At 45.6% G+C, this 144,179-nt stretch overlaps 1 protein-coding gene and 1 pseudogene across 2 annotated transcripts; one reads left to right on the top strand and one right to left on the bottom strand.

Annotated features, from left to right (window-relative positions):
* Positions 1 to 36,559: 36,559 nt before the first annotated feature.
* Positions 36,560 to 90,085, bottom strand: LOC142584183 (nose resistant to fluoxetine protein 6-like). 2 transcript variants are annotated; one of them, XM_075694350.1, is made up of 15 exons: positions 89,605 to 90,085; positions 74,077 to 74,288; positions 69,893 to 70,004; positions 69,045 to 69,129; positions 68,822 to 68,952; positions 62,727 to 62,906; positions 58,705 to 58,798; positions 57,718 to 57,804; positions 53,269 to 53,440; positions 50,729 to 50,811; positions 49,049 to 49,171; positions 44,966 to 45,086; positions 42,224 to 42,413; positions 39,937 to 40,079; positions 36,560 to 36,996 (listed from the first exon to the last, which is right to left on the bottom strand). In XM_075694350.1, the coding sequence occupies exons 1-15, from the start codon at positions 89,903 to 89,905 to the stop codon at positions 36,697 to 36,699; spliced, it is 2,334 nt and encodes a 777-aa protein (XP_075550465.1). In that variant the 5' UTR covers positions 89,906 to 90,085; the 3' UTR covers positions 36,560 to 36,696. The 2 variants fall into 2 exon arrangements, with proteins under 2 accessions (XP_075550465.1, XP_075550469.1); XM_075694354.1 differs by having other exon boundaries at positions 68,861 to 68,952.
* Positions 90,086 to 105,989: 15,904 nt separating this feature from the next.
* On the top strand, positions 105,990 to 111,119 carry LOC142583046 (uncharacterized; annotated as a pseudogene).
* The last annotated feature ends 33,060 nt before the right edge of the window (positions 111,120 to 144,179 follow it).

The raw sequence follows: 144,179 nt of genomic DNA, 5'->3' as shown, positions 1-144,179 counted from the left end.
TGCAGGCAACCAGTCATCACACAGGGCTCGTTGCACTGCTCCCGGATCGTTGTTGAGCTGCTCAGCATACAGTCAACTGCATCTCTTCGCTGCTGGCCTCCGTTGTCGCGATCTCACCGCTGGCAGACAGTTGTTGTAGTCGGACTGCTGGCGCGAGTTGTTGGGAACTCGGCGCTGACGCCCGTTGTTGCACCTGGGTCGCAAGCCCCAAGGGTAGCGTTGGCCTGGCGGCCTGGGGTACAACTGGAAGCATCCGAAGGTCCCGGCAAAGCATGAGTCGACTGGTAACAACAAAACAACTTGTTTATTCTAACATCGCAAAGAGTTGGCGGTCAGGTTGACCGAAGTAGAGAGACGGGAGTGCACTTTACTCAACAGAAGAAATCGGAGCCCTCCTTTTTCGTCCGGGGGCAGCTGTTTTTATACTCTCGCAGTTGAGGGCAAGAAGGAACCCCTCAATAGACGAGCACGTGACTGTACAATGGGATAAGGTGACGCATACTGTCGTGTCGCCGGAGAAGGTGACTCACACTGTCGTATCGCCGCCGGTCGGGCACAATGGGGAGGAGAAGGTGACCCCTACTGTCGTATCGCCGCCGGTCGGGCACAATGGGGAGAAGAAGGTGACTCCTGCTGTCGTATCGCCGCCGGTCGGGCACAATGGGGAGGAGAAGGTGACTCCTGCTGTCGTATCGCCGCCGGTCGGGCACAATGGCACATACACTCACACACGCACATGAAGACACGTGGCATCGGAACATGCCTGGACGCGCTTGGCGGGGAGCGTAGCGGCGACGCCGAACGGGCCAAAATGTCTGCCGCTTTGTTGCAGTCGCGCCGGCTAAACCGCGCGTCGTAGGCGAAACGTAACACCACGTAATAAGTGCCGGGTTTCGACCCATAGTGGCGGCCCAGGGCTTCCGCCCGCGCCAGGCGCCGACCATTATGGTCCTCACGTGTCATGTTGTTAGGAAGAGGGCGTACGTGGAGGGCGCATCTCCACTCGAAGGGGAGTCGTACTCGCTCTTCCATAAGGGTGGTGTGTTGGATGTGTAATCGGGCAAGGAGGCGGCGACCCGACAGTGTCTTAGAGAGGCGTGTGTATTGGTTAGTTAAGTGAGCCTCTCGGAGCTCCCGGAACGTGTTCACCATGCCTAGACCCAGGAGTCGCTGGTTGGAGGTGTTCACGGGGAGATCGAGGGCTCTCTTAATAATTTTGCGGAGGATGACTTCGAGTGCATCCTCGTCTTGTTTCCGAAGGTGGAGGTAAGGAGTCGAATATAAGATTCGACTGGTCACGAATGCATGCGCCAGCCGCAAGGCGTCTTTGCACCGCAACCCCCCGCGTTTGTTGGAAACCCGGCGGACCATGCGGCCCACCTGGTCCCCCACCTTACGGAGCTGGGCCAGGGTAGTGTTCGACCGTCTATGTTGATCAATGAAAAGCCCCAGTACCCGGACTTCTGTGTGTTCAGGAATTGGTCCTGTCTCCAGAAAGAGCTCAATTTTGGCTGTACACTTTGGTGAGGGGCGTATGTGTACAAATTCAGACTTTTGAGGGGAGCATTGCAGGCCACAGTGGCGAGCATAACGGTCCACTATGGTCGCCGCTTGTTGCAGGTTGGCCTCAATGTCTCCGAGTGAGCCCTGCGTGGCCCACAGGGTGATGTCGTCGGCATACAGCGCATGCTGCACACCAGCGACAGCACCCAATTGGGCCGGCAGGTGCATCATAGCCAGATTGAATAGGAGAGGAGACAGCACTGCACCCTGTGGTGTTCTTCTGGTTCCAAGTCGGAAGGGACTGTGTTCAGTGTCCTGGATTTTAATGTAGGAGTCACGATCTGTCAAAAATTGCCGAATGTATCTGAACGCGTTGCGTCCGCAGCCGGTTTGTGAAAGATGGGTGAGTATTACCTCGTGAGTAACGTTGTCGAAGGCCCCCTTCAAGTCTAAGGCGAGTACGACCTTATCGTTGTGGGGGCATTCGACCGGGTCAAGGATGTCCCGATTGAGTTGTAGCAGAACATCCTGTGCGGACCTGTGCGGGCGAAATCCGAACATGGTGTCTGCGAAGATGTGTTGATTTTCCATGAACTCGGACAACCTGTCACGCACCATCGTCTCCATTAGTTTGCCCACACACGAGGTGAGATAGATGGGGCGAAGGTTGTCCGTGTTGATGGCCTTGCCAGGTTTGGGAATGAAAGTGACCAGAGCGGTTTTCCAATCGTTGGGGAGTGGCGCGTCCCCGAGCGAGATTGAATTGATGTAATCCAATAAGGACTGGTAGGCCGGGTCGGGTAAGTTAGCGAGTAATTTGACTGTAATTTTGTCCCGACCCGGGGCTGTGCCACGTTTCATTTTCGCCAGGGCTGCCCGCAAATCGTGGAGCTGGAACGGCTGATCCAGCTCAGCGTTCTCCGAACCTGCATAAGAGTACGCCGATCCGCAGGGGTCCTGGGTAGTGCACAAGTATTGGTCCCGTAACTTGTGCGCTAGCTGAGTTGTGTTGCCGTGAAAACTGTGTATGGCACGTTGTAGATGTTTATGAGTTTCTGTGCGTGTCTGCGTTGGGTCTATAAGGGCGCGGAAGAGCCGCCAGGTATTCCTGCTGGACATCTGCCGCGCCGCCGTGTTGCAACGATTGACCCAGTTGGCGTCTGCGAGCTGGGCCGCATACTCGGCCGCCCGCTGGGTGAGCTCGGGCAATTCGAGCCTTAAGTTTGCGGTTACGCTTCTGTCGGCGCCACCGGCGGACGAGGCAATGCCGCGCTTCCCAGAGGTGGAGGAGGTGGTTATCCACGTCCGATACCGCCTCGGAAAGCTGAATTTTGGTTTCGGTGGAGCGAAGGCTAGAAACCAATTGTTGGGACCATGACTGGTAGCCTTGCTCGAGTATAGATGTCGCTGTGTTGTAATTTTGCCTAAACTTGGACCAATCTGGGAGTCGGGCCTGTGTTGTGGGTTTTGCTAATGGCTTGGTCCGAATTGTAGTGTTTAGGATGCAGTGGTCGCTACCGAGGGTTTCCTCGGTGTTGACCCAGTCTGCATACTGAATGTTGCGGGTAAAGGTCAAATCCGGACATGTATCCCGTGTCACGGAATTGCCTATACGGGTTGGGTGGACGGGGTCCGTGTGAAGAGTGAGGCCCAACGTTGACGCAAGCTCCGCCAACTTGCGTCCCCGTTTCTCTTCACGCTGGTACCCCCAGACTCGACTGGGGGCGTTGAAATCGCCAACAATCAAGAGGGGGTCTCGACCCGCAACTCTTAGCGGACGGCTAAATAGGTCGGAGAATGATACATTCGGCAATTTGGGTGTGCAGTAGACATTTAGAATGTGCAATGGTGAGTCCTGTTTGCGGAGGGGGAGGAGAGTCACCATTACATGGGAAAACACAAGGTGGAGGTCTAAGTCGACCATATTTGCAGTATAATTTTTATGAACGCATATACAAGACGAGGGGTCCTGCTGAAACGTCGTATAGATTGTTAAGGTGGCGCCCCTTCCTGGCTCTTGAAGGGCCACCACGGCGGGCATATGCTCAAAAGTTGAAAAGAAAAGCCGAAGGTTGGCCCGCTTAGTACGAGACCGTAGTCCTCGGCAGTTCCATTGAGTTACAGTGACAGGATATGCCAATTTAGATAAGGGGGAACGCCTACACCGAGGTTGTCCCGCCATGTTCGGATTTAGGGGTTAGAGGAGAGAAGGTAGGTGTCCCGGAGCCAGCAACCAGGGGCTGAAATTCAGCTCCTGATAGGGGGCAGCTGTCCTCATCATCTTCCAGATCAATTGCTCGACGCGACGATTTGGAGGGCCGGCCGGATACATCTTTAAGGGGACCGGCCCTGCGAGACGTGCGGGGGAGATTCGCGACATGTTGGGCAATCATGGTAGGAAGGGCCTCCATGACCTTGGCAATGATGCGTTCCATTGCCGTCCCGATAAGGGTCTCGAATTTGGCGTTAAGACGGGCTTCAAGATTGGCCACAAAGGCGTCCGACGTCACCGGCGCCGCCGCGTCGCTCTCCATGGCTTCTGCTAGGGGTGCAGATTGGGGGGGAGCAGCGGTTTTAGCTTCTAAGGCTTCAATTTTGGCAAGTAGCATCTCGTTTTGGACCCGAAGAGATGCTACCAAGTTGTGAAGCTCGGCGTCGGTCGCCGAGCTAGGGGAAGGAGAGCGTAGTTGGGAGGAGGAGGCAACCCTGCCCGAGCCGCTCACCTGTTTTCCCTTTTTGACCGCAGTTGCCCAGGCACCGGTCTCGCCTTGGTAGTGGGCTTGCTTCCCCAATCCGCCGTGTGGGGGCGGTGGTGGCGCTTGGTCGCCCTTTGCGTCACGCCCGTTTGGGGGCGCTTGCTTCTTGGAGTTGGTGACGTCACGGCGGGGAGCTGAGCCACCGCCGGTGGCGCGTTGCTGCTGACCTGGCTTCTTCCTCGTCGCGCCAGGTTTTCCGCCCTTTTGGGCGGCCGACTTGGTGTCGAGGCGGTACTTGGCAGTACAGTCTCTGGAGTTTGTGGCATGGCCGCCACCACAAACAGCACATTTCGGATTGCACTCATGAGGGGCCCGCAACCCTTCCACGAAAGGAGCCTGCAGTCCACACAGGCCGCACTTGTCTTGCATTGGATTTGGACATGAGTCTGCTCTATGGCCCACGGTGCCACACACACCACAGGCAGGGATAGTGCGTAGGTAGGGCTGCACTTGGACAATCTCCGAGTTGTAGTTCACTGTCCGGGGCCTCACTTTTCCGGCAAAGGTCAGGCGAGCCTTATTGGAGGTTCCAAATTTACGAATTTCTAAGATGGTGCCATGCCTCCACTGGATACCGTCTTTCAGAGTTTCCCCTGTTTCTTGATTTGCTACAGTGATGACGCCGTAGCAAATTTCTTCGCCATTTTGCTTGAGATGGCCCCGCAGTGGCACGTCTCCCTGAGCCGCTTTGATCACGAAATCACCAAGCAGGCGGTCTGCCACGTAGGCGTTCTTGGTGCTCGCAATGAGTAGATTTTGCTCGCGGGAAAAGACGAAGCTGAGTTCCGCCGCCATTTGCGGTCCGAGGTAGGCACGCAAGGCCAGGCCCAGCTCACCATATTGGAAGGCACTCCCGATGGCCACAGCGGCTCGGGGCTTGATGATCACGACGAAATCGTCGGGTTGGAACTTGGGGAGAGGTTTGGGCCTCCATGTTGATTTAAGTTGGCGGTCCTTGGCCACACGCGAGACGGGACCGTGCTGAGGTGAGGTCGACTTGCCGGTTGTCGTTGTGGCGTCTGCCGTCATTTTGGCGTTCCGGCGCTGAGAGCGGCTCTCAACGAGACGCAGGAGATTTTCGTTCCGGAGCTGGTCCGATGTTGCCGAATTGGGTTCCTTGGCTTGAGGAATCGTCGACCAGGCCATGGCCTCCGGGTCGTAGCCGCGTTTAGGTGGGGAGTTCGCCATGTTGGTGCGGAGAGCGGTTTCTTCGACGCCGGGTGCCGGTGCAGCCGTTAGGCTAAGCGGCGGCGCCGCCAAGCACGAGTGAAAGTCCGCTCTAAATTGGCGAAAAATTTGGCCCACCTGGATGAAAGTGATGTCCCTGTGTGCCGGGCAACTTGCTGCGTCCGATGGATGCAAAATTGGCAGGGTTCGACGAATTGGTCCGTGGCTCCTGTCGAAAAATGACGGAGCCGAGGTGACATGCGTCCGTTCGCTTCACTCGCCGGACGCGGCCTCCTCAGAGCCTGGCCGCTTGACCTCGTGGTCTCACGGGATGAGCAGAAGGGCAAATGTGAATGGTCTGCACGGTGCAGCCACCTGGTGGCACAGAGCTCAACCACACACAGTAGCAGCAGAGTGCTGCCATGTTTTTCGGACTCTGGTAGCAGTAACGAAATGTATTCTTCGTTGCTGCTGGTGCAAATTTTTTGCAGGAGTGTAATCGTTAACACGTTGTTTTTGTAAATGTTTAAAATGTTTTACACTTCGTTAGTGCATTAGCTCTTTGTTTGGCTGGTTAAGCTCTGCGCCAACGGATGGCTGGATCGTGGAGACCGATCAGGCAGCTCACGTACATCTACGCTAAGGTTCCTTTATCAGCTTAAGTTTATGCCTTCACCGTTCCGTCGAAATGCCCAGCTCGCCTGTGGTTACCGGAATACCACACACGTTCGGTGCTGCGGCAGAATGCTCGCAGCGCACGCTGCTTCGATAGCTCTCGCTTGGGGTCGACTGCCAAGCAGCTGGCGGAGAGTTTGGAGAGGCTTCGCGCGCACGCTCCTAGAGAACCGGAAGTCGACGACACGATATGCCATCATGACGCAGAGCCAGTGAAGGCGGAGCTTAGCCCCGATCACTCGGCGAACGAGTTGAGGAGAAAATGCATGGCTGTGGAGGAAGGTAACTTGTAATCGTCCGTAGCTCTGTTAATATGAGGCGTTTCACACAAATTGTGGTGCGAATGATTAACTTTAGCTGTACCCTACGCGTCTACAAAATTTGTCCGAACCGTTTCAGGGGCCCTTGAAGTCCAAGGGCGATAAAATCGTGTCCGCGCGCCGTATGCTGTATACGAGCGTATGAGTGTGAAAGCTCGTAGAGGTGAGCCGGAGGGGGGCGTTCTTTTCCGGCGGCTGCGTCGTACGGCGCGGCCGTGCGGGCGCCGTATCTTCAAAGCGATCCGCGACGTGGCCAAAGTGCGCGCCTGCGCTGGCCTAATCTTCAAAGCAATGTGCGATGTTTGCAGAGTGCGCGTGCCGGTAGCTTCGTATGCCCTGTGCTTTCGACGTTTCGTTCGCGTTGAAGCGAGAGGCGCACTAAGGTGAATTCAATCGCTGCTGCCGAGATTCCCCACTCCAGCATTTTGACAGCGAGTTTTCGCGCTCATCGAGCGAGATGTAATCATATTTACCTGTGCGCGCGTGACACCGTGTGTGTTAATTTAGTTGAAACACGTTAGCGGGCTAGTTAAAAGATTAAATTATAGGGTTTTACGTGCCAAAATCACTTTCTGAGGCACGCCGTAGAGGAGGTCTCCGGAAATTTCAACCACCTGGTGTTCTTTAACGTGCACCTAAATCTAAGTTCATGGGTGTTTTCGCCCCCATCGAAATGCGGCCTCCGTGGCCGGGATTCGATCTCGCGACCTCGTGCTCAGCAACCCAACACCGTAGCCACTGAGCAACCACAGCGGGTAGCGGGCTAGTTGATTTGAATCCATGATAGAATGTGTAAGCGCGACTGAACGAGGATGTAGAAAGAAATAGACACACAGAGACAGCTAAGCTTTCTCTTTGTGTCTGTTTCTTTCTAAGTCCTCGTTCAGTCGCGCTTACATAATATATCATTGCTAATTTAGTTAATAAGCGAATGTTGCAATACATACGGCCGATAAAGCTACTATTCTTACTTCGTATAGCTCTATACTAATTTGCTACCGAAATCGGTGCTTAACCTTTCAGGCGAAACTGCAATTTATTTTTTTTTGCCAGTCCATGCATTAAAAAAAGAAGAAAAGTCCGGCGCGGTAGCTTAATTAGTGAAAATAGTGGCTATGGCATTGGGCTTCTAAATTGGGGCTCACGAATTCAATACAGGCTGTGGAATTCCATGGGGGACGAAATGAAAAAACGCTCGTGTACCTATATTTAGGTGCATGTTCAAGAACTCCAGGTGGCGAAAGCTCAGACGCCGTGGGTACATGCCTTATAATGGTATGATCGTTGTTTTGCCACGTAAAACTCCAGAACTTGTTTAGTTAAAAAAAGAAGGTAGGATGTGTCTTCCGGCTTTTTTTCTAGGAGTTTAAACAAAATGAAATGATTTTTTAGTCTGATTTCTCAGAAAGACTGGCAATGGATATCTTATATTTCAAACCTGCATGTACTGCCGTTCCCAACTGCATCTCTTGCTCAGCTGAGTAGCTTGTATATAGTGTGCGTCAGTGAACACTTTAAAGAATCTTTAAACGTTGCCTGGGGCAGGTAGTACAATTGTCATGATGTGGTCTACTCGAAGCGGCGGATACTATTTGAAAAAAAAATTCTAAAGCAAAATAGACTAATTAACAGAGATAACTCATTAACTTTTAACTAATTATCTTGTGATCCATATTGCAATTTACAAGTTAAATTATGGGGTTTAACGTGCCAAAACCACTTTCTGATTATGAGGCACGCCGTAGTGGAGGACTCCGGAAATTTTGACCACCTGGGGTTCTTTAATGTGCCAATTTACAAGTTCTAGCCGTGGAGTTAGCAAGGCGGATCCACTTGGAACGAATTCTGAGGACGAAACCAGTTTCGATATATTAATTCCCAAACTTTGCGGATAAATGCATTGGCGTTCCAGTTACTTGTGCGCATGAATGCATAAAATGACTTTTTGTTAACAAATTAACTAGAACGCCAATACTGCATTTCTGCGCAAAGCTCGGGAATCAGTATCTCAAAACGGGTGTCATCCTGAAAATTCGTTCCAAGTGTATCGTCCCTGCGAACTCGACAGCTAGAATTTGTAAACTGCAATAAGGGCGATAAGATAATTATAAAAACAATTAGTGATTTTTGATAATTAGTCGATTACGCATTGCAAATTTTTTTTGCAAGTAATGTCGCCTCTTCGAGTATACTAGCTCATGAACTAGAATTGCGAAATCTGCTAGACGCCGCCTTAAAAGATTGTGTGTTCGCAGCGTTCGATGAAACACCCAGCATATAAACGGCCGCTTTGAGGTATCCAGTGCACTATCATAACGACAATAATGAAGCAGGTAAAGGGATGGCCTCACATACACGTAGAGATATATGCAGATGTTCATTGTTCGCTGAAGGAGATAAGTGTGCTACAACTTACACCACTGTTCTAATGGAATTAAAACATGGCGAGACTGTAAACAAAAATTCCTTAGCTGAATCGAGTTAGCAGATATACAGGCTACCTTGAAACGGGGCACTACTGCAGACATCTAGGTAGGGACGAGTCAAGCAGAAGTTATCAAATCCCGTGCGTTAATTTCCTCAGGAAGTGGTGTGCCTCTGTACAATAGTCGCGACTCACCAGCAGCAGAATCATTCGGAACATTCCTCACTTACATCGGACATGCCCTCGAGAATTCAACGTGCTGTTATGAATTACATTCGAAGGGAAACGACTATTCGCTCATATCTAATAGTGAATTCAGGAATCGCATACGATCTGTTTGGATCCCACCGATGGCATCGGTTGTTGGGAACTCGGCGCTGACGCCCGTGGTTGTACCTGGGTCGCAAGCCCCAATGGTAGCGTTGGCCTGGCGGCCTGGGGTACAACTGGAAGCATCCGAAGGTCCCGGCAAAGCATGAGTCGACTGGTAACAACAAAACAACTTGTTTATTTTAACATCGCAAAGAGTTGGCGGTCAGGTTGACCGAAGTAGAGAGACGGGAGAGCCCTTTACTCAACAGAAGAAATCGGAGCCCCCCTTTTGGCGTCCGGGGGCAGCTGTTTTTATACTCTCGCAGTTGAGGGCAAGAAGGAACCCCTCAATAGACGAGCACGTGATTGTACAATGGGTTAATGGTGACGCACACTGTCGTAGCACCGCCGGTCGGGCACAAAGACTGGGAGGAGAGGGTGACCCCTGCTGTCGCATCGCCTGGTTCGGGCACAATGACTGGAAGGAGAGGGTGACCCCTGCTGTCGCATCGCCTGGTTCGGGCACAATGACTGGAAGGAGAGGGTGACCCCTGCTGTCGCATCGCCTGGTTCGGGCACAATGGCACATACACTCACACACGCACATGAAGACACGTGGCATCGGAACATGCCTGGAAACGCCTGGAAACGCCTGGCGGGGAGCGTTGCGGCGACGCCGAACGGGCCAAAATGTCTGCCGACCCGCCGCAGTCGCGCCGGCAAAACCGCGTGTCGCAGGCAAAACGCAACAGACCGCCCCGCCGGGGGAAGGAGATCCCGATGGACAGGGGACTGCATCCGCTGTCCGGAGGGATGTCGCTCGATGATGCTCATAACCGAAGTCGGGCGTCCCTCGACGTTTCTTGAGCGCAGCGCACAGAGAAGGCCTCGTTCTCTCGTTCAGGTTCGCACGGGACACTGCAAAGTGACTTCGGGAGAGTTCACATTTTTGTTCTCGTTCCCGGCAAGCGTTAGAACTACGCTGAAACTCAACCGCTCAGTCAGCAAGCACGGCACAACCCTCACTAAGCCCTGCCAGGCTCTTTCCCCTTTTTATACCACTGCCTAGTTCCTTACAGTAGTCTAGCATCACTCAGAACGCGTCCACAAATTGGAAAATTGCACTAGAAAGCATATCATCACTTTGAAACACTAAACAAAAGCAATATGTTAAAAAAAATCCTGCCTCAGGAAGAAAAACATCAGTAACCAACAATTTTGAGGCTGATTCCTACGTTAGGGGCTTCGACTTAAGCCATCGGCGTTACCGTTGAGACTCCCCTTTTTGTAACGCACCTCAAAGGAATATTGTTGTAAAGCGAGGCTCCAGCGCAGGAGGCGGCCATTTTTGGGAGAGATGGTCTGTAGCCATTGGAGAGGGCAGTGATCCGTCTCAATGATAAACCTCGAGCCGGCTAGATAGCATGACAATTTCTGAACGGCCCACACGAGACATGCACACTCTTTCTCGGTGGCGCTATACGCCTGCTCACGACTGGTCAGCTTACGACTAGCATACAGGACGGGGTGTTCTACTTCTCCCTTTTCCCGTTGGCACAGTACAACGCCCATGCCTCGCTCACTAGCATCGCACTGAACAATGAACCCTTTTGTATAGTCTGGCGATCGTAGCACAGGCTGGTTTGTTAGGGCACTCTTTAGGGCGCTAAAAGCTCTTTCCTTTGCCTCGTCCCAGACGACTGTTTGAGGCTCTGTCTTTCTTAGAGCATCCGTCAGGGGAGCCGCGATATCAGAGTACCTAGGGATGTACCTCTGATAGTAGCCGGCGACACCCAAGAACGACCGAATATCGGTCTTGGTGCGCGGTTGCGGAAAGTCTCGCACAGCGGCCACTTTTATTTCAGAGGGGCGGCGACGACCCTGACCAATCACGTGACCGAGGTAGACAAGCTCGGCCTGTGCTAACTGGCACTTAGGAGCCTTTACTGTCAAGCCCGCTTCGCGCAGGCGGGTTAGCACTGCCCGCAAGTGTGCCATATGCTCAGACCAGGATGCGGAGAATATCGCTACGTCGTCTAGATACGGTAAAGCGAATTCTTGCTGTCCCCGCAACACCTTATCCATGAGGCTTGAAAAACAGTATGGCGCGTTCTTCAAACCAAAACTCAACACTTTAGGACGGAATGTTCCCATTGGTGAAATGAACGCCGCATACCTACTAGCCTCTTCTGTAAGTGGAACCTGCCAATAACCCCTGACAAGATCTAGGGTGGAAATAAACTGAGCGCTACTAACTTTCTCAAGGCGCTCCTCGATGTTAGGGATCGGATAAATTTGATCCTTAGTGATGGAATTAAGCCTGCGGTAGTCGACGCAAGGACGAGGTTCCTTGCCCGGTACCTCAACTAAAATCAAAGGGGAGGTATAATCACTCTCACCTGCCTCAATAACACCGAGCTGTAGCATTTTCTTTACCTCAGCCTCCATAATATCGCTCTGGCGGGGTGACACCCGATACGCCTTGGATCGTACTGGCTCTGGGGAGGTAAGTTCTATATCATGAGTAAGTACAGAAGTCCTACCAGGCCTCTCAGAGAACAGACCTTGAAACTCTTGTAATAGCTGGTGTAGTTCGGTTTTCTGCTCGGGCGACAGCGGTGCTTTACTGATAAGGTCACTAATGACTTGACCGGTGTCTTCCCTGTTCGTCACTGAGCCTAGTCCCGGAAGCTCGACCGGAAGCTGTTCAGGAACGTTTACCATCATGCACACCACTGCTTCCCTTTGTCTATAAGGTTTGAGCAGATTACAGTGGTAAACTTGCTGTGCTTTCCGCTTTCCTGGCAGACTTACCACGTAGTTAACGTCCGACAGTTTCTGAACAATTCGTGCTGGGCCCTCCCACTGCACGTCTAGTTTGTTGTTTAGCGATGTGCGCAATATCATGACCTCATCGCCCACCTCAAAACGACGGGCCCTGGCTGTCCGATCATAATAAACCTTGGCCCTCTGCTGGGCCTTTGCCATTGCTTCACCTGACAACTCCTGTGCCCTTCTTAAGCGTTCGAGGAGCTTAAGCACGTACTCCACCACGACTGGGTCGTCGCCCCTACCTTCCCACGATTCTCGAAGCATGCGAAGCGGAGATCGAAGCGAGCGACCGTACACCAGTTCAGCTGGCGAAAACCTCGTAGCTGCATGCGGCGCGGTCCTTAATGCAAACATCACCCCAGGCAGACACAGCTCCCAGTCAGTTCGATGTTCAAAACACAACGCTCTCAACACGCGCTTCATGACGGAGTGGAGCTTCTCAACGGAATTCGACTGTGGGTGGTACACTGAGCTGTGTAACAGCTTTACCCCACACCTTTCGAGAAAAGTTGTCGTCAAAGCGCTAGTAAACACTGTGCCCTGATCTGATTGGATTTCCGCAGGGAAACCAACTCGCGCAAATATGGACAGTAGTGCATTAACTATCTCAACTGAGCTGAGTTCTTTAAGCGGCACTGCTTCAGGGAACTTTGTCGCTGGGCAGATCACAGTCAAAATGTGTCTGTACCCCGTGGCTGTTACCGGCAGAGGTCCCACTGTATCAATAACGAGCCGTCTAAAAGGCTCCGTTATGATAGCTACCAATTTCAACGGCGCCCTTGATTTGTCCCCTGGTTTGCCCACCCGCTGACAAGTGTCACATGTCCTTACGAAATGGTCTGCGTCCCGAAAACACCCTGGCCAATAGTACTCTTGCAAGAGACGGTCCTTAGTTTTTTAACTCCTAGGTGTCCGGACCACGAACCCCCATGCGTCAAGCGCAACAGATCCTGACGATAGCATTGAGGCACGATCAGCTGATCGAACTCCACTCCTCTGCGGTCTAGATACTTCCGGTACAGGACTCCACCTCTTTCCACAAAACGCGCATTTTTCCTGGCGATACCTTCCTTGACATTGCAGCGTATGTTTTCTAGGCTACCATCCTTCTTTTGCTCGGCTATCAAAGCCGACCGGCTGACTTTTAGCAACCTATCAAGTCCGTCTGACGTAGGCGCGATGAGCAAATCAGTAGATAGCTCTTCTAACTTTCCCGTGTCGGGCGTTTCCTCTCCAGTATCTGGCGCCTTTAACGTTACAGACTCAAGTTTATTCAGTTCGGGCGTGCTTTGAATATCAGCTTGCTGCGCCTCTGACCCTTTTTCGTTGTTTGATAACGTCGGCCCCGCAACTACCGCCTTTGCAGCGAGCTCCCGAACCTTCGATCTGGTTAAGGCCTGAACACTAGCTTCACCAAACAAAAGCCCCTTCTCGCGCAGGAGGTGATCGGACCTGTTTGAAAATAGGTACGGGTACTGGGGTGGCAGCATAGATGACACTGCCGCCTCCGTCTCAAGCGCTCCGAAAGGTCCTTCAATAAGCACCTTTGCTACTGGCAGACACACGCTATGAGCTTCCACGGCTTGCTTGATCCAGGCGCACTCGCCCGTGAACATATGGGGTTCTACGTAAGACGGGTGAACTACATCCATCGTAGCTGCGGAATCGCGAAGCACTCGGCACTCTTTCCCGTTCACGAGGAGGTCTCGCATGTAAGGCTCGAGAAGCTTCATGTTCTCGTCAGTGCTGCCTATTGAAAAAAACACAACTTTTGGTGTTGTTTCCGGACACTGCGCCGAAAAGTGACCCGGCTTCTGGCACGTATAACAAACGCGCGCTTGCCTCATCTCGAACCGCTTTCTGCGTTCGGCTTCGGCTGCCGCCGTCTCCTTAGGTTCGGTCGCACTGCTTCCACTCGCATCCGCACTACGCGTGTTCCCCTTTGCTCTCATGGGTGTGAACTTCGGCCTCTCAAACTTCAAGCCAAATTCACCCTTTTGACCGTCCTTAGCTCCGCGAGCCCGACGCGTCACAAACTCCTCGGCTAGCTCAGCGGCTTTAGCCACCGTACAAACGTCTGGCCTATCCAAGACCCAGTATCGCACGTTCTCCGGTAACCGACTATAAAACTGTTCTAGCCCGAAGCACTGCAGAACTTTATCGTGGTCACCAAACGCTTTCTCTTCTTTGAGCCACTCCTGCATGTTCGACATAAGCCTATACGCAAACTCTGCATATGACTCACTTTTGCCTTTCTCATTTTCCCGAAACTTCCGACGGAACGCCTCCGCAGACAGCCGGTACTTTTTTAGAAGACTCGATTTCACTGTGTCGAAATCCTCTGCCTCCTCTCTATCCAAGCGAGCGACTACGTCGGCCGCCTCGCCGGGTAACAAAGTGAGCAAGCGCTGTGGCCACGTTTCCCGAGAGAACCCCTGCTTCTCGCACGTTCGCTCAAAGTTAACCAGGAACAAACCAATGTCCTCTCCAAGCTTAAACGGCCGCATCAGGTCAGTCATTTTGAACAATACGCGTTCTCCTGCACCGTGTGCCTGACTTCCATTACGAGCGCGTTCCATCTCTACCTCAAGACGCTTCATTTCCAAAGCGTGTTGACGGTCACGCTCTTGTTGCTCTCGCTCTTTCTGTTCTTTACGTTCACGCTCTTCTTTTTCTTTCTGTTCTTTACGTTCACGCTCTTCTTTTTCTTTCTGTTCTTTACGTTCACGCTCTTCTTTTTCTTTCTGTTCTTTACGTTCACGCTCTTCTTTTTCTTTTTGCTCTTTAAGTTCGCGCTCCTGTCTTTTTGCAGTCTCCCTCTCCTCAATGGTCTCAAGGCATTCCGACAGCTCGTCATCCTCAGCCTCTAACTCAAGAATAGCCTTTAGCAGTTCAGGTTTTCTTAATTTGTCTGAGACATCCAGACCCAACTCTCTTGCAAGCTCCAACAATTTCGGTTTGCGCAACGACTTCAAATCCATGGCTGCTCTGAATGCTGCTTTCTCTACTGCTTACTATTGTCTTGCCGCAAACTAACCCGGCAGCAACGACAACCACAATTACCAGCTCTGTTTCTGACACTAACAAAAGCCTGGCAAAGCTCAGAAGAAGAAAGTCCCGCACTCACCAAACCTCGCAGCCAAGAGTTCCGCGCAGTCGTTCCGCTGCAGGCAACCAGTCATCACACAGGGCTCGTTGCACTGCTCCCGGATCGTCGATGAGCTGCTCAGCATACAGTCAACTGCATATCTTCGCTGCTGGCCTCCGTTGTCGCGATCTCACCGCTGGCAGACAGTTGGTTGGATCCCACCGATGGCATCGGTTGTTGGGAACTCGGCGCTGACGCCCGTGGTTGTACCTGGGTCGCAAGCCCCAAGGGTAGCGTTGGCCTGGCGGCCTGGGGTACAACTGGAAGCATCCGAAGGTCCCGGCAAAGCATGAGTCGACTGGTAACAACAAAACAACTTGTTTGTTTTAACATCGCAAAGAGTTGGCGGTCAGGTTGACCGAAGTAGAGAGACGGGAGAGCCCTTTACTCAAGAGAAGAAATCGGAGCCCCCCTTTTGGCGTCCGGGGGCAGCTGTTTTTATACTCTCGCAGTTGAGGGCAAGAAGGAACCCCTCAATAGACGAGCACGTGATTGTACAATGGGTTAATGGTGACGCACACTGTCGTAGCGCCGCCGGTCGGGCACAAAGACTGGGAGGAGAGGGTGACCCCTGCTGTCGCATCGCCTGGTTCGGGCACAATGACTGGAAGGAGAGGGTGACCCCTGCTGTCGCATCGCCTGGTTCGGGCACAATGACTGGAAGGAGAGGGTGACCCCTGCTGTCGCATCGCCTGGTTCGGGCACAATGACTGGAAGGAGAGGGTGACCCCTGCTGTCGCATCGCCTGGTTCGGGCACAATGACTGGAAGGAGAGGGTGACCCCTGCTGTCGCATCGCCTGGTTCGGGCACAATGACTGGAAGGAGAGGGTGACCCCTGCTGTCGAATCGCCTGGTTCGGGCACAATGACTGGAAGGAGAGGGTGACCCCTGCTGTCGCATCGCCTGGTTCGGGCACAATGGCACATACACTCACACACGCACATGAAGACACGTGGCATCGGAACATGCCTGGAAACGCCTGGAAACGCCTGGCGCGGAGCGTTGCGGCGACGCCGAACGGGCCAAAATGTCTGCCGCCCCGCCGCAGTCGCGCCGGCAAAACCGCGTGTCGCAGGCGAAACGCAACAGATCCGAATAGCAAATAGCATTCGATGAGGCTTGGATATTTCTACTTCATTTCACATGCTGGCACATTGAAGATTACCGGACCAGCCATGGAGATTACATTGGTCTTTACTTCCCAGCCTGGCTTTTTCGCTATAATATTGTTTTCTTCAATTATTGTACGTGCTCTTGAATATTCCAACAAGAAGAAGCGGGCGTGAAACAGCACGATGAAATTTTCTTACGTAGCATCATGTTGCAGTTTGGCGGCTGCTGTAACTTTGAGAAATCTGCGTTGAAGACAGGAATTCACCGGGCTAAGATTACCATTGGTAACAGCCAACAAGGGCCATAGGTGCACCGAAGCAAATATATACTTTTAAAGAATATGCTGTACAGGCTCAGCGGACGCAACGAACACCCGCTGGCTAGCGGACGACGCACTTCATAACGACAGCAAAATTGAAAACGTCGAGTTGTATAATCCAATACTCGAATGTATGTGTTTGGCAAAATGGTGCGAGCATAAATTGGCAGTTGAAACGAAGCACTAATTCAAGGGCGTACAATGCGCAGTCTGCCTCGGCGCCCGCAGCGACAGTACGTTGAATATGCCTCGGAGCGCGTCTCCGCCCCAGTCCAGTTCACTCGCAACGCACTCGCACAATTTTTTCACACGCGGCACCTCTCCGGGAAAGCGCCGCCCGGCGCCCTAGACCGCATTCGAAGTTGCATGTAGCTGCGGTGGGCTACGTAGCGTAGACGTCGCAGCCGCGACGAGTACGCTGACGGAATGCACTGTGGCCAATCGCGTCTGGCGCGTCAAATTTGGAAGTACTGGCGCGTACGTGAACACCCGAAATCAAATTTGATCCACATAACTTTGTACTGCGTGCTACGGTGACGTTCAGAAGGCGGAGCGTTGCGGGCACGCCCCGCTCCACCATAGCCTACACAGCACCAGTCATCGAAGATGGAGCGGAAGCACAGCATAGCGGACGTCCGGTTGCCACTACCTTCGCTTCTGCTCAACGGATTGAAGTACTTTTGCGGTAAAGTATTTCTGAAACAGTCGAATTAAACTTCAAATGCACTTCTCGACTTCGATAAAAACTGGTTCAGGGCCTTTTTAACGTCGACAATAATCGTGAAATTGAGTATTCCGGATATTTTCACTGTGGCTCTGCGACGTGCAGAGAAAGCGGTGGAATGAAGAGTGGCATTGCGAAAATATGCTGTCATAGCCCCTTTTATGGGCTCTAGTTAGACATCCCCCGCATTTCTTAAATGTATGGTGATCGCTCAGAGTTCCTAAGAACAGACAGACACGTTCAGCCCATTCCCTAAGTGCATAATTGCTGGTCTCTGCAAAAAGAAAGCCACTCGATCGTTCAAGCGTATAGCAGAGAGCCGAGAAATCTGCTGACCGTCTCCATGACGTTTCAATATTGCTTTATTAAAACCAGCATTGGTGTCTTGCGGTAAAAAAATACACACGGATAGCCAGCATGCCGTCCTGGTCCTATAGGGGAAGGACACGACACAAATAGGAGCGTGGTTTCATTGGCGAAGATTCTTGGCGTTGCTTGCCTCCTGGGACCGTCCCACGTGACTCAGAGGAAAGCTTTCTGTCGCGGTTGACTTTCTTCATCGGAATCACCGCTAGGAGGCTGTGAAATTGCCCAAGCTTCTGATTCAGTGGGTGTCATGCCCAGGCTTTGATTCTCGCGCATCATGTTCTGCAGAAGCAAACCGAGTAAAATAAAACAAAGCATTGCCCCGACGATGGCGAGAGACCAGATTATCGGAAGTCTGTGTCTGCGAAACCAGCCGTGGCCACGGGCGTGACAGTAGCGCACGTAACTACGGGGCAACCAACCCATAGGTATAGTGTCATCCTCTGGGTTGTACGACTGAGTACTAGCTACGTCCATGTCTTCTGCAATGATCCATGAGCTACGTTCGCTGCCAGTTACTGTCGACTCCCTAGCCGCACTAGTGCCCCTGGGATGCCCACGTGGGTTGCACGCGGACGGCGCCGCGCTCGCCGTTTCCGGCTTCTCGAGATCTTCCTTTTGCACGGCAGCCGCTGTTCGAGCCGCAGCGGCCGGATCCAAGGGCAGGCCCTCCGCCTCAGCACGTTTGCAGGTGACCTTGATTACCCTCAGGCGTCGGGCTGCTAGATCGATCTGGCTGTCCGAATAAGTCTGCAAAAACGGCTCGCGCATGAGGTCCTTCGGCATGGGCGGCGCGGTCGCCGGGCGGCCCCCAATAATGCTGTCACGGCTGCCTCCGGCGGCCTCAGACTGGACGTCCGCGGAACTGCAACGTGATGTTCGGCTCCTTTCGTCAGAACATCCGGCCTGCGTTAGAAGACACAGCTGTTGGCACAGTTGGAGTATGCCAATCGCAGACGTAGTTATACGGGCTCGCCATCTACAACTCAGCTGAATTGCACGTATATGGCCTATACCGCAGTCCCGCGGCGCCATATTTTTTTCTTGTAAAGTAATAGCCGCAGCCCTTAACTGACACTCGCTTAAAATGAACAATAGTTTGCGTAACTAGAATTTGAGGCGCAAGCTGAACAGGAACCCATGTGCCCATCTCGTGCCAATCTTCAGCTCTGAATCCTTCCGCAATACTCACCTGCGGCAACGATCGTTCAGACTGCGCAGAATCTGAGGTCAGCTCGCGTTCGTCCTCTTCCGGCGTGTGTGAATGCCGAGGTCGCGTTGTAGAGCTCTGATGGGTGCCGTGTTCCACGCTGCCTGTTGGCGTCCCCTCGTCAGAGCCACTGTTGCTGGAGTCGTTCTCTTCGTTTGGGTTATCCATGTGAACACAGGCGAAGGTCTAGGCTGCGTTAGAACCTTGTTGACAAAAAAAAATGACAACACTAGGATTTTACGCATGCGACACTCACTCGTACCCTCCGACACAATGTAGGTCACACGCGGGCATATGCGCGAATGGCCAAGCGCGCTTCTGTACCTTTCATAATACGCAAAACAAATACGTACCTATGTTGCCCTAGTTTCGATAAAAAGCTTTGCAGGCAGCGGCTTTCTGATCGGCAGAAACTTCCGTTGGACGCCTTTGCTCTGCTCACAACGGGTGCTGAAACGCTAGAACACTGAACACGTTAGCCATTCCTATATATCCACCTCGTTCGTGGTCCTATCTTCCGGAAAATATATCGCGGCATCGATTAGCGGTAACGTGACGCACCACGACTAGCGCTCTGAGTGCGCACCCTTGATAACTGCACGATTTCGTGCAATGTGTAACTGCTACGTGCGGGGCATGGTTTAAGCAGCGAAAAAAGATATACGTGGTGTCATTTGCCCTTTGAAATTCAGCATTGTATTCATGTCTGCGACGCGCGCGCACCGGTTCCAACTTCGGAGTAGTATTGGAGGAAAAAATTTACGCTGATCCGACGCCATGGTAAAATCATTGTTTAGCATTTGCGTAATGACGACTTGATGCGTTGTTCTATAGTGTCATTGTCGATATTTGTTGATGCCGAATTTCACGTCTTCATTGCAACACGATATCGAGCTCTTCCGATGCTGAATTATTAAATGCTCGGGTATCACATGCCCAAAACATGATCTGATTATGAGGGACATCGCAGGGGCGGACTGTACGGATTGCGAAATAATTTTGACCACCTGGGTTTGACCACCTAAGTATACTGACACAAGCGTTGTTGCATTTCGCCCCCATCAAAAAGAGGTCGGTATCGAACCCTCGAGCTCAGCAACTCAACGCCATAGTCACTAAGCGAGCGCGGCGGCCTTGTTCCGATACTTTTAGCCCCCGAACTTCTAAGCGTCGTAGACAAGTGCAGAAAGTGCACGGCTGCACCTCGCAGTCTATAGCAGGTGTGACAGCGAGGCGTGCGGCGATGCATCGCAAACGATCTGTCTCTCCATTGTCGTGTAAAGTATAGAAGTGCTACACAACACGCAGAGCCCGACGCCTCCTTTCTGCCACCGACGTGGCCCGATCCAACATGCGGTAACTCCAAATGACCTGTTTTGCAGGCGCACTGGTGAGGAATCGACCGTCCAGAAAGTCGTGACCAAATGTTTTTATAGCATCGAGGACATCGTTGTAGGGTATATATTTGATATAGGATATAACTCCAAACGTTGACGTGACGTTTCTTCTACAGAGCTGTTAATGCTATTAAAATCACTTATTAAGTTCGAAAAAAGCGCCCGCAATAATAAAAAAGAAAGAAAAGAAGCATGCCCACTGATATTCAGGACATCCTTATGCGCACGGATGGGACGAAGCGTCATTGTATAAATATGAATGAAATGAATTGTGGGCTGTTACGCACGAGAACCATGATTTGATTGTGAGGCACGCCGTAGTGGGGGACTCCGGCTTAATTTCGACCACAAGTCGGTCTTTAACGTGGCCCCAATTCGCGGGACACAGGCGTTTTTGCATTTCACTCTCATCGAAATGCGGCCGCCGCGGGAGGGTTTCCACTCGGCAGATATATATATATATATATATATATATATATATATATATATATATATATATATATATATATATATATATAGGGGAAAGGAACCTTACAAAATGCAGGTTCCAGAGCCCCACTTCCAACTACGGTGGCCCATATATTGTAGCACCTTCAGTGCAGCATTGCTCCCATAACAGTGATTTTAGAATATATATATATCCCATTTAACATTTGCAGTGGCAGTGACCAGCCTGCAGTTGCCATTGTTTTTCTACGTGTCTGTACACTTTTCTGTTTTCAAGGTATATACTAATAATAATCATCATCGTCTGCCATTACCGCCCGGCGTAGTTTGTCCAAATCGCACAGGCGAAATCCTCAGCTGTCCTGCCAGGTGCAGGTGCCACGCGACTTACACCCCGTTAACAGTCTACAAATATCAAATTTATGTCTGGAAGTTTATATTCATAATTATTTGGAACGCTAGAGTCACTAGGAAAACGAGTTTCACTGCATCGCATTCGTTTTCCGCGAGAGAAGCATGCTGACGGGAATTAATGCCATGTTCGTTGATTGCTATCGAGCTTACTCGACCATTGGCTGAAACTACCAGTGCTTATACCTTTGCGTCTTCATGTCGGGCTACTGCGTGTGTGGCTCAAGCAACAAGATGGAGGTCGAATGTTTTCTTCTGTTTTCTTTTTTGCTCTTTCTTTCATCTCTAACTTGTCAATTATAAAGTTGTAGAGCGCCTCAAAAAACCTCGAATTGAAGCATCTTTTTTTTTTCGTACTAAAATTTTCTTGGTTCTTTCTGCCAAGGAAAAAAAAAGCCCGTTAAGTACGAAAAACAATAAAAAAAACGTGCTATCGGTGAACAAGCGCAGTCGCAGCTCAACACTGGCCGCGGGTGACGGGGCGTTACGCCGGTTGTAGGCATCTAGGATCTGGGCCTACTACGGCTGTTATCGCATAGCGGCGCAAATGCATGCTAATGGCCGAGCGCTGCCGAAGCGATAAAGCGAAAAAGAAAGAAAAAGCTTTTCATTCTGTTTCAAGGAAGGAAAGGCTGAAGCGTGTGAGAACGATGGAAGGTGATGGCTACTATAATCATTTTGCCCATCGGATAAAAATGACCTGATAAGTTCCTACGTCGAGTGAAGTTATCCAAACGAGACACAGAGTGGATTTTCACACTCGTACTGCGGCCGTGTTTTTTTTTTTATTATTGAAGTGGATGTTAGGAGAGGTTGGCGCCTTTATGGGGTGGCACCGGCTACTCCTTGTCACTTGGCAGACGAAAGAAATTTGCGCAATATGGGAAAATAGTGGCACTAAATACAACACTCGGTAGAACACCGGATCGATAAAAGATATACAGTCCAACAGTACATGAGTCGCAAAGTTCTGTGCATTAGTTCAGTCCACGTACGCATATATAAAGTCCGATGTTTTGAACAGCCAAAACACACAACACTTGTAATACACTCCAAGTACAGGACAGAATTATACATATTGCGTAAAAGTTGCGATCACCACATAAACCAACTATGAACCACGAACAACGTTTATGTAACTCATTTAGCGTATTCGGATCATCCAATACCTAATATTTTCCGAAAACGTTGGTGTCCTCTAAAAACTTTTTCAGAGCAAGAAGCGCTCTTTTTTGAAGGCCCGCAGTTGGCCATGGGCCAAGTATCTTTTTTAGAGTGAATGGTCTTCTGTGTAATATAAACAAATTAGCTTGCAGTACCGTTCTTTGTGTATCGTATTTCGAGCACTCGAGAAGAAGATGATGCACATCTTCGTCTGGATGGCTACAAGAACACTGCGGACTAGAGACACGTTTTATTCTGTACAAGAAGTGTTTCGTAAATGCAGTACCAAGACGCAGCCGGTGTATCAAAGTTTCAAATTTTCTGTTCTCTCTTAGAATTTCCGGTATTGATAAGTTTATGCATGGGTCTATAGAGTATCACTCCGAGTTTTTAGTTTTCTGGTCAAACCAGGTAGTTTTGCTGAGACGACAAGAAATCTGTCTCAGGATCAGACGGACTTCCCTACGTAATAGGGGAAGATTGGTTGTCTCTGCGTTATTGCGCTCTCGATTCGCAGCTGCGTCCGCTACAATATTACCAGGAATATTGCAGTGCCCAGGAATCCACTGAAATGCAATTACGTTGTTCATTGCGCTTGCTTTTGTAAGTTCTTTGAGCGTCTCATACAATCGCGAAGTGTTCAAAGAATTTTTCATATTGCTCTGTAGTAACGTGAGAGCGACTTGCGAATCGCTAAAGATAAACCATTTTTGCGAATGTTTTTCTAATGTTACGAAACGCAAAGCACACAGGATTGCAAATAGTTCTGCCATGGTGGAAGATTTCTCCCGGGATAATTTAAATGTTTGCTCTAGCGCTAAATGTGGAATGACGAATGCTGAAGTCGAGGAATTTTTATGACACGAACCATCTGTATAAACGTAGATGTACTGGGGGTATAATGAGTAAATGTGGAAGAGTGCCAGTTGCTGTGCGGCTACTATGAACATGTCTCTCTTAGATATAATCCTGTTCACCCGTTACGCGCTAGAGAGCAGCACAACAACAGCCACACAAACGCCCCACCCCGTTTACTTTCTTTTTTTCGCGGCCTTGTATTTCTTGGCAAAAAGAACCAGGAAACCACACAAACGCCCCATCACGTTTTCTTTCTTTTTATTTCGCGGGCTTGTATTTCTTGGCAAAAATAACCAGGTAACTTTTAGTATGAAAAAAAAATGCTTGAATCCGAGGTTATTTGAAGCGCACTACAACTCTATAATTGACATGTTAGAGGTTTAAGCAATAATAAAAGAGTTGACAAAAAAACAATATAATTATTTACTGTTTTGTGATGAAACAAATGGTGGTAGTCTGTAAGCATGGCCACCGCTAATATGCAGTTGGTACGATTTTTCCAGAGTTCTTGGGGTTCTCTTAAATTTTATTTTTAAATCCTGGTCCAACTTAGCAGGGACACCCAGCATAAATATATATTTGTTAGAAACGGCGACAAGTCACAAACGTAGCTTTGCGTTTTTCGTGGCGTGACAATCGAGTGACGCTCTTGTTTCCTGCGCAGCACTTCCGTTTCACTTGCTGAGATGACTGGGGACAAAATTCCAACTAAATGAAAAAATAGAAAAAAAATAGTACAGTAGAAGAACTGATAGTTGGGCGAGTTGGTACGAATTCATAGTAAAATATTTTTGCGCGCACAATTGACAAGGACACAGTGAAGGGGGGACACACAAGCGCTCGTGTATCCCCCCTTCACTGTGTCCTTGTCAATTGTGCGCGCAAAAATATTTTACTATGAAGTAGTACAGTAGAAAATTCCTGGGTTTCATTATAGATATGATTTCACAGAGCATAAGTTTAGTTAAAAGTTGAGTTACTGAAATGTCTGGAATAATTATAATTAATTAGAAATCGCTGATTACTGTACACCAAAGCACATAATCCTAGACTTCAGAGACCCACCACGTGGGCGCGACATTGAAGAAATTCCTGGAAACCCGGGAGTAAAAAGCAGATGTAATGGCGTCAGTAATGACGTCACACACGAGAAGGTGGCGTGATATTTAACCGGCTAATTAGTGGAAAACAGTTACCTCCGAGCTTGATTCGTGCGTGGCGTTCGCCTAAAGTTAACCTAAAGAACACCGACGCCTAGGTGCGAGTGCCACTAAGAAGGACCTAAGTCAAAGATTATGGCCCGCTATCATTTTCTTTGGTTTGCGAACTTCGGCACCGAGCGCTATAGCGAAGCATTGAGCCATTTCGACCTGCATTGAAATTTGTTTTGCATTCTGAGAAGATTACACGAGGGAGCGCAGGCTACGGCCCAGTGAATGGTACAGCACGCGCGCAAGCACATTAGGATGCTCACCATTGATTACCATGTCGTAATGATAATTAAATAAAAAAGGTTCTGGGGCCCCTGGAATGAACGTTTGCCACACTGCAAGCGCCTAGTCTTGTATTCCAAGGCAGCGTCACGTGACCACACGAACGCTCATCGGCGGCGTCACACTGCGACTTTCACCTCGGCCTACGACTGGGACAAGAGTTTCAGGACAGATTTTTAGACAAACCAGGTATGACTTTACACATGCGTCGAGCTCCCCTATCAGAGCCGGTAAGGTCCAAGGGGTATCGTGCACCACCGCGGCAACGCAAAAGCATGGAGGCTGAGGAAAAGAAGATACTGGAACTATATGTACAGCCTCCAGCAGTTTGAACTATATCGCGCAAGCGTGAACGACACGGTATACATCAATGCCTTACGATGGTGATAGTACGCGGGACTTGCTGTAGTACGCGCAGGCGCACAAACCCCTCTTCAGTACGAGCCTCGGCACAGACAGTAACGTCACGAAACTTCAGTTTTGGTAAGGAATGCGTCAGCCTGAAGGAAAAGAATACACCGACGATTACGATACTCCCTAATGCGAAATTTGAGCGCAGGACATGCGCAAATAGCGCGCGTCCTGTCGTCCTTCTTGTCCGTGTGAATCCAGCCATACGACTTCAATTACTGCGACGAACCAACTAGCCCAAATATGTGCGCTCCTGGATTTCAATTGTAGATTTGTGGGAAATCAGGGCCATGTGACGTGTATCTAAAGTTTGCAGTCTGTAGGTAAACTACAGCCTTTGTTGAAAATTACTAGTAGGACATTTACAGAACTTTACATGTGTATTTTAGGAGGAGGTTTCATCAATGTCTCGAAAGAGCTCAACGTCCCACAGAGTTGATATTTTCATGGAATAGGGGCGCTTCTTATTTGCGGTGCGTGGGGAAAGCTTCAAGAGCGTCGGTTATTACATCGGTTATTACATCGCTTTAAAAAAAAATTCTTAAGCAGAAGCTGTAGCTCGGGTGCTCTTGTCTAAATACATGTAAAAGGACAATTTGTTTTTTTTTTCGGCAACCACTGCACCAAATTTGACGAGGTTTCTTGCATTTAAAAGACAAACAGAAAATCTTATGACTGTTTGTTTCAAATTTTCGATTTTACACGTCAATTTTTATTATAAATTGTCAAAAATTGAAAATTTTCAGAAAACGAAACGATCAAGTTAACAATTCTGTAACTCAGCAAAGCAATGATACCACAAATCGATGAATTGCATCTCATAGTACATCTAACGCGGACAAAATTGATATGTTACACATAAATCTCAAAACATTTAGTAATATACAAATACAGCCTTTGCATAACCCTTGTACACAAAGTAATAAATTCACGTAACATATAAAACGACAACTCCAATTTGTGCGCGTTTAATAATCATGTAATGTATGTCGCTTGCACAACCGCGATATCTGTTCTTGATGCAGAGATACTAATTTATAAACTTCGTGCGTCTATTTCTTTCGAACTTGTGAATTGTTTATGATGTGAAGTCAGCAATTCACGCACGCCACGAGCGCATGCTTCAATGCCTGAGTGACATGACGTCACGCCAGAGTTTACTACTTAAACGTCTAACTCAATAAACGTGCGTTCATTCCTGTTCCTGCGTCCATTACTTCAGTGGCGACGAGGATTAACCCCCACGGCCAGGGTAAAGCGTGGCGACGCAAGTCGGGTCGCCTATTTTCGACGAAGGGGACGACAAGTGGGATGCATATCAGGTGCGATTAGAAGCTTTTTTCGAAGTTCACGAGATTGTCGATCCGAAGAAGCGTCGGCCCTTACTTGTTGCCGCCCTTAGTACCAAGACTGTAGATCTCCTGGCAGGCCGTTGTGCGCCTAACAAAATTCAGGATCTGACGCTGTCTGACGTACGAAGCAGCAGTTCAAAAACTGGCCGAGTACTTTGCACCGAAAGGCAACGAGATAGCGGAGTCTTATCAGTTTTTCACAAGGAATCAGCAAGCTCACGATTCGACAAGCGACTTCATTGTCGAGCTACGGAAAATGGCTAATAGGTGCAATTTTGGCCAGGCGCTAGAGAGAATGCTGCGTGACAGGCTTGTCTGCGGTCTACTGGATGCTGGAGTGTGTCGTAATCTGCTAGTAAGGCACACGCTCACACTGCAGGAAGCAGAGGATGTGGCGCTAGCCGCTGAGATGGCTGCACGCAACGTACAACAGATGGGAGATGGGCCAGTCAGAGAGGGCGTCCACGCTGTGCGAACGAAGCAAGAGCGGCAGAAGTTCTCCAGAAGACCACAGCCAGACAGGATGGGAAATTCGAACAATGAAGTACAGACCGGCTGCCTTTGCTGCGGAAGCGACAACCACAAGACCGCCAAATGCAGGTTCTGCCGCGTTGAGTGTTTCTCTTGTCGGAAGAGGACACCTGGCTTCAATGTGTAATTCCAAACCACGCCAAGAAAACCTAGCTCACTGTGAGGAACCATCCTCGGACAGCGAGGACTACGGACAGTTCCTGTTACACCTCCGTGAGTCGTCGACAGGACTGCTTCGGCCGATATGGCGAACGTTACAGCGGAAAGGGGTGCCTGTGAAGATGCAAGTGGAAACAGGGTCACCAGTGTCAATAGTGCCATGGCCAACTTATGCCCAGCATCGCCACCGTTGGCATAGGCTCGACAAGTCGTCTTATCAACTGAGTTGCTTCCTAGGGGAACTACCAGTGAAAGGACAGCTGAAAGTTCCTGTCACCTACGATGGAAAAACCGCCAACGCGACGCTAGTAGTGATCGGCTGCTCAGGCCCAAACCTGTGTGGGCGAGACATAATTCAAGCATTCCAGCTGACTGGAGGCCCAGTGCTCAACGTGGACGTCAACGACCGTAAGCCGCCAGCTGCTGACCAAATTGCCATTGCTGCTACGCTAAGGGCGGAATATGCCGATTTGTTTTCGCCAGGGCTCGGATTAATCAAGGGGCCTCCGGTTCACCTACAGTTACGCGAAGGAACCGTACCGCGATTCTGCAAGGCCCGTTCTATACCGTATGCACTACAAGAGCCTGTAAATGCAGAAATCGCAAAGTTGGCTGGCACGGGCATACTGACGCAGGTCACCAGCGCCGAGTGGGCTGCGCCACTCGTTCCCGTCGTCAAGAAGGACGGCTCCATCCGCTTGTGTGGCGATTTTAGAACGACAGTCAACACAGCATGCCACACGGAACAATATCCGCTGCCAAAGATAAGGGACATATTTGCGAAGCTCAGCGGAGGGCAAGTATTCAGTACAATAGATTTGAAGGATGCATACAACCAGCTACCAATAGATGACGCGACAAAGAAGCTGCTGGTAGTAAACACGCCAAAAGGGTTGTATACCTTCAACCGGCTGCCGTTTGGGGTGGCGTCGGCACCGGCAGTTTTTCAGAAGCGAATGGAAGCACTGTTGCAAGGGCTACCGGGTGTGCAAGTGTACTTTCTTTCTTCTTTCTTTATTAATACTGTTAACCCTCGCTTGAGGGTTGTTACAGGGAGGGAAAAATAGTACAACACAAGCAAATTTTACATTTCATAGCATCAGGTTGTGTGTTCACGATACAAAATATCAATCAAGCATTCAAATTTGTGCACATGCGTCTGAACGACAACATCAGGTAAGGCATTCCACATTTCAATTACACCCGGGAAAAAAGAATAACGAAAAACATCAACACGTGTGTTGTAAGGCTTGACGGCTCAGCTGTGGTTTATTCTCTCGCTACGATTTGCAGGGAACTGGACATATATTTCCTTTTTTATCTTCAGAACCCTTTGAAGTATCTGAAAAAAAATCTTAAGTCTGGCTTTCTTCCTTCGGGTTTCCAGCAACTCAAGCCCACACGAACGCAGAATTGTTGTTACCGAGTCAGTCCTTCGATACCTTGAAGCAATAAACGAGCAGTCATTCTCTGAATTCTTTCTAGTTTGTCTATTAAGACTTTTTGGTGGGGGCTCCAGACAACGCAAGCGTATTCTAAAGATGGACGTATGAGAGTTTTATAAGCAATTAATTTAGCATCTTTCGTTGCATGTTCCAGCTTTTTCTTCAGTGAATACAGTTTCTGGGAAGCCGTCGAACACAGGTTATCGATATGTTTACGCCAGTCTAAGTTATGTGAAATTGTGATCCCTAAATACTTGAATGTATCTACATTTGTTAGTTTGTTGCTTGCAATATTATAAAAGAATGGTGCCACACTTTTTTGTTAGTAACATGTGTAAAAGTCTCTTTCTTGTAATTGATTTCCACGTCCCATTTTTCACACCAAAGGGAATGAAGAACCCGGTTAATTCTGATTTGGTCGTCAATGTGTGTTACCGTAGAATAAATTAAACAGTCGTCAGCAAAAAGTTTCAATTTCACAGGGAACTCGACAATCTCTGTAATGTCGTTAATGTAAACCAAGAACAGCAACGGGGCCAAAACGGACCCCTGGGGAACACCAGAAAGCACTTCTAACGCAGGGGACAAGCACTCGTCCACACGCACAACCTGCCTGCGATTGTGTAGGTAGGCTTCAATCCGTTTTAGAATAGTGTCATTTATTCCTGCTTTATGCAACTTGAAAAGTAATTTATTGTGCGAAACTTTGTCGAAGGCTTTCGCAAAGTCTACGCAGATGACGTCCATTTGTTCTTGGGCGTCTATAGCTGAAGTAAAATCATGAATAGTTTCTACGAGCTGGGTTACTGTAGAAAGTCCCTTTCGGAAACCATGTTGGTGCTGATAAAAAAAGTCGTTATTCTCAAAAAAAAAAAACGAGGATATGCTTACTTATGATGTGCTCTAAGACTTTACAACAGACGCTAGTCAGGGAAACTGGGCGATAGTTATTTATTAGCAATCGGTTACCGCTTTTAAGAACAGGAGTTATGACTGCGCAACGCCAGTCTTGTGGCAACGAGTGAGTTTGCAATGACTTAACAAAGATATTATTTAAGAAAAATGACACCCACTCCGCGTATCGCTTTAGAAATTGGGTTGGTATTCCATCCGGCCCGCTAGCCTTCTTAGAATCTAAAAGTAGTAGTTCGTTAAACACGCCTGCTTGAGTGACGACAAGATTTTCCATCCCACATGAAAAGGAAGACTGCAGACAAGCGACTGTGCAATCGCTGCTAGGCGCTGAAAAACCTGATTGGAAGAAATTATTAAAATGGCTCGCAATATTTGCTTTTTGCGTTACTATTACATTGTTAACTTGGATCTTGTTTATTTGTTCTTTTTTATCATTCAGATAAAGCCAGAATTTTTGTGGTGATGTTTTCATAAAATTATTTAATGTTTGGTTAAAGAACTGCTCTTTTGATTCCTTCAGAGCCGTTTTCAGTGCCCTTCGCAATTTCGATACCTCGGCGGAGATACCTTGTCTTTTGCGTAAACGCTTTATTTTACGCTTAATATGAATGATATGTCGATTAATCCAAGGGTTCTGTCGTTTTATATTTTTTAGTCGAGTTGGGATGAAACTATCAACGCAATGTCTTATGATTTTCTTGAGGCGCTGCCATAGTTCGTCAACCGATTCACAATCGCAGACAAGTTCAAATTGATTAAATGATAATTCTAAAAAAATCGAGAATAGATGTGTCGTCTGCCCGGCTATAGTCCTTAACTTTCACAGGTATAAACGGCTGGGAACGAGTGCTTGCGCTCGACACTATGTGTACAAGAACCATCTTGTGATCTGACAGACCATCATCCACAGACACTGTATAGTCGCGTATTTTATTCGAAAGAAACACAAAGTCCAACAATGACTGAGATTCAGGCGTTACCCTCGTGTTTTCTTTCACGATTTGCTTTAGATTGTGTGAGATCATCATTTGAAGCAGCTTTTCACTACTAGTAATTTCTACGTGCCCAGGTAGTAAACTGTCCTAGTTAATATTAGGTAGATTAAAGTCCCCGATCATTATTAGTCTGGTGTTACGGTCCAAATGATTGCATAGGAAATCATTCAGCTTATCTAAAAACTCGGGTGCAGTGGCAGGTGTCCTATATATTGCGCCAACAAGATATACAGTTCTCGCGTAAGTAATTTTGCGCCATACTGTCTCAGGAATGATACATTCAATCATTACAACATCAATGTGCTGTTTAACAATAATCACAACGCCTCCACCGCGAGTGTCTCTATCCCATCTAAACATTCGGTAGTTGGGTGGCACTATACATTGGCTAGGTACATTGCTGTTCAACCATGTTTCGCTTACTACTAGCACATGAGGGGTCTCTGTGAGCAACATGTATTCTAACTCAGTTACCTTATTAACAATACTGCGTGCATTCAGTGACAGGATTCGGAGCTATGAAAGGGTTGAAGTACATGGGGAATCGCTGGGACTGCCTGAGGGGCCAGAATCACCATGCGTGTCATCTGTACTTTGTGTGCGATGCTTATTTTTATTTCGGTGGTTTAGAAGGAAACGCGCGTTGTTTTCTTGGTCCCATACGTAAAGCTTATCGTAAAGCTTACTTAGACGATGTGGTGGTCGCCGAGAAAAGAGGAAATTGTGACACGTTGCGCAAAGTGTTCCAGCGTAAAGCTTATCGTAAAGCTTACTTAGACGATGTGGTGGTCGCCGAGAAAAGAGGAAATTGTGACACGTTGCGCAAAGTGTTCCAGCGGTTCAGGGAAGCCGGTGTTAAACTTTACCCGCTCAAATGCAGATTCCTTCAGTCGGAGGTGGAATTCCTTGGTCACTGCATTAGCGCAAAAGGCCTAAGACCAAAGACGGAAAACATCGACGCGCTCTTACGAATGCCCCAACCTACGTGTGTAACGGAACTTCGCGCGCTACTGGGTCTCGTTACGTATTACAACGCATTCTTGGGGAACTTGGCTACAGTTCTTGCGCCATTATGAGTTATTAAGAAAGAACAGGCTTGGCAATGGGAAGCTAAGCAAAATAATGCATACGAGGCAGTGAAGCGGTTGATAAAGGAGGTGCCGATTTTGACCCACTATGACCCAACAAAACCACTCATCTTGGAGACGGACGCATCCTCATGCGGTATCGGGGCAGTCTTGTACCACAGAGTGGACGGCGTAAATCAGCCAATCGAGTTTCGATCTCGCACCCTCTCTTCAGCCGAGCGGAATTATGCTCAGATTGAGCGCGAAGCCTTAGCAGTGGTATTCGGCGTGACGAAGTTTCGCGAATATTTGCTGGGAAACCAATTTACATTGGTCACAGATCATAAGCCGCTGATGCGCCTTTTTAGTCCCGATCAACCAATACCACCCTTGGCAGCAGCAAGGATACAGCGTTGGGCACTTTTACTCGGTGGTTACAAGTATTCTATTGAGTATAAACCGGGAACGGACTTAATTGTGGCCGACGCATTGAGCCGTCTTCCCGTGCAAGCGCCGCATGATGACAAGACAGCGAAGTCAATGTTGAAAGATGAACGGGAGTACGTGCTACTAACAGACCACCTGAACACAGGGGGTGGTGTCGTCGCACAATTTGGCCGAAATGACGGCACGTGATGGCACGCTCATGGCGGTTATGCGTTATGTTCGGGAAGGCTGGCCAAGGAAATTGCCGGCAACACAAGAAGCATTACGACCTATCTTCCAAAAGAAAGACGAGCTGACATGCAGCCATGGTATTGTTTATTGGGGCTATCGGGCCGTGATACCCGCCGCAGCTCGGAAATCAATGCTGCAGCTGCTGCACGATACCCATCAAGGCATGTCGGCGATGAAAAATTTAGCACGGGCACTTTTCTGGTATCCCGGACTTGACAAGGATATCCAGAATATCGTACACGCATGTGCAGTATGCCAGCAAAACTGCAGCATGCCACAAGCGCAAGAGCCGGTTCCGTGGCCGGACACATTTGAGCGATGGTCTAGAATCCACGTTGATTTCGCAGGACCAGTCGAAGGGCGAATGTTGATGATCGTAGTGGATTCGCATACCAAATGGATAGAGGTTCCGCTTAATGTAACCAGCGCAGATAACACTGTTGAAGCGTTACGGGGCATTTTCATCAGATTTGGGTTGCCACGAACAGTTGTCTCCGACAACGGGGCCCAGTTCACAAGTAGAGAGTTCCGCCAATTCATGGAAGATAATGGCATAGTACACCTACGATCTCCTCCGTATCATCCGCAATCCAAAGGCTGGCAGAAAGGGCAGTGCGCACTGTTAAAGAAGGTCTGCGCAAAAACGTGCATGGTACCCTTGAAAGACGCCTGGCCCGATGGCTACTGCGTTATCGGCGCACTCCACTCCAAAACGGAAAGACACCTGGCTTCTTGCTTCTTGGTTTCGAACCACGTACTCTGTTGGATAATGTGGTGTCACGACCTTTTTCTGCTGCAGGAGCACTTCCGCGCAGACATTCGCCCGGACAACCGGTCTGGTGCAAGGACTATAGGGCAGGTGCGAGCTGGAGACCCGGAGTGATACAGAATACCAGGGGCGCCCGCCTGAGTACGGTCAAGATGGAGGATGGGGAACTATGTGAGCGTCATGAAGATCAGCTACGACACCGCGCGGAGGCTCAGCAACCAACATCGTTGGACGAGGAAGGCGCTGAAAGGAACGGAGGGCTAGCCCCACCAAACAAAGATGCAGACCCTCTGGCGGGCTTTTCGGGTACCAGCCCCAATTTCTCGGCTAGCGAAGAGCACGAAACGGGAGCTGCCAACACTGGAGTCCCGGAAGAGCACGACATGGTTACTGCCAATGCTGGACCTCTGGCAGTTCCAATTCGCAGATCAACCCGGCGTCGCAAGGCGCCAGACCGTTTCTAGAGCTCCTCCTAAGGTGAAGGAATTGATGTGAAGTCAGCAATTCACGCACGCCACGAGCGCATGCGTCAATGCCTGGGTGACATGACGTCACGTCAGAGTTTACTACTTAAACGACTAACTCAATAAACGTGCGTTCATTCCTGTTCCTGCGTCCATTACTTCAGTTTAAAATTCTTTTAACAACATTCAGGCCATAACCCGCAATTCTGCTTTCCACAGTGACCAGAATTTAAATTTCACTCTCAAATGCAACAAATTTCATTCAAATCTGTCCAAGGGTTATCTCAGGAAAGCGTTTTCGCGTTTTACATGTAATTGAATAGGCCGCATCGGGCCCGAGCTAAAGCTTCCTCTTAAGCCTGTAGTTGAAAGCGTTATGCATCCTTTATTCGCAAAGTTTTCCAATGTACAAGGAGAACTGTATATGATTTTAAGTTCATATTCAGTGGAAATAGGGTTCATGGTAGCGCAGATGTGGGGACAAATTTTGATGTTTCTAGTGTAATTATAATTATCGGAAATAATTACTGAATACGTTTCTTTTTGCCTGTTTTCATGCATTCCACGAGGGACGTATTAGGCTCCCCAATAGTCAACGGCGAACTAAAAAAGGCACCTTGTTTATATTTTGTGAAAACAAAAGGAAAATGTCATGGGTTATGTGTAAGTTAAATATAAGGTGGATGGTTTGGTTACAGCCATTGCAGTAGATTATGTATTGACCTTTTCTGTAGAGTTACAAGTGTGCTTTACGAACGGTGCGTAATTTAGGCTGCTTCCGAGAAATAACTCAAAGTGCCATCAACGTTACATTTGAAGAAGCTGGGGCAAACGTAATGGCCCAGGATGTATGCGAAGTTATCTGCATGTGGTTAAATTACAGCCTTTCTAAGCAAAAAACATTTTATGAAGTGCTAGAAAACGCTATGCGGCCATTATCCGCTACATTAGTTCATTGCAAACTTCTTCAAAAGCTTCCTGATATTCTAGCTGCATGGACAGCAGATTATCTTTCCGATCGCGTGCAGTTCGTTTCACTTGATGGTGACGACTTTAGCTGTCTCCCCGTTACACACGGTGCACCCCAGGGCAGTATTCGGGCGCCATTGCTGTTTTTATTGTACATTAATGATATCGTCACCGTTGTCACACGTGCTACACAAATTAGGCTTTTTGCAGATCACTGCGTCTTATATAGCAAAATATTTTCGGTGCATGACCAAACTGAACTTCATTTAAGTTTACACAACATACAAAAATGGTGTGGTGAGTGGGGCATGACTTTGAGCAAAGATAAAACGGTCTGTCTTCGCATGACACCTAAGAAAAACCCGCTAAAACACGAGTACACGCTGGCCTCTGTCCCGCTAAAGCAAGTTGAAACCTACAAATACCTAGATCTAACATTCACTAACACCCTTTCTTGCAATTTACATATTAACAATATTTGCTCTTCTGCTTTCCGAAAACCCTCGTTTTAAAACAGATGCTCAGAAATTCACCTGCCAGCGTTAAATTACTTAGTTAGCTCACATTTATTACACCCAAACTATAATATGCTACTATTACATGGGATCCGTGCACTAAACTCAGCATTTAAACAAATATTGAGAAAATTCAGAGGAAGGCCATTCGTTTTATCTGTTGTAAGTTTAAACGCACCGATTCCCCTACACAGCTAATGGTCGCAAATAATGTACCCCTCCTCCAAACACGGAGGCACATGCTTCGCCGGAATATTTTACACTCGCTCGTTAATCGCGAAATATCCCCAGACCCCGCTGGATAAGTAACCCCTCTATACACAAGGCGCACACGTCACGATCAAGCAAATGCGCTCACACCCTATTTTTGCCAGGACAAATACAAAATTTCTTTCTTCCCTCGCGCAGTATCACCGAGGAACTCCCACTGCCGCGCTTACTAGCTAATTTTATAAGCGACTTACTTTTTCTATGCTACATGTGTATATAACTGTGCATTTTAGTAACATTTGCTTGACACTTTGTCATTTTATGTATTTTTTTGCTGTTTTTATTATTTACTATATTGAGCTCCTGGAGTCTTGCAAGGACCAAATGTTGGTCTGAAGTATGTCATAAATAAAAAAAATAATAAGGTCCCACAGTCCCAAGAAAACTTTACGTCACATCGAGTTCATATTTGATGAAAATTGTGGGCGAGGTATGTGTAATGTGAGGGAACACTTTTACGCTTCTGGTTTAATTAGGAACTTTGCTGATAATCACTGAACACTCTTCTACGCCTATATATTCCTGCTTGTCTCCAGTGTCTTCTATGGTGTCTTAAATGAACTAAATGGGACACCTTGTTCAATACGTGCTACATAAAAGTGTTTTTCCAAGCAGGAAAGAAGCTCGCGATCATACGCAAGGTGCCTCGAGCGGTCAGTTGCGTGGCAATTTTTCGTGTATTCGCGGGCTTCTTTCGTGCTCGGAAAAACACTTTTATGTAGCACATATTGAGCAAGAGAAAGCTGCAGCGGGAGTTTTTCATGTTGCTCTACAATTTTCTCATTGGCATTTTTCATCTAATTAGAATGCTTAAGAAGTTGATTAGCTAATTAAGACTTATTACGTCTCAGGCGGAATGCAACAACTAATCTGAGTGTCTCCAAGAGACGGCAAACAACATTATCTTGGTTCGGTCCGGATAACTGGCATTTGCATATTTTTTAGGTTTCGCTCAAGTTACGTGGGACACTGGGTATGAAGCGATTGCATGCCCGCCGCATGCGTACAACCCATCGCCAGTGTCTTTCCTATAACGAATATTTATATTAATTTAGTATAGGCAAACCAAAAAAAAAAGCTGCGCAAGATCATCACGTCCGCGATCAGGAAATCTTACAGAAAATTTTTAACGACATTGCAAGACTATCGTTATTGCAAAAAAAAAGGAATGCTGCAGCTAGCGGCAGATATTTGAACCTCTTCAGTGGTACATAAATGACGACAATGAGTATTAAATGGTGGCGGGCCACTTCAGTGTGAATTGCACGTTGTTGCAAGTTTCTTCACTGAAGATGCAGTTTGAAGACGTATTGGAGCACGCTTATGCAGCATGAGATGCATGTTACCTTCAGCAATAATAAACAGAAAAGTTGTTGATTCTTCATGTTTATTTATGCGTAAAACACATCTGTCTTTCGATTTCGGCCTTCTTTAATTCAGGTTATCTCATGAGAACATTTGTACATAATGGCTTCTTGAGCATTACTGGTAGGAACTCCACTGCAGAAAACGAAACTATAGATGGCAGCTTACAAGGCTACTGTTGCCGCGATGAAAACTGTCCAGTGTATTTATGGTGCCCATCTTCTTCGTTGCACTCTCCTTTTCGGCCTTGTGGAACGTTGCGCCGATGTGCGGCAGTATTTCTTCGGAACCGAAGACGATCGGCAGCTCGTCGCCGGCTGTGCTGCCGCTTTTCGTGCACCGAGCCTTGAAGAGGAGCTCCGTCATTCTGCACGCTGGCGCCTCGCAGTACACGTACAGAAGGTAGGTAAGAAGAAAGCCCCAGGTGAGTACGACCATGGCGAAGGACGTCTGCCAGAAAAGCCAGATAGAACGTCATGGTTAACTGAAACCGCAGTGAAAATAATTACCGGTGACCTGAAACGTGAGCCGAATTCCCACAGCTTTTAAATGCTCGGAATTCATCATATCCCGTACGATTTGTGTGTTGACACTGATCAGTGCGAACCGGATTTTTCTTTCCCCTGCGCAACGATAAACGTTACAGGTACTTCTGTAGTTTGAATTGATGTACGGCATTATGAACGTATCTGTAGGTACGTGGAGAAATAAAAAAAAAAACGCTCTTTTCAGGGTTCACTTCCGCGTCTGTTGCCTGCCAACAAGGAGTGCAGTGGCAGTGCGGGGGCTTGTTGTTTCGACATAAAAGTGCGTAGAAGACGATGTAAGGATGCATAGATTTTATGGACATCCTTTTGAAACGAGATGTTAGATGATCTCATCCGGTCGTTATTTTTGCCTTCTAATGGCTTTATTCTCCGTCCCCGCAATCTGTAGTTTGTGCTAATGAATCGACGAATCAGCATTAAGGTAATTTATTTCCATAATAAATTAATGTCTTTAAACTCTTCGCGTTTCCTGCCTTTACGTCACCTGTCGTTTTCTCCACTGCCAGTTCAGTCACGTCTCCTTGCTATCTATAATTTAAAAGGCTTCAAGTAAGGTGACTGCCTCTTCATTTACCCCTGAATAGATAATGCAACATGCTAACATAAAACGTTTAAGAGATCCTGCGCTGTTTACCCACTTTACGCGTCAACAGTAGTCGACCAGTGGCAAATTTTCAATATCACCTCTTGCTCAGGCATTTTATCTGGCCTCGAACAGTACGGCACTGCCATTCAAAGTATCATGTAAGTTTTCTCTTTTGATTTTATGCTTTGCTGTTCAGTATATTGTTCCTTAGCTGGCTTGCTCTCAATTGTTTCTATCTAGTGAGACACACTGAGAAACAGCCGATTTGGTTACATCTGGAAGCTGCGTTAGTTGGTTTTCGTTCAACATGACGAACAGCGCATATGACGGGACAAGAGATATGTCTTAACTGGACAGACGTGCAGTTATCTCTTGTCCGGTCGTCTGCGCTGTTCGTCGTGTTGAACGGAAACCAACTAACGCAGCTTCCAACTCTGAACAAATCTGCTGTTTCTCAGTGTGTCTCTGAAGTTACGTTGTACGTCCTTTTCACTACAGTTGTCCGCGCCATCAACGTAATAGCTACAGCTCTGTTTCTCGGTTCTTTTTCGCCCCTCTGAGTCTACGTTTCCGGCAGTGTCATGCCGGCGCCCAAATGTGCCGAATGCGAGGCTCGCTAACAGAGAAGAAAGAAGCCATTGGTGCGCTTCTTTGGCTTTCTGTACTATGATAAATATTCAGGCCGTTAAACCTGCTGTCAAATGTACTGCGAAGTGCGTTGTACTGGTGGCTTTTTCTCCCCCCGCGAGAATGCCTTGAATCATGGTGCCTTGATTGTTCCGTGCTCGTTTGTTTCTGGATATGTCTGCTGGCTGCAATTAAGCCGCAGGATCAAAGCGGAAATGCGAAAACATAAGCGCGCAGCAGTGGCCACTCCTAGCGCCGCATGTGCAATTAGTGACTGTCGAACACAGGCTTTCCGCCAGTGTTCTCTGCGCAGTAAGAGTTACTTGTATAGTGACTGTCGTGCGTTTCTTTGTTTTTTCAGATGCCTGCTATTGACGCTGCGATGTTATTTCGTGCATTGCTAAGGCGACATCACTTCTTTTCGGTTTCTGGAGTAACAGTAGAACGTTACTCTTCACAGGTAATGAGTTCTGTTATTTTTTCTTCTACAATCCTATAATACTAAATAACAACCTGCCGCTCTAATCCCTCCCACCCCTACCTTCTAAGCTTATATGAGTAGTGTCACTTAAAAGGAGATTAAAGAGGAACATTAAGTTAAACTGTACAGGTAAACTGATCTTCTACAATATCAAAACAGCCACTCCTACAGTAAGAGAAGGCTTGGTAAGCTATATGAAAAGCCACATTCAAGGGTGCACCACCACTGCGAAGTTTGTGCACGAGCTCGCTTTACAAAGAACACTTTGACAGGGCCCGCTATAATGTAGTTTGCTGTTTATCGTTAAAGAAAGGTAGGCATTCTATTGCGCACGAATAAAAGGCCCAAGCTATAGCAAGCTTCGAGAACATTTGCCGACCCAAAATGGCACAAATGCGAAAAAATACGGTGATGTTCCTAACGTGAGAATGACGTGCCTGTACTAAGGTTTCGCAGAGTAATTCAAGAAAGAAACGTCTGACCATGATTTTTGTTAGTAGTAGCACTCGAACTTTTACCGCCACGTGAACAAATGCAGAGTTTTGAAAGAATAGTTTTACCGTCTAAGCTGATGTACGGTTGGTTATGTATTGCCGCCGTATTACCTACATCACCCCAAAACTAGCATTAAGTGTTTAATTCAGAAAAACTTCGTAATTCTTACTTCAGCGTAATATCTACTCTCTCTCTCTCTCTCTCTCTCTCTCTCACGTTTAAACGTACTTTTCAGTTTGTTGGCTATTCAATATGGCATTGTTGTATATATTTCTGTAAAACTTCTTCACTGTACTTGGTTGTATTGGCGCATACGTGTATGTATACATCTTGATTATTTATTCGTCTCAATTTTATCGCACGCAGTATTGTATTACTTTCCCTCGATGCCATAATCCATAGGATGAGCATCCGTGCACCGAAATAACTAAAACAAATACAATGCAATTGACAAAGGTCCCTAACTTTAGCGTCTTGCAAGAGCACGCCTAATAGTAAATCTACTTCATAGCAGTCATTTTCCTTTATATACTGACACTTGGGTTCCTTAGTGCAGTTTTCGTTTCTCGCTGAGCCACAAATCATTGTGCAAATCTTGCAACCTCCTCTGTGTAAAGATAACGCAAGTTCAGACGCATAATGTAAGCGCTCACCACGAAGAAGTGCGAGAAGAACATCCGTTCCCTGGAAATGTGCAGAGTGAACTGCATGAAAGGCATGTGCACGACGTACATGCCAAAGGCCAGCCTGCTGAAGGGACGAAGGGCGCGCCAAGAGAGTAAGGAGGCCACGAAGCCTGTGGGACATCAAAATAAAGTTAAAAAGAAATAGAGAGACAGCAACGAAAACTTTTTTGAGATATTCATTTCAGCAGTACCATTATCGGTGAAAAGTGTTTTTGACCGTATTTACGACAAAACACGTTTCAACAAACATGCAGGCCGGTACACCTCGGGAGCAGGGCGGCTGTATGCTTGAAATGACTCCCTTAATTAAACTCTTAATTATTTTCCCATGTGATTTTCACATGTGTTCATGCTAGAAAAGAGATAAAAGATAAATTAAGGGCAGCGATATTAATCAAGGCTGAGGCCATGTTGGGCTAATTTGCATTAATGGAAGGGAGAGAGAGGAGAAGATGTAGCGAGGGCTTCTTCATTAGCTGGCGTCAAGCTTATACGTTGCAGCGTGACAAGCAATCAGGACAATCACGCTCATTTTAACTTATGTTTAACATGACACTTCTAGACGGACTAGGAAAACTGATATGCAAAATAGCGAAGGTTGCGATACTGCAGTCACTCTAGAAATGGGACGTATCCCATCGAAAGCTATGTATTCTCGAGAGGTAACTGCTGTCATTCGTAAAGAAGAAGTTGTTTTGTCTAATGCGGAAAACAAAGAAAGTCGGACATTTGTTGTGCTAGCTCGTAATAAAGCAAAAGAAGCAACGCATCACTAACGAGCATCAGATAGTCACGTTGTGCCCGTTGCCTGCCTATTGGGGGGAGTGGCGGGCACTTGTGAATAATCGACCGTGGTTCACGACTCATTGCGCGCTCTTTCACCACAGTGAGCGTTCGCCAGCACTTGCGGTGGAAATACGAACCAAGTTTAAATAGTGGTGGAAAGTCTGACTATTTTTGTTACGCTCGGGAAACGAAAACAGGTTTCAGTACAATTTGAGCAGGGGAGGATGTCAAGATCCCCACATCAAGTTCAAGCGAGCGTATTGAAAAGAGGGGTGTATATGGGAGGGTGGAGAGTGCAAGGTGGTTTTTGCTAGTTTTTTTTGTTTGGTTTTAAACGACATGCAATATTGCAATAGTACTCAAATGCCGCGTAAGTGAGTAGGGAAGCCGCGAATCCATTTTTATTAATTTATTGATTTTATTTTTCTTACTTTTAGGGACACATATGTGCAGGAGACCTTGTAATCAGAGTGATGATGGCTACTTATTCTTGCTCAAAGAGTGCATGCCCAAGTTCGGTTGGTTCAAACAAACAGAACGAAACAAAGAATAATAAAGTAAAATATAAATTATAGTTGGATCAAGTCGACGCATTGTTCATAGACAGTTGGAGTAAGCACTTTGTACGTCACACCAAACATAAGTAGCACAGCAAGTAATGGCAATTCCTAACAGCACAAATCAAGCAAAAAATTGTCACAGTCAGTTCACATTCAGTTTGAGTAAACCCCATTGCAGCACAGGAGTGTGCATGTCAGAGTAGTTCATACAGAACCCACATCGCTGTAATTGTCAGTAATTTTTATCCCTTCAAGGAATTCTTCGTTCTAGAGTCTTCTTTTCGTTTGACACTTTCATTACGTTTGCCAAATATTACGCCGAATGTAATTATTTACGCTTCAAGATCTGTCCGCAGGTGTAGCCAGGGTTACGGTGTGTTTTGAAGGAACGAATTGAAGTTTTTAAATGAAATTTAATGTCTTTTAGAAGGGCGTCTGAAGAAAAACTTGCAAAGTCAATGTTCTCCTATTGAGGAAACAGGTTCTTTTTTAAGATGAATTTTGCGGTCTCATTCCCTAATGTGTGCCATATCTCTCAATTTTTGTGCTAGAATAGCTCATGTGGGAACACGCCAGAACTTTGTGTTTAGAGCTAAACGTAGGGAGAGATGATGGCTTTATTCAGAAACTGGAGATATTTGTCTGGCTGACGGCCTGGCATGGCTGATGCACCTTTTCATTGACAAATATGATATGTAAGCAAAGGGCGTGTAAGGTAATGCGGAGCATTTTCAACCACCGCGGAGGGTCTTTTCGAAAATTCTGTTGGCAACACTGCCTCGCGCTGCTTATCCGCAGAGCGCGTGAAGGTGGCATGGGGCGGTTAGTGTAGCGGTAAAGGTGGAGAGGTAGCGCTACGCTAAAGCACTCTGGCATTTCGTGCGACAATGTGTGGAGGTGGTTCTTACCTCCTCGCCCTGTGGCACATGCGAAAGTGACCCAGGCCAGGAACACGGACCACAGGATTCGATCGAAGAACGCCGTGCACAGCTTGCCTAATTCGGTGGTCGGGGCAGTGTTTCGGTACCAAGGCCCCTTAATGCACATGCAGCACAAGCCACTGGCAATGGCGAAGCACCATGCCGCCTTTTGCAACGCCTGGAAGAAGGTGGTCACGAACGAAATACGATTTAACATTATTTTTCTGCAATTGTTTTGCATTGTTATTATTATTTGAGACGTAGCGAAAATTCGGACCGTGGCGAGGAACATATGGACGCGTCTGGGGGCCTGCGCTCAAAGCAACACCGAATAGATGTAAGCGTCTCTGAAACTAACCGGCAAGGAGGCGCTTAGAGAGAATCCTTAAGATGCCAGCAATCGTCTGCTGTGCAGCTGTTATCACGTTTACGCTGCGACGAAGTTTTGTCACTGATGTGCTTCGTTAAAGAGTCGATTAGATCATCATACCTCATAATATACGCGCACGAGCCGCTGAAAACTCAGTGTACAGATACTTAACCCAATGAAAGTGACGAAAGAGAAATAGTGAGTTAACTAGCGCACTGCTGCAAAGCATTCATGTTTTGCACCACCGATGGTGGCGCGGCGAACAGCGTTACAATTATTGGTCGCCAGCAGGCTAGGGGACTACTTGTCACCGCCCCCATCTGAAGGGGGACGTCAACAAATGATCATCATCATCATCATAATTATCATCCTCGCCACCACCTATTTTGGGGATACCAATAAATTATAATCATCATTATGTGCGACTTGAGCAAAAGGACTGGCACTTGTCTGCTACGCTCCGGTCGGAATCAACGGATATTCATTCGTTTGCACCTGTTCTCACTACATGCGCGCTTAGTATTGCTAAATTATTCTCGATATTACTTTTCGACTGCTAATATTATAATACTGAGGCCTGAAAACCTCACATGAATCACAGCACAACCCCGTTCCCCACGCTCAATTGTAGAACAGAACGCCGAATAAGTTACATATACAAGCTTTGAAACCGAAGTACTATCTCATGGCTCAGTGGCAAGATGGCGCTTCAACTAAATCGTGTGCAATTAATTACTATGTGTACGTTTCACTTGCAATTCCACTTATTCGCTATACATAAATCAAGTCATTTTTGCTGTCTAATATATGAAAATTTCACTGAGAGTGGTTTATTCTAAGTAACACCAAGATTTATCATGTTTAGTAGTAGTCAACCGTACTTCAAATTATTTTTCTGCGAAGAAATCTCATCATTTTCCATTGCAGAAGTTATCATTAGGGTGACTTGTAGGCTTCAATTATTCTTTTACGATTAATTCATTCTTAAAGCTTCAAAAAGAATCGTAAAACACTATAGTTATAGGTGAAAGAAGAAAAAATGTTCTATTAGTTGTGAAGCAAGCGCACAAGCAATTTTTTAAATATACTTTGCTGTGTAGTAAATCTGACATCTTAGTTTTCAAGTCCACCATGACATGCTTACACCAAAAAGATAATGGGTGTCCGAACTATCATGCACGTAGATTAAAAAAAAAGGTAGTTCATTCTACGCCAATAAAACCAAGTGCATGTTTTCGAACTCCATCTGAGAAACCGCCAGTAACTTTTGTAGTCCCCTGCTTTCAATTAGTGAGTGAAAGGTAATTAGCCACCTATAATGCATCAGAACGGCAAGTTGGGCCAGTTGGTTGGGATTCATGGTAAAGGTTGAAACAGCGCACCCAAGACAAGGACAACAGAAGGAATATTCCTTCTGTTGTCCATTGTCTTGGGTGCGCTGTTACAACCTTTACCATGAGCCACCTATAAATTGCAGTTTTAATTGTGATGAGGATCCTAACAGACAATGTCAAAATGAAACGCTTCCATCAAGCTACACATCCCGTTTTCTTTTTTTTTTGGGGAGGGGGGGCGACGAGAGAAAAAATTGGTGTGTCATATTCTTGGGCAAGCGCACTTTGTTATCATCGCCATTTAGCCGTTAGAGTATCCCTTGATTCTTTATGCATGCTTTGCTATGCGTATACTAGAAAACAAGCCCACAGATCCAGGCTAGCATTTGGGGACTCGCTGTCAGAAAATTTCCTTTCAGATATTTTTTTTAACATTGAAAAGAAAAAAAAACAATTTTACTGCGTTGCTTCCGTGTATTTCTTTCTTATTTTTTTTTTACTTGAGCGACACCCTTTTTCTCCTCGCGTAGTTTTTCCTACTCTTCAGTGAGACTCATCATAACTTCGTGCAATAGCGCAAAACAGAGGCTGCATTTTTCTAGGGTTCCTCCCACCGATTGTATTCGTTTCTTAACATACCTGCTACCGACTGCTGGATCCCGGTGATGGAGAAGTAGTTTCGTGAGCGCTAATGACGAAGGGCAAAAATAATTTCAACGTACAGCGCCAACATCTCCTAGACTAGTTTTGTCTAGGAGGTGTTCAGAGCGCGCACAGAGACGACACATAATGACAATATGGTACATGCGCACTTTTTAATCTTTGTGCATCGCCCAAGTGTGCGCTGTATATTGAAAATCATGCATCACTAACTCTCCCAAGCTACCACCCTGGCAAAAAGAATGAAAATTAAACTGTTGCACAATACGGAATTAAATACCACAGGAACTGCGCTCCTCAATTTCCCCCTTCTGGCAGCCTGCCTGGCTGAGAAGCTGTAGGAGACAAATGAAGGAGAGTACTAACATTGGGTATTTTTCTTTCCTTGAAGCTCGCCGCAACGAAATAGGTTAAACACCCACTGAAGCAGCACACGGCGTGGTAGTACGGGTAAAAAAAGTAGTAGGAACGAGTCCTCAGGAAGGTCCTGCAGAAAGAAAAATACATTGCCGAATGAGGCGATCATGTTCACTGAGTTTAGAACGTGTGACCCGTACTGTATATTACCTAAGGTCAGTTTACCTTCGAAGATGCACTGCCTTTGTCATGCTGTGTGTGATATCTGCATAGGCAGTAGTAACTGGTGCACAGGACCTTTTTCTGAAAGCTTTGCTTTGAAGATTTCAATATAACGGCTTTAGTTGGCATATCCGAGCAGCCATAATCGTTTAGCTTTACTCTGAGCTTCGTTCTTCCGCATTTAGGCTCCGTCGTGAGTTGGACGTGAATTTGAAGAACTGCTCTTTAGATAAAAAAAAATACTGTTGGTAGCTAGCAAGACCTCGACCTAAACCTCAGGTAGTGTTAGTGAAAAGTCTGACGGCTGCCGCTGCGACTGCTTAGCGGCTGCGGAGGTATGCTAGAGGCCAAGGGACAAAAACGAAAAGGCAATGTGGCGTTGAAAGGAGCGGCATGCAGCGTTTCTATGTAAGTTCCCACAAAGGTCAATGTCACGCTTCGGTTTTCCATGTGCTGCGCGTGCCATCATTTGCTGGGCGACGCTACCTATGACTCTTGTGTTCAACACAGATGTAGACTCTACATAATGTAACGCTCACGCTGGCCTAGCATCAGCGCCACTGAGAGCGCCAACAATTGGTTTGCTGCTCATCCTGTTCATTTATTCCAAAATAATTTTACCGTTGATTTGCCAATGCAATATCAAAATCATAGAATAGTGGCCGGTGCTATGCTGCGCCAAGCTTGAGCGTCACGTCTGCTGCGACGCCATCGGGCGCACTGCATACAAACGTTCCTTCGTGGGCACTGATAGTGACTTCGTTCGTTGTTAAAGTCAGCTTACAAATGACATTTTCGATTTTCCTTTGAATGAAATCATGTATAGAGATGAAGCATTCATCATTCAATCAGCGCAATGTTCGGGATCCTCGGCGAGCAAAAAGTTGTGACACCATATTTTGGCGAGGGACACCTTTGCTGCCGTGGCATATAAGTGTGCAGTAAATTTTGCGCATTTTAGTTTCATCACACACTATTTTGAAGAGGCTCAGTTTCGCTCGCACTCGGCAATATCATATTCAGTTAACATGCCATAAATCTGCACTAGAGTGTCGGGCAGAGCCTATAAAGTTTTCTCCACTCGTCTCTGTAAGACTGTATATCTAATAGGTTTGGTATGCAGACGCCAGGACGAAGGTATCGAAAGCCTTGTGTTAGCGTCTTATAAGCGAGCTGTTTAGCTAGTAGTGAAATATAAGAGAAAAAAATCAGTGGCGATTCAGCGGTGTATGCGAGAGAAATGCGTTGCCATTACGTCGCACTTTTTTAGGTCCCGGATCAGTGATTTAAACCGCGTTCACCTTGCACATTGTAAAATGTTGTTCAGGACCTCACTCGGCAAATGTCCTGTCTCTTCGAGAAGCAAAGTGCAACCGACGGTGGTCCGGAGCAGGCCAGCGTCAGTTGCACTATATAATATATATTTTAAATGCGTTTATTAGTCACCGGCGTTTGGGACCAGCCGTTAGAGCAGGGCACGGACTCCCAACACCAGCAGAGTTTCCCGAGCAAGAGCGCTGAAGAGAACGACCCACTAGAAAGCGCTGGAGATGACAACCCATTATACCGTTCCAATCCTTTTCTACAATTATCCCCGGGAACAAAAAGGGAGCCACTCGGCGACCTGACAGCTTGTCACTATGAGTGGGTCATAGTGACAAGGTGTATACAGGGGGACACAGTACCAATGTTCCGCTGAGGCATACATCACACCGCGTGCAGTCATTATCTGTCACACAATGCGGTATGTTTTAGGCAACGCAACAGTGCCTTTACAGCTGCTAGCATTGATGTCAGTGTATACCCGTGTCTAAGAATCTTGCTTTCTCTGAGTGGGTGCTTTTCCAGCTGGTCTAGCGTGACTGAGAGCGCTCCTCTTTGCTCTTTAAACGAAGATCCTCGCAAAGAATGTGCGTGATCGTTTCGTTGCCCCTGCAGAAGTTCTAAAATGGGATACTTGCCCTTCCAGCGATAAGGAGTACGCATTTGAATACGCTACTCCAAGCCATGGATTAGCATGTTTAAATTCCACTGATACAATGATAGGTTGCGTGCAAGCGCGATAAGTTTTTTTCGCTGTGTTGGCTCTCGAGAGAGGGATGGCAACACAGCTGACCATGTCGTGGGCAGATCGGGCGGCTACGTCCACTTGATCGTGTATATGGATACCATAGTGAAGCGGCAACCACTGAAATATTCCAACGCAGCTTTCTAGAGTTTACTGTCTACACTATGACACCACGCATACCACGAGCAGCTCGTTGCAGATACCAGACAAGTTCGCCATCGCACAGTTCACAAATAACCTAAAGAAAAAAGTATGTGCCAGTACATTGTGCCTGTACAATGCGCCTAGTGATTAAGCCTCCAGACGAAGCATACACAATTAGTAGCGCTGAAAGAACCTAGGAGAAATAAGATATTGAGAAACTTGAAGAACAGCCTTTTTTCTGATCGTTATTCATGAATTCCTGAATGCTGCAACTTCCGAGGGCGCTTTTACAAGTCCTCGTTCATTCGCGCGATCACGTCGAGATGAAGCATCAGCAAGAAGTGTAGAATGGTATCTCGCAGAAGGCAGAGTGCTCCGATGTGCTCACTGGGCGAATAAGAGCGCCGAATTACTATTTGAGGTGGACCTGCCACAATCCAAAGTTGAAGTTCCGCGCCTGTCTTGTGTGTTCCTTCTTTGTCCCTTGTTTTTGTGCGGTTACGTGATGCATTCCACAATCGTTCACTGGCTATGGCGCACGAGGTTGTATAGAGTTCGATATCTGGTCGCGGCAATCCCATTTCTATGAGGAAGAAATGCAAGAGCTCTCGTGAACTTTGATATAGGCGCACTATGAAGAAACCCATGCGGTTAAAATTGATCCAGGGCCCTACACTACGGCATCCTTCACAACCCACCGGGAAGTTCTAGAGGTTAAAGCCCAGAATTTAATTTTGAGTTTAGCGCTAGTAGAATGAGTTTGGAGCTCCCTGTCTTTACAGCACCAAACTATTTTTGTTCGATTCCTTTCTGAAGACAAGTAGCACGACTTTACACACCGAAGACATAGACTGCAGTTACGTTTAAGAGTAGTGCCTGTTGAATGGCGAGATTTTCAATCAGTTTTGCGCATGTGTCGAAAAACCAATAGGCGGCCAGCAGGGATGTTTAGATTAGGGAAAAGAAAGAAACACTGAACAGTGCGTAGTACTCAGTAGCAATGCGACAACGAATGTCCTGTAATTTTGTGCAGCAAACTCTTGAATCGAGCCACGTGCACGAAGCTATAGCACCGCCACGAGCTGTGTGTAGTAGCTTGGTGCATAGTATGAGGCACGGCACCAAGTTACCCAAGAATATTGGCTGATCTTAATTATGAGGGTCCTATAGCCTTGAGCCGCCGCCCTGTGCCCCAAATTTGGCGGCCCCACTTTGCTCGCAAAACAAAGCACGTAAAAATACTTACGAAGGGTACGACACTGAATGGGCCTGAGCGCTTATGGGACAAACTAAGTACACCTATATGTGCGGTCTCTCTCCGTCTTTCTCTTTACGTGCGTGCGTTTCGACTACCTGAAGTGTTCGTTAACGTGAAGCCAAAATGGGGTAGAGGAGAATTTGGCATTGCGTTACCATCGAAATGTGGCCGCCGCGAGTTGAACCCGCGACCACCTACTCCGCAGCAGAACGACATGTCCACTGTACCATCGCGGGGTTTGATTCCGCATTTTAATGAACCAGGTTGACGCCATTTATACGTAAGCCAGGCGAAGCCAATGAACGTTCCACGCAATTGTGGCAGGTCTCTGCCGAAGACAGTGACGCTGTCGCGTAGCTGATAACAGCCCAAGTGAGGGAATAGCAATGATTTTTCTTACGATGGCGCTTCGGTCAGAGGCACGACGAAGGGCGTCATCTCGTTCCCGGCCACTTGCCATGTTGCCACAGAGCATCCCACCAATGAACTGAAGAAGAAAACGGTGACGGCAAGCCGTGGCCTACTGAAAGAGGGAGCAAATAGAATGGAACGATTATAACTTCCAAAATTTCATAAATCAAGAGAAGGCGAAATAGATACATTTGGCGTTATAATGTAAACTTATTGCTTTAACTCAATCCTATTTCTTTCTCTTCGTTTACAAATTAAGACCGGCTGATCCTGGTGATAACCCATGCGGAGCTAGCGCTGCCCAGACCATTGACGTAACGCGTAATAGAAAAGAACTAAAATAGAATCGTTGCATTATTCTGGCCATCAATGAATGTGATGCTTGCGTCTACATCGTGTATTCCCTGTGCGTCAGCACTTGGTAAAGAAATAAATTGTCGCTCTAGATACCATTATAAAAACAGCAACCTAATACGAGTACTATTGACGCAGTTACTGCTCACTCGTACTGAATAATTCATTTTTTTTCTCTTGCCTGAGCAAAGGCGACCATGCCGCATGAGTGTTTATTCAAAAGAAGCATTGCCCTGTAATAGTCGTTTCTTTATCGCGCCTTGTTGTGTGTGTGGTCACTAGTGGCAGAACACCGAATATCCTTTCATAAGCTGCCCGTGGTACAGGTCGCAGTAAATCTAGGGTGTACACATTCAGTATAATCATCAACGATGGTTCTACGATAACAAAAAGCGTAGTTAGCCCACACGATAACGCATCAGCGCATACAACGAACCTGAGAGCCTTGATATCGTTCGCAAGCGCTAGCGATATGGTGTGCAAGTATTGACGTGCAGTCAAATATTCGCAATATTTATATATCACTCCTTCGATGTTTGCCAATAGTTTTAAATTCACCATAAACTGAGACTCGAAAATCTCTTTTTTTAGGACGGTATCAAGCATCTTTATTTGCCGGTCTTACCATTCCAAATCGTAAACCCATTGATATGCCTAATGATAAACGTCTCACCTCTCCTCTAAGCACTCAGTCAATACCCCAAGTTTTTTCATGAATACCCGTGCAAAAATATGTACAAAGGCGAAGTGCCTGCAGTAACGTACGGCGCAGCAGTGTTAAAAGAAATGTTGTAAAGAAAACCAGGAAATTACGATAATTGCCCAAAGATGGGAATTCGTTTCTTCGGCTTCCTTAACCATTTGTAATTCTTCCAATGCGCATTAAAACCAGAACTATGCATAGCTATAGATTATCTATAACGATTGAGCATTAAAAAAAACAGATATGAATTTCTTTTTCTTTTTTTTAATGGACTGCGAGGGCAGTTGTCTCGGAGACTCTGCTTTAGGTTTGTCCTCCTCAAAAAGTGCTGAGAGAGCTTGAATGAATTCTGTGAATTAGATTTATATGAACCAGCTTGCTCTAAAACAGCACGCGGATATTCAGAGAAAACGTTTACGCTATCACTTTCCAAGATGCACTGAATTTTAAACATTTGGGTATTTGCACTCACCAAAATTGGCAGCGGAGGTGTTAAACTATATTATTGGGAGTGAGTATGATCGACATTGGGACTCAGTTGATCACAACTGCAAGGTGACTTGTGCAATGTATATAACGAGCCTTAGACCTATTGTAGGGTTAGTCACTTACTTTTTCACCAGAAGTAGCATCAGTAGACACAGAAGGAAGAACTGGAAATCCAGGGACACATACCACAAATACGTAAATGGTGGCTGCGGTGAAAGAAAAATAATAAGCAAATATTTATACACTTTTCTGAAGCTTACAGGCCAGTGTTCATATCACTGTTTCCAACTGAAACTTGTTCTCTGAACTTTCTAAGAAACTGGAGCATAGTGCCAGCAGCAGCGTGCCTCATATTTTGAGTATGCCTCTATATTCAGTCATGCTAATAAATTGCAGTGTCACACGGGCTGCTTCGGCGAAACAGGAAAGTTACTCGCAATTGCACAAGTTCGCTCCTCGCATGGCTGAGATACTGTCACCTGGCGCATCTACATCGTTTTCAATTTCATTTTACTCAGATGACGTCAAATTTCGTTCGGCGTCTTTTGTGCATAAGTGCGAGGTGATTTCAAAGCCAAGGTTAGCGCTTGCAGCTCGACAGTCTGTAGAAATATTTGGCTTTTCGCACTGGAATGGCCGATAGCGCTACGTGTAATGAGTGTGGTCGCAAGGAGCCATTTCAACCAGTTCTGTGTGACTGTCCACGCCACAATGTACAGAGGCGATCGCTTCCGATGGCGCTCGCTCGCTTTGATCGCAGGCCATTATCAGAGCAGCCTTGTAATGCTTATCGTGTTAGTTTTACTGGCTTGCTAACCCGTTCGAACACGTCGATGATGACAAGGCTGCATATGACAAAGATAAGTCCACGTATCCGAATGGTCCATCATCGGCGAGTGCCTGAGGCATTTCATCGCTATTTATACAACTGTTATCCCACATTATCAAGGCAAATCATTTTGGAATGCCGACCTCCTTCGCCGTCGCAGCAGATTGTGACATAGGCACTACTACAGTTTTTAAGGACAACAGACCTGCACACGCAGTTTTAACCTCGATTGGTATTCATTGTGCTGCACGCGGTCGTATGCTGTGTTAGCGCGTGCTGATTGTGTGCCTATGCTCAATATCCCCTCTCTACCTTTCTCTCTCTCTCTCTCTCTCGCTGTCTCTCTATTTTCTTAAGTTTATACCCTTCCTTTCCCCGTACCCCTATAGTGTAAGGTACCAAAGCTCCCTAAACTTCTGATTTTTTCTCTCTCTCGATAATGCCTTCACAAACCAGTTTCTGCATAAAATTTCCTACATCTTGACTGACCACAACGCCCTTGCGACAATAGGGTTCATGACTAGAATCTCCACAATCCGATTCTCGAAGGCACCGTTTGAGAAGGAATTCTATGGAATTAGATTATAGCCATCTAGATACAAAAGGGTCTTACGTCCGTTGCTGGTGCGCAATATCATAAAGGATAGAGCTATATAAAGGTTGCCCTTCAAACAATTATTGCGGTCAGCTTAGAGGGCCCCTCAACAAGCCCCGTGAGAAACTTCGGCTAAACACTACTGAAGCCGTAAACCGCAGTCCAGTGAGCGTTTTACCGCAAGCATTTTTAAAGAGGTGCAATGGTAGCCGAAATGTAAGCAAGTCAAATGTTAGGACGCCGTGGTGCGATGAGGCGAGCTATCCGATCGGCAGCAGAGGCTTTCACTTGTGGCTTCGACCAAGGCGCGCAAGCGAAATTCCTTTTCTGCCTTTTCCCAAATCGGCGCCGCGGACCAGCTCCTATTCTGATCGCGATCACCGCTCTTGCAATATCTGCCTCCTCTATTTTTTACCCTTATTTTCTCGCAGTGCGGGGCATTTCCAAAAGCGGCTCTGGCACCATGCGCGGGACGTGCAACCGCCACACACGGGACACCATCGCGCTAGCTAGCTCAGTAACTCCTTTGATAATCAAAACGCGCGGGCTTTTGGGGTCTTGAATTCTCAAACATTTTCAAGAAGTACGTCGCCGTAATACTTTGCGGACACGATCGTCAACGCACAATGCAAGGCGCTTTAATTAAGTCATGAGAAGCACTTAAATATCTCATACTCCACAAGTGAGGTCCCAATGACGGCGCCTAACCAAAACTTGGAAGAATATCAGAGAACTTCACGCGTTTGCTCTGCCCTTGTCAACTATGTGTACGAGCCAGTCATTAACTCTTGAAACGTTGTGCCCTCGACATGTGCGAGATTGCACTTGATGTTTAACTTGAACTCTGAACTTATCAGTTATTTTGACTTCGCTTTGTCTCTTTACGTTAAATTCTTTTTCCAGTCTTTCATCTGGACGCCCAGGCCCCGCTCCCTTTTTATTTATTTGTCTAGTTCTACACTATCTCTCTCTCATGCGTTTGACAAGCATGAATGCTCCCTGTATCTTTGATTTGGGTACTCTATAAAGGGAAATCTATTATTGCAAGTATTTTTATGCATTCATTTTATGTAAGGAGTGACCGCCCCGAGATCTCCGAACAACGACCTTATATATATATATATATATATATATATATATATATATATACTCCATGAACGGTTTCTATACCAAATAATTATCAGACAGGAGAAAACTAGTCAATCCGTACAGTAACAAACTTGCACTCTCAGAACTCACAACATTGGGGTCCGCAGAGACAGCGTAATTTTGCACTTGCAGCAGTAGAAACAGCCAGTGTGCAGTCAAGTCGTTGTGGACCTTGGTGAAGTATTCTTTCGCGTTCGGTCCCGATGCAATGAGCGGCAACAGGTACAGACACATTATGACGAAGAAGGTGGGCACTGTGGTCCTAGAAGAATGCACCATCATCCATTGTAGTTCACGCATGTAGAAGCGAATGTTGGTTTAGCGTATACTGATAGAAGGCAGTTCTGATTGCCTACTATTTGCAATCATTAAATCTTTGTGTGTTTCTTTGATTAACGCGACTTCAACCTGGGTCTCATTTCCCGAATTTCTTTTCTTACTAAACAAAATAGGACGGGACCTAGACTGCAACAACATTTTTAACAAACTTATTAGGGCAAAAGCCTTGATGGCTCAAGTGTCGGAAAATCCATTGTCCAGCCTTAAGGCACCAAAATTCAAGCGAATGAGCTTGATTATATGGGCGAACCGGCCAAATCTCGAAGTTGAATTCCAATTGACATCTTGAAGGTCGAAAGCCGAACCCGCTACCTTTGGTGTTAATTAAGGCGGAGTTAATTAAGGCACACCTAATAGAGTTAATTAAGGCACTTGAACCCACGACCTTTGGTGGGAGGTGAACTCTCGACCTCTTGTGTTAAGGCGAACTTAATTAATGCACAGTTAATAAAGATATATTTAATTATGGCACTTGAACCCACGACCATTGGTGGCAGGCGAATCCAGGAACTTTGGTGGTAATTAGGGCAATGTTAATTATGACACTGTTAATCAAGGTGGAGTTAATTAGGACACTCGAACCTACCATCTTTGGCGGGAGGAAACAATATGAAGTAACTACGCATTCGAATGAAAATGCCATGTAATTAATGTCTGGAGAGCGCAAAGGCCTTCGTCCTGTTTAGCGTATGCTATAGGGACTGCCAACTTTTTCGCTTTGCACCAGTTTGCCACATTGCCACGAAGAGAGCACGCTCACAAAGGTTACTGTAACCGCAGCGATTGGTGCATTTATCGCATAAACCCTCTCCACGACTGAAGCTTGAGACTCGCGTAGCCCCTGGGGAAGGGTGAAACCATTTTATTGCGATAACAGTTATACGGACACTCGAGCTGCATTCGACACTATATATTATACAGCACTCGAGCAGTCATGCTGTCCTGGTATCGATGGCGCATGCGCGGCTTAGCGCATGGAGCGTTAGAAAACTTCCGGAGACGCGCAGTGCGTTTAGCTGTAAGAACCATGAAGCCAAGCGGACGTACCGTCACAATGTGTTTAATCGGCTCTGCACTGCAGTCAGGGCATCGTTCTAGCTTTCGCTGTTGATATGTCGTCGCGCAAGCACATTAGCGTTTGTGCTGAGGGGCTCTGTGCGTACCACACCGTGGTGCATACGCTTATCTGAGCGGAAGGGATAGTAAATGTATGCCTAAGCTGACAAAGTATCATCTCGTGAAGCATCGACGTGCGACATCTATAACGCCTCTTCTGGCGTTCCTCATTGCACCAGCGCTGGGACACGCCTGGTATCTCCCACGGCACGGTTCTGAGGCGCAGCAGCAGCTGTCTCGCGTGCTTTATTACGCCATGTCACCTCTGCACAGTGTTAGAACATCGTGCAAGGAAGTACAGCGCCAGGCTAAGCCTTGCTATCTCTTTTAATGCTTCACTTTCGAGCAAAACTGCCCATTCTTTTTTACGAAATGGTGTCATTTTCGGAGAAAAGTTGGTCAGAGCATTAGCTTTTAATGTAGCAATAATGAACACTTTTGCATGTCAACTGAGTACAATTGTGCATTAAATATATTGCATTCGTATATTACAGGAAGTCACTTTATAGTTATTAATGTTGTTTTTGGTAACCATAGGATGGCATGCATCACGTTTCACAGTCTGACGACGACTCTTTCTGTCGCCAAGCTTCCTCTATTTCACAGCTAAAAAAGCAGATCGACCCTGCCTGACCGACAGATCAACAATAATCGTTAAGAGTCGACTCAAGCGTTAGTAACTGCAGGTTCGTACACCCTAAAGGAAAACACCTTACGAGCATTCCAGCAGTAATAGCAGTGTACATTTAAGATGAAGATCTGCAGACTTAACACTTACTAATGACGACAGCGAAAGGCGTCTTAGATGAGCAACTTTCCCTTACATACCCAGGAATTTGGGACATCGGGTTTACTCCGCATGTTCCTCAACCTAAGTAACTGAAAAAAAATTTTTCGCCTTCGTAGTGGTCATTGCATCTCTTTAATACCTCCTATCTGGGACCCGCTGTTTTATTCACTTCATTATTTCCCGAGAAACTTGTTTCACCTTGTTCGTTCGCACCTCTATTATATGCGTTCCTTTTACTGCATTACGCAAGAGCTTTACTGTTAGGTAGATGCGAAATTTTGAAGAAAGCGAATCTCACTTGCAAAAATTTGTTTACCTCGTGATAATTTCGAGATGTGTTCACCTTTCACATATGCTACTTTACATAACATCGTTGCAAATTTCATGTGTTTTGGGACGTCTGGTGATCTCATAAAAGGCACATGCCTCTGTAAAGTGGCTTCACTGCAGTGCAGATTTTCTTATTATTACTGGTATGGAGTTTTACGTGCCGAAACTACGATCTGATTAAGAGGCACGCCGTAGTGAGGGCTCCGGAATAATTTGGACCACCTGGGTTTCTTTAACGTACACCTTAATCTAAGTACATGGGCGTTTTCGCATTTCGACGGAAGCGAAATGCAGTCGCTGTGGCCGGGATTCGATCCCGCGACCTCGTGCTGAGCAGCACAACTCAGCGCAGCTTTACAAAGGTACCTTCTTTCTTATTCTCAGAAACATTACGTAATCAATCAAAACTTCACACATATGAAGAGTTAGTCATAGTTATTACGTATTTTGAATGACTTGGGCTGGTGAAGGCGCATTTCTCTGGTCTCAATATATAAACTTCACTATGGAGTTTCCTATGGTGCAACAAAGTGGCCGTTGAACCCAGAAAAGTTTGTGCACTCAAGCCAAATTTTTCAGGCAGTGAGAATATGACATAACGATTATTTGATAGACCTGGGTGTACAAAAAACTGTTGCTTTGTAGATAATTTGTGAAATCCTTTTCTAATTGAGTAATGCGAGCTCACAGCAAGTAAGTGAAGTAGTCGTGGTCCCTTTTGACTCAGGGCAGGCGTTGGCAGTGACCACCTGGCACCGACAGATGGCGCTAGTGGTGCATGTCTCAAATTCCTGGACATGAATTGGCAGAAGCAAGCAAGAAGTATTGGTTTGACTATTAATTAGGAGTTTCTTGTCCCTGCTCATGGCTTTGTACAACACTTTGCACGAAACGGCATTTTCATCTCTGTGTTCTGTGTCATCGGTGTGGAGAATTAGAGAAAATTATTGTATGTTTCGTTCAATTTTATTGCGATAGCTATTATATGACACTCCAGGCGCATTTCTGCCGTCGGCGTCGTTGTCCCCGTGACGTCCCGTATAGAGTCCAAGTGTGATAGCATCGTCCCCGCGCACCGTATGCTGTATGTGCGAATCAAAGCGAGCGAGGGTGAGCCGACGATGGCGGCTCAATGTCGCCCATGCAAGGGGGGAAAGCGGGGAGGAAGCACACAGTCTTCCGTCGCGCTCTTGGCACCGGGGGAGAAGAGAGGGGTCGTGTGCAACTTCTGCATCAACTGCGTAGGGCGCGGCCACGCGGCCTTTATTTTGTAAACCATCTACGATGGGGAGTGAGTGCGGATAGCGTCGTGTGCGCAGTCTTTTCGCCGCTTAGTTCTCGTTCAAATGAGAGGCAGCACGAAGGTCAATTCGCTCGCCGCTGCTGGCGCGCTTCCTCACTCCAGGGTTTAGACAGGAAGTTTCAGCGGCCATCGAATGGGATGTCTTCATGTTTGCTTTTGGGCGCGTGACACAACGCTTGTTAATTTAGCTAGTAATCGAATGTTTCCACGCTTATACGGCCGATAAAATTACTATCCGTACTTCATATAGCTGTCTACTAATTTGCTATAGCAATCGATATTTCGCCTTTCGGGCAAAACGGCGACTTTCTTCGAAGCACCTCGTCTAAACATCTGTATGGAAGTTTCTTTGTGAAGGGAGAATTTTTTTGCAGAAGAACTGTTTAATAAACATTTTTCATCTTTAGAGGTAAGCATAACGAGCACGACAAATCCCTGATCTTGCATGATTCTACGCTGTGTTATGTCAAATTAATGTCCGCGCATTTTAACTAGACACACTGCGTGAAAATTTTCTGCAGAAAATAAGAAAATGGATGCAATATATCAACAAAGTTAAAAGCCATCGGCTTGCATCCAAATTTTGGATCATTTCAGAGCAGTGTACAACGCTGCAATAACGATGTTATATTTACATATATAGATGTTAGTAAAGACGTACCTGATATATCTTTTTGTGACTTCAAACAGAAAAATGGTCAATCTAGACCCCTTGTGTTTGCACACAACGTAGGCTAGAAGAAATCCACTGAAACAAGAAAAAAAATCGAACAAGGCCGATGAACACGGAGTTATTTCGTAAATGGACTGTACTGTTGAGATGGAAACTATAATTTATTCATCAGTATCTCCTCTAAGTTGTGTTAACTCTGCGAACGCCGCGGATTGATAATTTCCTGTACACTATGCACCAAAACACTTGGACTGACACCTAATGTCAGTGACGGGAAGGTGAAACGTGTGAATAGGTGCGCTGAAAGGGGGTAAGATTACGCAGCTAAGAAAATGTGACGAAAAAGAACAAAACGGTACCAGCAAGCGCCGCAAAAACGATATATTTACTGATGCGCATTCGCGTTTGTAAAAGTTTAAGTTGTGTGCAATAAATCATGGGGTTAAGGAACGATGCTTGCGCAAATGTTGACGTTGCTTTAAAGGGAGGCTGACATGAGGTCTGATCTACAGGGATGAGAGAAGCTACCATCCAGCATGATTTGAGCAATTCAAGACATCACCAATCAGCGCCTCTAGCCAGCGACCACTTCAGGACGTGCGATTTCTTGGAGATAACGCCGTCCTTCGTGAATAAATAATCCACCGTGCTGGTGGGATGATAGAAAAATTGAACTTACGAATGCACGTCATTGTACAATTAGACATCACTCTTACTGTTACGTAATGCGAAACCATCGCCGAAAGGTATCTAGCAAATCTATTTTAACTACCACTCTAAAATAAGGTTACACCCTTTGAGGCGTGTCATGTTCCCAAACAATCAACCTCATCTGTGTGACTTGCATTTCCGTTCTTGAAAACTCTGCTCCGATACTTTCCTGTACATTCGGAGATCTCCCCTGTCTCAAACTTAATGCGAAACTTTTGCATTGCGAAGCCACCTTAAGCAGGCGATGTGAACGTGTATACGTACGTCAGAAAGAAGAGACTGTCGAAGCCGATACTTCCCAATCCTGCGAATACACTTGTCCAGCCGTCGGCGTATAATACTACGTTGACCATGCGGGCTGAAAACGGAAGGAGACATTTCGAGCTGAAATTTGGGCAATTGCAATTCTTGCACCCTCTTGTTTCTACTATACCATTCTGATCCTTTTTAAATGTATTTGTAACATCTCTCACCGGCTGAGCCGCTACTTTGCTTTTACACCCGCTCTCTCTCTCTTCTTTAATGACCGCACATGCGTTCATTTAGATCATTTTAACGCGTGTGATGCTTTCAATACCCGACCAGCCATTAACAAGCGCGTTTTGTCTTTATTTAGTTTCTACTTTTCCAATCAGGCCGATGAATGCGCTAACCCATCAACGGTGGCATTCGTTTTCAATCGGGAGGCCAAGCACAAGACATCATGAAGGACTCGGCCCTCAGAAAAAAAGACAACACAGGTGTTGCAGTTTCCTTATCACAGAGAATGAGGAAAGAGGAGACAGAAATAGGCCATTTCCATTCGCTTTACAGTCGTTGTCAGGTAGAATGTATGTGTCTCCTAAAGAAATGAATTTCTTTGGAACTATATACTGCTAAATAGCTACACACTGCTAAAAATAATCAAGCAGAAAAAAATATTGACGTGATATTCGGCGCAGTGGTTCAGTGGCCCTTATGGTATCCTGCTGTTCAAAAGGTCGTGGGCTCATTTTCAATCGTTATTTTGAATAGGTCAGAATTAAAAAAAAAGGTTCGTGTTTGATTTGAAAGCGCGAACGGTCGCAATTGTATGCCAGCCTCTTCGTCCCTCACAGACTGAAAGCACGCTGCATTGCAACACCTTTTGTGAAAAGTGTAGAATGTGTTTAGTACTACAGATTTCTTTTGGTTTATTTAGTTGTACCTGGGCATACTTTTTACCCAAACACATAAAATGAAAAGAATTGGTACTTCATGGAATAAAAGCCAACGGTGGCATACCCATCGTGGACGTATTGAGCAACTCAGAATAGCTTCTGCCCTTACAAGTTTATTAGGTAGGTGGCCTAGAATATAAATTTCTTCAGTATACTCATCTAAGGCCACAGTTTCTACTTGAAATGCTGCGGAGAAAACACCTCGCATTCAGCTATAGAGCTGACTTTAGTGCCAGTTATGCGCTGGCGGGAAAACTTTTCTTTTAGAGCGAAGGTGTTTATGGCTAGGGTTCCGTGTATTTTTCGTGTCCGTCAACAAATCTGCGTGTGCAAAAGCTTAGCTCCCGAATTTGATTCAGAATCGCTTTATTCTATGCAAAAGCTTACACGTCTCGTCCCTTGGATATGCATTTTCAGTAAATTAGTTATCAACAGGCACCCTTTTCAACATTAGTAGACGCTCAGGTATCTTTTTGGCCCTTTCTTACGGGGGTATGATCCATTGCCTAAGGGGGAAGGACCCATTCATTGTCCTACGTGTCGAACAAACTTCTCGTTCGGTAGGCGTAGAAATGCTTACCCATTTAATAACACAGGTGATACGAGAATGTGTGTGCGTTCCTATTGTCACGATGACCACCGATCAGCACAATATATGTGTTCGTAGTTTCGTTCGAGATTCTGTGTTACCTCTGTGTCATGTGCTAAACAGCTTCGCTGGTCAGCCATCTTCACAGAGTGGAACGGCTAATGATTTTGTCTTCGAGCTCAGGCGCGAGTGAAGCAGAGTATGAGGGAGGTGGCCCGTTGATGAGGCAATAACGAGGATGACTTGGCGATGACGACGCGGTCGCCGTCGACGTAGTGTAAAGGACAGACGAACGGAGGCCAACCGAATTTCGCACATTCCACTGCTGCCTCAGTTAAACTGTAGTAGAATATCACTTAAAGGCAAGCTTTGAGAGCCACCCAATGCAGCAGTAACGGGCCCGGTGACTACGGCACGACGATTGTTACAAATTAATTGTAAACACACGACGACAAAATGACAGAACGAGACACCGCAAAGAATGCAAGTTCATCGTTGCGTGTTTTTGATGGGGTTACAACAATGCAGTGGCAACAACAACACAAGAAAATCATATTCTCCAACCTTGTGAACGACGTACCGACGTTAGCGGCAACAGCAGCGCGACGACGGCGGTACAACGGCTGACACGTGGTGGAGCCGGGATCGGATCCCGGCTGGGGATAGATAGTTTTTTAGTTTTAAATCTAAGCTCCTTACTCTGAGAAAATATTGCGATAAACATGACGGTACTAGCTACAGACACCGGAGACGTAAATGAAGAGCCCTTATCGGTGACGTACTTTAAAACTCTATAATTGATCTTAATCCGCTACATAAACCCATTACATTAAGTATTCTGAGTTGCTCAGGATGACGATGAACAATGTGTCGTTGGATTCATCTACAACCGTCAAGGCGGGGCTCAAAAATTTGTTCACGGCACGGTTAATGTCTCGTCGGTGTTGTCCATTGTGGTTGATATAGTGCGCGGGGCAACAGGCCACCCGTACTAATTGACACTGAATTAAGAGGATTTAAAGCTATATAAAGACAGTATCGTGCAAGGAATTCTTTGATTTCCCGCTTTTTTTTCTGTTTGTCTACTTGTTTTCGCTTCTGAATGGACGATTTATGGCAAGGCTGTGCCGCACCGCATGAGCCAACACAAGGTTTCTCTTGATTTTGTTCGGAACCTGCTTCTAGTGCGTTCAGAAGAAAGTTTGTGCATCCTTAGGATGATCAAATTTAAGTTTGCCTGTGCTTACATTGCTTTAAGAAAATGTTTACTTGGGTGTTCCACGACGTGTGGCCAAAATACTCCGCTGTTCAGGAGCAATATATTCGAAAAATGGCTAAGCGCAACGGAACGAGTGCTGACTATTTCGTATTTATCTGCGCTCCACACGGTTGACTCGGTAGGAGACCTCCCGTTCGTTTGTAGGCAACCTAAGGGTGACGGGTTGGAGGGTGGGCGCGCTACGTGCGTGGGCTTTTACATCTCGCGACGCAAGCACGCTTCACCACGTTGCGCGTGTGCAGCAGGGCAGGCGCTTGCATTGTAACTCTTCATTCGTTCCTGACTGTGTACAAGCAAGAGTTGTACGTTTTATGTGAGCTCTATATAGAAATGGCGAAATTGCAAACTTGCCTCCATCCTGGCGAAAAAAAAAACAATTGCAAATGCCCACAGCCCTCGCTGATGTCCAAAAACAACCATACTTGAACTGTTGTCTCGCATTTCAACATGGGCTTGCTGTTTCCGCTGTTCTTTTATTTGTCGAATTGACAGGATCGTTTGCCTACTCTATACTTAGCTCTTTGGCTTTAACGCTTTCCGCGACAGTTGCTCGCGACCCTTCTGAGCGTCTAAATGATAAGGCTCCTTATTATTCCAAAGTGATCGCGAGCGCTTTCAGGACGATGCGGTTCGAACAAAAACAAAATGCCACGCGATGGACGATGTTCAATAAGTCTGTAGCGCGAATACGAGTGCCGTATCTCTTTTACCATACGGAAAACCTCCGCACGCTGGCACGATTCCCGCTTGAAGTACGGCAGATGTTTATGACCGCCAACCGTGCCAAGAAGCGAGACAAGTCAACAAGCAAAAGGCCGCACGTAATTGGCACTTCGCGTAGCGCGCTAAAATCTTGCGTCGACTAATTTCGCTAGGCGGAGCAGTTCACCCGCCTCGAGTTCGTCCATTTGCACATTTTTTTGCAGGCGAATGTGCATGTCTTATTTGTCATTTTCATCCGTTAATTACGCGTACCTCGCTAGTACGCCAAGTCAGTGTGCCGGTGTGCGCGTGTTTGTGTGTGTGCGCGTCCGTGCTTGCTCGTCCATGTTCGCGTGTGCCTAGGTGCGCCGTGTATACCGCGACAACCTCCGTAGCCCCGCGGTGTTGCTTGGGGACGCAAAACCCGTGGGTCGTCAATCATGGTGGGACCAGTGCCATTCCCAGTCGGGTCAACGTTCTTCTCGCACTCGACAACAGACACCTTGGACTCACGTACACCACACGTGCGAGTTTGAGACGTAGCAGTGCCCAACGACTATCCAGATGAGACTGACGGCCTTCATGCCATGCAGGAATCCCAGGCTGCAGTCACCAGAGATTGCGTCTCCCGTTGTTTTGAATATGCTCCGAGTATTAGCCACCATGGAAAAGGACGCCAGAGCAGTGACTAAAATGTCTGCAAAAGAAAGAAAACGACGGACAGCATCTTGTGAACACATTATTTTGTTAGTTGACTATATTATTATTATTATTATTATTATTATTATTATTATTATTATTATTATTATTATTATTATTATTATTATTATTATTATTATTGTGGAATCGCGCCTAGGAGACGTTATCGTATGGGTAGTACCGCGTATTCCTTTTCGCGTAATCATACAAGAAATATCAAGCATTACCAGGGCTCAAATATAGAAAATATAAAAGATGTTTACATATTAAATCAAAACTGAGGTGTAAGTAGAACTCAGTACACGTTCACGCATAATTCACATTCAAAGAAGCGCATTGTACAGCATATCAGCTATAGTTTTATACTGTTAGTCGGGATGTTCCAATGCTGTTGTTTAAAGAATTAAAAACAATTAAATAAATATTGTGTGGTTTTGCGCGCCAAAACAACGATCTGATTCTGAGGCACGCCGTAGTGTGGGACTCAGGAAATTTGTACCACCTGGGGTTCTTTAACGTTCTCCCATAAACCAAAGTACACGGGTGTTCTCACGCTTCGCTCCCATCGAAATGCGACCGCCATGCCCGGGATTCAATCCCGCGACCTCGTGCTTAGCAGCCCAACACTATAGCCACTAAGAAACTACGGCGGGTTTAAAAACAATTGCAAATTAGAACGCCTTTCTGAACACGTCATGCATAGTTTCAGTACGCATAGTGCAGACATACCACATGCCTTTTTTTATTTCTTAAACACTAAAGAAGAGTTTACACCCTTTGGGGTGTATATCTGCCACACAACGACAATCGCCATCTGCCTTGCTTGCGTTTCCTTTCTTGAAAACGCCGCGCCCGCTGCTTTCCTGTCGGGAATGCTATGTCATGGTGATAATGCAAATGCCGTTCGTTACTGGGAAGTACCGGGCTCGCAGCGTTAAAGAAAGGAAATGCGGACAAGATAGATGACGTTTATTGTTGTGTGGCAAGATACGACTCAAAGGGGGAAAACTTTTCTTACAGCGTAGACTTATACCACATCTTTTAGAATCGCTTCTGTAAGATAGCACAATTCTAGGCATTGAGCTGGATTACTCGGAGACTGGAAGAGAGTGGTGTGGATCAGAGAGCAAACGGGTATAGCCGGTATGCGTATTGACATTCAGAGAAAAAAATGGAGCTGGACAGGCCATGTAATGCGTAGGATGGATAACCGGTGGACCATTAGAGTTACAGAACGGGTGCCGAGAGAAGGGAAGGGCCGTCGAGGATGGCGAAAGACTAGGTGGGGTGATGAAATTGAGAAATTCGCTGGCGCTAGCTGGAATCGGTTGGCGCAGGACAGGGGTAATTGGAGATCGGCGGCAGAGGCCTTCGTCCTTCAGTGGACATAAGATAGGACGATGATGATGATGACGATGATGATGATGATTTGAAGAGGCGGATATTGCATGGGGAATCGAAATGCGTAATCGACTCTTCAGGAAAATTTCACGAACTTAATTGTTAACCAAGTATATTACGGGGTATTTTGAATTTCATGAATTCTAGCCAGTGAGTTTGCACGGTGTACCTACGTGGAACGTATCCACGGCATTACACCTGTTTCAAGACATTTTGTGTCCATAGTGTGCGACGAAATACATTCGCCTTCCAGTTGCTTCTGTGCTTCAATGCATAAAACGGTGTTTTCATAAAAAAAGAAAAAAACATCCGAGGACACCTAAGTACTTCTTCTGAATCGTGAATGCGAAAGCATTAGCCGCTAGGCGCTCCTTGGAGTTATGAACACCTCGCGGGCAAGCGAGCTCGTTCAGGCTCTTGGCGCATGTTCAATTGGCCTTACCGAGACGTAGCTAGAACGCAGGCGAGAGCTTGCGCGGACAAGGAACGCGCGGTTAACACGGGCTTGCGAGAGCAAGGGTAGCGTGTCGTCGCGGCGATGCCCTCTCCCCTCACGCAACACCTGGTGCACTGATGCGGCCGCAGGCGTCCCCTCTCGGCCGCTGTGCTCCGCCGAGGCGCGCTCGCGACGTGGCGTCACAGCCAATGGGAGTTTGGACGCCGTTTCGCTGCTACAGGCTACAGGCGTCGGCTTTGTCGCTCGACGGGCAGTTAGACGCTTTCGCGTCGATGGTGTGTGCGGAAATTACAGCGCACTTTTTCCCACGTATTTGACGGCGATATATCGCAAGGGGTGCCATCCACAGAACTCGTTCAAGTGCATATGCCTTGCAAACCGGCTACAATTCTTAAATTGCAATATGTGCCGCAAAGTAGTTAGTTAACACATGATTAGGGAAAATTTGTGAATGAATCAATTATGTATTTCGATTTATTGTGCAAGTAATGTCGGCCTTTTCGAGGAATCCAGTTCAAGGATTATAATTCTGGCATATGGCACAGGTATAATCTTTTTTATAACTTTCTAGAACCATCGCTTCCTCCCACTCCGTACGCCACCCTCCCACAAAAAACGCATAGAAAAACACCTTTTATACTGAGCACACCTCTGGTAAGCGCATCTATAAACACCAGCCGTCGACCTCATTCGTGGCGAAAGTGACATAACTGCACATTTGGCAGATTGAGTATAAAGTAAAAGCTGCTTCGAGAACGAACCTACAAGCCACATGGGCCTCGCTACCGTCGCGTTATATTATTCGTACGAACACAAGACTTCCTTAGAACGCAAGCACGTACAAATAAAGCTGCCTAATTAAAGAGACGTGCCATCAATTCCATGTGACAACGTTCGAGGCTTATGGACTGCGTGCATTCATTTAAGGTTGCTTTCTTTCCTTCTTTCTTTATTTCTTTGTTCGCAAGAACCGATTGTCATTATCCGACTACCTTCGCTGTCATTCCCTATCTTGATCAGTTACGGCGTTCTTACGAAACATTCTTTCGTTACGAGCCACTTTGCGAAGCCGACTACGCACCCTGCCGTCGCTGAGACTAAGTTCTGAGCATTTATTGCATGGCAGAGAGAAATTTTTTTTACAAATCCCTGAGGTTTTACGTGCCGAAAACCACGATCTGATTAGGAGACGTGTCATAGTCAACGTCAACTAATCGACAACCGCTTCTCCTGTCCGCTGTTACTGTCAGCTCTAACGTTCTGCGTGCCTCACCCTAACCTGCTTAATCCTAGCATTTTCCACGTGAATTCCTCTTGCACCTCTAACGCTATAACGCGTCTTCTAACACAACAAAATAACTTGCGTGATGATCTCGATATATTCAGTTCTACTATTGGCCCATTATCTGACTTCTGTCTCTGAATAATTCATTTTTTGTTGCACTTTATACTACTGTTGTTTAAGGTATTCTGTTTTGTTTTTACGCTTTACGTTCTTTATGTAACACAAGTGCACCAATATTGAGGCGTAAAGCTGTTCGTGGGCACTTTAAGAAAAAAAATAAGGAAAATATGGGAGACTCGGTGTTAACTTTGACGGCATGCTGTTCTTTAACCTGCACCTAATTGTAAGTGCGCGTGCGCTCTTGCATTTCGCCTTCATCAGAATTCTACCGCAGCGGCCGGGATCGAGCCTGCGGGACTGGGCCATGGCGGGGGATAAGCGGCGACGACGGCAATCCGATAGAGGCGGAACCCGGAAATACCTGCCCACATGGCCTTGAGTGCGGGAACGCAATGTTTCCGGAAAATATGCGGAGCCCTTCACTATCCCGCATCTCAGAAGCCCGAGTGCTTCTCGCTCCAGCAATATATATGTTACACAATTTTTAATTGATCTTGGTACGCAATTGCGCCTTATGTGGTAGATGCGAATTCGGTCCCCACCGGCGACACGTTATCTCTGCGTCCATTTTAATTCTCCTTTACCTTATGGCTCGAAGATTTCAACTTAACACAATTTTTCTCGTGCTTAGAGCAGAAACTTGGGACAAAATGGACTGAAGGCGATCCACGTGCGAGCGAAACTTTTTTGTTGAATGTAGCACTTGTGCGTGTTTCCACTCCTGTCCGTTGTGGCTCAAGTTTTTTGCACTATGGATGCGAAAATATGTCGCACCAAAAAGGCCGGAACGCAGCCCTTGCAAGGTTCATGACAATAAACTTCCCCCATGCTTTCCCTGCCTTAAGTGTCTCTTAGTTTGTGTTGTTGTGCCTACCAAAAAAATGGAACCCCTCGGATTCTCTTATACTTCTCGCTGATTGCATAGCGAGGGCCTCGAATTTATCCGTCTTGATGCAATAAGGTATAGAATACTAGAGCTCATTTACCTGTCGCCTGTTCCTATAGAAGCTCACGAACTACGTGTCGCCTGCGGTTTAAAGGCGGTTCCATGTCCGCCGCCGTGAGCTAACAGCCCCAAAGCTGATGTACACAAACACCCAAGAAACTGGCCGGAGGAAGGGCACGGGTTGCGTAATGCGGAGCGTGTGGTTCCGTCGCAAACTGAGGCAGGTTATCTCTTCGTCCACATTAATTTCCCTTTACGTTACTATGCGTAAATTTTCATTAAACATATTAAACTTCCCCCACGCTTTCTTTGGCTTCATTGTCTGTTACTTCGCATGATTGTGAGTAACAAGAGATTGAGCCTCTCGGGTCCCTTTACTGTTCTCGCTAATAGATGATGTTCAGATATCCGCCCGAGCGACGACTCCCGCTTAGTAACAGAAGCCGATCTCGAAGGCTATGATTTTGCTGACTACATTGTAAGAGCGGGAAATACATCATGGGTGCCATATTTTTGACGCCACCTATCGTATGCGCTATTTGTAGGCGAAATGAACTCACTGCGAGGCGTATTTCGTTCACTCAGGACCGGTCACTTGGAGCCACAGGCGTTTTGTGAAAATATTGTCGCCCAGAGAGGAATGTCGTGGATAATACAATAATCAATGATGAGCATGCTTAGTAACAATGGTCGAAACAAGGGGAGCGTTAAACCACACCGAACATTTCGACAATGAGAATTTTCTCCGCAATCACAAATGCCGTTTTTATTGTCCTCGTCAAGGAAACAAGGGCGGAATTCACTGAACTGCGCCGTTCGTACGCAATTTCTTAGTCAAAAAGTTCTTACGTTGCAGGAGATGAGGGTGCAACCGAAGTGGCACCGTATTTAACTTACGCCATCGTATGAGAGCGAGGAGCAAGCACTGCTCAGATTAAACTACACGGAATGAAAGAAGCGCTGTCCACTGATGGCACGAGTACACATCATGCATATGCAGTTGAGGCTATATTCTTACGACAAATCACTGCGCACCCCTATTCGACTGCGTCCTTTTCCGGGCGTCTGCTACAGCGCCGACAAACGCAACGGCGCTCGCCCATTCGCCGCACCACCGTCAAAATAATTGCTGTGGAAGTGCTACGCATTCTTCTCGTATTTCTGCGAGAGGCAGGACTGATGGACACGTGGTGACATATCTGGCGCAGGAAGAGACGCTCACTCGGAGCAATTGCCGGCCAGCTCTGCCAGGTTAACCCGCCTGCTACATCCCCACCACCACCGTATTACAAATCAACTGAATGTCGTATACTCAAGGAGCAAAAGCCCCCAGATTTTCTCTCTCGCGCCCGCTCTTACTCGCGCTTGCGCACCAACGGTTGGCGATCCCTCAAATGAACGTCGTATCATCTCCTTTCCTTTTCTCCCGCTCTCCCGTGGTGGCGGTCCCGTCGAAACGTAACGCGGGTCTAGTTTCATCCGGCTCCTCGGAGCGGCGGTCCTGTCGTCCACGCGAATGTATATAAATATCACGGTAAATGAGTTCGTAGCTTTGTTCGAAATTCTGTGTCACCTCTGTGTAGTGTGCTAAATAAACAGCTTCACTGGTCATCCACCTTCACAGAGTGGAATGGAGCATGATTTTTTTTAATACGGCCCCTGGTCTACACCGAAGCAATTTTAGCAACAAACACGTTTACTAACCCGTGTCCCGTACATCGAACACGTTGACCACGGACTTACTCTGTTTCTTGTTTTTCTGAAACGTTCTTGTACTGCGGACATCTACGGCTGTGCCAATCGCAATCATAGCCGTGAGAAAAGCTATAAATGCGCTGCAAAGAGAAAAACGAGAAAGAACCCATCAGATTTCACATCATGGCGATGCTTCGCTTAACATTTGGCGACGCGCATCTCAAGCACTTACACGATGACAAGTTGTGTTCTTGTCCAGCCAGGAGAAATTTCTGTAACGCAATCCGATATGGTGACATGTATTCCGGGAGGAAGCACTGAAAAATACAGAAAAACAATGAGTTCATCTGTGGAGTTGATCTGGGGTCGCATAAGGTAACCATTATTTTCATTCCCAACGCCTCTCTCTGCGGGCAACTTTATGCCGACTGGACTCGAGGCCGTTCGCCGAGTCAAAGATACTCGGACCGTGGCCACACCCGTCACTAGCTCGAAAAGCGATTCGTGCACTAGTGCAGTACTAGAAGTGCACCGGCTTAAGAGAACGTTTATAGTGTCCTTGTGTATGGTGTCCCTCCCACACGTACTCAGTGCTTACTCTCTCCCTTTCTTCCTCTTTCTGTTCCCCTTTCCCCTAAATGCACCTAAATTCTTCAGTTTCGCAAGCGCAACAGAAAGAAAGGTTATAGAAGTTATACTAAATGTTAAAGCTTCCTTTTTTTCACACGCTAGAGAAGAGATGGCGCAAGAATGTAGCTCCGGTCACTCGTTGTCTCATAAAGAGTGTTCTATAGATATGGGCGCTATGCACTCTGATGCCCTCGCGTGTAACATATTACATAAATCGTATTGCATAGAACGTTCACATATGACACACACACACATATAACTACTGTAACGTAGTTGTGCCTTCAAATGTATACAGCGGCCAAAATACACTAACTGGAGGTCGATTCGAGGCGACAGATCTCAGCTTTAAAGTCTCATTTTGAAAGTGACCCTCTGTTGTTCATGTAGGAATTGATTGTTTTTCTACTTATTTTTTGCAAGGAAAAATATTTCTTGCTAACTCCAACTTACCTGCTCTCATAAGTGCCTCCATTTCTCGTTCATTGCAGGCGTTCATCACGCAAATTCCAATGCGCACGAATGGGATTCTTCGCTCCTTAGCATGCGCTCTGAATCTTCCGATCTGTAAGAACATAATTTTTTTTCTGCGAAGGTGTTAAATGGCTCATTGAACAAAAAAGCCGGTGTCTGACGTCTGTATCAGCGAAATGGCAGGTCAATTCCCATTGACTCCGACGCCATGTCACGAGCACGCCTTGACGGAGCAGAGCGGGCGAAAGGGGACACCTGTTGCTGAATTAGCCCGCCAGGTGTTGCATGAGGGGAAAGGCCATAGGTAAACAGCGAACTTGTGGTTCTCGATGAAGCAGAGTTTCGTCAATGTTGGTCATGCCAGCTAGCCCCAGTCGAAAATTTATTTGACGTTGGTCAACACACTTAGGAATAATTAGGAACAAACGTACGTCATTGCCCATGCTGCAATATTAGTCTTACTTGTGTATCATATCTGATTTTTGTGTGTGTGTGTTCGCTATCATTTTCTTAGTGAAAGGGAAAATTGTCATCCACCCGAATGTAGCACGAAGCTTGTAATACCGGACCAGGACGAATTTTTCTTCCACTGCGTACCTTTATTTCTGAAAAACCCGCATCACTTTCCTTTTTAGCTTTGTGCTACATTCGGGTTGATAGCAAATGACCATTTCATTAACCTTTCTCTGTCTTGCGGGATTCCGCAGAACTGACCCTTTCTGGCACCTTCTTCAGGAAGCGTAGCAACAGAAAGTGAACCTGGAAAAGCCCTATTAGTGAAACAAGAAATGAAATTGATTGCATACTTTCTGTCGAACCCAGCATAGTGCAGGAAGTAGAAGTGTTAGGTAGGGTAAAGTGCAGTGATCGTAGGTTAGTGAGGGCTAGGATTCGCCTCAATTTGAAGAGATAAAGAGTAAATTTGGTTAATATAAAACAGGCCAACCTAGATGTAGTAAGGATAAAAGCAGACAAATTCAGGTTGGTACTTGGAAACAAATATGCAGCGTTAGAACAGAGAGCTGAAAATGACATAGAGATAATGAATGAAACCGTAACTAGACTGGCTTCAGAGGCAGCAATTGAAGTGGGAGGTAAGGCACCAAGGCAACCAGTAGGCAAGCTCTCCCAAGTAACAAAGGGCCTAATAAAACAAACGGCAAAGAATGAAAACGTCCAACTCAAGAGAACTGTCAAAACTAATCAACAAGGAGAAAATAAGGGATATTCGAAATTATAACGAGAGATAGACTCAGGAAGCTGTAAAAAAGGGACGCAGCATGAAATCAGTGACAAGTAAACTTGGCATAGGACAAACCAAGATGTATGCACTGAAAGATAGGCAAGGTAATATCATCAGCAATCTCGAAGCTATAGTAAATGCAGCGGAAGACCTGTACAGTACCCAGAGGAGCCACGATTCGAAGCAGTAATGAACAAGTCGCAGAGACGCCTTCTATAGCTAGCAATGAGGTTAGAACGGCCTTGCAAGACATGAAACACACAAAAGCTGCAAGAGAAGATGAAATAACAGTCGATTTAATCCAAGGTGCAGAAGACGTAATGCTTGAAAAACTGGCGACTCTGTATACGAAGGGTCTGTCGACATAAAGGGTCCGAGAAAACGGGAAGAATGCAAACGCTATACCAATCCGCAAAAATGGAGACGTTAAAGAATTGAAACATTATAGGCCTGTTAGGGCACTCCGAGTATTATATAAAATATCGACTAAGGTAATTTTCAATGGAATAACGGCAACACTGGACTTTAGACAACGAGGGGAACAGGCTGACTTCACGAAGGGATGCCCTCAAATGGTTCACATACATGTCAATTATCAGCTAATCAAGAAATCCGCAGAATGCAATCAGCCTATTTATATGGCTTTCATAGATTACGAAAAGGCATTTTATTCAGTAGAGATACCAGCAGTCATAGTTGCATTACGTAATCAAGGAGTGCAGGTCACTTACGTAAATATCTTGCAAAATATCTACAGAAATACCTCCGCTGCCTTAATTCTACACAAGAAAAGTAGGAAGGTACCTATAAAGAAAAGTGCCAGACAAGGAGACACGATCTCTCCAATGGTATTCACTGCGTGCTTGGATAAAGCATTCACGCTATTAAACTGTGAAGGCTTACGAGTAATCATCAACGGTGAATCTCACAGCGACCTTCGGTTTGCAGATGACACTGTCCTGTTAAGTCACGCTGTAGACGAGTTATAACAAATCATTGAGGAATTTAACAGATAGAGTGTAAGAGTGGGGTTGAAGATTAATATGCAGAAGACAAAGATAATCACGAATAGCCGAGCTAGGGAACAAGAGTTCAGGATCGTCAGCCAGCCTCTAGAGTCTAGGAGTACGTTTACCTAGGTCAATTAATCACAGGGAACCCTGATCATTAGAAGAAAATTCATAGAAGAATAAAAATGGGTTGGAGTGCATATGGCAGACATTGTCAGCTCCTGACTGGAAGCTTACCATTATCATGGAAAAGGAAGGTGTAAAATCAGTGTATTTTACCGGTGCTGACATATGGGGCAGCAACTTGGAGACTGACAAAGAAGCTGGAGAACTAGTTAAGGATCGCCCAAAGAGCGATGGAACGAAGAATGCTAGGCATAACGTTAAGAGACCGAAAGAGAGCTGTTTGAATCAGATAGCAAACAGGTATAGCCGATATTCTAATCGACATTAAGAGAAAGAAGTGGAGCTGGGCAGGTCATGTAATGCGTAGGTTAGATAACCGGTGAACCATTAGGATTACAGAATGGGTACCAAGAGGAGGGATGCGCATTTTAGGACAGCAGAAGAATAGATGGGGTGATGAAATTAGGAAACTCGCGGGCGCTAGTTGGGATCGGTTCACAGGACAGATGTAATTGGACATCACAGGGAGAGGCCTTCGTCTTGCAGTGAACGCAAAACAGGATTATTATTATTATTATTATTATTATTATTATTATTATTATTATTATTATTATTATTATTATTATTATTATTATTATTATTATTATTATTATTATTATTATTATTTGCCATATTCACCGCTTTACTTGTTGACTGTCCTTGAAACTTCCGCTTGCACTCTTGGACATTTGAATCCTGGGGCCTCCTTCAAGCTGTTTATGTGTAATGTAGTATGTTCATTTCTGTTGGTGGCTTTTCAGAACTCTCTGTTTTTATGTCTCTTGTCACATCACTGTCGCAAATCGTTGACTTCGGATGACTCGATATATTCTGTTAAGTCTATTAAGCTTCTCTTGCCCCAACCGTCACCTCAACATTGAACATGTGTATGGGCGAGCGCGCGATGCCGCCGAAGCTCTAACGACGCACTTACGCCCCATACGGACTGACCGTCGCGTCGAATATACATATGGCGCCTGGTAGCCTCCGGAGTGCTGTTTACGCTGGGCAGCACCATAGGCCTCGCGTGCTTGCTATCGCTGTCATTGCTTCGCCCTTTGAGCGAAACTGCAATGAACAAAATACTGCGCATTTAGGGGCTTGTACTTATGAATGTGCAACGAAGCTGCCACTGGTTCTTTGAAAACACGTTTCGCTTTCGTATTATGATCAATTCCTTTGAAAGAGGGATGAACTAATATTTTTTTATGCTTCTTCACTGACACACTGGTGCCTGTTCCATAACTCCCATTGCAAGTGGGCCTGTCAGTGGTGGCCGCTTTGTTTTTATGGCCTGGAAACAATCGAAACAAAATGTGTTCACAGCTAAGAGAAGCAGTCATGAGCATTCTATTTATGTCCGCTGCAGAACAAAGGCCTCTCCCAATGATGTCCAAGTGCGCAATCTGACCCAGTCTTACGCCCGAAAATTTCCTAGAGATGCAGTGGATAACTGCAGTGTTAGAACACAGGTTGCTATTTATGAGGGCATGAAACATACGTGTTTCATGGCGTCGTACATATTAAACAAGGCATCCCAGCATGTGGGCCGCAGCGCGTTTTTCTTTTAGGATTAAATTTTTGTGACACTTCGAAGCTGTCAACATGGGAGAAGCAGAAGCAGACATATGAAAAATAGGCTGACAAGTGATTATTTGGGAAATGAAATTGGTACAAATTGTCACCTCGCTGCACTAGAGGGTAATGCAGAGTAGAAATGAAAACGTACTCAAACATAACGTTACCCTGGGGTGCCTAAGAGCAATGGCCGCCATGATTCGGTCGTCCAGGTCGCTCCTGTTCCCTGAGTAAAGCTGCAGGTTGCAATACTGGCCGCGTACCGTCTCGTGCCCAAAGTCGTTTAGCACCACGGTTTCGACGCACTCGTCAAAGGCACCCAGGTCCGTTCGCGAAACCTGGAGAACGCCGGTGGGGTACTTGCCCGTCGCATCCAACACTGCGTGCAACATAATGGCCTTGTATGATCCCTTCTGCCCAGAAACATCAGAAGGAAAAAGATTCCAGATTAACTTGTCGTGAGTACTACTTTGAGATGTTGCAGTTGGGGAGAGCCGAAGCCTTTGCGTACAAAGTCCCTGAAGAACATGACAAGGAATAAGATGTGCACTGAAGGATATCTCACTTACACAACACCACTACGGCGCGAAGCCGAGGATTGCGACGACGGTGATTAGACAACTCGTCTGCCGACATCACCTCTAGCAGCTAAAGTTGTGGCACTGGGCCTACGATGACAAATGAAAACACCACCGTGGAGTAGCAATTCCAGTGGTGGAAACAGAGAGTAGTCTTGTTCACATAACTGAAATGTAAGGTATAAATTGGAAAACGCATCACTAATGGGTCTCCATCAAGATACTTTCCTAAAGAACTAGTCATTACTAAACAGAGCCAATCGACTTATTGCAGAATTAACTCAAACAGGATCTTTGGCTCGAACGATTATAGATCTGACAGTGAGTCACCCGACTTACCGATATTGATAACTTATTTCGCAACCCTTGTACTTAAGCTACAGCTTTAGTAAAATTAATTAGAATATTTCCACGAATTCACGAATTTACTGCATATCTATAGTTAAACCAGCACGCAGTGATCGTATCCAGTTTTCATTTCTTCACTTATCAATCAATAAATGTGATCCCCTTCCGAGGTCAGTAGCTGAGACAACTAGCATTGAAAAATTCGTTTAGTTATTATTTTTTCCTAATCAATCAGAAATAAAAAAAGTGGTTGTAAGCTCGATTTCTGTTTTTTTCTTGGTGTGTTTTTACATTAACATGCCACTTCCGTCGCCGCCAAATTACCATGCTCGGTCACCTCGGCGTCTCGTTTGGAGTCCACTTCGATCCCGCCAGTGTTCGGGCTGTCCTCGATTTTTCTATTCTGGCCAGTGCTAAGGGCGTCCGAAGCATTGTGGTCCTTTGCGCTTACATCCGCCGATTTGTGAAAAATTTTGCGTTCATCGCCCATCCGCTGACTGACCTCCTGAAAATAGGTACTCCCTTTTACTGGGACCCCATCAAGCTACTTCCTTCTCGTGCCTTGTCACGCGGCTAACTACCCCGCCAATTCGTCCGCTCCAACACAGGTTCGCAAAGGCGTTAGTAGTCATGAAATTGGCACTGTTTTAGCCCAGTGTCAGTGGGGACATAACCGTTATTGTCTACTACGCAAATCGTATCCTCTTCCATGCCGAACGCATTCTATTCTATTACGGAGCGTGAGTACCTTCCATTTGTTTGAGCAGTAAGCAAATTCCGTCTTTACGTACATGACCGAACTTTCATTTTTACGACCGATTACCATGCCCTTTATTGGCTTTCGACCCTCAAAGATCCCACTACGATCTCCCCACTACGAGCCACCTTGTTCTTTCCAGGACGTACGACCATGTCCAGCGAACATTTTTCTGGCCTGGGCTCTACCATTCCGTGCTACCTTATGTCACTGCCTGCGAATCATACCAACGTCGTAAAAGGCCTGTTCCTGCTGGTTTCCTCCAGCGAATTGATGTACTCACCGAACCATTTCATCGTAATGGCTTCGAACTCCTTGGCTCTTTCCCCATCTCGAAAGCTGGAAATAAGTGGATCGCCGTCGCTAGGAATTATTCGACCCGTTACGCCATCACACGAGCTATGCGCAACCAATGTTGCTGACTTCCTTGTAAAAGATATATTACACCATGTAGCCCTTTTTCACAGACCGGGGCTGCTATTTTCTATCTAGGCCACAACCCTGAAACTAACGGCCTCACTGGGGGCCTGAATTAAAGAAATCGCAGATATGCTTTCGATGTATGTTCAGACCATCGAGACTGGGACACTGTCATTGCCCGCCGCGGTAGCCCTGTGGCGCTGCTGAGCTTGAGGTCACGGGTTCGATGCCGGCCGCGGCGGCCGCATTTCAATGGCGGTGAAATGCACAATCATATCCCTGTACTTAGATTTAGGTACACGTTAAATAACCCCAGGTGGTGCAAAATTAATCCGGAGCCCACCATTATGGCATGCCTCATAATCATATCGTGGTTTCGGCACGTAAAACCCTAGAATTTGCGGGGTCAGACGTACTCCTCGCTAGGAATATGCAGCAGCGGTTAACGTGAACGAAAACTATTTGTTAAGTGAGCCTTACAGACTGGAGAGAACTGCACTCACAATCAACGCATTCGATACTGCTAAACTAACTTGTCCAATTCTTCTAATAATCGTCACTGTTCAATGGCTGCTTAACCTTGGCCTCGACGGGGCACACGGCTCGCGGACACGCGCTTGCGGCGAAGGCCCGTGGCAACCTCCCCCTCTTCCTTGGCGTTGGCTTATGAACCCGTGGGGCCGCTTCCTCCGAGGTTCGCCGAACCTCACGTGACGAGTCTGGTACGAGCATCCACGCAGTATCGTGACGGAGATCGGCTGCTCATTTCTCATTCTGATTAGAAGTCAGCGGCATCCCGGCGATCCCGACAAGTTTCACGATTTTAATTTCTTTACATTGCCCTCCCTTTTGTGACGTTTGTGTGCAACTGCTCACGTCGCGACACCGCATCGCTACTTTCCTTTCTATCCCTACTTTGGATCTGGACCAACGTTGCCTTTCCATGCGCTCTTTCCAACCCCTGCCGAGGCCCCGTCTGGGTACGCTGGCGACGCCACTGCCGCAGCAGCAAAGTCACACCAGATTGCCCGCCTTCTCCTCTCTGCGGCACAAACACGGTAGAAGTCCCTTTATGACAGCCGCCATCGAGCCGTCAACTTGAGCGTGGGCAACCTCGTTCTTCTATGGAAACCTCCACAGCGCGCGGGCCTATAATAAGAGCAACTTTCCAGGTACTCCGGCCCCTATCACGTCCGTCCGAAAAGTCAGCGACGTCCCGTGAGAAATATTCCCGCTCGATGCTTACACATCGTTCCGTTGTTCCGAGCCATACCATTCGACCGACTTGTATACAGGCAGTGCATCGGCGCTTTCGCCGCCGGATGTATTATCATGCTGCTACGAGTAGAACGACCGACTATGACGGCGATCAGTGGTACGAAAAAGAAGACGCAGTGTTTTGGGAGAGACTACCGTCATATTAGCTGTGCTGTGATAGCTTGTAAATAGTAAATGCTTTTTATGTCACTTTTGCTCACTACAGGTGGCACTTTGTTGGAACCAAGCGGTATATCTGTGCTATATTTCTTCGCAGAAAACATTTTACCTGAACTCTTTACCTAGGAGAAATAATTATCTGTCCCAGTTAAAACAAGGTTGAATCGTTTTATAACGTTTCTAATTAGATGACGCTACTTGTAATCACCTGAGTGATATCCACAATTGCCTATTATGCCGACAAACATTTGCTGTTACCATTGTGTTCTTTTTTGTTATTTTAAGAGCTTACAACAATTGACTATAATTGCGTTGTGCCGTCTGTCCACGCGAATTATATTGTATTGGCCGTATATTTATCACAGTTTTCGTAACCTTTGGACGTTATTTAGTGTTTTTTGTAGGTATGCATTATGCCCAGAAGGGCCTTTCGGGTAAATAAAGAGAAAGAGGAAAAAGAGAACCATCCAACAAATCTAATGTCATCTTTGTTCAAAGAAAACTTAAACGCCTTCTTAATCGATGCAGAGCTTGCGTTATGAATGGCACAATATTTGTTTTCAACTGACTTATAAATTGTTTAAGCCTGTAAAATCAATCGATACCCACTAATGGGCGTTACCCAACTGCAACTTCTTCCAACTATTAATCGGTTGCTTTGTGTCATCCACGAAATATTAAAACGAATACTTATATTTTCGGGCATCTTTCTTTTACCAGCTAACAAATGTTAAGTTATCGCTCACCGCAAGACGCGCCTTTCATCGGACGTTTCTCGAATGTTATTGCTGGTTCTGTTTGTTGCCTATGTTGTCACCGAGCCTTGCGTAATCAGAGTGCGTGCGCGACGCATAGGGTGGTGTAGTACATATTCTAGAACTTACGCGAGCACCAGCGATTCGTTGACTCATTGAGTCAAGTATATACATTAAATAGCCGACGACCTTGACCCGCAGATCAGATTTTCGCCGATCGTCGACTGTACTCGTCGTTATCGTTGTGCATTTAGTGTGACCTGTTTTCCTGGGCGCAGGTTCACCCAATAGACAGTTAGTTTTGTGACTTGCCCTTAAGGGCTACAGTCGAATTTTCAGCGACATGACAAAGTGACAATATCTTAGTATGGGAGCGACTGTTACGAAAATGATGTTTCATTTGACGGTATGAAAGTACGAGACCCGAACTAAGTGTAACCCCATAGCACAATTAGCGTGAAGGTGTCTCGCGTTGCATTGCGAGACGCATAACACCGTGGTTGCAGAACCGGCCCAACGAATAAACGGTGCGGCTTACTATCAGGCAGCCTGAGAAAACCAAAGTTGCATTCTCGCCTTTAAGCGCCATCTTTGTGGCGGTGTAGTCGTGAGGCGGCTCTATTATGCGAGGATTGGCGATCGTCGGCGTGCGGCTATTCATGACTCCAAAATGCAGTAATCGCCTTCATCTTCCAGCTACTAATGACCTGCGAATTTCACTGTGCCAACACGAATGAACGAAATCACGCAAAGCGGTTTTTGCTTGCTTGGACATTCAGTATCCGTCCGGGCGGCGTTGCACGAGTCGTGCTACTTTGCAAACGGAACGTATACGTCGAGCTTCTTTCGGCGACGACGTGAGCTACAAACCTGTGAGAAGTGGAAGCACCGGTGCTATGCTGCTATTCGTCGAAGCTGCTAATAACGCTCCATGCACTCAATTAAGGAGCACTGTAATTTCTCCGCTCGCGTTAGGTTCTCGCTCCGAGTGTTCAAGCTGAAACTGTGCAAGCCATATGGCACGTTTTTGCCTTGTGAAGGATGGAGAACAAACGTGATCGGCAAGCTGCATGTCAGGTCTTCGGTTCGGTGGCTGCTTCAGGTTCTGTGCGCGGCCTCTTCCTTTCGCCGCTGCACCTGTCAAGGTCACGAACAACAGGGGTTGCGCGTGCTTTAATTCGTAATTCGTAACGGTTCTTTGGCGAGTACCCCGGAGAAACCGTATCTGTCACGTAACGCCTTGTAAGTGGGAAGTAAGTACGTGACTGGTCCCGTTAAGACATTTCATCCTTATATTACACTGGTCACGTCACCGTCGCTTCGACATACTCGTGTGATGCAATAAAAAGGTATAAAATGATAAGAATAACTGGTTGCTAGATGTGGTTTGGCAAAAAATGCGTTGTGGTAGCGGTTAGACGCTCACTTTATACGGTCACCTTGAAGGGGTCGGATGTGCCGAGACGAGTTGTTAGAATGGCACCAAACAAGCGTAAGCTTGGTGAAACGGAGAAAGAGGCGTAGCAACGCTGAAAGGCAAAGGGAATGTCGTAGTCGGCAGAGGGGGAAGAAGGAGAACAGCGACAGGTACCGTAAATACCAGATTATAGGTCAAATTTGTTTTCAGAAAAAAAAAAGCTGGAAAAAGTCGACCCCCGTCTTATATACCGGTCATTTTCACCGGTTTATACCGGCTTTCTTTGTTTCATTTCTTTAGAATTAATTCTGGGTGGGGGGGGGGGGGCAGGGGGTGCCGCCACCTATATTCCGGCCCGACCTATATTCGCGTTTTAAGGGTACTCTAAAGGAAATAATCAACAACAAGGAGAGGGAAGGAAGTGTTCAGAAGTGGATCGGAAACGAGGGGCGCTATAACGTAAAACTATTCCAAACTTTTCTATTCCAATTCTGCTATCAGCCCTCTACGATTGGTCAAAAACTTTTTTCGACTACGCCCACTTCCCCTGTCTGTCACGCGACGTCACGAAAACTGCGATACCTCCCCATCTGATATGATGTGTACACACTGATTATGTATGATTTGACAGAAAAAAGAAACAACAGTTATTTCTGATTCGACCCCTTTTCGCCATTAGCCCGCGGCTATTGGTAAAAAGTTTTCGGGCTCCACCCACTTCACCTGCCTGTCACGCGATGTCACAAAACCGCACAAACTCACCGCGTCAAAGTGACGTGTACGCGATAAACATGCATTAATAGGCCGAACAAAACTGAATTTTCTTCGGAATAGCCGTAGGCTGCCCCGTTCCAAAAGGAATAAAAAATGGCTGCCGCCGATCGCTGAGACGCTGGCTACTCGCACCTGCCGGAGAGCATGGGTGTATTTGCGTATAATAAAACTTCTTGCGTGGCCGTGTAACGTTTTGGAGCCCTCTCGGCACGTTTACCACCTCATTCTGCCAACTCTTCTTTGCTGAGGGTCAGTTTTAGCGTCATTCTTAAGCTTCCGTTGCATGCCTCCGTAATTTTCGACCAGCCACCACAAGCTAAGTAAGGGAAAGCCGACCAATCGCAGACGCCGGCACCACCCTCTTCATACGGTTATCGATTTTCAGTGCACTAGCTCTGCCCCAGTGAATCCCTCTCCACTTGAACGTTCTCCTCGCCTCTTGTGAGCCAATTAGATACGACAAGCCGCTCAGTGTAGGCAATGTTATTCGTTTTTCAAGGAAACAAAAGTGACCTCCTATGAACGAGGAGAGCGTTTGATTGGTCTGTTCAGACAACCCTGCGGGTGACCGCCCGGTGCTTGCGTCGGTGGTTACGCAAATTTGACGTCAAGAGATTGGAATAGAAACATATTGGAATAGTTTTACGTTATAGGGCCCCATGTTATAGGGCGACGCTGGATGCAAAAGATATGCTACAGAAATTCTTAAAATCGTCTCCTAAGGCGTAAGCAGTCTTTGGCTCCGGACAAATTGATAGATAGACATGCATAAGCTAGCAACATAAGCAAGCAAGAGCCAAGTAACAGCCTAGCCAAAGAATGCTTACGCATTGGTAGACAATTATCCCAATTTCTGCATTTTCTCACACTCGCGTTCTGTGCACTGGTTAATTAAACCAGGGTATTAAACCAGACACAGTGAACACACAGACATAAGGAAACTAGATGTAAGTTGTGTGCTGCTGTTACGAGCTAGTAGCAGCCCCCGATTCGCAACGTCTACTGCGTCGGCCGTGGTTTAACACGCAGATTTGATTTCATTGGCTCATTTTGTTGTGCCCATGGCTGTAAAAAAATGCCTTAGGTTGTTGCCTGCGTTGCCATGGATTTCTTGTTTCTATTTACCATTCTGTAGTTGCGTGACCTGCAGTAACCGGCCCTACTGTGTATGATCTGAACTGTGTGTTCTGCTGTATTCTGTTAGATCTGTCCTCTAGCTCTTGCTTTCCTATTTCCTCCCCTCCTTCCTAGCTTCCTTTTCTGTGTTGCTGTCCTCTCCCTTCTGAAGAGTAGGCAGGCGTTGTGCCCGTCCGGTGACAGTTTCCAGCCTGCTTCTCGCTTTTCCTTTGCTGTTAAATGTATATATGTTTTCAAAACAAATAATAAACAAATTGCTTCGCTTGCAGCCACAAACGGCAAAAGCACCAGCTATTCGAATAGTTATGCTGTTGCTCGAGCAATTTCATTTTGCCGTGCCGTCAGTAATATGGCGGATGGCGCTTCACTGCAGTCGATGAATGGCGCTTGACATTTTGTATATCCCCTATTCCTCCGTGCTCGAGTAAGAAGAACGTGGTGCGCACGTTTCTTGCGCAGGCCTAGACAGGACGGTAGGCGACTACTTGATTCATAAGCGAGGCGCCTACTTTCCCACAGACATGTAGGTTGTCGTATTTTGCTATAGTTGCTGTCCCTACGCCCTCAGTGCCCCAATGTTTCAAGGCGCGGTTTTTTTTTTCTTGTGACCTCTCTTATCAATGCCTCTGCGCTCTCTAGAGCAAAAAATATTCATATGATCCATAGGTGCAGTCATGCGTCGCTACCTATGTGAATTTTGCTCCGCTAGTGAAATGTCACTCACTCTTTATGACGAAACGACTTGACATATGGCCTCCTGTGCAAGATATATGAAAAAAAATACAACAGCAGCACTTCAGCGCGAAAATAGGGGGAAATATATATATATATATATATATATATATATATATATATATATATATATATATATATATATATATATATATATATATATATATATATGCGCCTTAATAGTAAAAAATGTAAGGAAATTCTACAAGAAGTACTTGTATCGGCACCTTCATGGACCAATTGCACAGCCAAATAAGCAGGAAGTGGTGGGATTTCAGCAGCCTGGCGGATTCGACGTCAGAGTTTTTGTGGCTGCGATCACTTGCGGAATTCGTGCCTGTGCACCTAGGGTTCCAAAAGCCAACAATGACAACGTCGAAACCTTGGGCGACGTGACACTTCCCGACCGCATAAAGCGTGTTTTAGCCAGAGGACCAAAGTTCGCCATCGAATCTGAAACGACAGCGCCTGAGCTGCTCAGCTTGGCGAGACAAGTGCCTGCACTGGCTCCGGAAAGAGAGGCTGACAGGTGTATGTCCGAAGAACTGGACGTTCTCGCGAAGTGTAGACAGAACTGTGATATAACAGTCAGACAAACGAGATCATTTTGAGAACTAATTCGCTATCCCTGTTACCCTCAGATACGGAAGGAGGTTTTCTTAGTTTTCTAGGAAAACCTGCCTAAGTCCAAAGCTCAAGAAGCAATTCTATCAGCTTTCACGTTACATAGAAAAGTTCCCCTGCTGACAGTAAAGGCACAGGCCAAAAAGTTACGTAAAAAATTAAATTTGGACGGTTTAGTTAAACCCACTGACGAAAGCGAACGTAACAGCCTGCATAAGTTTTTCAGCGCGAGAACCCACAAACTAGGCATTTCGCTAATGGTAATTGTGTCAGGAAACGGTACGTTGCAAAAAAGCGTATCTTTGTTTTTGCAGAAAAACTTAAACCTATTCCAAGTAAATGGTTCGTGCCGTGTGCGGAAATCGGAATATGTCATCGCGTTTTCAGACAAATGATAAGACAAAAGCTACATGGCATGCTCATTCGACATTAGGGGCCTGTATTACTCTTTGCCACATCGTGAACTTCTGTCCTGTGTTGAAGACTGCATAGACAAATGTGGTTTCGTTGCTTTTCGGAGCGCTACAGGTTTGGCTGGACAAAGCTTTTTGGGAGCTTTTAACGATGTACTTTAACTCGAAATTTACGACATGGGATGATAAGTCTTATATTCCGACTAACGGTATCTGCACTGGCTCTTGCATAGGACCCATTCTGAGTGATCTTTACTTAGCAAAGCTTAACAGCCGACTGCAAGACCAACTGCAAATTTCAAAATTAACTGAAATATCCCGTTACATTGGCGATTTTCTAGTAATTTTTAATATTCACAAAGCGGGCCTGGAACCATTAATGATTCAGGTTCTGAATCAATTCCGTGAAAGTATTAAACCACTCAATTCCACTTTTTAATTACCCGTGGAAAGATCAATCAGATTTTTAGATTTGAAGCTTATGTTTTCGAACACTCACATTTGCTGGGCGTGCGAGCCACGCGCCAGCAAGCCGCTTCTTCCATTCGAATCTTCTCATTCAAGAGAGAGAGAGAGATGAAAGGAAGGCCGGTGTGTTAACCAGTCAAGACTCCTGTTGTGTACCCTCAATCAAAACTCGTAAAAAGGCCTATAGCAACAACGTGTTTTACGATGCCTTAAACAAATAATGCTTTCACTCAGTGACAGATTGCTTTAGCAAGCAGATAGACCGTCTTCAAATAGCGGGGTATCCGGAGCAGCTTCTAATACCCGTAGCGGAATCGGTTTTAAGAAGTTAAAGAGGAAACCGCAGGACAGCCAAGCAGCATTAGAACACAACAGAAAAGAAAAAAATAACTTTGATACCCTACATACATAAGTTAACCCATAATATGAAAAAGATATGAAACCGCGTCAGCGTAAATGTTGTGTTTTCATCTCCTAAAACACTCCGCAATTTGTTCAAAAGTAAACAAAACAGCAAATAAGCCAATGTCTTGCTCCATAGGACACGAAAACCGGTTTTTAAAAAAAACTGTGTTGAGAGTGTTGTCTATTCGGTCCCGCTGTTCTATGGAAAGAAATATGCAGTACAGACAGGTAGATGTATAAATGAGAGACTAAAAGAGCATAGCCACAAATTACGTAGAGTGGTTAGTGGCCACCTAGGTATCCACTGCAGGGATTGCGGTTGCAGTTTAATCTTTTCAGGAACAAACATTATGAAAAAAAAAACTAAGAAAAAAGAACTAGAGAAATAATTGGAGCCGCAGAAATAGTACACCTAAAAGAAGCTTGTGTTAGTATGTCTCCTCTGACGCTCTCCCAAAGAGAACTCGATTTTTTGACTATCAAATAGCACAACACGTGCTTGTGACGCAAGTCGATGATGTAGTTTGACGAGAGATAGGGATAGCTGTATCATTCTATTTTGTCTTAATTTCCTTGCATTTTTTTTACTGTTAAGGTTATGCCACATGTCAAAAAATAAACATCACTTGTAAGTCAGCGCCGTGCTCGCCTTTCTTCGTGTTGTGCTCCGTCAATTTTGCGCTGTCTCCCTACCTTCACGCCCTGAGCCAACTAGCCCAAGCCACAATCGTAGCAGACTTTAGCGATTCCGTCGGCTCTGAACTCATTTGCTTCGACAGCTGCATTCTCCCACAATGAAGGCCACCATCTTGTTTTCGCTTGCCTGTTTTTACTGAAATAATATCGCTCCCCCGCTTCGGGAGAGTGGCTAAGAAGCCAGCGCGGTTTCAAGGTTATTGGTTGAGGTGCAGAATGAGTGCCGCGGTATACGATATTATTTCAGGTAAGAATTTGACGAAAGAGAGATATTTATTATAATTTTTAAATATTAATTTTGTCTCGAGCGAAATGATGCAATGCTGCCTACCAGATTTCAATGAGTTTGCATATTTTTCCTGTGCATTTGCAGTGCCGCTATATCGGGCACATGGCGGCTCTGAATCCTGTGAGCTCCTATGTAATAAACTATATATATATGTAGCGCGTAATTGTAACGACGGTAATTGTTCGCACAGCGACGTCATCGATGCTTTCTTCATTGTTTTCCACCAACCGCCTGGTTTTGGGCGCATCCTCTATTTTATGTATGTGCCATGTTTGAGAGCTGATCATTGTCATGTACGTCTATCTTATTCCGTCGACGGGGCTTTCACGTGCACGACAGAGAAGAATTACCAGCCGACAAACCGCCATCTCACCAAGAACAATTTCTGTGCGGTGCACTGATTACCATCATCCTCGTACAGTGTTGCTTGCATCTACAGTGCTTCATTTTCTGTCCTCCGAAATACATGCATAGACGCCACAGCTCTCAAAACGTTGCAGCAATCGGCCACCACGGTTGTGGTGCGATACCAAAGGAAACTATCCTTTCTGCATTTCGGTCATGCATACCAGTTTTGATTGCGATGTGCTTCCCCGTTAGGTGAGACTCATCAAATAGTAGACCGTCACGCGGTTCATCAAGTTACGTGATATTGTGAGAATTTAGATGAAATCATTTCTTCAAACACCTATGTAGAACACACCAGAGGTAAGTCGCATCTTTAAAGTTAATAAAGTGAGGTTCAATAATTTGAAACGCATTAAAAGACGACAGTGAATAAACGAAACGAAAATGTCACACTTCTCTAAGCTATGTTCTTTTAATAAAAGTACATTTAGGACACATGATTATGCACCTGAAGGCCATTTATGATCAAAATGAATGTCAGCCTGACTGGTATCAAATTTTGATAATATGTTTACCTTCTCCTTTCTAGTTTTCACATCCACATTGCACCACATGCATATTTTGCACTTTTAGTGAATATTTTAGGCCACTATATAGCCGTGTTTCATTACTCCCCGCAATTAACACCCATATATCATTGAGAAGCACTGATCATCGACTTGGCGCTCTTTGGCCACATCTGGCCCTTGCGCCAATAAACACTACTAATCAATCAATCCTTTCTAGTTTATAGTGCGATGTTGCTTTGTACCACATTTGTTTTCTTTGCACGTTCTGTTCGCTGTCCTGTCAATGATTGATTATGACTATCTGTTGCTCACAATATTGTAAATAGTTCTTTTACAAAGATCATTTTACTCATTGTAGTAAATGCCGTGAAAGAAAAAAAAATGGTGCGTAATAGCTCATTGATTACCTCACCCAACTCCCAAATGCACGTAAGTGCAGTGACGTGGGTTCAAATCCCAATCATCGCCATCGGGCCCAGTTTTATTTTTTTACGCTCAATGTCGAGGATGAAAGTGAGAATGAATAGGCTGCTTGGGACGACGACAAAAACGTGTCGATGACGACAACGGTCGTTGTCAGCGTAACGGTATCAACGGACAGAATGACGGACGCAGAAAGCTAACCCAATTTCCAGCAGTTCACTGCCCTCGCAGATAAAAAAAGGAAGGAAACAAAAGAGAGAGTATTGCTTAATGCCTAAGTACTTGTAAATGTCAAGACAACAGTGGTTATCAATCGCCCATGTGAGAGGCTGCCCAGGCGCAAAAGGTTGAAGGATATGTGGTACACCAAATATACGCATGCTACGCTTTTTTTTTAGTGCACGTTTTCATGTTAGCTGAGGACAGGAGGGTGTAAAAGAGGGGCGAAGACAAGCAAAGCTTCAGACGCTCAGCAGTGCCTTTCTCCTCCACCTCATTCCCCTGTTACGGCACTTGAGCAGTGAACCTATGGAAAGTTCCAAAGTAAGCAATGCTCTGAAACTTCCGGGGGTACCCCACCTCCCCTTCCCCATGCGTACGTTAAGCAGTACAAGCGGCACATCGGTTTTGCCGCCCTCGCATTGTTATGTCTCATGAACAGCAAGCGCAGAATAGGAGTAGAGGTAATTAAGCTCGAGACTCGGCGTTTCCTGCCTTCTTGTTGAAGTGTGCATACGCAGTTAGCCGCCTCACACTATTTGGTGCCTTGAAAAGCGGAGACGGAAGATAGGGATAAGAGCAAGCAAAGTAACGCACGATCCGCTACGTTATCCTCCATTTAAATTGTAGACTACAAATGTACAAATCATGTACTACAAATGTACAAATCACACACTGGGTGTTTCAGCGAACACTTTCAAACATATTAAAGGTTTCCTGTGGCAGATAGCATAATTATAGTCCATGAGCTGGTCTACTCGAAGAGGCGGACATTACTTACACGAAAAATGGAAACGGATAATCGACTACATAGCAAAATCTCACTCATTAAGTTTTTAACTAATTACCTTATTGCACATATTGCAATTTAAAAATTCTAGCCGGGAAGTTCTCAAGCCGGATCCTTTGGGAAGGAATTCACAGGATGACACCAGTTTTGAGATATTAATTCCCGAACTTTGCGGAACAATGCATTAAAGTTCCAGTTAGTTTCGAGCTTCAATGCATAAAAGGACGTTTTCTTAGGAAAGTAAGCGGAACGACAGTGCGTTTTTACCGCAAATTTGACGGCGCGTATCTCGTAAATGGTGTCATCTCTATAATTATTTTCACGTGTATATGCCTTCCAGCCTTACCCGCTAGATTTTGTAAATGGAAATAAGTGCCATAAGGTAATCATTTGAAAACTTAATTAGTGATTTTCTTGTTGATTAGTCGATTATGCGTTTCTATTTTTCGTGAAAGTAATGTTCGCCTCTTCGAGTAGACTAGTTCACGGGCTAGAATTGTGCTGTCTGCCACAGGCAATGTAAAAAAAAACTGAAAGTGTTTCATGAAACACCCTGTATATAGGGCCGGTATTCTTGGTCGTTCACTTTCGACGATACCGACACTTTCGTGAGATTTTGCGTCATTACAGCACCGGACGCGTCAGCGCCTTAATGAAATAGCATTGTGTAGCCACAGTGCCAAACCCGCTTTCTTAGCACAGCACCTACAATTTGGCCGCCCACGGATGCCTAGCCTCCGGTGCTAGTCACGCGAAATCACGCGACAGTGAATGTAACCACAAAAGCGAACGTCCTAGAATACCGCACCTGATCTTCCCACCTAACGTAGGTACGTAATTAGGTCACTTCAAAGGCGGGCGCCAAGTGTAAATGGACACGGGTGAGTGCAAGTTAAGCAGTACATGCTCAACCATTTCTAATATGTCGTCCAAGCAGTAGTATAAATGGTACAGTTTCGCACCGCTTCGCGTTGTCATATCACCTGAATGGCCGGGGCATTCTAAGAGAAGGAGGGAGTGGGGTGCAAAGGCCCCTGACGCTTCCCTTAGTGATCTCGCAGGGGAGTGGTGGAAACGCCCACCCACGTGAGGTAGAACACTCGCGCGCCAGATGAGAAATTGAGCGCTTGAGTCTGGAAAGAAACTTGACCTGCGGATGTAAGTAGGCGCTGGCGCGCAGCGCTGCCCTTGCCCCTACAGAACTCTCGAATGAACAATCCGTGCTGCACTCAAAGTGAGCGTAAATCTATAGGCCGTAAGAGAAAGTGCTTCTCAGGTGACGGCTTCCAGCAACGACCATAAAGAACGAGGATGCGTCGCCATCCGTTGTCACAGCATCCTCATCCTTTATGCATCCATCTAACAGCAAAAATTGCGACAGAACGTTAAAAAGGTGCCAACCACTTTTTTCTTTATCGCAATCTTTCGTGGCATCGCCAATTTACCGGACACGTTACCTTGAACAGATTGTTTTTCAACCGTTCGCCGCCACTTACAGCCTATTTAAATACGGTCTGCGTGCACCAACAGTAATTCCTTCGAGTCATGTGTGAGGGCGCTGATATCAACGCGCGAAAGCGCCTTGACACGTGGGCCCTTTCCAGATCCTGCGCACGTTCTTTTTAGCTTTGCAAAATTTAACTCACTTTTGACGTGTTCGTGAAAAACGAATCGTTTAGATGTCTCTCAGTACGCTCGCCAACTCTTGCATTTGCATATAAGCTCTTGCCTTTTGGTCGCTGGTCAGAAAGAGAGATAGTTAACCTTTTCGTATTAACAAATGAAAGTTCTGAAGAAAAGTAGTTTGAGCTTCTCAAGGGAATTACGAGCAATATTGTGTTTGTCTGGTTCGCGCAGCACTCACTTGTTTTTATTTTCTTTGAGGGTGGACACAAATTATTTGAAACTATATTGCAGTGTTTGGCGACTTTCTCCATAGCATAAATTGCTCTCTGTTTGGGGCAACCGATATTAACGGCACCTCTCGCGCGAGAAATATAGGGCTATCAGGCCTACTGTGCAGCCCGCAGAGCACAAAGAGCAGCGAGCCTCTACCACGGAAGAAGACAACTGCTATACGGCCCGCAAGCACTCACGTCTGAGAACCCACGGTTCCAGGTTGCGGATCCCACGCACCAGCTTGAAGAGACCAAGGCTGCATTGGACCGAGATGTCCGCGGCCAAGACCTTGCGCATGAGGCCGCGCGGTGCCCGGTCCATGGCGCTGGCGATCCACTGCTTGAGCGTATCCAAATACTTAACTTCCGGCTCTTCGGTAGATGCGATGAAAGGGCTCGCGTCCTCCGTCTTGCCGTCGCACAACGTCAGCCACGAACACACAAGCAGTGCGAGGGGCAGCACGGCTGTGGATGCATCCGCTCTCCGGAACAAAATCATAGTGCCGCCCAACCCAACCTTGCAACAGTTCGAATTTCGAGAACCCAAGAAAGATAATTGACTGAGCCGATTAGTTAGGCAGCCTGTACAAAATACGTTTAAATGTTATTTTTTTTGTTACTTCACTTTCATAGTGACAGCATTGTTCGTTGATTCGGGCCGGTTGGCGTGCGTCTTGTCAGCGGCACGCAAATGTCTAAATTCGCCCTACCACGACTTCGCTACACACGCTCGGCTTCAAGAGGGAAAGGATGGCAAAAGGCAAGGGCAGAAAAAAGGCGAGGGCAGAAAAAAGGAGAGGGCCTTCCCTCCTGCTGCTGGGCTCATCGTCAACACGTTGGTGCAACGTGATGCGCTGCCGAAGCGACAGGAGATAAAGCTGCGGAGAAGCTGAAGGTTTCGCTCGTTTCCCTCATTCTCTTTCAGCGCATGTCGTGAAACTGGTAATTATTGCACCTGTTTTGGATGAGCGCAATTCTTCGAGCCAGCCATCGACTTTCAATGATGCCAAATTTCTGTCGCTCGCGATTAATTTACCGAACATACAGCTCCACCGCATGATTATATTGCACCCTGAAACATCGTCTACAATACCTCCGTTACATGCGAAGTCCTTCAAGAAAAGCCTGGCCGATGCTTACGTAATTGAAATTGTTTCTTCCCGTTGTGGTGACACTCCTGCAATAATGCTTTTGAGGTTACTGCAGACACATTCTGAAAGCAAAGAGTTCTTCCTGGTCTTCAGTTTTTCCGGTAACAGATGCCAACATCGTTTGTTTCCTTTTCTTTTGTTTTTATTTTCTGATTAGGTTTATCCAGTGCAACTTCCCTTTAGAGTGAACAAGTGTGGCGCGCGTGATGCGAAAGTTACTCTCTGTGGCTCTATCACATTAAATTTATTGCATGGACATTGGTGTTGCATTTGTGTTTCTTTTCTCTACACATCACGCAGATCGAACCGCGATTGTGATGCGAATTCAGACGCTTCTGTTCTAAGTAGCTGCCACCAGCGGGTTATGTATATAGCTCCTGCTGTATGCGTTCAAGGTCATCCAGGTTTCTTCACCTAAGATACGTTTGTGCTCAGTTGGCAGCTAATAGGCATGTCCTTCCATGCTGAAATAACATTTGCAACGACCTTGCATTCATCGGTCACAGCGCATACAGCGAAGCCATAAGAAAAACTAAATGGGAAAGCATTAAGATCGTTTCGTATGTTGCTTTTCTCCGTGGTAAGTGCCTTACTTCAGCCGTGCGTACGCGGTAGCTCTCTTTCTCTCTCTCTCTCTCTCTATTTATATATATATATATATATATATATATATATATATATATATATATATATATATATATATATATATATATATATATTTATATATCCTCTTTTTAGGCCTAGAAGACAGTCTGTGGGCAGATCCGGACCGTCTGATAGGTATATATGGGCTGAATTTCCGCAAAGGCAAGCATCACTACAGGGACAAATCCCAACATCGAATTAGGTAATTATGAATATTTGAACGTTGAGGTAGTAAATGTGTAATTAGGGTCACATGTTGTAATCGTGAACTTGCTGAGCATGTCCATTTTGTCGGAGGCCCGAGAATATATATATATATATATATATATATATATATATATATATATATATATATATATATATATATATATATATATATATCCCATGTTTCAATTTGGTCTTCCAAATTAGCGCGAAATGCATTGGCGCTTAACCGACCATTTCTAACTACCAAATGCGTTCTCTTGCACCCTTCGGGACACAATTACTCCGAATGCCTATGCATTTCTGGAGTATTTTGGGGTCTGGTGTCTCAAATTTCTGCTGATCTCGATAAGAATCCCGCTTAACGTGCCTCGAGGACTGACCAGCTTCCATTTCACAACAATAACGTCTCTCCAAAAGTAAGGTTTATTTCACTGGAAATTCGCTAATTAATTACTTGGACACTGCGATTCACAGTGTATAGGTAATGTTCACCCTGTTTAAAAGACGACAACAACAAAAACATTGGTACAATATTGTAACGGCGTATAGTGACGGTGCACGAGCGTAAACACTAACCCAAGAGATGATGAAAGAGATCGTTCATTGTGTGAATTTGTGCTTAAGAAGCCAGCCGTCGCTTACGTTACTTAAACTGTGCCAAAATGCAGAAACGCTAGTGTACTAAAATTTAGACACTTGTTAAAGAACCGCAGGGGGTCAACGTTAATGAGCAGCCCTCCACTATGTTGTCCATCATAGCCCACCGCGCAGTTTCGGGACGTTAATCCTATAATTTAATTGAACACGTATACGGTACAACGATAGCAGCGAGCATAGCCGACGGTCTTCGAAGCCAGTCCCACTGCTCAAGCCTGCTACTGTTTATAAGTGTATCATCGCACATACCAGAACAATCCTCGATGCCCGCATGGGAATGAGAACGCGCTACACTATTCCTGTCCCGCGTATGCGGTCTGGTTAGATGGGGTCATCTCGCTATACCGAATTCGTGACAACATTCGCGAAGTTTACAGTGCAGTGAACGTGCCTTGTGGGAAAAGCGACAACACGATAAGCGAAATAAAGTAAGACAACGCACTTATATATATGGCAATGTAATAAAATTTATTTTGATGTAAACGCGTAGCTTCATGTTTTCCTTCGATATGTCTGTTTGCCATGAACGGCAGGGAAACTGTTCACATGTACATAGATCTTGGCCCGCATTCAGGAAACTTCTCTTACATAATAACATTTCCGTATTGGAAGGCGTTCGAGTGCCCGCCGCTCCTGATAGCGATCTGCGTGATAGCCAGACCATCTCCGCGCCGACGGGCAATTGAGACGCGGCCCTTATATGTAAAAGAAGGTATGCGAATGCAGGTGCTCCTGCTTTAGAGCACAACAAATTTTACGATACTTCTTGTTCTGCTCGCAGGCCACTGACCATTAGTGGAAAAAGGGATGTCTCCGGAGTCAACATTCCAACACTTCGTCAGGAACAAAACTCCCCTTCTCGGAACGTTGAAGACCTTGTTCCCGCGATCCTGCGACCTTGTGCGGATCAGCAGAAGGTTGTTACCAGTAGACCGCCGCGACGGTTTGAGTACTTACATTATGTTAACAGTATGCCGTGAATTTTTTCTACTGTGCATGCGAGAAAGCTTCTGTTTGAGGACAAAAAAAAGAAGGAAAATGGATAGGAGGCGCTTCAGACTTGTTGATTCATCTCAAGTTACGTTTCCAATCGTGTGGACACGTCGCGCTTGACGGCACTCTATAGTAGCGAGGTGCAAGATAATTTGTCGCTATCGCGTGTTCTCTTTTTGGACGCGGAAAAAATGCACTCGCGAAAGTGAGCGCCGACAAACAGTTTAATTGGATGTTTTCGAGGATAGCCTTAAACTTGTTCATTCACAGACAACCGAGAAAAATAAAACAACCGTATTCTGTAGTGATCGGTTTGCTAGAATAGAAAATTATCGGAAGTTGCGCAAGGTTACTGCCAACTACTTTGCGTCAGCCTTACCAACTTAGATTTTGCTAGTATTGTTAAAGGTCTTAGCTAAGGTCAAATGAGACACTGTGTATATGGACGTCGTCTAATCACTGACCGCATCACTTGTCGCATCACTTGGCACAATGGTTCAGTTTTTGAATACCACTAGTCAGAATTAGAATCATGTATAGTCACGACACTATAAGGACCCAACACACACACACACACACACACACACACACACACACACACACACACACACACACACACACACACACACACACACACACACACACACACGCACGCACACGCGCACGCACACGCACACGCGCACGCACACACGCGCACACACACACACACACACACACACACACACACGCACACACACGCACACACGCACGCACACACACACACACACACACATGCACACACACACACACACACCACACACACACATACACACACATGCACACGCGCGCACATGCACACACACACGCACACACACAGCCCTGTTTACCGACAGTATACATCGACAGCGATGGCTGGATGTCACCCCTCTAACAACATGCCTTACCTCTGTGATTACTTGTAGCAGAAACTTGACTGATACTAATTTATTTTCTTTCTTTTTACACTTTTGACCTCCCTCGTAATTTTCATTCCTCGCGGCGCACAAATTCAGCATTTGGGGCTCCACAGGCGTTGTTTGCCGAGCACGTCGAGCAGAGACCGTAGCAGGACCCTGTGCAGGAAGCAGGACTCTGTGCTCCGTCGTGCACAGGGTCCTGCGTTGCACATCGGGACAGGTGCAGGCGCCCTGTTTCGAGAAAACGTGGCCCAGATACCCTAGGGGGCATGTGTGTACTGCAACCTTCGATGCAGATTCTGCGCAAGGCAGAGTTTGTGAAATTGTGGCGACGACAACGTGCAACGATATATGCGGCGGAATAGATGGCGTTCTGTCCATCCGCCTCTTTTCGTAATCAAGCGCGTCGTGTGCCTTGGCGTTGTTGTTGATGCTGGACGGTGGGAGGTCATGTTGGCACTCAACGTTGAGTCGGAACGGGCAGGAGCTTATTCTGTCTAAAACTAAGGAATACCTAAAAAATAAGCTAAACTAAAAAAGCAAGAATAGAAAAGAACGAAACGCAGATACAAGAAAGGCAGCGCGGAAACCATAATCCCCGCTCGCACATGGATGTTTGTAATTCAGAGTGGGCAGTCGCAGCAAGCTTGGAGGTTTTGGCCGCCTAATGCAGCCAACTCAATGGCAATTCTGGCTGCAGGCGTGCGCAGGTGCCTGATCCCCTAATAAAACACAGGATAAATGAGTTAGCCTTGGATGAGCTTTCAGTTTGACTCAGCAACGTGCCCCTTTCGTGGCTGCCAGTAGACCCTGAACGGCTCTGACAAGTGGCTGCTGTGCCATCGCACGTCGGTGAACAGAGCCAGTCTGAAAGTGCCCCAGTGCTTCCCATCAACATGCATTTATCTCGCGCTTTTGCATTTTGCATGCCTTTGCGATATGGCGAGGAATATTTTGTTCTGTTTATTGCTGCTGCCGCTGCCGCCTTGGCAGCTATAAACGTAGTATATAGGATGTACTTTTCTGTACGGTCGGCGTTCTTGTGTGAGCGATACCGCCAGCCTGCTACGAAAACTAAAATATTCACCAAAAGACTTATAAAGTTACTGATGTGTGAGTAACAAAATAATCATGTTTGATATTCAAGAAGAGTGGTCACTTAAGGTAAACATTGTGTAGAGATTCGCTGATAAGTGACCCAAAAATCCCTAAAGGTCCAAGTATATATAGAGTTTTTACAGGAAAGTGAGAAAATAAAGAGGGTAGGGTTTGGCGCCTTCACTGGAGATAGATAGAGAGATTCTTATTTGTGGAAGGAAGAATTGGGGTAAAGTGCAGCGCAGTAACTGTCTCTCAGGTGAGGACACCTCAACCGCGCCACTGCAGATACGGAACGAGCCTCCGGTGATACGTTATCTCCCGAATATGACTGTCCAATGATAGTCAACCGTTGATACTAAAGATAAAAATAATCCTACAAAAGTCTGCTATGAAACTGTAAATACTTAAGGCTTGGAAGGTAAAATTTCAAGTCAGTGACCGCGTCATGCGGTGGAAGAAATGTTAAGGACTACAAGAGAGGGCGGTTTGGGCTTGACGACATACTGTACAAGTATACATACTCGACGGTTGAAGGTGGCAAGCTGGCATTGAATTCTGCCCGAGTGATGACTACGGTAGGCGTATCGAGCTGAAGCGCTTTACACTATACAAATGAGTCATTACATAGCACGTGTCAGCGCGGCGTAGCGCGTTAAATACGGAGGAATCAGTTCTAAATATCACGTTTTCTTTTTTTTTCTTCAGTTACGAGACTCACTGCCCGCTCTGGACCATTACGATCAGCTTTCCTCGGTGACGGTTGTGGTTGAGGCGGCTTTAGTACTGGGTAGGTTTACAGGGCCTCTCGAGGCCGCGAAATTCTCCGCCTATGCCTCTCTTGCATTTTCACTACATTGGCTATGTTACCACAAGTCCAACACGTTAGTGTTTTTTATAGGAATGCGTGAAGGAGACGTGAAGCTTGTTTGCGGACTACGACGGACACTTCCAAAAACACAAGGTGTTGTTGACACACATTCGGAAGGTCTTTCGTTTGAGAAAGTCATTGTTACCCACCTGCCATCTTCTTTCTTTCACTGCCTCAACCGGATCTAATTTATCCTATTCTGAGCATTACCGTCATCGTCAGCATCTTTCACAACCCCTGCCACAGTGTCCCAATGGATACGGCGTTCCGATGTTATGCACAAAGCCACAGGTCGAATTGCCGCCTACGGCGACAGCATCCCGCCATTGGAGTGGCATACAAATGCGACCGTTTACATAATTTAAGTACGCGGCAACGAATACCACATGGCCGTAAGCATATAGGGCGCTCTTCATAGCTCACCGAGCAGCTTTCGGACTGATAGACTGTGATCGGGTACTCATCTTTCTCAGTGTGCTCCTGCCCTAAGCCTCGGCCGCTTCCCCTTTCAACTACGTACTCCGGTAGATACAGCGCCTTCCGTCAGAAGCAGTTGCTATCCGGAAAGACCCCTGTAGCTGTCGAGCCTTGGCTGGCGGGGTAACTCTCCAGCAACGGACTATAGACGACACATCCCTTTTCTTAATTTATATTGCTACAGAACAATTGCTTCATTGACCAAGAGCAGGCCTATCATGACTGACGAGACGATGAGAACGACGTTAAAACTTGGCACAGGATGCCTGTTCTGGGCAGGGCAATATGCACATGCGCTTGTAAGTATATCTATGGTCATTCCCGTGCATCTTCGTACGCAACATTTTGGTGGAGCTTTGCGCTTTTTGATCAGATTTTTATTCCAGCGCTTCTGCGTTCATGGAGTCTGGTGAGAAGCTGACGAGAAATCGGCCGCATGTGCTAGCAAAATATGTTTCTTCCGACCGCTACGTTCTGTGTTTCGGTGTTGCTGTTGGCGCGCGAAGTTTCAGTGCTGGTTCTCTTTAGTAGTGGTGGCGTAGCGGCGTTCCCCTGCTACGCCTCCAGGGCGCCGGATCGAATCCCGGCCGCAGCAGACGCATTTCGACGGTGGTGAAGCGTAAGAATGTCTGTGTACCGTAAATTGTATACACCTCAAGGAACGCCAGCTGGTCAAAATTAAACCCGGAGTCCCTCACTACGGCGTGCCGCATAATCAAATCATGGTTCTGGCACATAAAATCGCAAATTTTAATTTTTTTTAGTAACACACGCTGCAATTTAGCGTCAGTAAATTCGCCACTCATTTTGAGGCAATTGTGTCCAGCGTCTCACCTGACTGGGAATCTGTGTGCTGGAATGCAAGAGCGCATGCGCTTTGTGGAACGGGCATCCCTAAGGACTGGACGCGCTGAGCGTTCTCAAGCGCAGATACAAGCGAGCATCTGACATCGTTCAAAATATCATAATATTTTTGTGGCCTCCTTACCGGCTGGCGTCAGCATATTTTAGCATAGTACACTCAAGCTACCGTAGCGCCTTGTGGCGAGCACTGGTTCCTTTAACGACCCGCATAGTCGCAGTTCCTGGCTTTTGCACATGGGTAATAGGACCGAGGCAGATTCTGAAAGAGGAGTAGAAATCTCTCGCCGGGCAGGCAAATTTCTTTTTTATTGACATGATATAAGGAGATACCAACGCACAATTTAAGGCGCCGGCTACTCCTTAGCTCTTGAATTGTTCTATCTTACAAAATACACGGTTCAAGATTGCACACCACATAACTTTTTCACACAAACAGCAGGACTTCTCACGCAACGTTTTCACAGTAACACTAGGACGTAAGAAACACATGGTACATACAAGATACAAGCTAAATGTCTCCGCAGTTCTGTAGAAAAAAGTCTCAAAAATACAAATGATTCTGTAGCCTAATAACACAGTCTCTAGTCAGCGGGTGGTGCATGCATCGTGTAAATGCATTATCACATATAGTCACATCAGAACCGTTAACATAACATAATCCACAAACATTGAAATGAAAGGAACAATAAAAGCATCAATAACGGCCAACAATACCACCGTCTTCAAGAAATGCCTTTAGTGCTTTTAAAGCGCTCTTCTGCAAGGTCGTTCTTGGCCAAGGACCCAAACGTTTATTTAAACTGAAAGGTCTGCGGTGTTATGTAATTAGGGTTTATTTAAATCCGCGTCTTGGCGTGTCGTAATGCGAGCACTCTAGGAGGAGGGGATGTATATCTTCGTCTACAAATCCACAATCACATTGCGGGATTTCCGCGCGGCCAATTCTGCGTAAGTAATGTTTAATGTAGGCAGTGCCTAGCCTTAATCGATGAATAAGGGTTTCCGTATTTCTGTCTAATGACAACGAATTTTTGAATTCAATAAACGGATCAATATGATACACATCCGAGCTTTTGGAATTCTGGTCAAACCACGTATTTCTCCACATTTTGAAAGACGCGGTCCTTATAACGCAGCGTAATTCATTCTTTGATATTGGGAGCGGAACCACATCATCTTTGAGGTGTGCTTGTCGTGCTGCTTCATCGGCTGCTGTGTTGCCAGGAATGCTACAATGCCCTGGCATCCACTGGAATGCTATTTCATGTTTCGCTTCGCTTGCCTTTGTGAGGACTTTAAGTGTTTCGTATATTATACTGTCACTGATTGTTTTTCCTTTCGTGCTGCAGAGTGATGTTAGAGCCACCTGTGAATCGCTGAAAATTACCAATTTGCGTGCATCTCGTACTGACAATATAAATTTTATCGCACATAGGATTGCGAACAGTTCAGCCGTTGTAGGCGAAGTCGCACGAGTTAACTTAAATGATTCTTGTTTGTTGAGGTGCGATATAATGAATGGTGAAGTTGAAGAGGTTGCTGTACTGGAGTCATCTGTATAGACGCGTATGTATCCTGAATACCGCATATATATCTGGTGAATTGCTAGTTGTTGAGCAGCTTGAATGAACATGTCTCTTTTTCTGATTATCCCGTCTACAGACAATTCGATTTTTGGAAGTGTATGCAGCTATGGAGGATATTCGACGTCTGAGTTCTAAAATTCATTTCTTGGCAATATATGAAGGTTTTCTCCAATTTCTTCATGAACATAACTTCTATTTCATTTCATTATGTCTAGAGCCAATGAGTTGCTTTTATGCCGGGTTTGAAGACGGAAATAATGTCGGCATGCTTCTGTAGTTCTCCTAACTAGAAATGGTGATTGGTGAGCCTCAGCTATTACAAGACAGCTAGAAGTCGCTCGTGGAACTCCTAAACATATGCGTAGTCCTCTAGCCAAAAGTCTGAAGTCGCTCGTCTGACGTGTGGGAAAGTCCGTTTAAAATGGGCGCAGAATACGCAATGTTTTGTCGTATTACGTCAGCATGGACGATACTGATCCACCCCAAGATTTGCCTGCAAATCTGCAAAGTACAATCCCTATTGCCTTGACCTCATTTGCGAGTTTTTTTATGTCGGGTACTCAGCATAGCTGCCTATCAAGTATTATGCCAAGAAATCGATGCTGAGTGATAATCATTAGAGCGTGTCCTTCCAGATTGCGAGTGAAATTTTTGAACTGCCTCCGAGTGAAGGGCAATACAGCTGTCTTTGCGTGTGATAGAACCATTACTCTCTCTCTCTCTCTCTCTCTCTCTCTCTCTCTCAGAAAAAATTGGTTAATGATATTTATGCCGTCTTGCGATGCCATCTGAAGTAACAGAGCATTAGACCCAGATGTCCAAATACACACATCATCTGCACACCGTGAAAACTTTAACTGCGATGGCAGCCTTCTTGTTAAATCAGCCATGACACAGTTAAAAAGGAAAGGATCGAGTACGCTTTCCTGCGGTACTCCCTGTTTGACAACATGTTCAGCACTCTTTCCTTCACGCGTCTGAACAAATATTTTGCGACCTGATAAAAATTCAGAAATCTATCACAAGGACCTGCCAGACATTCTGAGTTCCAACATACTTAGCAGAAAATGAACGTGACTAGCTGTGCCAAATGCCCTTTTGATGTCTAAGAATACTGTTATCAAGTTTCCACATGCACGTCCGTGCTCCACAAAGGTTAGTATATCCAATATTGCATCCATTGTGCAGCTTTGTTTTCTAAAGCCAGTTGGACAACACATCCGTTTCATTACACCACCATTGAAGTCGCGCGTCAATCATTTTCTCTATTACATTGCATGAACAATTTGGTCAAAATAACAGGGCGGAAGGATTCAAGGCACAAGGACGTCTTACCCGGTTTTAATATCGGGATGATTCGAGCGACTTTCCAGGAGTCAGGTTCAGTTTCGTCTATCCATAAGTTATTATAGATGACTAAAGGAGCATTTGTACCTGTAGGCCCGAGGTTTCTTAGCAAATTGTACATAATGCCGTCCGACCCAGCAGCACACTTTTGGTGACATGATGCAACTGCACATTGAAGCTCGCTTAATGTGAAAGCATGATCTAATTTAGGATGTTGTGTCCAATAGCAAGCAATAATTTTCTGCTTAGCTAACACTACTGAAATATCAAATTCTGCACATTGTGCTGAGAAAGCAGCTCTGTAATTAAGATCGGAAAATTCATCTGTAACTATTATCTCACACGAGTCCCGAGCTACAGCGAGAGCATGAAATGGGAAGCTCTGTGTTACAGGTCCACTTAAACAACGAATCACTAGAAAAATTCGTGGCACAGAAGTGTGAGGAGACAGCGAGCCGCAGAAATCACGCCAGTACCATTTACCTAAATTTTCCATGCGTCTGCATATTACATTGCGAATTTTCTTAGCGTTTTTGTAGGCTGCTAAACTGTCGCTCCGTCGGTACGAACTTTCGAATCGGCGTCTGATGGCTCTTAGGTGTTCATACTGTCCGTCAAATGCAGTATAATCTTTTGGAATTGAGACCTTTGTGCATATGTTCACATTATTTTGCAAAATTTCTGTAAATCCTTCCACTGTTGTATGTTGATTAATTTGATCCGTTAGGCGGTGCCGACAAGCTTGCCATTTGGTTAGTCTGCTGTAACGCCTGATATCATAGTACATGATAGGCTGATTTACAAGGATCGGAAAATTATCACTTCCGCGCGTTTCCATATATGTTGTCCATTCCATACCATTCACTAGATCATGTGAACACAGGGTAACGTCTATGCAGGTTGAATAATTATATTCACGAAGAAATGTTGGCGACCCATCATTTAAAGCTGTCAAGTTCCATTTATCTATGGCGCACTCAATAACGTTACCTCGTGCATCACAGTGATCACTGCCCCAGATAATGTTGTATGCACTGAAGTGCTCAGATATAAATACACTAGAATGAGCTATTTTGAAGATATCCACTAGCGCTTCTACTGAAATCCGGTTTGAAGTTTGTAGGTGCCGTTATGCATCTGTTATGCAGAGCTTAACAAAGGATGCTATACATGCGATGAATTCCGGAAAGTCTGAATCACTGTACTGAATATGATAAGATGCTAAGTCCTTTCTGACGCACAGGGGCACTCTGCTAACAGCCCCTTGACGAGACGTCTTGTATATCACATAATTCGTGAGGCGAAAATTGTCACTGATTCCCGCCTCTTGAATGCAAAGTATTGGAGAGTTGTATTGTACAAGCCGTTTACTAAAGTCAGCACACTTCTTTCGAAGACTGTTGGCATTCCACTGAAATATGGAGACAATTCTGTAGCGGCTATTCATTTACTGCTTGCCGCAGTTTTGTCCCGGATTGTTGGCACAATAGTGCTTCCAGAGGCAACAAGGCTTTCACTTGTGGTAGGCTGCTTGCTTCCGGCAGAGCAGACAGGATTGCCTTAAGAGCTGCGAAAAAGCATTGGCATTACTTCTGCAGTAGGTGCGTAAGGTCACTGAGAATAATGTGTGCGAATATTGGAGCTTTCTAGTGTATTACTTTCTGCCTGTTGTCGTGTGGGTTTCCGTAGCATTGAGGCATAAGACTGGGCGCTTGGCGGTGATCCTCTTAATTGGTCTCTTGATTGCACCGTTGGTTGTTCTCTTGGAGAGGAATAGCTTGTTGGTTCTCTTGGCTGTGGTGGTTCCGGTGCCCGCTGAGGTGGGTGACCTTGCACTGTATGAAAAATCTCAAGATTTGGGGCGGGTTCATTGCGTCGCGGTGGTCTTCCATGTATAAGTCCATGTCGATGCATTTGTGCCACTGCCTTGTTCTGAGGGCAGCCTGAGTAGGAGCCGGCATGGTTCCCCGCACAGTTCCCACGTTTAGGCTCAGGAGTGACTTGCACTCCTTGTGGTCATGATCTTCTGAGCAGATTTTGCATCGACGTGTGCTGCGGCAGTTTTTCGCCATGTACCCAAATCACTGGCAATTATAGCAGCGAAGTGCTGGTCCTATATATTCCTCGACAGGATGACTGGTGAAACCGAAGTAAATTCTTCCTGGAATAGGGCGATCCTCTCCGGAAGTCAGAATTACTGTGTGAAGTGGGTGTGACCTTACTGCTCCATCATCCTGGCGATAATACTTTATCTGTCTGCATGCCGATATAACTCCTGCATCTTTAAAGCAGTCTAGGAGTTGCTCGCTTGTATACTGCAGAGGTACATGTCTTATTTCCCAACATTTCGGGTATATGACTCTGGGATGAAGGGCTTGATTTCCAGGCCGCCTACACTTGACCGCATCGAAAGCTGTTTTGCGGATGCTAAGGAAGTAACGCTGACATTGAAACTTCCACCTCTGGTCACCCTGAATGGCTTCATTTTTCTTTGGCAACGGAAACTGTTTCGGCAGACACTCGGTTTGGATTCACTTGCCAAAAAGTAGGAACTTCGCTTATTGTGCGAAAGAGAACCGGGATGCCTTCTGCTCGTTTTTTCTTATACGTGACCAAAGTAAATGGTGCATGCTCATTCACCTCTTCTCCATCACTTAGCTCATAATTCGATGTTGTATCATCATATTTGCTGTCCTCTAGACGAGGTTCCTTGCTCTCAACTTCACCGTCAGCCATTATTCCTGAAGTTGCCGAAGTTGATTCCGATTTGTGGAGAACTAATGGTGCCGGCTTTATGAAGCTTTGTGACGCCCGCAAGGCCCCAGGCTTTTCATTACGGCCTGTAGTATCATTCATATGGCTTGCTACACTTGAATAAGGCTCGCGACGATGTTCTCGGCTTCCGACCACTGTAGTGGCCCGGTAATAGCCAGGTCCTCAAAAAAGAAACGTCGTACCTGTAAGGCGCATGGCCCGCTGAATCTTCACCCGACGTTTTGTTAGTCAATCGTCGTCAATGCTGACCGTAAATGTCCAAAAAAAAAACAGAAATATCAGAGCACTACACAAAGACAGCGACCAAACAGATAGACTTCTTCTTCTTCCCTTTCGGGCAGGCACGTATTCGTTATGCTGCAAACGCACATTCCAACAAGTGCGTTGGATCGGCTAAACGATCTGCTTCCAATCAGGCTATTTTTGTAATGTCACATCCGAAGGCTTTTGCAACGTGAATAAAAGAAAAGCTGTTGGGCCCAATAGGTGGTTATGAACAAAAGATCCCACAGTTGTTCAACGTGCGCTCTACCGCATTGCTTGAAAAAAAAACAAATTAGAAGAGATGCGTTTTAAATTGCATAATTCACCAAATAGTTTTATAAGGAATGTAGCGTCAGCAGAGATTAGCCCTTTCCATAGTAATTGAAAGTAAACCTATACATCATTCATAAATGACCAAAATGGGCTACATTGTGGTTTATCAACGCGATAAAGAGGAATTCCCAGTATAGTATTAGCCAATGGCATGGCCTCCGACATTTTCAACATAAGTGCTTGATTGTCTCGATGCTCTGGCCCCTACCACCGAGGTACCTCAACCACGTATGTGTACGGCCCCTTTTGGTTTCAAATAAAAAAAAAATATATTTTACGTTTCTCTTTGTCCACAATTCTTCGCCCGAAAGAAACTCTTTTCTCAGGAAAGAATTACAGTTTTGTCCGTAACGCGAAGCAGTGACGCGATATCTGGTGAAATTTAACCCGCCGTGGTTGCTCAGTGGCTATGGTGTTGGGCTGCTGAGCACGAGGTCGCGGGATCGAATCCCGGCCTAGGCGGCCGCATTTCGATGGGGGCGAAAACACCCGTGTACTTAGATTTAGGTGCACGTTAAAGAACCCCAGGTAGTCAAAATTTCCGGAGTCCCCCACTACGGCGTGCCTCATAATCGGAAAGTGGTTTTGGCACGTAAAACCCCATAATTTTTTTATATCGGGTGAAATATGATGCGCAGTAAGCTTTAGACTGTTTTGCGCGGTGTTTGTTGGAGTGAACATTCGCAGGTGCGAGCGAGCAGACTTCTTCCATGAAGAAAAGGAAGTGTTAGTCGCATTGGTTTGTGGAAGCTTGTGCCTCCCAGTGGTGAAGTGGAAATACTCGGCTTTTCTTTCTCCTGTTACCTACCTCGATAATAATGTCAGCGCCATCCAGTAAATAGTACAAGAACCAGAGCGCTAAAAGAAGACTAATGAAGACGATGCAGACGAGCTCAATTATTGCCATTACATGTAGAAGAAAACTTAATTTACGATTGCCTCTGCAACAGGGAAGGTGACGTGCGAGAAGACGCTGACGCCAGCTCTATCCAGTACGCAGACGTTGTGCGGTCCTTAGCTAATCGTGACAGCTACTAACACGATCGGGCACTCCAAGATCAGTATTCTCCCACTGCTGTAGCATCAGCGTTTTTCAATGAAATGATCGTCCAACTGAGAGATCTGTGTGAACAAATTCAATATCTTCCAGATCGGTGTTCTGTATTGGCAATGTATTTACCATACCGGTATTTTAGTGCTTCTTGTGGAGATCGAACTTTGCTGTAGCAGCACGTTTCAAGGATGAATAGGGACTCTGTGGCGTTCTCTGTAGGTGTCTGCGTTGCAGTGCTTGTGGAAGAGACCCATTAGTTCTTTGATCTGTTTGTTTCCCTCAAGAATCTTGTGCGTGAAACAAATACATTGAAAAAAAAAATAGTCAGAATGGCTGAGATATAGAGTCCTGGACTTCCAATTTGTTGGTCGTAATTTTGAACCTTCACGGCATTAGGACATAATTTATTTTTTAGTAATTTTCTCGCTCATAATTTTGACATTCCCTCGATGTAGGGCGGCGGACATCGGCGTACGTCAAAGCAACCACGGGAGTGAGCCCATAACAGCTATTGCAGGAACAACGCATGGGAAAGCACAAGCCGGCGCACAGCGTTATGAACTCTCTGCTTTCTTCTTTTTGTGTGTGCTAGTTAAATTGTATTGTTGTTCCTGGAAAAGTTGTAGTGGAATCGATAGTTTGGCGAGTTGGTACGGTAACATAATTTTTTTTCAGCGTGAGAATACGAAGACGTAGACGATATAGGCAGAAGCAGCGCTTACTCTTAAGTTAAGATTATGTTGAAAAAGATCAAGTATAAGTGATTACAACCCACATACAATCCAAAGGAACACGTGGTCCGATTCGTATTTATATCTGACCACGCGTTCCTTTGGAATCTTATGTGTGTTGCTATCGCTTATGTACGATATTTTTCAATAAAATCTACAGTTGAGAGTGAGAGCTCGTCCTGTGTATCTAGGCGACGTCTTCGTCCTTTCACGCTGCAACGAAATTATGTCGGGGAAATTCTTGCGTCTACAAATGAGGACGTTGTCGATGCCGTGCCATCAATAGTACGTAACAATGGACAGCGCCCGTCGTGTTCGGTGTTCTCTTCTTTCGTTTGTTTTACTTGCGCTACCATGTCTTCGACGAGTATGCACCAACTTACCCTAGAACAAGTTATTTTGAGTATGCAACAATGTGCGCCTGTATTGGTCACGCAAGTAGGTGATGCAGGTGCGACAGTAAGCTTGACGTAGGCATTGGCGAGTCGACATATAACAAGCAAAATGCTTGTGTGATGATTTTATCTTTCTTGTGATGCGACATTGTTGCGACATCCCTCACGGGAGGAATTCGTGCGCTAGGCGATGCGTGTCGATGTCCCCGCCACAAGGTAACATTAAGTTCTGACAGGAGTCGTGAAACAGCATCGCAGTGTTGCTAATGTCGGTCCTGGAGCTGGAGGATGCGAATCGGTCGCAGCGTTGACGTTTGCCCCGCTTCGTAATTGATGAACTTTTTTTTCGAAGCCAGGTATACGCGGCCGTTTACGCGGTAGTCCTTGAGTCGAAGCCAGGATAATTAATCTTATACGCGAGAATACGAGAGGAGAAACACAACGTTCATGAATTACGGCGGTATTTCCAGACAGACAATGCAACGAAAAATTCGTGGCCCTCGGCTCTTTGGTTACCTTGGCGAGGTGATAAAAAAGGAGGTTTGAAATCCAAGTGCGTTTCGGTTGTTTTAGATTCCTTACGGGCACTTGGGGGCACCGCGCGTCTCCTCGCAATCGGATCCGTTGAGTTGTGAGCAGGTCATGCTTGCGAAGGACCGAAAGCGAGCGGCCACAGCGTGACTTCGACCTCGATTTTAAAAGCGAAGCGTACCCCTGAACTGCTATTTTTCAATATCATGCCCTGCGGCATAGAGCAGGCGGTGTGTTTTATATGCGCGCATACGTAACTGGTTCTCTTCAATAAAGTCCCAGTTTGTATCTATGGTGTGCACCAGGCTGCTCAACGCAAATAAAGAAAGATAAAAAAGACACGGTACACACAGTTATGAGACCTTTCGTGTTCGTTCGTCGGACGTCTGACGACCGAACACTGTATAGGTCTTATTATCGTATCTTGCACTCTAATTTTAAACCCTACTTCTTTCTTCATTGAACAGCTTGGCTAATGTTAGCTGGGACACCCCGTCTAGTACAAAGATATTTCATTGTTTGACGTCCTTGAGCCCTTGTAACAGCTAAGCAGCTTTCAAAGGAAAGTCATCTAAGGCGACATCAAATTTTAAGCCTCCAACAACACATACCAGCATAGAGCGACGATTAATGTGCGTAACCTAAACTTTGGCATTTAACGTCCCGAAGCTGCTCCGTGGGTATCGAAGCACGCCGTAGTGGAAGGCTTCGCGGGTTAATTTTCGGCACATCGTGTTGTTTAATATATGCACCTAAACTCGAGAACAAAAGCGTTTTTTTTTTTACATTTTGCCCCTATCGAAACGGGGGTCGCTGCGGCTGGGAATCGAGCACGGGACCTCGAGCTCAGCAGACGAGCGCCGAAACCACTTGAGCGCTGCCCTTCTGTATGTACTCGGTGAAATTAGTCCTGCAACTTCGCTCCTCGCTAGCATTTGCCGTGTAACACAGATACATCTCCTGGACTGTCGGCACTTGACGGCAGCTCAGTTGCACATTTCCCCAAAAGACTCCTTCAGCGACAGATGCACGCTTCGTGAATACGAAAGGCTGCTCGCTTCGCGGGATTCCTGTCCTAATGCGCATACAGAGATTAGCATATTAAAACACTGCAATCAAGCCTAAGCCTGTGCTGAATGTTGCAAGCACTCGTAAGAAGCAGAAGTTATATCTATGAGTGATAACTTATAGAAAACGTATAAAACTATACAGCTAAAATACGTGCGTCGCCGTATGTTACTACAGTAACATATTTCTGTACAATAACATATGACGCCTGTAAAACACGCGTCTTGGATTTTTTTTTTATTCAGATGGGGTGCAATTTCTATTTCCCTATTGGAGAACCGTTTATCTTAGTATGTACGTTGGTAACCCTTATTTTTGTTTCTAGTTTTGTTTGTTTCCATATTGAGGATGTGCTGCACTCATGTTGTCTTAATAGTGACTGCTTCTATTTCTGTTATTCAATATACAGATACGCTGAAGGCCATCCAAGCGGTGCCAACTGCGCAGCAAGGGGTACCACTTTGTCTGCCTGTCCCGAGAAATCCTGCGACGGTGTCCTCCATCTGTTCGCTCTTGAACTGAACCGAAACATCCGATTAAAATTCCGACTGGGCGACCTCCGTTCTCCTGGGCAGAAGTTGTGGTCACACAGCCCGCTAAGGAACCGTACGATCCGAGGAGCCTTGAAACGATGCGGATCGCGCCGTGTTGCAGCAAAAACGCACAAGACCTGCTTTAATCTCGCGTCTTGTGCTTTCGTGCGGTAGGGATGGAGTTTCGCAATAAATTGACAACTTCCGTTTTTCAGTGGAATCGTTAAAGGTTTCGGCCTCTTGTGGATTTATGTCACGCTCAGGAGAAGCTTGTTGGCGTCAGTAATTTATTTGACATAGAGAACTGTTACAAATAGTGTCCTAAAGCAGTAGAAAGTCAATGATTTGGTCTCACATTTGCTGAACGGTGCAATGACACAAGCATTGTGGCCCTCTCACGAGCGTGCTCCTTTGATGTCGAGAAATTCCTCTATGCGACTCTTGTGTCACTGCCTACGCGAAAATGTTAGCCTCCTGTGCACGTGGACACAGAGAGGACACGTAAATAATGCACCTGTAGCACAAGATAGCGCCAGCTCAGGCCACCTCTGACGCGCCTATTCAAATACATGTAAAACGCAAAAACGTTTTTCTGAGATAACTCCTGGACCGATGTTAATGAACTTTGTTGCATTTGAGAGATAAAGTCAAATTCTAGCGACTGTTGCAAGCGGAATTTTGATTTAGGGCCTGAATTTTGTTACAAGAATTTTCAAAAATTCGGAAATTAGAAAAATAGAGAAGCACGAGGTTTAAAAATTGATATCTCTGCATCAAGAACAGATATTGCGGTGCTGTAAACGCCATCTATTAGATCATTCAAAACGGACAACTTCTATGTGTCATTTTATACCTTACGCGAATTCGTTACGTTGTTTACAAGGGGTCTGCAAAAGCTGTATTTCCATATTACAAATTTTTGAGATTCATGTGCAAGATATCTATTATGTCCGCTTTAGATGTGCTATTAGATGCAATTGACAGAATTGTGTTATCATTTTTATTGCTGAGTTACAAAGTTGTAAACTTGATAGTTTTGTTTTTTGAAAGTTTTAGATTTTCGCCATTTTTTAATAAATATTAACAACCTGAATCGAAAATTCGAAACCAAGAGTCACTAGATCTTAAGTTTTCTTTAAAATGCAACAAACCTCGTCAAATTTGGTGCAGTGGTTGCTGAGAAAGAGAAATTCTCCTTTTACATTAGATAAGACACCCGAGCTAAAGCTTCCTCTTAAAGGGACACTAAAGCGAAACAATAAATCAGTTTAGAATAAAGAAGCATTGTTTCAGAACCCTGAAGGCAGTCACTTCTAAAAAATAGTTTGATTATTAGATGAGAAAATGAAGGTCCAAGTATCAGTATTTGAATTTCACGCCAGAACCCCAGCGCCGGTACGTCAGCGTGACGTCATGGATTCCAAAGTATGTTTTCGCATTTGGGCTGCGTTGGCTGAGTAAAGGTTCCTGAAACTTGCCATGTTTAATATTTGGTTCCTTGTAGTACCGTAGTTGTTGTAGTAGTACTATCTGTACCGCTATATATAATTAGTAGGCCCTAGAAGATGCCATAAATTCCATGACGTCACAGCCACCAGGCGCGGGAACTTAAGTAGGCGTCGCCACCCGTATTTCGTTCTTGCACTTTTTCTGGCTTACCAAACGTCTTATCGTTGTAAGGGTGGTGTTTTTGGTGTTGTAGAAAAGTAATTTACTGATGCAGAAGAAATCATTTTTCACTTTAGTGTCCCTTTAAGATAGCTGCTCCACACAGTTACTCGGCTGTCAGCCTTCTTCATGTAACAGCGTCCGCTGTGCAGTGGTGCCACCTTAAGGGGGTAAATTGACCAAAAAACTGACTTTTTTGATTTCATCAATAAAAAATAATACACACTGTGGGGAGCAAAACAGTGCAGTGGCGAGCGCGTAGGAGCGCTCTAAGCCATTTAAAAATGGCGCCAAAAACCGCGCCTCCTGGTATTTAAAAATGACAGTCGCACGTGTTTGTTTACATGTTGTTTTCCGTCATTTTTTCAGTGTTTACGTAATTTTTATAATAACTATGGTTAGATCTGTTAAGTATATTCACTTTTTGGCATTTTTTATAAGTTGCGATTGCAAATTTGTCCACCAGGGGTGCTTTTATAGCGAATCGAAGCCTACTGGTTGTTTTTTGTTGTGGGCACCTTCCGCGCGTGTTATTTGACGTTGTATTGTCGGGTATTTTGCCTCATTATGGTAAGAACGGCTGGGAAGTGGACGAGGAAGAGGAAGTTTCGCGGCAACCAATTTACAAGGAAAGATTTTTGCGCTGTCTGTAGAAAAACATGGAGTGATGTACACCAAATATATTGGTGACGGGGACAGCAAGGCATACGTTGCTGTGAAAGAAGTAAAACCATATAGCAAAGACATTGAAAAGCACGAGTGTGTCGGCCATGTGCAAAAGCTTATGGGAACCAGGCTTAGAAACCTGAAGACTACTTTGAAAGGTAAGAAGCTGGCAGATGGACTTCCACTATCTGGGAGAGGCCGTCTCACAGAGAAGGATATTGACTCCCTACAATTTTACTACGGCAAGGTCATTCGTGAGAACACTGATAGCTTAGAAAGCATGCGAAAGGCCGTGTGGGCAATCTATTTTCTTAAGTTATCCACTGACGAAGAGCCCAACCATGGACTGTGCCCCAAAGGAGCGTCATCATGGTGTGGGTACAACCGTGCCCTCAGTGAAGGTAATACTGAGGCAAATTGCCATAAAGACAGCCTACCAACTGCTGTTCTGGAAGTAGTCAAGCCAGCGTTCCAGGCTTTATTATCACCATGCCTTCTGAGCAAGTGTCTCCACGGCCGGACACAAAACAGTAACGAGTCAATGAATCAGCTGATTTGGTGCCGCTGTCCGAAAACAACATTTGTTGGCACTGACACGTTGAAACTTGCCGCTTGCCATGCTGTGGCGTTCTACACTGACGGCAATCAAGCACGAATCGCTGTTTTGGAAACACTTGGCATCACGCCAGATTGTTCTGTACAGTCGGTCTGAACCGGCTTGACAAGGGGCGTGTTGAAAGGGCCGAGTTCCGAAGCTCATCGGAAAGCAAGGAGCATCGCAGAAAAAAGAGAAACATGAAGAAAGGCTTTGGGGAAGACACCAAAAAAGCCAGAAAGTGTGTGTACTCTGCTGGTGCATTTTGAACCGTTGTAGTGCGGGTGCAAACCTAAATATGCTTTTTTCTCAATATCACTTTCTTCAAATTTTTCGGAACTTGATGTACCTTTTCTGGGAAACTATACAGCCGATTACGCTGAAAATTTCCCAGATTATACTCACATCCTTTGCAAGTAATCTGAACCTAACTGTTTGAAAAAATCGCTCAGTTATAATTTTTAAAAAAGATTATTAAAAAGACCCTCCACGGTACGAGACATGTGACGGAAATATTTTTTTTGTTCTTGTGACGTGAATGCGGGAAAGCATTTTTTAAAGATTCCAGTTAAACCCACTGTTATACGGAATAATTGTGCAAAATTTCACGGTCATGCTGTTTTTTGTTTCTGAGAAAAGGTACATTTTATTTTCCATCATAGCTTAAAATTTCGTTCTCAACTACAAAAAAAAAATAGAAAGGCTGCAGTGAAAAAATTACACCAATTAATGCCAACGCTATTCCTATTGAGCGTGAAGAATTTCACGCTAATATATAGAACAGTTGTTGAGATATAAAGCTAAAACCAAGTTGGCTCATGCACCCTATCATACCCCCTTAAGCAGCGCGCGAAAGCTTAAGGGCACGTCTTTAAGTTACGGAAGGTTTTAAGGACAGTTCATGACACCATAACATCATTCATCAACGCTAGAAAAAACACCATTGAGGTTTAATCGACGTTCTGTTTGCAAAATTTTTTTGATTATATGGAGCAACTGAAAACTGGCCCTCTAATGTTTTTTGGCGTTCCACTGACTTACATCGAGCGGAAATGCCATTCTCATTTCTATTGATTATGCTGTGTTCTGTAACTATGCTTTGTTCACATTCTGTTTTTTTTTTTTTGTCATAGATAGCCTGTTGATGTAAACAAGCATAATTTTTGTTTCGCTCCCTTTCTTAGGTTTCTTTGCTCGATCTGTCCTTCGAGGCGAGAATATAAAAGATTTCTTACTCAATTTTTTTTGCTTCCAACAAGTGTAACCTAAAGATGCATTTGGCATCTAGCCTTCGACGTTGAGTATGAACGGCGACAGTCGTAGGTGCCACAATTTTTCGTCGTTACTAGACGCAGGTGTTAGAAAAAAAGGAAGTGGAAAATAAAATCACATTGCTACTTATTTACTACTTCAAGTAGCCTATTAGGTACGGCACATCTCTTATGTGATCATGTGCTCATGCTATAGAACGTTGCACGTGTGACTGGCAAGAAACGTGCGAGCGGCATTAGGTCGATGTCAAAAGAGAAAAAAAAAGTGATCATATCAAAAACAAATTAATGTAACCCTACGGGGAAACAGTTCTCGTTGTATTTCTGCATTCGGAACATAGTTTATTTTCTTACACCTATCGCATAAATAAAAATGCGTAACATGTGTTTTTTTTTTTAACGAAGTCGAATGTCACAAAATTCAGTTGTTTCCGTTAAAGAGGAGCGATGTGCAAAACTTTTTTTTAGCGTAAATAGAGCACATGAACATGGGAGAGCATCGTGAAGTATGTGCAGAGATTTTGCATGTAATCAGCATTCAGCGTATGGGAACTGAACAAAAAATACATTCGCATTCATTACAATTGTAATTATCTAGCAATAAACCCAACAAAAGAAAGTAGGTCCTTCTGTCCGCTTCAGACAAACTAACTCTATGGACATAGGCCTCAGACTTTACTATAGTCTCGTAACTCAGTTTGACTCTTGCAGATGTCAATCTTTAATACAGTTATCTCTTCAGAGCGTGGGAACGGTCGTCGGTACATTTTAGGAAATGTGACTTAGCTGCATCGTCGTTACAATAATGATATCCCTTCAAGTTAATTGTCATTTTTGTTGTTTACCACTGCAGTGGAAGTGCAGTAATAAACAGAAGTAAAACAGTAGAGAATGCGCACTACGCTAATAAAAGTACCGCAGATGTCGCCAAAAGGCAGGCGTACTTCGACGTCAGCAGGAACCTAAAAAAAGTAACTTCTTAACGAGGAAGGAAGAGCTACACATTCTGAATACTTATTCGCCCCTTTTGTGCCAGAGCAATCTGAGTTGGGGGCTTTATTGGAAACCTGACCCCGCAAGCTGCAACTTTATCTCTTTTTTTACTCCGCAAACATTCGCGTCAAACTCAAAACACTCAAGCTCGCCAATACAACACATGCAACCGATCGATGTTGACCTGGTCGATCTTTTTTTCACTTTTCCATCAATGCCATCCCGTGAGAAAGTGCGCCTTGTTTATGAAACGAAAGGCGATAACACGTAGCCCGACACTCTCCCAAATTGGAAAATTGCTGGCTTTTAAGACACTGTGCAGCATTCAGTGGCATTGGTCTTGAAGCAAACATCAGCCATATATTATCCGCAACTGATAGGTGAGAATGACCGCACGAGTGACGTACATACCTATATATATATATATATATATATATATATATGTATGTATGTATGCACTAATTAGGAATTTACTTGACACAGGCTTTTCCGTGAACCCAGGGTGAGCATTCACGTTGCCTATAACATCCTGTGCTGCGTTTTTAGTCAAATCCCGGCTAGCAACGTCATGTAAATGCCTAGCTTTTGTACACATCTACCCAAGTACTTAAAAACAACTTGCAAGGACAGGCATAACATAGTCACTGCACGTCTGCTCCCGGCAGCCCCTTAAAGGGTGCTCATTTGCAGTCCTTTAAATTTCTTTAAAATGCAGCGCATTTATGTCGAACTGCACTGTATCTCATTGAAAAAAAGCTTTTAAAAGTCGCATTTCTCTGAAATCAAATAAACAACAGGCACCTTAAAGCAACCTCTGAGGATAGCTATAGGGGCCTGTAGGTACGGCATATCTTATTTTGTTGTAGGACAAGCTGAACGACAAGGACAACAGAAAGGCCCTTATGTAATACCCCGTCGCGGGGTCTTTAAGAAATAAAAATGAAATGAAATGAAATGAAATGTGCACAAACGATGTGTGTGTCAGATGTGCCTTTCTGTTATTCTTGTCCTTCAGCTTGCGCTGCAACCTTTGGTTTAGCGCATACATTGAATTATATTCCAGTATTTGCTAACCCATGGGTTACCCGTGTACTTACAAAGACAGGCGCAACTGGAAACCCCGAAGACATTAGACGAGCTACTGCCTGCACTACACTATGCGTTGCCTGGATCACGTTTGGAAAAGGACGGATCCGAGTGCAGAGTTCCCTACTATCGCAGCGGCTTAGAAAGTGAAGCTCAGCGTCAATACAGCCGTTTTGAAGATAGTGGAAAACGAAGAAACTGCGTACGTCGTATCTTATACTGCATGTTCCCATCAAGGCTGACGGCATTGAGATGAGTGTCCTTGTGGATAGCAGAGCCACCATGTCTATAATTAACAAAACCTGTATAGACGACCACCTTCTGAACACTGGCAAAACATTGCGCGTCCAGCGCTGCGATGGTACGCCAACTTCATATAACGAGTAGGTTTTCTGTAAACGCTGAATTTCAAGGACAGCTTGTTAGTAGTGAAGTGCTAGTTATATCTGATGTCAGCTACAACTTCTTATTATCTGAGACCCAAATGGTAATAGCTAAAGATTATAACCTTTACCGGTAAGATAAGGAGTTAGCTGAAGACAACGCGATGCATGGAGACTCCCAAAGAAGGGGCAAGTGCGCCACAATTATTTAACAAACTTAACAATAGATCCAAATAAAGTACCCAAGCTTGTTTGCATCGAAAGCTACCCTCTAGCGATAAAGACTCATGCACTGCCCTTCGTATATCACAGATAAAACAGTGGTCAGGAAAGCCCCTTACAACACGTACAGGGAAAAGGCACGGTTAAAGAAAGAACTGCAAGCAATGTTGGACGCTGACATTGCTCGGCCATCGGTATCGCCTCTTCAACTATTATTATTGCTCCTAAAGAAGATGGTACCGTTCTGTCTATGTACCACGTATTGAGCAACAGAAAGCTGTATCGGGAGTTTTTCAAGTTCCTGTACAGTTTTCACATTGACACCTTTTCATGTAATTATAATATTCGAGAAGTTGATGAAATAAATTATGTAATTAGGTAGAATGAAAATAAAATAATACGAGTATCTCCAAGCGATGGCAGACAACATTACGTTCGTTGTGTCTAGCTACGTGGCATTCGCATATTTTTAAACTCTGACTAAAGTTAGGTGGGACACCCTGTATAGTGCCATATATTCAAGGGTGCCCCATTCACTTATTGACACGTTGTCTATAGAATGGGCGTAAGTCTCCGTGCCAGTTGGGGTAGACGTGTGTAGACACTGTCCGCGAAACGTGTTATGGCAGGAAGCAGCGCTACTCTCTCTGTCATTGTTTAACGATTGGCATTCACTCTTGCCGACGTTCCGGGGCTGAAGGATTTTCTTTGAAGGTTAGCGACACAACGCTGGCAGATGAGCAAATTTCTGTATCCTCTAAGAGAGCCCTCCATCTCGAAGTGCCTGGAAGACGTACGGACAGTTGCAGCAACGGTCCGCGAACTTGGCTACACAGATTGATTCCATTAATTAACAGTCACTATTTTTGCAGCCAACGACTGCACACGTGTTCAATCCACATGATTCAATCCAGTATGATTGGAGCGCAGTGCGTTAGCGAAGACGCAGTTTCATTTCCGACAGCTGATCGCGCAGAAGCAAGGTGGAAGCGGTAATGGTTTCGTATTCGTGCGCTGCCGCTGAGGCGACATGAGGCGCGCCGCCTAAAACGCCATCTAGTTTCTCTAGAACAAACTGCTGCGCAAAAACGGTCAATACCGAAAGAAAGCAATCTACAGAAGGCAGTTTCGACTGCGGGCCTTTCTAAACCATAGGGTCACTGAAATTGCTTCAGTGTATCTGTCGCTCTTTATATTCTGCTTCTGTAGACGTATCTTGTCAAACTACTCAGCTTAATCCTGATTTAGTTATTTTACAAGAAACCTGGTTAAATTATGCGAAATTTTTTTCAAATAAAATTTTACGTATCATTTCATCTAGACCATCCTACTAGAAGTATCGGATTAATCCCATTTATTTCATTTAACATTTGCCATAAGGCCCAATTTCATTTCGACTTGCTACTCCTGAGTTTGAAATCCTAGCGGTAGAGCTGAATCTCCCTCCATGTTGCTCCTTTGCAATAGTTCAAGCAGAAAGTCGGGCTAGTTGGTAACGAGCATAATAAGAGATGATTCCTAGCGTAACAGGACCGGGACTAAATAAAGAACGTGGGACCATGTTGGACTTCAACTCAATTTATTACCTGCACAAGCAACCGTATATAGCACTCGAAAGACGTTATCACTGTGCACCTATATCAAGACCATGTGGCGGTCTACGCTTTCGCGGATAATTGAGTTTCTTGTCCGAAAGTGCAAAAAAAAAAAAATACTGCTAACGCAGGCGTCTGCTTCTCTTACAATTGTTAAAACTTCGCAGATTTCCCTCTCGTGTTGCGAGACGGCTAAGCGCACTGGTCTTATCGTAGCAAGGGCGACGTGGGCATCTTCTACAATTGTCCGCGAGGTGCCGAATCCCCCCTATCGCCTGTACGGTCGCAGGATGCACCCGCAGCCTCATATTTATGCACCGGCCAGTTTGACCGACGTAGCACCACCCACATGATAGCGCAGTCCTGTAAACTACTGCAGTTTTGCACTCAATAAAACGCTTGGCGTGGTTCACATTGCATGCCTTGCCTTAATTGACTATGCCCATTTACTAAGCCGCACATGCCTGCAAGCTTGTTGGGTGACGTTTCTGTCGTTTTTACGGCGCCCAACCCGCGAATACACGAAAATATGGCCGCCCGTCTGGCCGCCCGAGCACTTTGCATGTATCGCGGGCTTCTCTCATACTTGAAAAAAAACCCTTTTATGCAGCACGTATTGCGCTACAGAAAGCTGGTTCGGGAATTTTCTTTGATGTTGCTCTACTATTTTCTCGTTGACACTTTTCATCTAATTATAATTTCTGAGAAGTTGATTAATTATTTAAGATTAATTATGTAAATAGGCGCAATGCGAAAAATATTCTGAGTGTCTCCAAGTGACGGCAAACAACATTACCTTGGTTCTGTCCAGCTGCGTGGCATTTGCATATTTTTTTAAGTTTGGGCTTAAGTCAGGTGGGACACCCCGGTATATACTGAGAGCGATCTGCCGGATAAGAAAACAAATGCACCCAAGTTGGTTTTGTTGTCTGCACATACGCATCCGTGAAGCTGCGTGGTCTGTTAAAGCTTGTCTCGTCAATAACGCAACTGGTCAGATGCAATTGGTTCCGGGAAAAAATGTAACTGGATTATACAGTGAGCATTACCAAGCAACAAAAGTAACCAGTCACTTACAACACCGTACCAGAAAATGTAATTGATCGCAAGTAATTAATTACATGTAATTCGTCACTTACAACTCACCAGCACGGAATCGAGCTCTCCTCCCCCCCCCCCCCCACACACACTTTATACCACTTTTTCTTCTAGCTTGATCTCGATAAGGCCTTTTTGCAGGCGACCTTAGCATGCAAAGAAGCCGTTTGTCGCATCCACGCCAGCGCATGCTGTGCATGTGCTTGTGCCACGCCGAAGACTGAAGGCAAGGCTGGCGGCGTGGCACGTGTTCGTTTCGAGAATTTCACAAGATGAATGATCCTTGAGCAACGTCTTTCTTCTATGCTTTGCAGCACAAACGCGTTCTCCTCACTGAGAGAAGATAGAGATAATTTACGCGTTTCAACTGGCTGGCCTTGCACTCTTAATGCTGTTTGCTCGCTTAACGTCGGCGTGTCGAAATAACCCATTTTTATGGGCGTATTTTGCGTAACAACATTTCGGGCGTAACATTAGAACACGCAGGTTGTCGCGAGCCCGTAATGAAACCCTGAAGCGGAGCTTAGGAGATGCCTGGCTCAGGACAACAAGATTCTGGCGCGTAAAAGCGATTAACCGCAAGGCCAACGGTAAACTGCACTCGCGAATCGCTACATCTGCTCACTGTGGTAGGAAAATGACCCGACTTATATGCGAGAGTCGCATATATCGTACCGCTTTCCCTAGACAGCGACAGGCTCGCAACTGGCTCAGAAATACATATATATATATATATATATATATATATATATATATATATATATATATATATATATATATATATATATATATATATATATATATATATATACTTATTTACTACGTCAGTAGTTGTTGTGGCCGGAAAACATGGCTCGTACCTGAGAGCGGGTTCGCATGGCTACACAGGAGGAGGAATGCATGCATAGCAAAAAAGGAAAGGAAGAAAGAAGGAATCAGCTAATAAAAGGAAAATATTTGGGGCCACCATGGGACCGTTCAACTTTATTGCACCGCACAAGAAAGAGTGCACCACTATCAGTGCCCCTATCAGCACAACTTTCCGGTAGCATGAACTTGTGCCGAGCTGAGAGAATGGCCTACGGCTGGCACCCAACTGAAATGCACCGAAACACAAGAAATTGCAGTTCAATGTAATTAAACTCGTTGTCTTGACGGAAACTTGAGGAACATTCTGCTGAAGATGGAAAGCAGGAAATTACTTATTCTTTTCAGTAACAATTTCCTTTCTTCCTATATATATTTTTTTCGGGGGGGGGGGGGGAGGGGGGATGCGCACACCATTGATATATCGTCCGCTACAAAATTGCCTGCTGTGGCCTTCTTAAAAAAACATTGCCGAGAATTTAAAGGCTGTTGTAATAAAGTAGGTCTAAATTGTCACGTGCATTTTGCTCTACGAAGTACGCATTGTACGAACTACTGGAGGCGATGCGACACGAAGCCATCCTGCATGTGGAGACCGTGGTGGTTAGTCGGTATTTGGAAGCTGTGCGTTTGTATGAATCTAATTCGAAGATTTCAATTTTACAAATAATAGGGGATCTTGTTGATAATTCCTTCTGACTCTTTGCAACTTAGCCTTCAAGCCGCGATCCAATTTCGTGGTGGCACAAAAGATGACGAGCCTGGAGTTGCTGGCCAATCTGGCGGCAGCTCGCCGTAGCCAGAGATGTGTCGCCGGCGTTTTCGACGGAAGCGAGGAAATATGCACGGCTGCAATGACGTAAAAACGCGCATGATTGGTATCGCTATTGACATTGGCCGCCACGACGTACGGTGGCGCCATCCTCCGTGGATAAATTATTCGAAGCGCAAAACGGCGCGCTCCTCATGCTTCGACTGCAGCCGCTCAAATAAACCAACGTGCGGGCGCCCTTCGGGACATTTATGTGAGTGCCTTCGAAGTAGGGAAATCGGAAGCTGGGGCTCTGCAAACTGAGAATACCGAACCCGCTAACATGCCGCATCTTCACAAAATACGATGCACGGCCACTGTCTGCAGTCGTCGCAATGGAGTGCGCCTAGATGGTTACTTCTTTTTTTATTTTTTTGCGCCAGAATTACAGGCCAATATATTCGTGCTGTACACTATCTGTAACACAGCAGCCAATGTCGTCTCAATGCCGTGATTCCAGTGATTCTTAACGAGCGGTTGCACTTGCACATGCATGTTATCGCGCAATATTTATATTTGGGCGCGATATTTTGCAGGCGTGATATCACGCGCGATTATCATGGCCATTTATCGCGCGGTACTTCCATTTCGCTGCTAGCGGTAGCTCTGGTGCGTCGCCTTTTTATTATTTTTTTTGTGTGGTTTAATTTTTTTGAAGATGGAATGCGAAAAAACGCACTTTGTTTATTTAAGTGGACTATATGAAGGGACGCCCATTATACTGGAACGACAAATTAAAATGGCCGTGTAGCTAATTAGATATATGCACTAATGATTTTTTAATACAGATCTCGTTGAAATTGCGTAATTGAAGGTGAGGCACGGTGAAGTCATATCTGCGTAGCAGAAATCCTGAGGCATCACTGGCATGTCTGTCGCCGAAATGTGCTAAAATATGCACTTGTGTTTCAGCTATTATCATATAGAAATCACAGAAAGAGGCTCATGTCAACCTGTTAACAGGAATGCCAATATATTCCGTACCACATTCTGCCGACGCAGATGTCAAAATTGGCACTAGTCTTGGTATTTCCGCTTAGCAGCCATAAATTCACAACTGCTCAATTTCATTATTTCATCAAGTAGCATAAGGAGAACGCTTAAGGTAAAAAAGTTAGTGAATCTTTTCAATGACAGCCGCCTTACAATACGATTTGCCATGAAAATGATGTCAGCATCTCCAGATAACCTATCTGAACAAGTCGAGCAATCAAATGTCCCTGGATGTGCTTGGTATGCGGCTTTACGGCCGAAAAACGATTAAAGCGGGTCAATAAAGAGCGTCAGGTTCCGTCACGATTGTCATTCGTCACAATCCCAGTATACCTATGCGTAACGTACGTATCTGCACCATATGTAGCAGCATATGTGAGCATTCCACAGGACAAAAGCAAATATTGTTGTGCGAACGCCCTTCCCGGATAGCGAGAGAGAGAGAGAGAGACATAGAAGAGAGGAAAGGCTGGGAGGTTAAGCAGACGCGCGTCCGGTGTGCTTCCCTGCACTGGGCGAATAGATATATGGGTGTAAAGAGTGAGAGAGTAGCTATAGGGAGCACAGTTGTCATGCGTGACAGTTTGAATTTCATTGTAGTTTTCTTAGCCGGAATGACAACAGCACCTAAAGAGCTGGTAGATGAGACCGAACCATCGGTATAGATGTGTATTCGGTCCCCGTATGTCTCATTGATTAATAGCAGCGTCATATGTGTTAGAACTATTTTTCCGTCATCTGCTTTCTTTACATCCGGAATACTTAGGCGCAACTAAGACTGTTGGGTCACAAGGGAAATGAAGGCCTTGCTGCTGGTGTGTATCCTGATGGAAGACAATATATGGTGATGATAACTTCATAAAACGTTGTACGAGTTCTCTGCCAGAGAAAGAACGCCAAGTGATGGTCGGGGACACGGGAAAGATGCCGGATAGGCGTCCTGAGACAATCCACAACGCATATTTTGGCATGATGGTCTTTGGTAAGCACGCATACTGGCATGATGGTCTTTGGTTGCAGGTGTTGACACGCAGCGAGGAAGTCCTAAACACGGGCGCAGTGCTTTGCTCTGTGAGCTCTCCAATGAGCGAACATTTGACTTGCGCGTACTGGGCAACACGGGAAAGCTGTAGCATAAACTTCCTAGGAATAGAGCTCTTACTACTGAAGCATGGAGCGTACGAATGCATCCCACGTTTTCCCGCACATACCTGGGCAATCTACAACAGTTTTTTCTTCAGGTTCGAAAGAGCATTCGTTATTTAGCTGGAGATTTGTTAGCCCACGGAGACATGCCGATGGCCCTTCGGAATGATTCAAAGTTCTTTTTTCTGAATTCCTCATGTTCAATTATTTACATAGGTAAGCTGCAACCCACAGCGCCGGCTAGTTCTTCCGTGTTGCTAAAGCTGTCGTTCTCAGCCCACTCCCTTACTGCCTTCGCTGACGACGCGGCAGTTGTGCCTGCGTAATCACTCATGCTACGTCACACTGATTGCAGCGCCAGTATATTCAGTGGTGGAAGTTGCCCCCAATATTTAGGGGAAGCTTTCTTTGCGAACTCTCTGGAACTTTCCTGGCCGTGACTGCGCGCTGCCCTCTTAACGTAGAGCTCATACAACAAAAAAAATCGAATTATGTACCCATTGATGGGAATGAACCACGGTCCCCCAACACAGAAGTGCAATTCTCTCGCAGCATTAATTTTTACTTTCTTTCTTCTTTTTATGTGTGTGTGTGTGTGGCCGGGTGTACGCGCACTGAATTTTGGGACATATGCGTTGGCTACGATGAATATTTTTTTTCTCGCGGCTACCATGATTCCTAAAGATTTTGCTGTCATGGGTGCAATCTAGAGCCTAATGAAAATGCACGCGTTGCTATTATCACCAATATAAATCGCTGCTCAAAGCATGAAGTGACGTGCACTGTAACTTCAGGCAGTTGTGTTGAGTACCATCAGAACGATTACAAAAATTTGTTTTGCCTATGCAATGAGTGGCTGTAGGCTGGCCGTAGGAAATAAATGGACATAAAGAAAAAAAGTCAAGGACCACTCCCTTCTTGCTCCTTTTTTTTTTCTTTTTTGCTGTCACTGTAGGAGCAGAGAAATGAGCACACAGAGGAAATCAGATAAGAAAAACACCAGAAAGTGATACACATCTAATACTGCGTACATGGCCTCCTCAAGGGCAGGGAGTATGTATTTGTAAGCTGAATCTGCTTAACATCATAAGTCATTTGTTGTCTATAAAGGTAACGCTGTTAATTTAACAGTAATAATGTGATATAATCGAGCACTGTAAAGTAATCATTGCCTGATTTACCTTGCCATTTACAGATGACATAAAATGTGAAAATCTAGTTGGGGGGGGGGTCAAGAATGTCCATAAGGCATAGATAATCCTCAGAATACCTAAACCAATTTTTTTTCCATAAGGGAACTCGGCGTAGCCTCGACCATGGCTTACTTCGAGCAGTACCGCCGAGCACTACGCACCTATTCACAAAGAACAAAATTGTGCATGTTTTACTGGCCCGTCCAAGGCATTTCATATAATCATAAGCTTCTCAGCTTTCCTTGCTATCGTCCAAGTTACTGCGCCATCGGTTAATACTGGCAGAAAACATCGATCATATAGTATTTTTGTAGAATATCGTTAAGCTTTCATCGATGAATTGAGTGTTCCTCTTATACGCGTTCCAGCCCAACTTATTTTTCGGGTGGAGGGGAGAGGCTGGGGGCGGCCCATTTCCTTCTCCCTATCCGGGTCCTCCGTGTCTACTTTGCATCAACGCACTCAATCACAGTTTCAACATGCCGACTGACAATCACGCAGTCTAGTTTTCTTGCTAGACTATCGAGCAGTAGAACTGAAGGCTGGGCAGTTTTTTCTTTATTATGGGTTTTTACATGCCAAAACCACGATCTGATAATGAGGCATGCCGTAGTGGGGGGGCTTCGGAAACTTGGACCACCTGGGGTTCTTTAACGGGCACCTAAATCTAAGTACACGGGTATTTTCTGATTTCGTCCCCATCGAAATGCGGCCGCCGTGGCCGGGACTCGATCCCGCGACCTCGTGCTTAGCAGCCCAACACCACAGCCACTAAGAAGCCACGGCGGGTGCTGGGCAGTTCATCAATCTTTTCAGCATTATTTCAGTATTCTGCATAATAATCTTCAAACCACCGTTAGACTTTGTTGGTCCAATTCCAATCGTGTTATGCATTAAACTAACCTAAGCATTCATGAACCGATTTGAACAGAAATGCCAATTGAACAAACTTTAGGAGACCTACGGGAGGTGCTCGCTCAAGTGAACTTTGCTCACTTGAGCAAAGCATATGCTTGCCTATGCTTAGGAATCAGCTATGACCAAGAGAACGACACCCAAACGAGATTTATTCACCATAGCTCAGCAGCTGCGAAAACACTGATAGTGGCAACGTGTAAATGTTGCTGGCGTTACTGCGACGACTCCACTTAATTTCTTCTAGTGGACATCTTATGCTCGTCGTTCACTGGAGGCAGCCAGCGCTTAAGGTCTCCCTTGAGTGGAGGGAGAGGGGGGTGGGGTGCCTCATAGGCCGGCACCAGTACAGCGCGCGCACACTCACATACGCGCATATATATATATATATATCATGAAAAGCCAACAAAGACACCAAGGAAATCATAGGGAAAATTACTTGTACTTGTTAATTGAATTAAAGCAATTATAAATTAGTGGAGGTTGTTGGATCGTTACCCACCTGCGGCAATTTGTTTTTTCGTCCACTTTCATTGCCACTAATTTATAATTTCATTACTGCAATTAATAAGTACATGTAATTTCTCCTATGTTTTCCTTGGTGTCTGTTTGTCGGCTTCTCATGATATGATTAATAAATATCGTGCCCCTCAGTTCAACCCCCTTTCTTCTCGTTCTTATATGTATATCAATATATATATATATATATATATATATATATATATATATATATATATATATATATATATATATGTCTGCGTTTGGGACCGACCGTTAGCGCAGGGCACGGACTCTCAGCACGATCGGCATTCACGAGCAAAAGTGCTATATCTATCGCTTTTGTGGATATTTTGGAAATAGGGAAATGGATGCAGCTGCAGGACGATACCTGCTTTCTTGTTTTTGCTCATGACAGATCAAACGATTAATCACGATTTAATCAATAATAGAAATATTGGAGAGTTAGAATTGCCCTACGCAAGGCAATACTGGTAATAAAAACACCTCAAGCGCTTGTCGAATTGGTGCCGGAGTGCTACAGTTAGAAGCGCGCGATTGTTCAGCAAATGATTCCAGTAAATTAACACCTACGCTGCGCTGAATTAGTTCTTGCCTGCGGTAGGGGTTACAGCAATCCATAATACCGCTGTAACTATTGATATCTATCTGGCTAGGTTAGCCATCCTAGTCAGACCTCCATTTCTATGTAAAGCTCGGCCGACAGTCGGTAGGAAGGCCGTGACTAGCCGTGACTAATGGTGCTGTGTGGCGCTGTTTTTGAACTGCACGCTGTTTGGAACGGGAAGTCTTGAATGCAGAATATGTAACAAAAAAATAAAGAAAACAAAGTAAATGTCGGGAGACATAAAGTCATCTCAGTGGAGCAAGTCTGTTCCACTGAACTTTAACCCGCGCTAAACTTTGTTCCAAGTTTATTGCATTGCTGCTTCGACATTTTTCCGACGACGCTGCGGAAATGATCACTCGTGGACACAGCGCCACCTTGGGCACAAAATGACAAGCACCAGTCCCAGTCGTAGCCTAGCGCCAGATTCGAATAAGCAAGTCTTGCCGTGAGCTACTTCAACCCTTTGAAAACGCCTTCCAAGCTTTTTGGAAAGTGGAGAGTCGTTCAGGACATCCCACTTTCGACGGGCTGCGGCTAGCGAGATGAGTCTATAAAGCCGTGGCCTCAAATTGATGTCACCGGACCAAGTTCATATAACACGGCTCTCAACGGACAGCAGTGTATGATTACGATTGATACCGGCTTTAGCTGCCTTAGGGTTCACAAGGGATGGATTACAGCCTAAAAGGGAAGCCAATGTTTTGTGGACCCCGTGTTTGGGACTTCTGTGTTAAAGTATGAGAAGACAATCGTAAGGTGCTGTCTCTATGGTCACTAAGCACTATTTTCGTTTTAAAAGTGCACAGCCGTTCGCGTCGAATAGATATAAAATAACTGGTACTGAGTTGGCTCAAAGAGCAGGTAATGCAGACCTGTCACAAATGATAGAGTTGCATCTTTAACAGCGAGCTAAGCAAATATAACCTTTATGAAGGATAACCTATAAGGAAGAAGAAATAAAAAAGTACTAGTCCTCCCTTTAGAGGCAAACGCTAGTTGGAATCGGTTAACGCTGGACAGCGGTAAAGGAGATCGAAGGGAGAGGCCTTCGTCCTGCAGTGGACGTAAACTAGGCTGATCATGACGATGTTACCAAGGAAGCTCGCATTACTTAAGATTAGCTATCCATGTGCATATGGACAAAGGACATAGAAAGTGTGATCGCAGGAGCGTGGGGATCGTCAGATGGAAAAACACTAAAGGTCGTTGGAAGTAGGGCACTATACCACAATTCTGAGTAAATGCTGGGAATAAATGCATTCCTGTATGTTGATGTTATGTGTCGATGTCGGCTATGCGTCGCTGTTATGCTGCCCCCGAATGCAATGGTTCGCCCATTTCCTATACCTATACTGGCGACGCTACATTGTTTTCTCCTAAACGAAGAGAAACTTGTATGTTCAGCAACTTCTTCATGCACTTGTGTCTAAAGTAGTCGCCAATACGTTAGCACTACAGCAACTTAGCATAGGTGCATTGCAGTCTGGACATATTGGCGAGCCAGACTGCTGAACTTTAAGTAAAATAACTGTTAGTGTAAGCTGCGTTAAGTACAACTCTCTGAAAGCAGTTTTGTCTCGCCTGTCACGGCTGCGCGGCCTATGAATGAACATGTACCTTGTGTCAATTTTGTCACGGCAGGCCATATTTATTGTCCGAGTTGCGGCAGACAGAACGCAATAACGCCACACTGGTGCATATCCACTTGCCACCACTCCTTTTCTAAAAATTGGTATACGGATCGAAATCTATTCCAATCCCTATACTCATGTCATCTTGGCTCCTTCAGAATCCGCCTTGCCCATTCGAAAATTGTGATTCGGATATGTCGGCCATACAAACTCAACCATCGGCTCTGTTCCGGCGGGAAGTGCAATTCTCCCATCGCACTGGACGTCACCGATTTGTACTCTAATGTGCTAGAAGTAGTGGCCATCAGGAAATGGACAAACAATATATGGATAAAAAAGTCAATAACGCGTTTGTGCACGTCTCCGAAAAAAACAAAAGATTCGTGATGAATGAATAACCTTCTGTCTACATCAACGCCTGTCCACTCAGATTATCTCAACCCTCCAGAGGAATGCGAGAATAATCTCTTGGATTTCTTTGATCATATCTTGGGTAACTAGATACGCACCAACGTCGCGTAAGTTTGCCTAGGTAATGCGGAAAAGACAGAGCAGACTTCACCTCCATTTATGGCGACCGGTTTCCCTTGCTCTCTGCGTGAGGAAACTGATGGAAAAGGTTGTATCGCCAGATTGACATAATGGCTTGAACGCCATGAGCTTCTTTAAGTGTGTTTGACTGTTTTCCGGCATCCTCTGAGCACCCAAGATAACATCTTCGATTTGGTAGGCCACACTGAACACCAATGTGTTGACAGCTTTTCTACGCTGGCAATATTTCTTGGTGTATCAAAAGGTAATGGTTGCGTTCTCGAGGGCTCTATAACTTGACGACTGGTGAACATGAGCGTCATAGTTTATCTCTTACACTTTATACCTCAGCGAATTTGTCACCGGCAGACGCAAGTGAAATTAGAAACACCACTGAGTACCGCGTGACTATTCTCGCGGTACTCACACTTTGTAAGACAAGTGCAACCATAAGCGCCCAGCAATTGCGTGGTCATGAAATTCTCTTGACATGTAGAGACGAAGGAAACCGGAATAAGAATAACCGGGACCCAGAATAACCTTAGTGATCGTAAGTATACCGGCATAAGGCACCATTGTGAAGCCTGAATCGAGTAAGTTGGAGTTGTATGTGACTGTTTAGTGGACGTTTCGAGCCACTTAGCTGCTCAATAAGAGAGCGGCAATACGAGCAATTGTGTTGATGCAGGATGAGGGTATTCAGAATACAGGAAGGGAAGGCGTCTATCGGGGCTAAAGAACTGCCGTCCGGAGTATATCCATGATCCGCACTCATTGCACACTGGCGGCGCACGCGAACCCTTTAGAATATTTAGCACGAAACTCTATCATGGTGGCGATCTACCCTCGGTTTTTCGTTTCACTCTGAATACATATGAATGTTGCACAATTCAGCGTTTCTCATCGAAGTGGGAAACACGCGGGTACTGAGGAAGAACACTGATAAGGTATACTTGCATAATAGTAGCTGCTTTGGCGCCGAATTTGCGCGCCGTTAGTAAGTGGGCACCTATTTTAGCCCTTCTCCCTCCATACCACCGACGGAAATTGGCACTCCCAAAGAATTGGAACAAAAACAGACGGAGCCACCGCTCGGTAAATGCAGTTGCTTCGCCCGAATGACGTGAACTCGAAATAAATATCCAAACCTATTGCTGCACTCAAAGTAAATAGCCAATACATCGTGGCACTGGCAGCAACTCGCTAATGCAGTCTAAAAAATAGCCAGAAAGCATAGAATTATATTCCTTAGCTTCACTGTGGTTTGCACAATGCGCTGCCAATATTTTTTCTCGAACCTGACAGCAAAACTGGTCCCAGAGTGTTTGGAAGCGTGATCGATATTTATTACTTTTGATGGCGTTCCTTGTATTCATATTTTGTTTTTAGTCGGATGGGCAGAGATGAGAATTTTTTTGTAAGCTTGCATCGCATCACTCCATTGTATTCTTGCAACCCTACCTGCTCCATCAACTCTTAAACCTGCGGCGACCACAGAAAAGTGGTCCTTTGTATCTGCACAGTCCTCGCATACGTTCCCCATGCGGCGCAGCCTCACGCCAAAAACAAATCGTTCAAGGTGAAAACCTTACGCCTACATACCTTAGTGAGCAGCTGTGGTGCCGAAGTGCACCTCCGGAAGAAGCAGTACCCTCGGACTTCTGTACTTTCGTTCCCTCTTTGTTTCTCTTATCCCTTTAAGGACGCTAAAAAATGGATAAAAGCGTGAGAAAAAGACTGAATTTTTATTTTTGCGTGCAAAGAAGTCGGTTGATCAGAGAAAGTAGGATCATGCTAAACGTTTGTGTGAAGAAGGCAAAGTTTATTAGAAAATGTTACACTGTAATGAAGGTGGGCTTCACTACTCCACGGGGGGGGGGGGGAGCTTCATTGCATGTGTGGTTTGCATGTTCCCAATTTCACTCTTCAACTGGCTTCAACTGGCTATTTGTGCCATATGATGTTGTTTACAAAAAGCACAGAGCAACGGAAGAACACAAGTGTACAGGAATCCGCCACCCTTCTATTGGGCTGAGCGCCATATTTAAGTGAAATGTTCCACGATGCCTAAGGTTGGCTTTTTTCCTTCGCCTTGTCGTTCGGTGGTAAAGCCCACGGTGTCGGCGGAAAGTCATAGCACTTTTCTTTTTAGTGTAAAGTGAGGTTCGCTTTTGCTTCGAAAAATAAAGAAAAGTTTCGGTATATTCGCCCTACAGCGGTAGCATGCTCAACGAAGACTAAACTGCATCGACGGAAAGCTTAACGCGTTACTGCTGGTGTCACAGCCATAAGACCTTTCAACGTAAATAGGGTAACTAGACCGGCGTAAATGTAGGTATTGTTTTATGGGCTACTAATGACACCCGTCTCAGCTAAAGCTATTGACGTATGTATAACTGCACATATTTTTCGGGCTGTTATCTATGCTACACTGTTTACGGAATCCATACACTGGCAGCCAAAGTAACATTGGTCGGCAGCCAGTCTTTAGCACATCCACAAACCCACCTACAATTCTTTAAACTAGGAAGTGTAACTTCTTTTAGGATATTCAATTATTTGCGCGTCTCAAGAATTTTCGGTAGCTTCATACCCGTCCGTCTTAGGCCGACTTCACACACAACTTGTAGTTTGGAAAAAGAAAACACAGCCATTCTGCCCGGCGAAGGTGGATGACCAGCGCAGCTGTAAACATCGGGGTAAGAAAACTTGTGGTAAACCCTTTATTGCATCACTCATTGTCACTTAGTAACGACGGTCACAATGTCTATGTGGTCGCTATGCCATACGCTGATCGGCATACTCGCAACTGCAGACACATTCTTTGATAATGTCAAATCAATGCACGTACGCCGTTGGGTGGTCGGTTGGGCCGGAACGGTGTAGCATCGCAAGCGATATGTGTGCAACACGAAACGCGTAAACCACTCCACTTTTGGTCCCTACCCATTGGCACTGGCAACGACCACAGGATAGTGTCATCGCAACTAACCCACGCAAAGTGAGTAGCCACGAACCTTACGGACTATGAGCCATTGCATATTTTGCTTGCTTACAGGACTACGAGCCATTGCTAACGGGGGTATGAGCCATTGATGATGACACTTTTCAACACGCTATTCTGTATGTTGTATGCATGATTCGACAAAATGTAAGCACTGTTCGATTCACTTTGCTGAGTGCTTGTAGCCTCTGCCTTACGGGACTATCAGCCATTGCATTTTTTGCTTTCTTGCGAGAGTATGAGTTCTTACGGGGCTATGGTATGGTGTGATGAACTTTATTAATGTCCTGAAGTTCAACCCTTAGGTTGACGCAGGCGGCTCCCACGTCGCGACAGTAAGATTTAACCTTACCGCCGTATCGTGGGCCTTCTGGACGGCCTGTACTTGATCGAAAAGAACTCCACTGTGTAGGACTCGTCGCCACCGGTCTCTCTCCTTGTCACAATCTGTGAAAGACACACACTATTAAAATTTTCACATCCTTATGGGTGTAATGAGGCTGTATTTATCTTTTCGCCCTTGTAAACACCCTTGAAAACCCTTTTTGACGGAAAGGGGTGTTCAATAAGAAAACACCCTTGGAACACCCCAGTCTTTCTAATTTACACCCTAATTTTAAGGGAGTAAGTGAACAAGCTTACAGTATATGATAAATGAACGTTGGCAGTTAACGCGTTGATATTGGCTATACATGAAGCACGCGCTACCTGCGCTTGAATCAGGTAGCTGGAGTGATTAGATCGGGGCATCTAGGCAGCAACGCACTGACTCCGAACAGCGGTCAAAGATGAAGTTTCCCACGAATGTTGATATCGAACGGATGACACTAACGCGCCGACTTTGCATAGCCAGATATCTGCAAAAGGCTTCGCATGATCAATGGCAAAATATTTACAATGATATCACTGAATACTTAAAGGTGTGCAACCAGTTACACTGGAAATAGTTAGGAGTGAGGGCTAACGGTAAATAGCTCACCAACTTACGGTTTGCAGATGACATTGGCATACTCAGCAACGCTGCAGATTATTTGCAACAAACGTTTCAGGACCTTAGTGAAGAATGTGTAAGAGTCTCATTGAAAGTTAGTAGGCAGAAGAGAAAAGTAATGTTCCACAGCCTGGCGAGAGAACGAAATGGCATGGTCGGCAGTCTGCCTCTAGAACCTGCGCAGTAATACGTTTATCGAGGTTAATTACTCGCAGATGCCTCTGATCAAGGAAATTAACAAAAATAAAAAAATTAGTTGGAGAGCTTACGGCAGGCATTACTAAATCATGACCATGGAGCTTACTGCTAATCATCGCTTTCTACCGTTACTAACGTATGGGGCCGAAACTTGGAAGTTACCAAAGAAGCTTGGGAAAACGTTGAGGATCGCGCAACGAGCGATGAAATGAAAAATATTAGGCATGACGATAATAGACTGTAAGACAGCGATGTCGATTAGAGAGCGAAAGGGGATAGCTGATATTCTGGTTGACATTAAGAGGAAGAAGTCGTGCTGGGCAGACATTGCAATGCGTAAGGGAGAGAACTGCTGGTCTATTGGAGTTGCAGAATGGGTGCTAAGGGAAGGGAAGCACGGGCGAGGTCGGCAGAGAATAAGGTGGACGTGATGGAATTGGGAAACTTGAAGACACGTGGAACCAGTTAGCACAAGACAGGGGGATTGGAGATCGCTGGAGAAGCTTTCGTCCCGCGATGGACATCAAAATAGGCTGATGACGATGATGTCGCGACAGCCATGCCAGCTTCGTGGCATGTCATTCATTTTATATCGTTAAGCTTTCATCGATGAATTGAGTGTTCCTCTTATACGCGTTCCAGCCCAACTTATTTTTCGGGTGGAGGGGAGAGGCTGGGGGCGGCCCATTTCCTTCTCCCTATCCGGGTCCTCCGTGTCTACTTTCCATCAACGCACTCAATCACAGTTTCAACATGCCGACTGACAATCACGCAGTCTAGTTTTCTTGCTAGACTATCGAGCAGTAGAACTGAAGGCTGGGCAGTTTTTTCTTTATTATGGGTTTTTACATGCCAAAACCACGATCTGATAATGAGGCATGCCGTAGGGGGGGGGCTTCGGAAACTTGGACCACCTGGGGTTCTTTAACGGGCACCTAAATCTAAGTACACGGGTATTTTCTGATTTCGTCCCCATCGAAATGCGGCCGCCGTGGCCGGGACTCGATCCCGCGACCTCGTGCTTAGCAGCCCAACACCACAGCCACTAAGAAGCCACGGCGGGTGCTGGGCAGTTCATCAATCTTTTCAGCATTATTTTAGTATTCTGCATAATAATCTTCAAACCACCGTTAGACTTTGTTTGTTCAATTCCAATCGTGTTTATGCATTAAACTAACCTTCATGAACCGATTTGAACAGAAATGCCAATTGAACAAACTTTAGGAGACCTACGGGAGGTGCTCGCTCAAGTGAACTTTGCTCATTTGAGCAAAGCATATGCTTGCATATGCTTAGGAATTAGTTATGGCCAAGAGAACGACACCCAAACGAGATTTATTCACCATAGCTCAGTAGCTGCGAAAACACTGATAGTGGCAACGTGTAAATGTTGCTGGCGTTACTGCGACGACTACACTTAATTTCTTCTGGTGGACGCCTTATGCTCGTCGTTCACTGGAGGCAGCCAGCGCTTAAGGTCTCCCTTGAGTGGAGGGAGAGGGGGGTAGGGTGCCTCATAGGCCGGCACCAGTACAGCGCGCGCACACTCACATACGCTATATATATATATATGTATATATATATATATATATATATATATATATATATATATATATATATGTCATGAGAAGCCAACAAAGACACCAAGGAAATCATAGGGAAAATTACTTGTCCTTGTTAATTGAATTAAAGAAATTCTAAATTAGTGGACGTTGTTGGATCGTTACCCACCTGCGGCAATTTGTTTTTTCATCCACTTTCATTGCCACTAATTTATAATTTCATTACTGCAATTAATAAGTACATGTAATTTCTCCTATGTTTTCCTTGGTGTCTGTTTGTCGGCTTCTCATGATATGATTAATAAATATCGTGCCCCTCAGTTCAACCCCCTTTCTTCTCGTTCTTATATATATATATATATATATATATATATATATATATATATATATATATATATATATATATATATATATATATATATATATGTCTGCGTTTGGGACCGACCGTTAGCGCAGGGCACGGACTCTCAGCACGATCGGCATTCACGAGCAAAAGTGCTATATCTATCGCTTTTGTGGATATTTTGGAAATAGGGAAATGGATGCAGCAGCAGGACGATACCTGCTTTCTTGTTTTTGCTCATGACAGATCAAACGATTAATCACGATTTAATCAATAATACAAATATTGGAGAGTTAGAATTGCCCTACGCAAGGCAATACTGGTAATAAAAACACCTCAAGCGCTTGTCGAATTGGTGCCGGAGTGCTACAGTTAGAAGCGCGCGATTGTTCAGCAAATGATTCCAGTAAATTAACACCTACGCTGCGCTGAATTAGTTCTTGCCTGCGGTAGGGGTTACAGCAATCCATGATGCCGCTGTAACTATTGATATCTATCTGGCTAGGTGAGCCACCCTAGTCAGACCTCCATTTCTATGTAAAGCTCGGCCGACAGTCGGTAGGAAGGCCGTGACTAGCCGTGACTAATGGTGCTGTGTGGCGCTGTTTTTGAACTGCACGCTGTTTGGAACGGGAAGTCTTGAATGCAGAATATGTAAAAAAAAATAAAGAAAACAAAGTAAATGTCGGGAGACATAAAGTCATCTCAGTGGAGCAAGTCTGTTCCACCGAACTTTGACCCGCGCTAAACTTTGTTCCAAGTTTATTTCATTGCTGCTTCGACATTTTTCCGACGACGCTGCGGAAATGATCACGCATGGACACAGCGCCACCTTGGGCACAAAATGACAAGCACCAGTCCCCGTCGTAGCCTAGCGCCAGATTCGAATAAGCAAGTCTTGCCGTGAGCTACTTCAACCCTTTGAAAACGCCTTCCAAGCTTTTTGAAAAGTGGAGAGTCGTTCAGGACATCCCACTTTCGACGGGCTGCGGCTAGCGAGATCAGTCTATAAAGCAGTGGCCTCAAACTGGTGTCACCGGACCAAGTTCATATAACACGGCTCTCAACAGACAGCAGTGTATGATTACTATTGATACCGGCTTTAGCTGCCTTAAGGTTCACAAGGGATGGATTTCAGCCTGAAAAGGAAGCCAATGTTTTGTGGACCCCGTGTTTGGGACTTCTGTGTTAAAGTGTGAGAAGACAATCGTAAGGTCTGTCTCTATGGTCACTAAGCACTATTTTCGTTTTAAAAGTGCACAGCCGTTCGCGTCGAATCGATATAAAATACATGGCACTGAGTTGGCTCAAAGAGCAGGTAATGCAGACCTGTCACAAATGATAAAGTTGCATCTTTAACAGCGAGCTAAGCAAATATAACCTTTATGAAGAATAACCTATAAGGAGGAAGAAATAAAAAAGTACTAGTCCTCCCTTTACAGGCAAACGTTAGCGCTGGACAGCGGTAAAGGAGATCGCAGGGAGAGGCCTTCGTCCTGCAGTGGACATAAACTAGGCTGATCATGACGATGTTACCAAGGAAGCTCGCATTACTTAAGATTAGCTATCCATGTGCATATGGACAAAGGACATAGAAAGTGTGATCGCAGGAGCGTGGGGATCGTCAGATGGAAAAACACTAAAGGTCGTTGGAAGTAGGGCACTATACCACAATTCTGAGTAAATGCTGGGAATAGATGCATTCCTGTATGTTGATGTTATGTGTCGATGTGGGCTATGCGTCGCTGTTGTGCTGCCCCCGAATGCAATGGTTCGCCCATTTCCTATACCTGTACTGGCGACGCTACATTGTTTTCTCCTAAACGAAGAGAAACTTGTATGTTCAGCAACTTCTTCATGCAGTTGTGTCTAAAGTGGTCGCCAATACGTTAGCACTACAACAACTTAACATAGGTGCATTGCAGTCTGGACATATTGGCGAGCCAGACTGCTGAACTTTAAGTAAAATAACTGTTAGTGTAAGCTACGCTAAGTACAACTCTCTGAAAGCAGTTTTGTCTCGCCTGTCACGGCTGCGCGGCCTATGAATGAACACGTACCTTGTGTCAATTTTGTCACAACAGGCCATATTTATTGTCTGAGTTGCGGCAGACAGAACGCAATAACGCCACACTGGTGCATATCCACATGCCACCACTCCTTCTAAAAATTGGTATACGGATCGAAATCTATTCCAATCCCTATACTGATGTCATCTTGGCTCCTTCAGAATCCGGCTTGCTCATTCGAAAATTGTGATTCGGATATGTCGGCCATACAAACTCAACCATCGGCTCTGTTTCGGCGGGAAGTGCAATTCTCCCATCGCACTGGACGTCACCGATTTGTACTCTAATGTGCTAGAAATAGTGGCCATCAGGATATGGACAAACAAAATATGGATAAAAAAAAGTCAATAACGCATTTGTGCACGTCTCCGAAAAAAAAAAAAGATTCGTGATGAATGAATAACCTTCTGTCTACATCAACGCCTGTCCAATCAGGTTATCTCAACCCTCCAGAGGAATGCGAGAATAATCTCTTGGATTTCTTTGATCATATCTTGGGTAACTAGATACGCACCAACGTCGCGTAAGTTTGCCTAGGTAATGCGGAAAAGACAGAACAGACTTCACCTCCATTTATGGCGACCGGTTTCCCTTGCTCTCTGCGTGAGGAAACTGATGGAAAAGGTTGTATCGCCAGATTGACATAATGGCTTGAACGCCATGAGCTTCTTTAAGTGTGTTTGACTGTTTTCCGGCATCCTCTGAGCACCCAAGATAACATCTTCGATTTGGTAGGCCACACTGAACACCAATGTGTTGACAGCTTTTCTACGCTGGCAATATTTCTTGGTGTATCAAAAGGTAATGGTTGCGTTCTCGAGGGCTCAATAACTTGTCGACTGGTGAACATGAGCGTCATAGTTTATCTCTTATACTTTGTACCTCAGCGAATTTGTCACCGGCAGACGCAAGTGAAATTAGAAACACCACTGAGTACCGCGAGAATACTCTCGCGGTACTCACACTTTGTAAGTCAAGTGGAACCATAAGCGCCAGGCAATTGCGTCGTCATGAAATTCTCTTGACTTGTAGAGACGAAGGAAACCGGAATAAGAATAACCGGGACCCAGAATAACCTTAGTGATCGTAAGTATACCGGTATAAGGCACCATTGTGAAGCCTGAATCGAGTAAGTTGGAGTTGTATGTGACTGTTTAGTGGACGTTTCGAGCCACTTAGCTGCTCAATAAGAGAGCGGCAATACGAGCAAATGTGTTGATGCAGGATGAGGGTATTCAGCATACAGGAAGGGAAGGCGTCTATCGGGGCTAAAGAACTGCCGCCCGGAGTACATCCATCATCCGCACTCATTCCACACTGGCGGCGCACGCGAACCCTTTAGTATATTTATCACGAAACTCTATCATGGTGGCGATCTACCCTCGGTTTTTCGTTTCACTCTGAATACATATGAATGTTGCACAATTCAACGTTTCTCATCGAAGTGGGAAACACGTGGGTACTGAGGAAGAACACTGATAAGGTATACTTGCATAATAGTAGCTGCTTTGGCGCCGAATTTGCGCGCCGTTAGTAAGTGGGCACCTATTTTAGCCCTTCTCCCTCCATACCACCGATAGAAATTGGCACTCCCAAACAATTGGAACAAAAACAGACGGAGCCACCGCTCGGTAAATGCAGTTGCTTCGCCCGAATGACGTGAACTCGAAATAAATATCCAAACCTATTGCTGCACTCAAAGTAAATAGCCAATACATCGTGGCACTGGCAGCAAGTCGCTAATGCAGTCTAAAAAATAGCCAGAAAGCATAGAATTATATTCCTTAGCTTCACTGTGGTTTGCACAATGCGCTGCCAATATTTTTTCTCGAACCTGACAGCAAAACTGGTCCCAGAGTGTTTGGAAGCGTGATCGATATTTATTACTTTTGATGGCGTTCCTTGTATTCATATTTTGTTTTTAGTCGGATGGGCAGAGATGAGAATTTTTTTGTAAGCTTGCATCGCATCACTCCATTGTATTCTTGCAACCCTACCTGCTCCATCAACTCTTAAACCTGCGGCGACCACAGAAAAGTGGTCCTTTGTATCTGCACAGTCCTCGCATACGTTCCCCATGCGGCGCAGCCTCACGCCAAAAACAAATCGTTCAAGGTGAAAACCTTACGCCTACATACCTTAGTGAGCAGCTGTGGTGCCGAAGTGCACCTCCGGAAGAAGCAGTACCCTCGGACTTCTGTACTTTCGTTCCCTCTTTGTTTCTCTTATCCCTTTAAGGACGCTAAAAAATGGATAAAAGCGTGAGAAAAAGACTGAATTTTTATTTTTGCGTGCAAAGAAGTCGGTTGATCAGAGAAAGTAGGATCATGCTAAACGTTTGTGTGAAGAAGGCAAAGTTTATTAGAAAATGTTACACTGTAATGAAGGTGGGCTTCACTACTCCACGGGGGGGGGGAGCTTCATTGCATGTGTGGTTTGCATGTTCCCAATTTCACTCTTCAACTGGCTTCAACTGGCTATTTGTGCCACATGATGTTGTTTACAAAAAGCACAGAGCAACGGAAGAACACAAGTGTACAGGAATCCGCCACCCATCTATTGGGCTGAGCGCCATATTTAAGTGAAATGTTCCACGATGCCTAAGGTTGGCTTTTTTCCTTCGCCTTGTCGTTCGGTGGTAAAGCCCACGGTGTCGGCGGAAAGTCATAGCACTTTTTTTTTAGTGTAAAGTGAGGTTCGCTTTTGCTTCGAAAAATAAAGGAAAGTTTCGGTATATTCGCGCTACAGCGGTAGCATGCTCAACGAAGACTAAACTGCATCGACGGAAAGCTTAACGCTTTACTGCTGGTGTCACAGCCATAAGACCTTTCAACGTAAATAGGGAAACTAGACCGGCGTAAATGTAGGTATTGTTTTATGGGCTACTAATGACACCCGTCTCAGCTAAAGCTATTGACGTATGTATAACTGCACATATTTTTCGGGCTGTTATCGATGCTACACTGTTTACGGAATTCATACACTGGCAGCCAAAGTAACATTGGTCGGCAGCCAGTCTTTAGCACATCCACAAACCCACCTACAATTCTTTAAACTAGGAAGTGTAACTTCTTTTAGGATATTCAATTATTTGCGCGTCTCAAGAATTTTCGGTAGCTTCATACCCGTCCGTCTTAGGCCGACTTCACACACAACTTGTAGTTTGGAAAAAAAACAGAGCCATTCTGCCCGGGGAAGGTGGATGACCAGCGCAGCCGTAAACATCGGGGTAAGAAAACTTGTGGTAAACCCTTTATTGCATCACTCATTGTCACTTAGTAACGACGGTCACAATATCTGTGTGGTCGCTATGCTATACGCTGATCGGCATACTCGCAACTGCAGACACATTCTTTGATAATGTCAAATCAATGCACGTACGCCGTTGGGTGGTCGGTTGGGCCGGAACGGTGTAGCATCGCAAGCGATATGTGTGCAACACGAAACGCGTAAACCACTCCACTTTTGGTCCCTACCCATTGGCACTGGCAACGACCACAGGATAGTGTCATCGCAACTAACCCACGCAAAGTGAGTAGCCACGAACCTTACGGACTATGAGCCATTGCATATTTTGCTTACTTACAGGACTACGAGCCATTGCTAACGGGGGTATGAGCCATTGATGATGACACTTTTCAACACGCTATTCTGTATGTTGTATGCATGATTCGACAAAATGTAAGCACTGTTCGATTCACTTTGCTGAGTGCTTGTAGCCTCCGCCTTACGGGACTATCAGCCATTGCATTTTTTGCTTTCTTGCGAGAGTATGAGTTCTTACGGGGCTATGGTATGGTGTGATGAACTTTATTAATGTCCTGAAGTTCAACCCTTAGGTTGACGCAGGCGGCTCCCACGTCGCGACAGTAAGATTTAACCTTACCGCCGTATCGTGGGCCTTCTGGACGGCCTGTACTTGATCGAAAAGAACTCCACTGTGTAGGACTCGTCGCCACCGGTCTCTCTCCTTGTCACAATCTGTGAAAGACACACACTATTAAAATTTTCACATCCTTATGGGTGTAATGAGGCTGTATTTATCTTTTCGCCCTTGTAAACACCCTTGAAAACCCTTTTTGACGGAAAGGGGTGTTCAATAAGAAAACACCCTTGGAACACCCCAGTCTTTCTAATTTACACCCTAATTTTAAGGGAGTAAGTGAACAAGCTTACAGTATATGATAAATGAACGTTGGCAGTTAACGCGTTGATATTGGCTATACATGAAGCACGCGCTACCTGCGCTTGAATCAGGTAGCTGGAGTGATTAGATCGGGGCATCTAGGCAGCAACGCACTGACTCCGAACAGCAGTCAAAGATGAAGTTTCCCACGAATGTTGATATCGAACGGATGACACTAACGCGCCGACTTTGCATAGCCAGATATCTGCAAAAGGCTTCGCATGATCAATGGCAAAATATTTACAATGATATCACTGAATACTTAAAGGTGTGCAACCAGTTACACTGGAAATAGTTAGGAGTGAGGGCTAACGGTAAATAGCTCACCAACTTACGGTTTGCAGATGACATTGGCATACTCAGCAACGCTGCAGATTATTTGCAACAAACGTTTCAGGACCTTTGTGAAGAATGTGTAAGAGTCTCATTGAAAGTTAGTAGGCAGAAGAGAAAAGTAATGTTCCACAGCCTGGCGTGAGAACGAAATGTCATGGTCGGCAGTCTGCCTCTAGAACCTGCGCAGAAATACGTTTATCGAGGTTAATTACTCGCAGATGCCTCTGATCAAGGAAATTAACAAAAATAAAAAAATTAGTTGGAGAGCTTACGGCAGGCATTACTAAATCATGACCATGGAGCTTACTGCTAATCATCGCTTTCTACCGTTACTAACGTATGGGGCCGAAACTTGGAAGTTACCAAAGAAGCTTGGGAAAACGTTGAGGATCGCGCAACGAGCGATGAAATGAAAAATATTAGGCATGACGATAATAGACTGTAAGACAGCGATGTCGATTAGAGAGCGAAAGGGGATAGCTGATATTCTGGTTGACATTAAGAGGAAGAAGTCGTGCTGGGCAGACATTGCAATGCGTAAGGGAGAGAACTGCTGGTCTATTGGAGTTGCAGAATGGGTGCTAAGGGAAGGGAAGCACGGGCGAGGTCGGCAGAGAATAAGGTGGACGTGATGGAATTGGGAAACTTGAAGACACGTGGAACCAGTTAGCACAAGACAGGGGGATTGGAGATCGCTGGAGAAGCTTTCGTCCTGCGATGGACATCAAAATAGGCTGATGACGATGATGTCGCGACAGCCATGCCAGCTTCGTGGCATGTCATTCATTTTATGTCATGCATGCGTGTCATGCACGTTCTGATAGCTCGATTCGCGTCGATTGCGGCGAGGGGGTGGGGGCGAGTAGCGGCGTAGGCAAGGGGGTCACGCCGGGCACTTGTAACGCTCACGAACAGTAAATTTTTGCTACTATGGCAATGGCCCAGCTCCTTCCCCATCCTTGGTCGATTGGGACCCCCCTCCCTCACACGAAAGATTTTCTGGCTACGCCACTGTGGGGAGGGGGGTGCAAGATTGCTCTAGACCCCTCCCCCTAACTTGTCAACGGAAACGGGGGAGGGGAGGGAGCTGCCGCTGGGCCGCAAACCTTAGGCAGCCCAATTACCGGCTGCATTTCCTTTTGGACGTGAATACTGCTCTAATGTCATTACACAGTGGGATTCATGGCGGTTCGAGGGCATGCGACAATAAAAAAAAACCACATACAGCCATCAGCAAGTCTTAGCTTGAGCAGATCTTCGTGAGCTGGGCAAGGCTCTCATAAAAAAAAAGCTTCGCACCCCTCTTACATGCATTGTCAACTCTGGCTCACCGCCGACTGCACCTTTCCGATAAAAAAATCACAGAGAAACTCCTCTGGGATTTGTCTAAGTATGCGTAAGCATTGGGACTCTTCCTCATCTACACGTAGTCCATGTCGTTATCAATGTTATGAGACTTGATCCGACGAGTATAAGCGACAGCGCTGCGCCGACACCAGCTGCTGTGATCGGCGGCGCCAAGTGAATGGCGCAAGCGAAGTACTGCAGGTGGCGGGGCCAGATGCTCTGATGACTTTCTGTTCACTTTGAGCCGTTATCACTCTTTAGCACTTCTCATCCGCGTCGAACCATTATCAACCGTTCTCCGGCGGCGGCTGCTTGTGGCACGGCCGCGCGAACCGTATCTTGAAAGCGAACTGCAATGCGGACAGAGTGTGCCCACTGCTGAAAACTTCACGCGCTGTGTTCTCGCCGTTTACTTCGCTTTGAACACAGACGCGCGTACACCTATCTTGAAAGTTAACTGCGAGAAGCGCATAGTGCGGCATGAGCTGAGAGCTTCGTGAGCGCTGTGTTCTCGCCGCTTCGGTCGCGTTGAAGCGAAAGCTAGCATGAAGGTGAATTCACTCGTTGCTGCGGGTTCTATTTTGAAAGATATCGTGCGGTACTGACTGACGGAAGGATGGTTTTTCTTGTTGGGTAAGTATAGTAATGCTTACGTTATAAAAAAATCGCAGGATTCGCTAATTTCGCGATAACGACCAACACGAACCTACTCCCCTGCCCCCCGCTGAGCAATGCCGTCTTGGTCTCCCCCTCCAAACCCCCGGGAAAATGCAAACTACGCCTATGTCTCAGTTGAAGAAACGATAATGAAACGTTAACAATGACAAGAACGGCGTTTCCTAACGCGTTGTCCCATGGCCTCCGAGATTTGCATGGGAAGTTGGCGCGCGTGAATCTGGGAGCCCATAATTGACCGCTTAATCGCACAACAAGACAAAAAATAATGCCAAGCGACCCAGTAAAAAATGTAAACAAAGAACTGATCTTAACTATACTGTTTGAGGAAAAGAAATAAAAAATTAGACAGCCGCAACACACGCCACTAAAGCCACCACCGCCGGCATAACGTAGGAACCAACAGTTGGCAACATTCATTCGCGCTTTTCCGCTACACCGCTGCTTCGTCTGCGCAACGAAAGCCGCCATCTTCTCGCGCCTAACGTTTTGTTTTTCTGCAAGTCCGCGCACGCAGCTCATCGTGGATGCACGGCTGCACGGCGTCGCATTATGACCTGCGGCATTTTCTCGTGTTCGCACAATCGGTGTGAGACATGTCGCATGTGAAATGTTTGATAGAAGTGCCTCACGTCCAAGTGAAGCGGCCATATGGGTGCTATGGCGGTGTGCCCCGTTCTCGGAAGCGTCGACCGGTTTCCGGCATGCGGATTTCAGGTACGTGAAAATGCGTTTCGCCCTCCTATTGAGCTCCAGAGCAAAGCGTGCAATATTTCATGTGAAAGATGCAGTGCCCGTCATCATGGTGAATTGCTAGCGGCAAACGAGAACTGTGGCACTTAGCGCACACTGCGGCTGCTAAGTCAGCGTGGAAATTGTTTTACGTTGCCGTAATATGTTGCTGTCAGTCTAACCTGCGGCTTGTGGACAGCTAGCCCATTGACTTTTGCTTGTGGCAGCCATACGTATGTAAATGGAAGTGGTAATAATTTTCGAGAGCAGACAGTTGTTTCGCTCGATGTTTGGTCGTGTTCATGGCGTTATGAAGGCTAGAAAACTGGCTTGATCGTACTTAGTTCTAACTCCAAGAGGCGCAACGTTGGCGCTGTATGTGTTTGTTTTCCGTGCCGTGAGTACCACTTACATGCTCTTGTTGCATGAGAGTGGTAGCTGCTACATCCCGCCTGGGCAGAATACAATAAAAGCAATTTCCTCATTTTCATACGTATGCAATGTGACGTAACAAAATTTCCAGCGTTTTATTCGGAGCGTAAATATCCAGTATAGTTTAGTGGGAAACTCAAATTCTATCTTAGCTTAGTAGGCGTGAAACAAATGAAACTCGCATTCCTTTTTGAATTGTTCGCCCAAACCGCACCGCCCGCAGATGCGTCATCGGGTATTTGACTGTAGCTTCGTTACGTGAGTTGTTTTATACGCAAATATTGCGCGGTTAAGTATCCTGTTAATTTATGCCGACGCTCGTTCTTCCTAACTTTAAGCGATTACTATCCCTGAGTACCGGACGATGCCAAACTTGTTGTGAGGTGTAGCAAACGCGGGAAATACAAAGTGGCGTGGCTGCAATATCCTGTTACGTTTCTTGCATTCAAAGCCAACAGACACAGTACGACTGATTTATTTCCATTTCTGCTGTACTTGATCAATCTAATTTGACAACTGTATTTGCTCTTTAATGGTCATCATTTATTGTGTATTCAGCTTGGCTGCCAGAAAATGCTTGAATTTTTTTCAGTATCCAAGTGACTGAATATTTCACTGACGACCGTGTGTGAAACACCCAAGATGACAAAACTGATAGCGAAATGATGTTTCTTTTATAGAGTTTGGACTCGACTTTTGGTGAGGATGTCGATCGACCTTGGGCCTGGTGACAGCACACCCGACATGCCCAAAGTGCAGCTTGTCAGTTGAGCGCCCCCGAATGGACCATCAACATAGGAAAATGAAGCAGAGCCAGCTAGGGGCAATTTTTATTTTGGAACAGAACACCGACAGCTGCCTCTTTTTTTAAGAACTGAATAACATATTTACAAACCAATCCTTTCTCTTTGTGCAACCTACATTGAATTGTTTTTTGCTTGTTATACAGATCTTCAGAAAGCAGTTTTTCTGAACCCTTTTTGCATGCACAAATAATTAAAGAGGAGTGCCCTTTCTGAAGGAATTGATACTCTGAAATGTGCATTCGGCACACACAGGGATGCAAAATAACCAACAACTTTAAAGCGGTAAAAAAAAAGTTTGAAAGATGTTCTAACATCCTAACCCGCCTTGGCACACGGAACTAAATATAACAGCAACAGAGGTGCATGCAGAGAAGTGTTTGTAATTGTTCGCAAGATATAGACATTGTCTAAGAAATTGTTTTTATTTACTCGGAGCTTCATGGTGCCATGGCAGTGCAGTAAAAGCTCAAGATGATGTCCTGCTCCTAATAAAGCACTTTTAGATATTAAAATGAAATTCTGGGCTTTTACATGCTAAAGTAACAACCTGAAGTTTTAGGCACCTGGCCTTCTTTAATGTACACCTGAATCTAAGTGCATAAGCGTTATTGCATTTTACCCCCATTTGAGGGCAGCTGCCATTTTGAAGCTGTGACCAGCATGACTGAGCAGCATGGCACCATAGTAACTCGGCTATATATAACGCCAGGTCAGGATGAGAAATACTGCTTAGAACCACCAACTTCTTGGCTCACAAGCACTTTGCACTAAGTTAAAAGAGTAT

Source organism: Dermacentor variabilis, chromosome 1 (genome assembly GCF_050947875.1).
Source record: "Dermacentor variabilis isolate Ectoservices chromosome 1, ASM5094787v1, whole genome shotgun sequence".
Classification (NCBI taxonomy): Eukaryota; Metazoa; Arthropoda; class Arachnida; order Ixodida; family Ixodidae; genus Dermacentor; species Dermacentor variabilis.
Note: the sequence above shows the minus strand (reverse complement) of the source record. Positions and strands in the feature narration are given on the sequence as shown.

Coding starts and splice junctions, on each gene's coding strand:
- LOC142584183 (XM_075694350.1), bottom strand. CDS start 89,905: ATGATTTTGTTCCGGAGAGCGGATGCATCCACAGCCGTGCTGCCCCTC. Junction 58,799..62,726: donor CTCAAACTCGCACGTGTGGT/GTACGTGAGTCC, acceptor TTCCGTTTTCAG/CCCGCATGGTCAACGTAGTA. Junction 45,087..49,048: donor CCTCTGACCGAAGCGCCATC/GTAAGAAAAATC, acceptor TTCTTTCTGCAG/GACCTTCCTGAGGACTCGTT.